The sequence below is a fragment of the Argiope bruennichi genome, chromosome 2 (genome assembly GCF_947563725.1).
Source record: "Argiope bruennichi chromosome 2, qqArgBrue1.1, whole genome shotgun sequence".
Classification (NCBI taxonomy): domain Eukaryota; kingdom Metazoa; phylum Arthropoda; class Arachnida; order Araneae; family Araneidae; genus Argiope; species Argiope bruennichi.
Window position 1 is genome coordinate 74918076 of NC_079152.1, and position 144179 is coordinate 75062254.

Here is a 144179-nt window from a genome sequence, read left to right on the forward strand (position 1 = left end):
AGCCCATCACTTTGTCATGCAGGTCTTTAGTTGATAAGGTGACATCAATCCAGCTTCTTCCACGTGCAGATTGGAACGTTGGCAATGAGTTTGGATCATTCCAAATAACAAGGTTCTTCTTAAAAATGAATTCTATAAACGAGCCGGCTTCATCTTGTGGTCTATGATCGGGAATTTCATTTCCCCACAGTCGACTATGAAGATTGAAATCTCCTCCAATAAGTATGGATGATGTCCCCAACTGTTCAAACAGATTTCCAAGTTCTCTGCAGATTTCTTCTTTATTGTGAGTCGGTGGGAAGTATGCCGATACCATAGTAATTTCACTATTTCCCACTGATAAATTGGCTGCTACTATGTTTTCGCTAGTAAATCTTGTCAAAACAGAAATATCTTGGTTTCTTACTGCTATAATCGCCTTCCCGTAAGGGTGAGAAATTATTCTCCATCCTAAGGGGAAGTCCTATTATTTTTCCTTTCATTGTATATGGTTCTTGTAACAAGTAAACATCTGGAATATTGTCCCCAAACAAATTTGGGAGTTCCTTTGTTGCATATTTACCCCGACCTATATTATGTTGAATAACACGCCAAGAGTAATCATTGAAAGGCTTATTATACATAGTTCGTCTGTTTAATCAACTGATATCTCTCCCTGATAAATACAGGGCAATGCTTCGATGTTGCAATATGATCCGTTCGAATCATAATTTTTGTTCTTTTGCGATATTCTTTACAGTTTCTGCATTCTGGATTTTGCTTTGTGCAATTTTTATAGTTATGCATTTCCAAGCACTTGGAGCAGCTATCTTCTTTTTGCATACATTTAGATCGAACATGCCCAAATTTGAGACATTTGAAACATCTAAGGGGTTCCACAAATTCTCTAAATCTATACGATCCGAAACCACACTGTAATTTTGCTTTATCTTTAATTATTCGGAACGCTTTGGGGTCCAAACTTATAACCCAGTGAGACGAGCTGCCTCTTCCTTTTTTCCTAAATAGAACCCGCATATCCCCTACTATGTCATTGCTTAGCTTGATTTGATTGAGAAAATCCAATTCCTCCTCTTCCCTGGGTCTCTCACTCTTTTCCACATCATATATAATGATTTGAGGCATTCTTATCTGTGGAGTAGTAGCCTTGCATACGTTTTGCAAATTTGTATGACTGTTAATAGCATCTTTTAACCTTGTTACCATTTCCGGTGTTTCAACTTGAATCAGAACTCCATTTCCCATTGCTGGCTTCAAACCCATAATTTTAATTTCCATCCCCTTTGGGCTGATATTCGCTTCTAACGTCTTTCTCATTTTAATCGATGTGTCAATTTCCTCTGTAATTGGTCTAACCACCAGTGTAGGCAGGTTTGCTTTAGGTCTTAGCAATGGTGTTGTTTTATTATCGTTTTCATTCGCGTTAATTATTTTTTGTTGAATTTGATTCCTTTCTTCCCCCAACAGCTTTTTAGAGGCTTGGATCCTTCTAATAAACGTTAAACCTGGTTTTAATGGAATTTTTTTTCCCGCTATACCATCACTGTTAAGATTTTTCACCACATTTGCGAATGTTGGACCATGATTATCATCTGTTGAATTCATTTTGGCTGCTGAAGAATTTGACAAAACTTTCAAAAATAAGTCTCTCAATTCTTCAGCCGCGTTACCTTCAATCCTATATTTGCTGATAATATTTTCAAATGTTTCCAATATTCCCAGTGGTCCAAAGGGTTGCTTATTTTCCTCTGGTATTTCGTTTTCACTTGCATCTACATTCTTTGCTTTTTTAGCATTTGCAATACCATCATTTCTTTCTTTCTCTTTGCCTTTACGAGGAATGCACGGTCTTTTATCTTTAGGGAGATTTTCCCCTGTTTTCATTTTTACATTTTTCTTTTTCCGTTTTGTGGCCATTTGCATTTTGCTGTCTGTCTGCATTGACGGTTCAATTATCTCATTTGAATCAGAATCCGATGATTTTTTAAAGTCTTTATATGTCAATCCTTTAAATCCTTTAATTGGAGTTGGTGTATCGGGGATTATCATTCCCGCTCCTTTTGGCGAGTAAAATAAATTCTCATCATCAGTTAGAATATCGCTATCATCAGCAAAGTGTTCCCTATCCGTCTTGTTTATGTCTGATTCCATTTTTTTCCCCACAAAGTAGAATGAGAGACTATTCATCATTGGACTATTCAAAATTGTAAAGTAGTCAAAACAGGTTAGGCTAGTTAAATTATAGTTTAAATTTTTAAAAATTTTAATTTTAAAATTGAATTGATTCTTAGTTAATGATGTTTGAAAAGGACCAAAAGAACTAATAAATATGTAACAAATCGAAAGGCGAAGATTTCACAGCTGATTGATAAATATTATCACAACTCTTGAAAGACAATATTACTTCAAATAAAGAAGAAACGCAGTGATATTCGAAGTAAAAAAGTGCAGATGATGAATATGAAGTATTCAATATATGTACTACATAAGTACCGGGTGCGGCATAATTTCGTGCAAACTTCAAAAAATCATAATAAAAAAAGTAATGCTCGAAAAAAATTGCGGTTTGCGGGGATATGTTCAGAGAGCCTTTGGATTTGGTTATTTCCATTTAAAAATGACCGATAGATGGCGCTCACACGTCATACCGAGACGGTTTATGCAAATAAGCGTAGCTATAAAACACAAGGCTGGAAATGGATATGTCATTCGACGCCAGTAGCATGCTATCGCTACCGGATCGACCATTAGTGGTTAAACTGTTCTATAAGAACGGTGAAGCCGCAACTAAAGCATTGCGACAGTTACGGACAGTGAAAGGAATTAAGGCGAAGAAAAACACAATTTCATTGAATGGGATATTGAATTCAGTTCGCCGTTTTGAGGAAACGGGAAGATTAGAGGATCGTCCACGAAGTGGCAGACCATCCATCAGCACTGACCGCGTCCCTGTTATCCAAAGGGTCATGAGAAATGTGGCAGCCGAGACTTCAACGGGGAGTTGCAGTGCACGTGAAGCAGGTAAGGTAACAGGAATTCCGGAAAGGTCGATCAGACGCATTCTGCATGAAATCTTGAAACTGCATCTGTACAAAATAGAGGCATTTCACCAGTTGTTGCCAGCAGATTGCGAGAAAAGACAAGCCTTTGCAACATGGGTACTCGAACAAATGGAACGTGACCCAGAATGGTTATTGAATATCATGTGGACAGATGAATCCCACTTTTCATTGCATGGTGACCTAATTAAGCAAAACAGTCATATCTGGGCGACATCAAACCCTCGTGCGTACACAACCAAACCACTACATTCTCCGCATGTGACTGTTTCGTGCGGTTTGACTGTGTCCTTCATTCTAGGCCCTTTCTTTTTTGAGGAGCGTTGTCCTGTATCAGGTTGGGAAACATGTTCCGTTACTGCAGAATGCTATCTTAAGCTTTTGCGTAACCGCGTTATGCCTGCTTTGCAGCAAAGACGTGCATTATCTTCCGTCACCTTCATGCAGGATAGTGCCCCGCCCCCACGCTGTTAGTTCCGTTAAGACGTTCCTCCTAGACACATTCACTGAGGACAGAGTGATAAGCCGAGGATGTAACAATGAGTGGCCCTCATGATTGCCAGATCTTGCTCCAGCGGACTTTTGGTTGTGGGGATACCTAAAGTCTTGTGTCCACCGGAGCTCTCCGACCACTTTGATGGAACTGAAAGATGCCATTCGATTGGACGTTGGTGGCATTGATACCAACATCTTTAAAGCCTCACTTGCTTAATACCTTGTGGTGGTGGTCATGTTGAGCATATTTTGCTTTAAAATAAAATGTACTATAATGTTACTGTGAACTGTTTTCCTGATTTTCATAAACCGTCTCGGTATTACGAGTGAGTGCCATCTCTCGGTCATTTTCTAAATACACTTTTTTAATGGAAATAACAAAATCCAAAGGCTCTCTGAACATATTCCCGTAAATCACAATTTTTTTCGAGCATTACTTTTTTATTATGATTTTTTGAAGTTTGCACGATTTTATGCCGCACCCGGTATATGGAATTACAGTAAGAACATCCCACCTGCTATTTTTTTAAATGCAACCTCGTAACTAAGTCAAAGTCTTTCCATTAAATATCGTTCCATCTCTTATTTGTCGCCCAGTTATTTTTTTATTCTCTTGGCAAGTTTCTGTAACTTTGGTATGCCTCAAAATAGCAATTATAACTGAAATTTACTTTTTCATGTTTTTTTTCCTTAAATCCTTCAATAAATGGTAAATGCCTTCTAATGGGATACCGAAATTTTTTTGATTCTCTATACGACGTTAAATCATGGTTGATAGTAATTCGTGAAAAGCGCTATTATTGATACAGTAAAGGCATAAAGCATGTGCTCATTATCCTGAAGTAAAAATAAGATAAATTGCAATTTTCTTAAATTCCAGTAATTTTTAGATGAGCTTTCAAATTGATAGTTAAAAATATTTTAGAATTTTTCTAAGCAATGAATCCTTGGAACGTCTATTCAGAAATAAATCAAACAAAAAGAGTTGATGTAAATATTAATTTCAATTTGTTCATATCGTTGTCTCTTATCGTGCATCAATAAATTAATTGTCCTGATAACCTTCAGAATTGGGACTCATGAACATTGATTTCTGCAATTATGTGAACATGTTCTGTTTTCTCAAAATGTTTCCCTCATTAAATAGACAACACATGCAATAATTTGCTTACGTTTATTTACGTCTTTTCAGCTTTAAGAAAATGACAACTACAAAGTATGAAATTCAGCAGATAAAAAAGCAAGAGTAAATTAAAAAATTACAAAAATAACTCTGTTAACGAAATTCAAATACAAGAAAAAAATAATATAAAAACATATAACAAAAGATAATATAAAAATATGCAAATGCAGAAACGTATTTCATTAAAAACGTAAGATAAAGCAGTATTTCTAAAAAAAATCACAAATAAAACGCCTTACATATAGCATAAATCTGCAGTTTTCTTTGTAACAGAAATGTTTTTTTATTTATTTATTTATTTATTTTTTTTTTAGAAAACGCACAAAGTGCGAACAATTAATTTTATTTTCTTGTTCGGCATTCTAGTATTTCATTGATATATTTTAAATGTTCAGTTTCTCTTCCCTTCTCTATAAAATCAATGTTACAGCTGTCGGCCAATCTAAGTGGGCAACTTCATGCTTAATTGGCAGATTTCTTTGAAGACATGATATTCGAATTATGTATTACTAAGTAAATATTTATGTGACAGCTTTTCGGTTTTGTATAAATTTGTATTTCTGAAATAAAGGATTTCATCTGCATTTGGGATTCGTCTTTCTAAATTTAAAAATAAGAATATTTGTGCAAATTTTGTAGACAGAAACGTGAAATTTTTTTGTTCATAGATGAATGTAAGAAAAGCATTTTCTCATTGACACTTTCTCGCTTAATGGGCTGTATAAAAGTTCCATTTTTTTTAATTTTTTATTCTCCTCTCAATAATAACCAAAGTATTTTCATACATTTGTTCGCCTTATTTAATGAAACTTTGTAATCGGAAGTATATTCTTATGTTCAATATTTGGGGGGGGGGGGTAGTTCCACTTTCTAGGATATATGTATGTATATTAATATAGGTATAAATTTAACATCAAATAAATATAAAGGAAAAATATGCAAAAAAGCAAATTTATGGAAATATACATGAAAAATAAAGTACAAAAAATTACAAACCAATTTGTGTTTTCTAGAGGAAGAGACAAAAGTATCATAAGATTTTATAATAATTCATAAGAATTACAATAATATTTTATGAAACCTTAGTAAAGCATGTATTGACCTTTCGCTGCAATACAGGCATTGCATCGATTATCCTGGAGAATTTGAGGTTCTTTCTTGAGGTACTTTTCACGTTCTTGAGATACTTTTGTTTAAGTATCACAGTAAGATATTTTTTGCTTTGCTGTGACTGATTTTGCTCTGCCATGTGTCTTCCAAGTACATTCCATACATGTTCTAAGTACTTTCCTGCTTCTTTCGATAGATAATTTCGCTTTCGAGAACATTGCCAATACACTCAGGATAACAATGAGAGCAGACATTATTATCCCTTAACGTGAAATAATTTTAAAAAATATCTCGGAAAAGTACCTTCATGAAGCATTAAATTATCCTACAAGTAGATTTATGTATACATAATTCTCCTTTCTACGATATAAAGTTGTGTACTGTCAAGTAACATTAGGCCTTCTCAAACTGCATATCACTACTTCTGTAATGGTTGATTTCCAAGATGATAGAGGAAGGACAGACTTGAGCGTGATAAGAAATAAATACTTTATATGCAAAAATATATCAAAATGTTTTCAAATTTTATTGATAAAACAAAGTTATAATGACCTGTCGTGAAACATATTTATTTTAAACAAAATCATATTTGCAAGATTTTCCTCCTCGGGAAGAAAGGTTCAATATTACATCACAAGTTAGAAACAATGAACGTTTTTTTGGCGGATTGAATTGAATGAGCAATTGCTCAGGTAGCGTAGTTGTTAACTGGCTTATAAGCTATTCATTACAGACTCTCCCTCCAGTGAGTCGGAGGTGAGACGAACTATATGGCTGTTGAGTGGTGATGTATTAGCTGTTGAGTCTAATGTGCCTGTACCCATTTGAGTAGATCCAAGCGTTATAGCGAGAGTGTGTGGGTGAGTGGTTCCTGATGTTGTTGCTGCGTCAAGTGAGTCTGACGACTTTGGTTGCGGGTAGATGGTGCCACAACAGATGTACGAAGGTTGAACGTTCATCGTCCGAGGTCACCAATGTGGCGGATTGAATTGAGTGAGGATAGAACCTGGGACTTTGTGGTTTGCAGTCCAGTGACATGATCACGACACAAAAGCAATTGCTCGGTAGTGTAGCTGCTAACTGTCTTATAAGTTATTCACTACACTTTTTTAATGGTCAAAATTGAGCTAACATACATGTGCTTTATCCCTTAAATTAACAACTCAACTCATATATTCGAACAGTTGCCACTTTACTAGAAGCCAATTATTAAAAACAAGGTTTCTTTTCCCCATTTCTCATTTTTTTCTCTGAATCAATTGTTTGAATTTTACATAAATTTTTATCCTCTTAGATAATTTGAGGGTAGAAGGCATCAGTACCTTTTCACTCTAATAGTAGCCACAAAATAATATTTTGGTATACTGTGCTCTTTGAAAGATAATTAAATTCCGAACTAAGCAATATTTTTAGAAATTTAACCTAACTTTAAAACACATCAACTTAACTTTGGTCAATCAACTTTTTATAGGAGATAGGAAAACTAAGCAACAGTTTTTAAAACAGAAAAATTTGAAAATGCAGCTTTTATATTTGCATATTGATCTTAGTGTTAACAACATAAGACCGCATGATAAGCAATTATAATTTCAACGAATTTTAAAATTAAATTTCTTTAAAAGTTTACTCTACATGATGAAATCAGTAAAATTTCTTTCAAAATAAAATAAAACCAATTTTCTTTCTGAAAGTCAAATCCGAAATCAATTATATTTCTTTTGAAAAAATTTAACAAAACATCGAATTTTTGAAATTTGTAAATTAACATAAAAGTGGTGATTTTAAAAAAAAACTTACTTTTCAAGATACTATTAATGATTTTTTTTTATTTCATAAAAGCCCGTTCATTTATCTGTAGCACAGAAGAAATTAATTTCATTTCATGATATTAACCTTTTATGATTGGAGTTAACCCAAAGAAACTCTTATAGATAAAGAAAACTTATTTATTTATTTTAGTGTCGTGGATGACTCACTCGAGACACGCAGGCACGGCCGTTGCTTACTTTTTCTGATGATAAGATATCAATCGTTCACAAAAAATTTCAGTTCTTAGAGCAAAAAAAAAAAAAAAAAAAATTATAGAAATAGGGTGAAAAACTCCAAAGCACCATAATACAATACACTCTAATAATAAAGTCCTTGATTAACAGTGGAAGACATTTGTCCTTTTTTTATTATTTTCTCGTATATGAAATATAGAGAAAGAAATGTAATCGTCAGAAAATTCAAACAAGAGGTTTTGACAAATCTCCCCGTTTCAGATCTATAAACATGATAACTAAAAAATACTTTGAACTAGACAGATGAAATTCGGTAAAAAGACTTTATACTATAATAACAGATTTCTAACAAATTAGGAACGAAATACATTCAGGGAAAGTTTGCCTGGATGCCTGTTTGAATACAACTAAACATAATAATTACAAAACTTAAAAGAGCTAGAAAGATAAAATTTGTAATGCAGGTTTGCATCTCAAATGTATATTCTGAAGAAATTTAAATCAAATTTCTCTCGGGGTTGATCATCTGTCGGTCTGTACTTTCGCATGCACGTAAACACAATAAATCATAAATGCAAAAGTGTGAATCAATAATAGTCGTTATGTAATGTAGTCTTGTTATTACAATTTATTCCGTGCCCAATTTTACTTATACTTGGTCAGAAAAAAGGCATCTTCACTTCATACGTTCACACTATAGATTTAGTAAAAATGTTATATTCACACTAATGATCGACATTTCGTAGTTATTGTTCGCCAATGCCACGCAAGGCATTTGCGGCCTTGCTCGTGGTTCACAATTTCATGCGGGGGGAAAGGGATAAGACACTTATTACAGAGTATGCGAGTAAGTTTCGGGAGGTCCACTCTTGCTGGTTTTTATTTTTGTTTGATCACAGCAAATATCGATAATGTATAAAAGAAGAAACTAAGAGATTTTTTTGGTAGAAAATCATTTTTCATAACACATTATAATTGATCATATTTGAAAACCATACAAGGATTTTTGACATAGCGAGAAGCTATCCCATTTTTTGTAAAATATAATTTGATTGAAAGTGTAACGATCATGTAAAGAGAGTTGACGCAGTTTAACTGCAATAAGTATTTATTTGGAATCTTCTAATGCTATCTGATGCGATGAAAAATTAATTTAAGATTTACAGAAAATATTTTAACTGCATTCAAATAATGGACGCAATTAAAATATTTAATCTCTAATAATTCATTTAAGTTGAAATGCTTAATTTATTTTTTACTAAAAATGGTCTCCTGCATGGGAAGCCATTTTTAGTGACGATTCTCAACGCCTGTGTTGAAATACTATAAATAGATCCTCTCTCCCAGGGTCTTTGCTATTCTCTAATTCAGCTGGGATCTTTTGTTGTTGTTGCTAGTTTGTGAAAGTACGAAAAGTGGAAAATTTATTTTTATTTCTAATATAGATGATCAAGATACGAAATTCTGCTTTTTTTTTTCAATATATGGAAGATTTGGGTATGCTTTTAATAAAAATTTTGCGAATTTTGTTATTCTTACATTTATGGTTTAACATCAAAATTAAGTTATCTTAACATTTGGCTGCGTGTCGAAATTTTTAAAGGGCTTCGATTTTTAAATACTATTGTTCTTTAGAATAATATAATTAGATAAATAAATATATTGTTACGGAAATTAACAGCAGTCCGTTGTCGGGTCACGCAGCTAACTGGAACAGAGCGAATGTCCTTTTTTTCACTGAACACGGCCCATTCCCGACATACCTACACAGATTCCATCTGGCCAACCCTTGCTGTAGCTGTGGGGAGATAAGATCGTCAATTCTCTATGCCACCAAATGACTACTGACTCTCTCATGGCACATGAGAAAGCCAGAAACAAGTCTCGAGGAAGAATGGTTCAGGAGAGTAGCATCGAATACCTTTTCACGCAGCAAGATTCACTCCATAATAAATCATATGCATAAAGCATACCAAGACCTCTTCAAGACTACGTAATACCTAAGAATAAAATGCCACTTGTCAAAATCAGTCGAAATTATTTCCTCATAAGTGCAATACCCTACAGAATCAACGAACCACGTTCTCACGAAGGAAATCAAAACCACAGGACCCAGACGAACGCTACAAATTTCATATAGATGCTTACAATGTAATTTGTCAATTTTTTTCCTTTTTTCCCTTTCAATTAGTAATCTCATTTCTCTGTAAGTTCAACCCATTGTCACCATTTGTTTTTAGGTATTCTTGTCCCCACTATTTAGTTATTACTTCGCCAAAACATTTAATGCAGTTTTGTAGGATTTGATACCGATGGGATTCTCTCTGGAGATTTGTCGTCACTTATCTTCCTTTTTTCCTCTTTTTCCCCCTTCCATCTTGTGCTTATGCAACTGGTTATATAGCTCAGTATTATAGTTACCGAAGGCACAGGATGGCATTATGTTATGGCGGGTTGTGCAATGAAAATATCCAATAGGTCCAGTAATCTCGTTATTCTGCATGATAACATGAACACACAGACAAAAAAACACAGCCAAAGTATACAAAACCCAAAACTTACAATAAACGGCATCACAGAAGCAAATGGTAATAAGCAACCTTAACAGCACAAAGCGCTCAAAGAGAATTCTATAGAAAAATTACTTCTCACGACTATTCAAGTATCTCGATCTTCTACTATCTACTTGATCCACTTGAGATGAACTCAACTACTGTTTGTTCAATACTGACTCGATTACTTGACTCAATACTAAACTCTCATAACTCAACTACACGAATGAATGCAGTTCTGTCTCTCGGCTTTTTATATTTTCCTTGATAGAAAAAAAGATTTCTTTAAAAATCGTAAAAACTTACGCCCTAATAGAAATATTGCCAAAATTCTTGTTGTTTCTGGAATTTTCGATTTCGTTTTAAATCCATCGCCAAGTCGCCAAATAAATACCAAAACCGGGGATTCATAGATCTAGAGTCCATTCAGAATCCGTTACGTTATTTGAGCTACCTTCCTAAATAGAAAGTTTACTACACTCTGGAGCAATATTACAAATTCTTAACACTATAGGCTGAAAATTAGGGAAATGCATGATGCAATGAACAGAATGACGCAAAGATTCTAATACAGTATGAGTTGTTTCTCAAAATTTGAAATTAGTCGCCAAAGCAAAATAGAGAATGAATGAGGAAGTTACCAGATTTTAACAGCTCAGAAAAAGAGTTCCCAATTTCTGATGTGAAATTGGGACTAAAACTAAAGAATTACTGATGTTACATATTAAGACAATTAAAATGTTAGATATCGAGAAACATAGTAAATCTGCGCAATTAAAAGTATTTTTTAAATTTGTTAATAATGGTTAGAAAATAATTTATTTTTAGAACACATGTAGGTTGAATTTATTACATACATGTAGCGATTTATTACATACATAAATGAATTACATCCAGTAAACATATAGAAGCTAAATTTAAAGAAATTTAGCTCCTATTTGTTATTATTTTCTACTTCGTTACTAGAGAGGATCTTCGTCTTTCAAAGGCTTTTAAAAATTCCTTATTTTTAAATCATGTCTAGGAACCTCGTAGCGTCTTCTCAGCATCGATGCTACGATAGAAAAGAAATAGCAGTAAAGCATCCAGAATTTACACAAGTTCGAGTTGAAGATTTTACCGAAATATTCGGAGCAAGTATTTTAAGTGCGTGGTGTTCACATAATACTACAACTTAATTATTGGGCACTTAAAATTGCCGAAATTAGTCCTTGAAAGGCATTTAAGTTGCATGTCTGTGCAACTTAAATTGTAAATAGATTCTTTTCAATTTTTGATCTAAGTGTTTAGAAAATGGTTATTTGAAGAATGTGGATTATTTCATCTTATTGCATTTGTATCCTTTTACACTTTACAAAGCTTTAATCATTCTCTTATGTGCAAAAATGTTTATACACATTATTTTTTCCATTAATCTACTTATTTTGAAAAATGACAATTATGTAATAAAGCTATATGAATTATTTATTTTCTAAAACTAATTGCCTTTCTTTTTAGAGAAAAAAATTCCCAAATGAAAAAAAAAAAAAACTACAAATCTGATGCTAAATTCTGAAAACTTACATTGGATTTCAGGGATTTTTTTTGTTATTATCAAAAAGAGAAATAGTAAATGAATTTTATTAAACTGGAACTATTTTATTTTGAGGAAAATTTAATTAAAAAAACTATTAGAGTCAAACTAGAATCATTTTAATATTTTATTCAGTAACCCTGACAAAGGAGATAGCCCTGATCCCTAACCCAACTCTTAAATAACTCTGGTTACTGATGATAATAATAGAAACTTATTTGAAATTTCAATATTTACCTACTCAGGGTGGATTTTTTTCATTCATACAATTAAATGTCATAAGTATTCCTCCTTAGATATGATATATTTTCCCAAGTTCGTTAAAATTCAGAACTGCATTTCAATCTAATTGTTTTCCATATCAAATAACAGGGAATTTAAATATTGTTATCCATTAAATAATAATTTCCTCTATTCTAATTTGTAAAGAATCTAGCAATATCAGTCTAGCCAGATTTCAAGACAGAGCAGCAAGAAACAACTTAATTTCAGTATTAAATAATGATACAATTCATTGAAAAAAAAATAACTGCAATGAAACCAAGGACGATTGGGCACTCAATGATAGGCTAGACTAAAAGAAGTAGAATATATTTCTTCAAAGATGTAATAAACCTGGAACGTGAGATGCAGATAAATTTTCCTGGCAACATTTAGAGACAGAATAATTTAACAAATGTTTACAAGTATCCAGTTTCTTCTGCATATTAAATAATTATGAAAATTTCCATACCCATATCCCAGTAGTTTCGATATCTTATTTTCAGATTCAAAATGGAACATTAATTACAAATTAGTCAATAAACAGATATTTCTGAAAACAAAAGTGATATTTCATTCATAAATTATTAATAGAAATTAGTGCCCAGTGTATAAAAAAGGCTGCTTAGTACATTGAAGTGCAATGCAGGTTTCATACTATTTACGATCAAGAATCTAAACCAGCAAGAATGATCTCTCCATTAATTTTCTCACCCAGTTTCGCATAAAAGTGTTATCCCTTAAACTCTCGATTGCATTTGTGGACCTTAGTAAGGACTCGAATGCCTTACTTGATATTGGCGAATAATAGCTACAAAATATTGTTCTTTGGTGTGAATCTGGCTGACTAGTGAATCTTTACTGAATCTCTGTATGATGTTTGGAGAATTTTTAACGATTAATCCCTAGCATGTGGTTAATATATAAATATCCAAAAATCGAATATGTCTTTTTATACATCTTTTTCAGACCGATTGCAAATAAATTTTGGCGGGGAACTGCAATTGCAGCCACAAGATCATATACAAAATTTCATTTATTAAAGTCTTTGCGTTTCGTTTACATGCATGCTAAAGTATCGACTTACCACTATTTCGCAGATTTAGTTCAAAATTCAATAAAAATATGTATTTTAGATGTTAAAGTCGTGTATCAGATTTTATTTATATAAAATTTGTTTACGCCTTTTCTTTAACCAAATCAGTTTACAACTATTTTTTCTGTTTTTTTAAACGTTATTTTATTTCCAAATTTTATTATGCTACATTTGTTACAAATCCATAATGTTGCTTCCCAGCACAGTCAGTTCCATCGTAGAAAAGACCGTTTTACGATCTCTATTAGGTGCTGGTCGGATGTCGAATCAATAATTCCCCGGCTTGGCAACAAACCTGGCGACGAATTTGCAGATTTTGGCGACAAAATGGATGGTACTAGAATCTTTTAAAATTTTGGCGATAGGACTACTAAGATGTGAGTTGGGAACTTAACTGTTTGAAAACGTTCTTGGCTCCGCTCCGAAAGCTATAAAAAAACCCGACCGTTCAAGCCGAAGTCAGTCGTATAGAGATCCGTACGGTAATCACTGATGAATTAGTTGGATCAGTCCAGTGAAGCGCAAGCGTTGAGCTATTAGTTTAGTGAGAAATAGTACAGTGTGCCGCGTATTGGACACAAGTATTGAAGCAGCATCGAATCGTGCATGGAGTAGCAGTTATATAGTAGAGTTGGGTATAGCTAAAGCGAGGGACAGTGGCGAATAGCTGAAGTTTGAAGAGGCCTTAATGAATAGCTATGCATATTCCCTCCACCTGAGTTCAATCTAAATGCTTTGTGTGTTGTGGTTGTTATTTACCACCGATTACTATTACTTGGGGGCTGCTGTTTGTTCTAAGTATGCTGCAGTGTATTGCTTGTGTACATCTCGGTTGTGTTTTATCATCTGTGTATTCGTGTTAATAAACATCGTTATTTATTATTGATGACGTATCACCATACATTACAGGCGAACCCATCGTTGATTTTTAGAGGAATTAATTCATCATTAACAATATATTTTTTTATTCTTCTTTAAGTATTTTTAGATGTTTTATATTCTTTCATGTTTTCTGTATACATATTCTTTGTATTGTTGTTGTTTTCAATCTTTTGTGCATTTTTGTAGGAATTCTTTTTCTGCTTATACTGGTTTTAATTTTATACTGGTAATGATGATATATTTCTGAAATTTCTTTTTTTATACTGCTTTTATATTATTTTTATTTCTTGCTTGAATTCTTTTTGTTCTTCGTTTTTACTTTGAATAATTTTGAAACTAACTTAGTCCCTGGAATAATTTTGAGATTGTATACCAACTCTTTTTCTTAAATGTATTCGTATTTCATCTTAAGTCCTTCTTACTTAAATCCAAGTTAAGTATTTTATTTCAAATCCTTCTTTTTATCTCGTTCTATGCGAAGTGTACAAAGAGAAAGTATTGGAAATTCGACCTCAAAGTTTCAACAAATCTCCATGTTTCAGACCTCCGAGAATCTGAAAAACACATATTTGGATGTCTAATGTAATGAATTTATATTTGTCTGTCTAAATGTAGCTCTACCATTACATTATTTGTTGATATGATTGATTCGAATCGCTTCAAGCTAGAAGATAAAATATGATAGGTAGTTTTAATACATACCAAGTGTGGTATGTTGTTTTAAGTGGTATATGGTATTAATACCAAATTTATAGATTTCTACAAAATTTTGAATCTATAAAATACCTATACAAAAAGTTTGTCTGTCTATCTTAGAACAAAAGATAGCCACAAGCAATACTTTACAAATGGTAAAAAGCTAAATAGATAAAATATGATGCACAGTTTTTACTATCTAGAGCGTGGATCCATACCAAATTTTGAACTAAGTACGTCAGCGAATCGACCGCCATTACAATGACATGCATGCAAAAGCTATAATGCAAAAGTGCAACTTCTTAGATAAATGTAATCTGGTATGTGACCATGTTATGTTGCATTAAAAATACCAGATTCGTAATACATTTTTTCATCCATGCCCTCTTTCATCATAGCTAAGTAGTTATTACTTATAATTTATGCATGTAGGCACTTTTATAAATTAGTGTGATTTATTTCCGTTCTTCTGATTCACTTTAGTTTTCAGTAATTCTGAACAACCTGATAGCTTTCTTCACATTACTTTTATTTTATCAAATACTTTTTCCATGTCTCCATTTAACTTATGATGTCATTGCTTCTTAATCAAAAAATATTTTCAAACTCGCATTATTTGATCGTAAATGTCAGAAGCGGAATTAGTGCATGCAACTTAAATAGTAATTTGAATTTGGAAAACTTCAACATAACTGAATATATTGTTATTAAAATATTAAAAAAAATATTGAATATTAAAAAAATTATAAAACTGAATATATTAAGTTATTTAAAAACTTCATTTCACTTTTATAAGAGGTTTTATTTTATTTCTGGAAATAAGAGTGAAAAAAAAAGCCACTGTTTTCAATGCGATTAATTTATTTCAAAATTTTGAGCCACCTCCTAATGGCGCCTAGAGCACTTGCTCCGCTGCTCCACCCCAGATACGCCACTAAGTCTGGGTAAAATTTGGGACAGCTTATTCCGAACTGGAATGTATCTGCTGGATTTTTTTAGACACTTTTAGACACTTTTAAAATGTCTCCCCCTTTCCGTGATCACAAAATTATGAACATAACAGTTTGTAAATTTTACAATCGAGTCCAGATTAAGAGAAAAAAAATTCCCGTGTCAGAATAAAAAAAATATGTTTTAGAGTCCTAATAACTAAGTTTCATATAACTAAAACGCAGATACGAAAGTTTGTGATTGTTTGCATTAGTGATATTTCGAAAGGAACATGAGAAATTGAATATAAGCACTTTTTGTCGTGGCGCCATCTGTACATATATTAAAGAAAAACCGAAATAAGTTTGGTTGAAACTTCGTTGGTTTGCAAGAGGAAGCAAAAAGAAGTGAGAATAAATACCTCAATACAATGATTTTTTTTTTTTTTTTTTTGTAAACTTGTTTTAAAATAATTCTGGGAAAAAAAGCAAAAGAGCATGGGAAAAAAAACATGGCAAGCAATGTTAACAATTTGACATCATTGTAAGGAAATGTTATAAAACACGTCGGTTTGGATAGGCAATATTATTAAGGTATTTCGTAGATGGTATTTTATAACCTTTCCTAATAACTCTCTTTTTAATTTTTACGAAATAAATTTTTTTCATTCCTGTAAAATATTGTATATTTGCGCTATTTATTGAAGATCATAAGTTGCATGTTTAATCTAGTTAAATTAAAAGTAAGCAATATTTAGACACGCACATCTTTTATCCATTCAGCAATGTTTATCAAAAAATGTTACGGATCTTAAGAGTCTTTACTCTAAGCTCATTCTATGGTATAATATATAATTATACTACAAGTCTATACTATAATCCAATCTCGTTATAATTTCGCCATTGAAATGCAATAGTAACCGATGGTTTCCGCACTATATAAAAATTTACTACTTTGAACCAATTATATAACGCAATATAACCAAAAAGTGAGTACGATAATATGAATTTTGGAATAATGAAAGACTTCTGTTTTGAAATAAATAAGAAAATAAATTTGTATAAGATTACAGAAACAAAATCATCCATACAAGTGAGAAAAATGGATTAGAAATGAAGAATATAATTTAGAAATTAGTTTGCCATACATTTATCGATTTTTTTTAAAGGTGTCATCGTCGAAAAAAATATCCATCGTATTTACTTATGCTCACATTAATTAATAATTAATTAGTGTAAGAAATTAAATGTCAATTAAGCAAGACTTTAGTTAGATTTTGATTCTGCATTATGTTGTCACCTTATAATGAATGTGGATCATATTTCAAGATTAAAGAATAAAAAATAATACAATTAAAATTTTTTGCTCTTTGGTGCAAATAAAAACTTTTTCATTAAGAACTGCTTTTATTAAATTTGTTCATATTTATATTACCAATAAAACAGTTCCAATAAAACAGTTTTCAAAGAAAAAAATGCCTAAAATTATAAATCCTGGGAAAAAATAAAATCATAAATTCGGCATTTTTTTTTTTTTGTATGAATTTGTTATAAGTTTCATGTAAATTGCTTTACAAAATTATGCTGTATTATTTTATATATTTTACTATTATATTTAGTTAATTCTCCGTCCTTATTTGTAATTGCTAATAACCATACAAAAGATGTAAAGAAAGAGAACAGTACAATTATGATGAATATTTAAATGTTTTTACAATTTTTTATTGGCTCGCCCATATTTAACTGAAATGAAAAGCGTAGGATGTAATCACGTGGTACAAACAACGTCGCTGGAAATATTTTCTTCCTGTTCTGGAGTTATTTGATTGATAGACTTATTGATTACACTTTTGCTTATCAGAAAATTGGAGATAAAACGGAAGTGTGTCCGTCATGAAACCTCCACAAAGTGGTCTTTTTTGTCGAAAAAGAATAGCCAGTATTTCAGCATATTATACAGAAAATATCAAATATATGATTGCTGAAATTGATAGTGAAACCGAATTCTGATATCAACGTCAATTTATATTATAGACATTTAAACTGTACTTCATTGAAATTTCACGTCTCTTCTTGTTGTAAAAGTTCCACTTTTACTTCATGCTTTCTTTAGTAGATAAAAATCCCATTATGGAAACTAATCCTCAAAAATTAATGAACAATAATACCCAGGAAGCAGCAGAGCTTCTTGGGTTATCGTCAAGTGATTCGTTAGATTCTCCATCTTTTTCACATTTTCAAGCGCCTAAACAAAAGCGAAAAGTTAGGTTCAAAAAGTAAGATTTTTGAAATTTTTATGTAGTGGCAGAAATGTTCCTTAAATATCAAATTCACTTATGGCTCCTGTGACACATGTTGTTAATGAGTCACAAACATTATATTTTTGATAATAATAGGTTTGAATTCTTCCTGATGTACGTATGAAATTAGTCGATTTTTGTTAGTTTGAAATAAGTTATTTTTGCTTGACAAATTAATAAATGGGTAAATTTTGATATTTCTATGAAAGGATCTATGAGGTTTTAGAATTGAGTAATTATTGATTTCTAATTATTTTTTAAATAATATGCTTCTTTTTTTAAATATTTGAACAAATATATCTTATTTGATTGCTCATTTAAAAACATTTTCTACTTTAATGGCATAATAAGTAAAAAAAGTTTTTAATTTCATGTAGTTGAAATGTGAATGCTTATTTGTAGCTGCATTTATTTGGATATATATTATAAAATAGGCAAATTATTTAATTTCATAAATAAAATTGTAACATTTATATGTTTGTATAATTATTTAATATTTAGTTAATTGTAAGTTATCAATATATTAGTTATTTAAATTTATTCAAATAGGTTTAGATGAGAATACACCATGTAAATTAAAATTTATAGAATAGTTTTGTTTCATCAAAAGTCAGATTGGTAGATCCATATTGTACTAAAATTTTACACCCACATTTTTTAAAAAAAATTTTTTTATTTATGTTTACCACGTTTTTAGGCAGTTATTAGTTTTGATAACCGTTAAATCAATTTCAGGTGACTTCATTTATTGACTTTTGTTTGATTTATTAAATTTGACAGGATTTGCATTTCAAATCCTCTCATTTGCTGTTATTTTTTTAGCTATGAATTTTAAATAAATTATTCCTATTTAAAGAGAATATAAAGTATGTTGGTAAAAGGTCCAACATATATTTTTAAGAATAAAAAGTATATTTTATTGAAAAATTTTCAAATATTATTTCATTTAACATATTCTAAACTATTTTAGGGAGTAATATGAAAACTTGTGAATCTCAAGTTCTTTTAAATGTTAATTTAAAAAATGTACTATGAATTCATATAATATGTTCTACGTACATACAATCATGAATTCATATAATGTAATATTCTATGCACATATAATTTTCAAATGTTATTTCATTTGACATATCTTAAACTATTTTAGAGAGAAATATTAAAATTTGTGAATATTCCCTACTTTCATAATGTTAATTAAAAATATGTACTACGAAATATGTCCTGTATGAGAATTAGAAATACAGTTTTATGTTATCAGTGATATTTTTATATTGAATATCATTTGTTCATCATTTTTAAATATCATATGTGCATCGCCCTCCGTTTTAATATTTGGAAAGTTTGTGTATTGATTTCTTATAGAAAATCAAAATATTAATATTTATTTAAAGAAATATGTCTCTTGCTTATTGTTGTAGATTAATTTGATGATTTTAATATTTTATCTTTTAAGATTTGTTTTGTTGTTTTTATTATAATTAAAGGAAAATTAAATATTCTTTTTTAAAAAAAAAAAATTACTTTCAGAATAATTTTATTTCATTAAGAATGATTAATATTTTATAACCATAAAATATATAATAAACTTCAATGGCATCCAGCATAAAAAGGGATCCATATAAAAATTAATTTTATTTAGATTCCAGCTTTATTCTCTCAACCCAGATAATAAAATCAAAAAATTCAAATTTATGAGAGGTTTGCTTCAGATATGTTCCTTGATATCCATTTATACCTTTGTATGGTTCATTACTACTAAGATATTACATAATTACTAATTGCTGTTATTTATGATCACAAATATTATTAAGCATTTAAAGTATAAAATCTAATAAATTGTATCAAATAACTATCAAGAAAAAGAAAGCATCTTCATTTAGAAAAATATTAGTTACTAAAATGTAATTGTCATTCACACACACATAAATTTCAGAGCTCTGTCAATATGTGCATCTCCAAATCATGGCGCCATCTGTTGGGGAAAAATTCAACTTTAGTTCAGAATCAATTTCTAATTTTTGTCAAAATTAAATTATTTAACTTTTTTTTTTTTTTTGAACCGAGATATACTTGTATTGATAATTAGTGAAATATATTATGCATAAGATTTACTAAAGGAATTGAGAAAATGTATTTAAAAAGGAAAATAATGTGTGGTTATAATTAATTTATTAGATTTTGTTAAATAATAAGAGATGTTAAAGAATCTTGAAAATATTTTATGTAATTTTCATTTTATAAAAAATCTACCTAGGGAAATTTATATAGAAATATGCATTTATTGCCCATAATTCAGTCATATCTCATTATATGATTTTTTAATATATATATTAAAATAAATAATTAGTTTTGACAGCAAACTGAAAAATAACTTGTTTAAACATGAAACATTTTTATGTAGGAAAATAATCCGCATTTTCATTTGGCAAAAATGAATTACTTTCTAAACATTTGTTAATACACTTTCAACTATTAAATTGGTATCTATTTTAATGTTTTGTTATTGTTGTTGTAAACTCCATAACCTCAAAATCTTTGTCAGGGACAACATATTTTGTTTGTAAGAGTTAGAGTATGTAGTGTTATTTTAGTTAGATGTTTATTACCAAACTTTATCTTAACTTATGCAGAAACATAATCATTAGATCAAGGAATCATATACCTCAAGGAATAATTTTGTGGCCAAATAGTTGAAAGAGGGAAAGATTTATTAACTGTTCTTCATATTCTTTTTTTATATTTAAAGTATGATTAATATTTTAGGAATTAGTTTTTTTTTTCCATAAATATAATTTTGCCTAAATACTTTGACCAAAATAAATACGGAAAAAGAATATAAACTTTTAAGTCTGAAATTTTATGTTTTATTTAACAATGGTTAAATTTTATTTTATAAAAAATTAATTTTTCTTTTAATGAACCCAATACATAATATTTCTAGCATAATAATACCTTCTGTTATATAGTTTATTGTATCATATTCATGTTTTAAAGCTTCTTTTGAAATTCAAGATATTCTAATGTATTTTAATTTATTTTTAGGCCATTCCGTTCTAGTTCAAGGCTGAAATCTAGCCGAAGTACTTCATCTAAAAGTTGCAAATGGAGCTTTATGGAAGGCTTAAAAGTATTCTCTTATTTTGCTGTGCTGGCAATAGTAGGTGCTCTTTTGTGGTATGTTATGACTCTCAGTACAAGGATTGAAGAACTGCAGGCCAAATTTTCAGATTGTAAGTTAAATTTTTAAAAATCAGTTTTCTTTATATTAGATAAGGAGATTGTAGAATATAAATATTCTCTGAAGTTTAATTCTTTATTTGTTAAAGCCTATATTTTTTTAAATTATATTATTGACTACCTTAATACTTACATATTTTTAAGGTATAGATAAAAGGGTTTTTTTTTTTAAATTAATTTTCAATAGCAGTAACCAAATTTAAGATCAATCCATGTGAATGTCTGTAAAGAAAATCTCAGTGCTGTATTTAAGTTGTCCAATCAATCTATTGTATTTAGCAGACTTCATTTAAAAAGTTAAAGTTAAAATAAGTATTATTAAGCTGTTAAATATAGTTGTCATGCTTACAAATTGCAATAATTAAATATAAGCTTCTGAGATCTTCCTTCATAAAATCTTAGTTTACTAGGTTTAGATTTTTTTTAAAAAATGTGCTTTTAGTAAAGAGATTCTTTTGCAAAAAAATATTCTTTATTAAGTGTACTGTAATATACTTTAAAGCAGTATAATTTGTTATAATTCTGAAGTCAGTATATTTTTATGATGCATTTTATTAGGCTTCTTATTTCTCTTAGAGTCTGGAAGCAATTATAAATTTTTAATAAAATATTTTTATTAGATAAACTGTTATAGATTTGCATCATCCCAAAAAATATGATAATTTTTTCTTAGTAGGAAGATAAATTTTATTCAATTTTTTACATTCTTTTTTCTGGATGTTTTTTAAAACTTTAAATCATATTGTTATGTAGAAAGGAAAACTGGTTAACTTCTTTGAATCATCATTAGAATGTTATCTTGGGTATTCATTTTAAAATTTTAACTCAAAATTTTTTCCAGATTAATGGCTTTGTAAAAGGTAAGTTTAGAAAATGATTCATTAATATTGTATTAATTACTTTAAATAATTAATACAATATTAATGAATTCAATTATGTTAGTGTATGTTTATTAGAAAACAATGTGCTTTATATTTTTAAATTTAGAGTTGTAGGTAAGTTTTAAATTTGTATGAAGGAAAATAGTAATTGAAATGTATTAGAGAACTGTATTTGAAAGGGGAAACATTATAAGTGATTGCAATATTGTATATTCTGTATCAAATCATTCAAAATCATTCTGTATTTAAAAGGAGGGAAATTATTAAGTGGTTGAATTATTGTGTATTAGACTCTCTTATTCAAAATCAAAGTGAAATTGTGAGTAATAAAAATCTATAATAAACAAATTTATGTACAAATCAAAGAATGGAATTGTGTTTAAAAAGTTAGCTTTGTTCATTTATTATTATAATTACTATAAATTAATATTATTATAAATAATTAATAATAAATTATTATAAATTAATTTCTTATTACTCTTAATTGTTTGTTAATTTATTATTGCTTGAAAGACAGTGAAATTGCCTGCTTTGTCTTTTCAATGCCAAATGTGTTGTATAGATTTCTCAAAGTTATTTTTTCCATGCAATTACTTTTTTTTTCTTTTTTGGTGTTCTAAATAATCAAGAAAAACATTGACATTTATTAACTTAGAACGTGGCTTGCATTCTGCTCTGATTTCATCAATGTAGATATTTATTTAAAAATGGTGGGATTTTTTTTAAAAAATGTTTAGGTTTTTTTATGATTATCTGCTGGATAATCTACTCCTACATAACCATGAGAATCATTAACAATTTATTGTGGGTGAAAATTGTCATTATTTAAACCTATTTAAATTAAAAAATTGAACTAATGTTTCAAACTAAATAAATTTTATATGAGATTTTAATATTACAAAAAGAATTCTTCTATTGTTATTGAGAACTTTTCCAGTAATGATAAATAGCTGTATAGGATAAAATATTTCATATTTTTTTAGGGTAATGCAGAAAAAAATGTGATTTGAATCTCATTTAAATAAGCTGAATTAATTACTTTTCCAATAAAGAATATTAATTGAAATAAAATTATCTTTTACTTGCTGATTTGTACAAAAAATTTTATATTTAATTACTACTTTTAATGTAAAGAAGTATTTACTTTCTTTCCACTTTTGTGAAAATTCAGTATTCAGTATTAATGTGTAAAAAAATTGCATTTATTTCAATTTTATTATTATTATTTTACATTTCCACTACTTAAAAACATAGTTATAATATATCAGTTTTTCAATTTAAATTTGAGATAGCATAGGAAGATATTTTCAGTTTTTCATTTGTAGTTTGAGCTTTTTTTTTTCCTATCAAGAATTCCATTGTGAATGGATTTTTTTTTATAAACAAATATAAACTAATTAACATTATGAAGTTAATTATAATAGTAAATAACAATTTGTTGGCTATATTATAATTATATATTATATGCAATAATAATAATTATATATTATAATTATATACAGTGGTGGCCAAAATTGTGGACATTTTTTAAAATCGTTATGTTTTTTAAATTTGTATGCTTATAGAGAGTGTTACATTTCACAAAATGCAAACTCTTATATATCATTTTAAAGAGAATTAAATGCTAATTTCAATACAAAAAGCAAAATTAAAATATTTGCAATTCAAAAAGTTATTCTTACTTTAATCTGAATAACAACACAGTGATGAAGTGGATTTTAATTTCTAACTTAAATGAGAAATCAATATTCTTGTTCTGGGAACCAATCAAATGTTAATAACTGCTAGCAGAAGCTGACATCATGTTTAAATTTAGAACAAGTCATTACCGGGCTTTTTTCTATAGAAGGAAAACTGTTTTTTATGTAATCAAATAGCAAGTTAGAATTTTTGTTAAATTTTTTAATATATGGTTGAAATTTTTGTAAATATTTCTAATATTTAGTCAAGAAGCAATGACATCAAATAGAAGAATAGATTGGACACCTAGAAAGAGAACTAAGATTATTATGTTACATGAATCTGGTCTTTCCTATGCTGAAATTGCAAGACAAGTGCGTGATTCAATGACTACATCTGGAGTCTGAAAATTTTGTTTACAATATTCAAAGACAAATTCAATAAAAAACAAAGTAGGAAATGGCTGAAAAAGGTGCACCACATCTGTTGATCACAGGAGAATAAAGTTTATGTCTCCAAGATAGAAGAACGTCATCAATGTTCATCCAAAGTCAATTTCATGATACTGGAATTAATGTCAGTTCGAGAACAATCAGGAAAAGATTATTAGATGTTGGAATAAGAGGTAGAATTCAGCAAAGAATTCCTTATCCCAATTTACAGCAGTGTATAAAAAGATTACAGTGGACAAAGGAATACATTAATTGGACAGATGATCAGTGGTCACAAGTTATACAGAGTGATGAAACAAAGATATTGTTATTTGGTAGTGATGGCAAAAATATATGACGTAGAATAGGTAATGAACTACAACCTGATTGCATTCAGGCAACTATGAACTCAGTTAGTGTTTATGATTTGGTCATGCATGTCAGCAGGCGGTGTTAGTCTTCTTCATGTTATCGATGGGACATTAAGTGCAAGAAAATACATTGACACTATTCAAGAACCAAAACTTACACCTACCATCAGTGATCTCTTTCCCAACAATACATCATTTATTTTTCAGCAGGATTCAGCCCCTTGCCACACAGCAAAAATATTGAACACGTGGTTTAGAACAAAGAGCATTGAATTGTTTTCATGGCCAGGAAACAGTCCTGGTCTCAAAATTATTGAGAACTTATGGAACTGTTTGAAAACTCTTGTACATATGAAGCTTTCATCATATAAAAGAGAATTAATTGAGGCTATAATTGTTTCCTGGCATCATGCAATAACGAAGGAAGAGCTTAAAACTCTTGTCAGCTCAATAAAATATCAGTGTGAAGCTGAAATAAAAAATAAAGGCTAACCTACTAAGTACTGATAAATCACTGCAGTCATCAGCATTTCATGTATCTTGATAATTATTGCTGCTCGACTTTTTTTTTATTGTAAATTTTTGCTTTTTGTATTGAAATAAGCATTAAATTCTTTTTAAAATGGTATATAAGAGTTTGCATTTTGTGAAACATTATGTTTTCTATAAACATACGAATTTGGAAAACGTAAAAATTTTCAAAAGTGTCCACAATTTTGGCAACCATTGTATATTATAATTATTTACTATTGAGCATTTAAAGTGCAAATCAAAATTGATTTAAATTGTGCGCATATAGTTTTTATGCATTTATATTATTGTGTCGCAATTTTATTTCAAACTATTAAAATGAAAATAAATTTAAGTTAACTGAATAAGAGAAATACCACTATTGCATTTTGTGCTTACAATGCATCTCCCCCTCCTCTATTTTCTTGAAAGAAAAATTAAAGGAATAAATTAATTTTTGCATTAGTAGCCAATAAAGAAAAAAAAAACTACATGTTGCATAATGTCCTTTCTACCTTGGCATTTTTTTTTTTTTTTTCGGAATTTTTCGCTACATGTACTCAAAATTTATTGCTCCTAATCAAATATTCATTGAAAAATATTAAAAGCAATTCGTCATTTGCGATTGAAATGTATGCATAAACTATTGATCAAGCGGAACTCTAAATAATGTTTGTGCTTTCTTTTTAAAAGGAAGAATTGAAATGTCAATTACAGTGAGTCATATGTAAACTGTTGATTTCATGATCTGCTCAGATGCAGATATGAAAACGATTGCATTTGCATGAAAGGAAATGGCCATTTACTGGGTTTTTTAGAAGAATTTGATTTTTACAATGGAATTATATTACATGTATATTAACGCTTGTGCTTTTTTTAATCCCTTGTGCTATGAAAATGTTTCTTCTCAGCCAGCTTTAATACTTTTTCTGCAAAAGAAAACTTTACTTCTGTCGATGTTAATTGTGATTGGAAATTGGAATATTTCGATAAACGGTTTATTAAAATGCAAATTAATCTTCCTATTGCTGCATGTGTATGAATACATATTGCATTATGTATTTATTAAAAAAATACATGTGTTTTTAACTTAATTAAAAATTGATTTGGACGAGAATATCATACTTCCTAATTTTGAAATTTGAGTCATTTTCAGGTTATAATAAAAAAGATTATTTATTTTCAAAGCAAATTATTTTTTGTTTTAAACTAGTGCATTCGATTTATTCAGTATGAAATTTGCTGAATAATAAAAATCAAGCCATTCTGAGTGCTGCAGAGAAATAATTGGAAATCGAATATTCGTTTGTGTGCTTTTCAAAGCAAAACGATTTAAATAATGAAGAAACTCGGAGAAAGAAAAATCCTCTAAAATGACAAAATTTACATTAGAAATTTTTACATAATTGTCATTTGATATTTATTGCCATTGTTAATACCAGGTATACGGCTATACCACTTATGATTTGTAAACAGTTACATCGTGACTTTGCATCTTTATATGACGGTGATGCAATTATATTCGTTCTAGGATCGTGGAATGTTACCTTATATGATCTTCCGAACTGTCTGGAATCTCTCACAACATGAGTGATTCTGTCATGTGACAAATAATATTCCATTCTGAAGGCAAAAGCGCGAAAATGGTTTATGTTTAGCTCAGATGTAAACAATCGGCCTGGAAAGAAATTTTGTTCAGCTTGCTAACATGAAGCCAAATAAATGTTCGCTAAAAACGGAATACTCGATTCTAAAAAAAAACGAAAAACTGCTGATGCCAGGAAACGGCACGCCATCTAATCCCAACAAGTGAAATCCCCCCCCCCCTCCCCTCCTTTCCGTTAAGAGTATCGCGCTGTTAACCAACCGGATAAGCGAATGAATGGATTTGAAATGGTAAAATTATGATTATTATTCATGTGACAAAATAACGATTGCAGTAAACGAACAAAATAAATATTCTATAGGATTCAAGTTATATTTCATTTTATGTTAACATCCTAACCGAACAAAATATGTGTTATCTTCTTTTGACATGAAATATTTTGGTTCATTGATAGTGAAATATTTCGTTTTGTTTCACGAAACGAAACAAAAAAAAATTTCTTTGAAACTGGCACCATAAAATGCGTTGAAGTACTCCTCAGTTTGCGAGCACAGCAAATCAGAATTGTTTGTTTCAGCATTTTGAGTTTATTTATTGTTGGTGACGTAAAACAGTAGTCGTAACGAAATTGGTGCAGTCATCATTTCTAATGACACGTTCTTTTACGTAAAAATAATAATATTAAAAAAAAAAAAACTTACGCGGGATCACTTTATCATTTTTGATCCTGATAAAAAAATTCGATACTATATAAATTTTAAATGTTTTTTTTTGTTTTTTTTTGTTTTTTACTGTGGTAAAAACAGAATTTATCCAACATATTTAAATGAATTCTGAATTCATTATTTATAGTGCTATCATTCTCTCGGTCATTTTATCTTTCGATTCTCACTTAGCTCAGAAAAACTAATCTTTATCTTATAAAAAGATGAGCTTTGTATTATCAAATATATCGTATGGTTTCAAAATAAACAGACATTTTCTGAAATCATTGTTTATTTAGCAATCATCGTTTTTGTATGTTTGTTATTTTGATTCTCCGCGACGAGGAAAGGTACTTCATGATTTGTACATTTATATTGATAATTTCTTGAGTAATAAAACTAAAATTAATTATGACACTCGCTCACACATGAGTTGTTTAGCTTTAAGTAGTGTCAACAACAACAAAAAAAGTGATGCTTGATAGCATTTTCTGTTTAATAATTGTGAGTGAATTATTAATTCAAAGTGTCTTTAATGTGCTGATAAAACGTTTAAAATTATACATTATAATTTAAGTTGGTATTAATTTATTTCTTTAATATTTACTGACTCAGTAATTTTTATCGCGCTGAATGGTAACATAATGCCTCGTAATTGCGAATCTCTACATGGACGTGTTTGTGCATTCTTGGAGCTCGATAAATCGAACCGTTTGACTTAGTGCTACCAAACTTGGCAGATGTATATACTCTGGAGAATAATATTGCGGACCTCGGAGCGATTTTTATTTTAAAAAAAACTTTTATTAAAAGTTAAGCAAAAGTTTAGCATTTTCTCGTGATAGCTGCCAAAAATATTGCTTTACAAATATATCATCATAAAATTCAAAAAAAAAATTATCTTCTCAGTTATACCAATTAATTAATTATTGTAAATTTAATTCATTTATTTATTGATGCATATTTAATTAATTTTTATTTATAATTTAATTTATATGGCTTGTTTTTCCATGAGGGGTAGGTTTACGGTATGCTTTTTAAAACTTTTTGAAATCTTGTTATACTTTCAATTAAAGTTGAACTTCTGTTGAGATTGCATTCCCGAGGACAGAACCCGCGACCACGTAACATAACCACTAGACAAAAGTGATCACCCTTTATCCAGAGGCTGTTAACCGGCTTATGAAGCTACCACCACACTTCTTAAGTAAACAATGAGGAGCAATTTGTAAAATGTGTTCATTTATAAATAGTTTCAATAAGAAAGTATTAGTTGAAGTTTAATCATTTCAGATTAAAGTTCCCATTTTAGGAGAAATGATGGGAAATTAAGGCGATACGCATGCATATATATATATATATATATATATATATATATATATATATATATATATATATATATATATATATATATATATATATATATCCATCAATTTTGCATGCCCATCAAAATTTGAAGTTAAAGAATACTTTGCTTAGGTGGACATTAAGAACGAGCTACATAAAATATTTACTTGCAAATTTTAGCAATCATCAATTCTAGCGAACCAGCTGGTCGCCAAAAATGGCTAGCATACAAGTAAAATGGTATAGCCTGGTTTGAAACCAAATATGTATACATATGATTTGCTTAACTACCAGTTGTAGATTCCAGCTTTATTTGTTCCTCAGTAAGTAATAAATTAATTCTGTGCTAAATGCTTTAACTCATTCTTTTATTTCATATCCAATATTTCCCTATGCTTTAAATAATTTTAGTAAGGAAAAATTTTAATATATTTATGATTCACAATACGTAATTTTTCATAATTTTAAATGCTTTGTTACTGGGGACTAAATTCGGGTTTCAGCATTTGTGTACTTTAAAGTTGGATACAATTTCTTTTGAAAACATATTGTATGTATGAACACTGCATAAATTGAAAATTCACATATTTATTTAAAATTTCAAATTCATTCGTTTAAACTTTAGAGCATTAGGTATATTTCTTCAGGGCAAGGCGCAGGATATATTTGTTATTAATCTTTCCAAATTTTTTATGGATGGAGATTCTTTACAGAAGTTTCGATCTAGCAACAAATAAGTTAAAATATATTCATTTTACGAATGCAAATTTTTCTTGTCATTCAGTCAGTAATATACCATAAAATCTATAAAATGTACAAATTTTCGTGACTTTACAATCGGAAAGATCTTACAGGAAAGTAACTAATAGTTCTCTATCTTAAAATAAGTTATTTTTATGTTCCTGGTTAAGTACAAATATTTTCCAAATTTATGCTTTTAAAGGAGGCATATTTTTTTCCTCCTTTTTGGTTGCGTGAAAGACGAAACAAAATCATTAGAGAGTAAATAATTTTCACTTCGTTTATTTAGAGACATTTTGATCTTTTCAGGTGCATTCAAGTGAAGTTGCTGACATTTCAGCGAAAAGAGTTTAAAAAGCGTATATTTTTGTACTTTTTGTTTCTTTCAATTACATCTATTACAGAATTTCAGTTCTATGAGCTTTTGTGGAGATGTGATTCTAAATTGTTAAAGGAAAAGTTGTGTATATAACTTTTTAAAAGAAAGGGCGATTTTTTAATTCATTAAAATATTCAGTTAAAATGCAAAATCTGATTTAAAATGTTTAAGATTTTATCAAAACATAAATAAATTTTAGTCTCCATATCGAAACTCGTAGTAATACAAGCATTATTAATATTTAGTTTTGTAGAATTAGTTTTAAAGAAATTTGAATATATGTGTCCAAAAAAAAAACCACTCCAAAATGAGTAACTAATTTTTTTTTTTTTATAAAATATTATTTTTGCTATTTTTGTAAAATTGAATCTCCTAATAACTTTAGGAATAAAAACGAAACCATTTTCTAAAATATTCACTTTATGGTAACCAGAAAAAATTTTTAAAATTATTAACTGGAACCGGTCCGATTTCATTTTATATTAAGAATCTTATTTCCATTTTTATGCTAAAATAAATGGCTAAATTAAAAATTTATTTTGTTACATTTTAATTTTGTTTGCTTTATAAACGCTATTATAATGAATTTAACTTATATCGAAATAAATGCAAATATTTTCCCAAAATGTTAAGATATTTTAGTTTTATAATTTTTTTTTTCTCAAGATTTTTTTTTCAGTATATTATTAAACTTAAAAGAGGTCTTCTTTCCCCCTTTTTAGAAAACTCATTAGCAAATATCACTCGACTTTTTTGTATATATTAAAAGAGTGGATAGTTGTAACTAAAAAAAGAATTCAGTAGAAAACATTTTCCGCTGTTTCATGTGAAGATAAGTATTGCAATTATATGTTTTAAAAAAAATTAATGTGTATGTTTTTCTGCTTTTGGGATAATAAAAATCAACTTATTTTTCTTGAAAATTTTCAAAAGTACTCACTGATTGTCTGCAAACAATTACTCAGTTCTAACATCTTTTGAATCTTTCTATTCATTTTGCCAATTTTGTAGATACCTAGGGAAGCAATTATGCTTTATAATATTTTGAAGTGTAGTACATTCAGTAATTTGTATTTCTATAGAATGTAGTTATTTATATGGATTACAGAATTTGTACTTTAAAAATTTTATATAAATGTTTGATAACATTTTATTGAGTGCTATTATTATACTTTTTATAACATTTAGCTTCCAATATTGATTTGACTTGATAATTAATCGGATGTTACCTGATCAAAAAATATTTGTTAGGTTACATTATTTCGAATTTTGCACGTAAATACTGATGTAAAAGAAGCGCTTTGTGATAGTCAATTAAATATTTAATTTTTTAATTAATAAGGAACATTAAAATATTTTCATCCTGAGTAACGTCGGATATATCAACTATTAGTGTTTTAAAAAGAAAATCTAAATGGAGCAATTTTTTGTATTCAGAAAGGAATTGTTGTGTCATACTAATTATCTTGAACAAACTATTTTATTTTGTGTTGAACGGTATCTAGCCAGTCTTTTGAAACACACTAAAGTGACTTACGTTATTCTTGCTATTGATTTCTTTAATATTTCCCCTCATTTTGTGTTCCTGTTGTATTGCTCATGCTTGACAGTTATTACTAAGCGGAACAGTCGTTAAATTAAATGTTTTGAAATTTTTAGTCTGCTGTAGTATTCCTCCATTTTGTATCACAAACCAAAGAAACTTCTTGTCGTTAACTGTTTAACAGTATTTTTCCCCCTCTTTATTAAATGGCTGTGTGTTACAAAACAAGCCGACAAGTAATAAAGCAAAGCAATTGCTTTATTTTCATATATTTGGCAAATACTAGTATGTTAATTTACAGAATACCGAAACACTGTCAGAAACAAAAAGATAAATTTTTAATTTGAATAAGTTTTACCTTGATAATTGCGCCGTCGCACAATTTTTTTTATTCATTTATTATATGTTTTTTTATATATATATTTTAGAAACAGAAATCATTTCTTGGTTTAAGTGTCAGATCATTCTTGAGACTGGCTAGGGCACCGTTCTACACAAAATAAAATAGTTTATTCAAGATAAGATGAGCAAGAATGTAATTTTCAAAAATTTTGTTTTCCTATTTGATTTGTTAATTCATATATTATTGGTAAAAAATTTCATTTAATAAAACCTAGTTAAAAAAAATAAATTTCAAGGCATATTTCTATGTCATAAGTAAATGAATGCCTTTTCTTCTATTCATCTGCATCGACTTTTTTCATTCATAATGATTTAAAGGTACCTCTGCTTTTAAAAGATCTCTTAACATATCAAAATCACTCTATTATTGATTCTCGTTTAGATGATATTTCTGCTTCTGAAATTGCGATGTCTTGGTGGTTTCAAATTGAATAATTTTAAAAGTTAAGTTTAAAGGTTAAAGTTAATGTTTTAGTTTCGGATCAGAAAAATGCAGATTCTAAAACCGATAACATGAAGATCCATTGTTTATATGGTCTTGATACGAATGAAATCGGCAATTATAGGTATGGTCTTTGAAGTGCGGGCTTAAATGTTCTTTTAGTCATTTGAGCACGTTTCAAAGGTTTGCCGTTTTCGTAATATTAACCTTCTTCTAACAAAAACCCTTGTTAAATGTGTAATTAAGTAATGAGAAAAGAAAAGGCCAGATCATGGAATTTTTAATATTTTTAGAATATCAAAATGTAATTCGTATATTCAATTCGGCCATGATAAAATCAATTTTTGTAACAGCTATTAATATAATTTTCTATAATATTAGCTATTTCATTGTTTAATTTTTAATTACCATGACTATTTATTTTGTGGACAGTTATAACATTTGCCAAATTTCGAAAGGGATTAATGTAAAAAAGAATACCAAATGTGTTTATCATTTTTTTACTTAACGGTACTTACAGTTTCATATTAAAGATTCTTGACTGTTTGTTTTGTTTACATGCTGTGTAAAAGAATCATCTGTAACTCTGGCAAATATCTGTTTTGCATGTAGATTAATTAATCATATTGCTATTCGCTATTTAAATTTTTAATTATTTAGGCGTAACTAGTTGTAGATGACTGGAAAAATATCAATTCTTTCTTAAGCTGTATATTATCTAAAACTGTCTTTTTTGTATTGTAATTTTCTTATTAATTTAGATAAATATTCGTCGATAAATATTTTATCACTTTCCTAAAATCTAATCCATAGTCTCATGAATTTTCACTATATTTTTTTCTTATAAGATTTTGAACTAAATCTGTCATAGGATTGATCCTCTGACTGTCTGCACATTTTCATGCATAAGTACAGACCGACCCAATAACTACCGACCTGCAATGATTCATAAAAACAATGATTTAAATTTAGAAACAATGAAAAAAAATTAGAAATAATCTTGTGGCTACAACTGTAGTTCCGTGTCAAATTTTAATCTTAATCGACCGGAAAAGAGATGTTCGGAAATTCATATAGATTTGACGAAAGCCCTAAATTCACGCCAAAAATCTGCATTTCGTAACGATCGTTCGCCAATGACGTGTAAGGAAAAAAACCACAAGAAAGGTTTTGGGAAAAATTCCTCCTGGTTTATTTCAAATACATCCATTTCTTGTTTAATTTAGCGATCTGTGGCAGAAAGTTATAAATTGTCGTAATTTTGTTATCTTTTTATCAATATTTTTATGGGCACCCTATGTTTTTCTTTACTATTTACTTCATCTATTGAAAAATATCAAAATTACAAAGATCAATATCAATTACCAGTATGTTGACAATTTAATATTTCTGAATAAATAAATGTTTCAAAAGATGCACCGTCAAAACATTAAATGCAGGTAAGAAAACAGAATCCAACTATAAAAAATGTCGTAAATTTTCATCCAGCTTAAACTCCTTCCTGGGGGCATTTATATGACGTAAATCAAGTTATCTCCTCTCGTTCCTCTGTGATTGACTTTAAACCTTCACCGGCTACGCGGAAAGGCAGTCTTGATGATAAACTGGATTTTTTCTTTTTCCTTGTATATTAGGTTTATATAACTTAGCATGGTGAGAAACCTAGAGCTGTCCTGTTACCGTGATATGTAGTACGCCGGAAAAAACTTTCCTGATATATATATGTTTTCCAATAAAAATCTATCTCCCATTAAATGATAAAAAAAAAATATCATTTGAATGTTTATGATATAAGTCTATCTATTCCATTCTATTCTTTGACTTGGACCTCTTCTAATAAGAGATAATATTCATCAAAAAGGATAATTTTCGAATTCCTAAACGATAAACTTTATGTAACTGAAAAAATACGGCAATCCTGGACATTTTATTTAAATTAGGGAACGCCACAATGGCTTCGTAGTGTGATTTCGGGATTAAAAGGTTCCTAGCCCGATATTTCTAAAGATCCACCATATGTGTAGACCTTGTTCGCGTTAAATATGATCTCGGGGATCAAACCTAATGTTGGTGCAGTACAGAAGTTTGGGAAAAGAGATTCCTTATCATCTGTCGTTAAAATTTACAGTGACTGCTCTTAAATAACTCGTATTACTTAAAAACATGATATTATTTAACTGAACTGATTCATAGCTAGGATTCTTTTTAAACCGAGAAACTGATACATCTCTTAATGTTTCATTACTTACTTTGATCACGTATGTTTCTTGTAATAAAAATAAATATTTCTTATAGCAAGCAATACTTCAAAAGCTGATTAATTTGTTATTCCCCAGAACACGGTTTTAATTATTGCACGTGCACATCAAAATACCCCCCCCCTTCGCCGTCGAATTAAAATCGAGAAAAACTTTATTCCTCACCCCTCTGCTCAGCATGATATTTTGCCAGTATTATGTACGATTACAATTGCGCTTCGAGGTAAGTGAGTCTAGTCAAATTAGAGTGGCCATATTCTATATGCAGTAAAATCTTGAAACGAGAAATTTTCTAAAATTAATTTTTTTAAAGTTAAATCCACTTAATATTTTTTTTTTGGTAAGAATTACTTGTTTATAACAGATAAAAAAAAATAAATAAAAGGCCTGCTCTGTACAGATAATTCTAATTCGAATTCCGTTTCCCATTTCAGAGCAAAATGCACGAAGATAGGGCGGTGCTGGCAAATACGGGACAGCTGGCCACATTTAACATGCTACTTTATATTACTGTGAGCATAGATACATACATTAACGCATAAATTATCTGTAATCAAAATCGTATAATTCATTTAAAAAGTATTTACTATGTTGTAATTTTGGTCTGCACAAAAGATTTGTCTTACTTACGTATAGAATATTAGAGGTAAAGAGGAAAAAGAAGTAAGAAGATTTTTTTACATTGACCGTGAACAACTTACGGCGCATTTAGAGGCCAAATCGTTTCAGAACTTATTTAACGGTACATCGAACATCATATCGAAACCAAGCAATCAGATTAATCGGATTTTGAGATTAGGAAGACCTTTGCATAATTAGAATACCTGTGATAATAATAGTGTTTGTATTACAGATTGCGATGTCCGATGCTGTTCTATTTCCTGCATATGAATCATGCCATTTTGACAGCTTATAAAGTGTTTAGTGATTAAAAAAAATAAGGATGAATTATTTTCATTTATACTATTGTCAGAATCAAATATAGATTTTGCGAAGGGACGCAGAATATATACTTTTATTCAATTCAGTGTAGATAACAAAAATGTACATGATGCAATAAACTATGTTACCTATAGCAATGACGCAAAATCTGTTGAATCAAAGATTCCACTAACAATCAGAATCCTGAAACAGTAAAAACGTAGTTACGCTTCGTATCGGATATTTTTCTATGGAGTGCAAGTGAATGAATTGATTTTACAGTGATTTGATATAAAATAAATGCTTATCTAGTCTTCATCTTTAAAAGTAACAAAGTGAAAGATTAGATAAACATTTAATGGGATACTTTTTCATTTTTTTTATTCTCCCTCCTTTGTCTTTTGTTTCAAAGTGTTCATTACCAAGGCATTTATAAGAATGCTGTATGCAATCCGAAGCCTGAATTCAGCGTGGATTTATTTTTATTACCTTAAAATATAAATTTTGACTTACACTTGGTTACTCCCTTGAAAAATTATGCTTTATGTTGCTGATCCAGTATTTCCTTATTTTTCTCCAGTATTTGTTTAATGATGATTTATTGGACTTCCAAATGTTTGTCTTTTTTATCACGTTTTATTTTATTCGTAGAATACAAAAATTTAGACACTAAGCAATGATATTGATGTTAATATGCAAAAATAAATATTCATTAAGTTTCAATATTCAGCAAAAAAGTATTCAATGAAATTGTTGATTTCTGCCTAATTTTAAAAGTAGTATAAATAGTAACAAAAAAAAAACTTGCTGTTGGAGATTTTTTTTCATGTATGATTATTTAAGTAGTTTATTTTTGTATATTGCTATCAAATTAACAGAAATTTTCGTTGTTTCGCCAATTAGTTGAAGTCTGACGGTAATATATATTTACCGGCGGCTTGTATCACAAAAAAAAAAAAAAAAAAAAATCTTAATAACTACTGTGGAAACAAAACATTTAACGTATCCTTTTTTTATCATACTTATACGAATATTACATAATAAATTATGAGTACTCAATAAATATTCTATTATTTATTATCTTTATACATTTTTAAAATTTTCATTTGGGATTTCCTAATTCCCGACTCAAACGGATCTATCAGTTTAATGTCGTAGTCGCGTGGTAAATAACACGACGCATGTTATCGAAATGTGAATTCCATTTATAAAATGCAAGATATGCAGTGGATTCGAAAATTAAAGCAAAGTATTTTGTTTGAGAATTAATTATCCATTTTAGTCGTGTAAAAGCTGTGTCATTACTAAAAACTATATATTTATCATCTACAATGGACCATTTGTAATAGAGTGATCTGTGTTTTCTTGAACTAAACATCTTTGTATACAATAATGTGTCTGACACACATTTCTGAATTTTTAGTTTTAGTTATTATAACAGCAAAAAATAAATTAATAAAAAGCTATTAAGTAATTTAAAATGAAAAAAACTAATTAATGTCTCAGGTGATCCTTATGTTATTGTGCAGATTAAAATTACAAAAAAATATACCAAATAGGATGCGTCATTTAATTAGGTAGTTAAATAAATCCAGGTTTGCGGATTTTAGAGATGTGACACGGAATTCTAGAACTTACGGTTCTTGACCTCAAGCTGAATAGGTAATATGAATTGCATGGCATTGAGATTACTTAGCAAATTTCTGTGATTAGTTAAGGTATTTCATAAGGTAAGGTAGATGAAGGTATTTCGTAACAAAGTAAACTGATAAACTTATATTTCCGAAAATAAAATTTTTAAGAAGAGTTTTACATAGGTGCTTTTTCGGCAAATTCAGTTCAGAGTCAAGTCGGTGTGATTAAGCTATGAGAAGACTTAGACAAGAAGGAAACGGCGTGTTTCCTTGGCGTTCTTGGGAAGCTTTGTATCATAAGTTTCACTTTCTTTTATGGCGATATTATCACTTTTATCAATTTTTTCAGAGAATTGTGTCGAGAGTTTCTTGTAAAATTCTTGCAGTGTTGCAAGGTTAAGGTTCTTTTGGGATGACTTTGTTCTTAATATAACACAGCAGGTTACTGATATACCGAACTGCCACATTTTGTAATCTTTCTAGCGTAGCGATATCAGTCTTGGCAGTAATCGTTCTAGCAAGTGATAGATATGAGACGAAGGGCCGGAGCATAGTCTTGTAGACTGACTTTTAAGAATGTTTTGATTTGAAATTTAGAATGAGTTACTGCTACATAGAATGTGACTTTAGAAAGCATATGTAATATTTTTGTTGTTGTTGTTAGTATGCTTTTTAAATGTTAAAAAAAATCTCTGTGTTAAGGCTGTAAATGGTGATTTTTCCCCCCTAAATAATTATTTGGAAATATATAATTAAAACTTGTCAGAAGCTACTTTCAAGAAATCCTGACAAGTAATCGTAACTAAAGTGGATATTTTTCCCCGTATAGATGCTAGCCAAAAAACTAAAAAAAACTAAAAAAAAAAAAAATTTAGAATGCTCTATACACTTCCGTTGTAAATTGACCAGATTTCACCACTGCCTATTAGTATAAATCTACCATTTAACCCGTTAACGGGCCATTTTTTTCTAATCATATTATGTTAAAATATTTTTAGGTTTGAAATTAGAATAAGAAAAGGGATTCATTTAGCTTATTAGATCAATTTAATTTGATTAATTAATTAATTTGGTTAATTAATAATTAAGTAACAAATCAAGACATATCATTTTGTCTGAGATAAAGAACTGAAGCATCTAAGTTTCTGCCTTTCTAAAAAAATTTGTCAGAACTTATGCCAACCTACATAATTTCATACAAAGATTGATAAATTTGATGGGAAGCATACTTCCCATGGCCCTAGAAAGGGTTAAAACATTTCCTGCATTATAAAATAAACAATAAAGCGAGTGAGTTGGTATATAGGAATAGTAATTATTCCATAATTCAGAGTTGAATCACAATCGTAGTATAGAATTTTTGTAACTAATTATTCAAATGATTATTTTATGTTGATAGTGTTGTTTTAGATTTCGATAGACTTGTTTCCAAAAAAGAAAAGAGGAGGCATATTGTAATTATTAGCGGGTCAGGACTCCGACCTTCCGAAGTTTCTATTTATATATATTTCAAGTATACATTGTTTGTATGCTGGTATGTGTCAGGGCCATTAGGGTAGGAAACGTAATGAATTTTCCTCAAGTTCAATTCTCCTACCCTTTTATAATTTTAGTGCTGAATTTTTTATGGAATATGTGCAGGGAATATATTTAATAATTTAATTTTTGTTTATGAAAATATTATTCTATAAATATAATGATAATAATTGCCATTGATTTTGGAATAATATGTAATTTTAGAATAAAACCTATCTTTTAAAGTTATTCTCAATTATATGCCATATGATGTATTAATTAATATTTTAAGACTGAAAGGTTTTAGGTAATATGTATAGATAAATATCAATATATGAATATATTTGTGGCATGCGAAATATCGTAAATAATCAAATTGTCTTCAACATATTTTCTTATTTGAAAATAAGAATTACCTCCCACACCATCCTATTAGCAAGCTTGCGTGATTTTGGCTTATATATAACCAAAACTCAACAAGCATGAGCACTAGTTATATGTTCCTATTAAGTTAAAAAGATTTAATGTGCCTTTAAACTTGAAAATAAAATCTCACTTTTTGCTATAGCTTTTTTTCCCTCCCCTCTTAAAAAAGTTGCCAGTTTCATAATTGTTAGCTTTAAAATGTGATCGTTTTCAGTTTTCATGGCACCGTTTTTAATTTTTGCAGATTTCCAACTATTGTTGTTAAATGCTTGTGAAATGACGATTTCACTGGAGCTAGTCGTATCAAAATTTATAGTTTTCAATAAGCCATTGCAAATGACTTATTAGTTGCTAAAATAATACTCTTTTTCCTTTATTTGCTTTAGCGTTCTTAAGCATTTCTAATTATTTTTCAGACATGTGTTTTATTTATTTAGCAGTCAATCGAATTCATTTTTCGTTAGATGTCGGAGAATTTGTTTTTGCATCATGTTGAGACCGTTGCTCTTTTAACCTGTCACATTTGTTGACAAGAAATCTATCTCTGCAGCTGATAAAACAAAATAACTTCTCTCTCATCTACAAATCATGTGATGATTTGTAGATGAGATGTTATGTCCTTTTATCAACTGGCGGGAAATACATGTCATTGTTATGAAGATATGTATTTCCAGCTAATAATTTAGTAATGTAGAAATATTCTGTATTCTTTTTTTTTTTTCCTCCTATCTTCTGTTAAATGACTTACAGAATTGATAAATGTACGTGCAAAATAGTAGGCTTAGATGCTGATGGCTTTTGATGTAGTAAATACAAATGTAGTAAATAATAATTTAAGACTAAAAATATAAGAAAAATATAACGTAATTCAGAATGAAATCAGCGACAGACAATTATAGAAGAAATGTTTTTTTTTTGCAATATTATAATATATATTTAATTACTTCTATGTTTAATAAATTAACAGTTTATAAAATATATTTTTCCCCCAATTTTGACGAAAGTCTTAACACTAACATTCTTTCTCTCTGTTGTAAATTATAAATTGCTTTGTTGTGGCTAGGTTCGAAAGATAATATTTAAAACTATTTAACAGCAAACGATTATTATACAATTTTATATTAACTCGTTGACTGATTACTACGAGACGCCAAATGTTTATTATTTAATAATTGAAAGACTTGGTATTCAATTTTTTAAAACATTACCCTATTGCATTTCTCTCTTTGATTAAATTTTCTAGTTGGGCCATTAATTTATTACATTAAAATAATTTTAGTAGTAACATATTTTAATTACTTAAATTTATTTTTGCACCTATATGTGGACAACTAATCGATTTGTTCTTAGATTCCAAATTCTGTTTAGGAAATAAAATCATTCGCAATAACATTTTATTTCATTTAAAATTTAACGTTTGTTTGTTTTAAATCTATTAAATCCATCCCCTGTTGCTGCCCGTGAAACGTTTTGAAAAGGTTGAATTTTATTTTGCTAACGTCATTTTGAGTGTTTCCACCTCTACGTGTTTTCGAAGGTTGAAATCATGACTTGCATTAACTTCGCGAAATTTACAACATCGCTATAAAAGCTTCTTTCTTGTTTTTTCTATTTCTGTTTGCTCACATTGGATATGAATGTGGAATACACATTCTATAATCATTTTCCCTTTTACGTAAAAATTAAAGTTTTGTTTAATAAATTTATGTTTTAATATTTATCAAACCGTTAATAATTTTTCAACTTCTTCCGGGGAAAATAAATCCAAAACTGTGAATTGGAAAACTGGCCAATATCGAAATAATCCCCCAAAATTTTATAAAAGAAATTAATTTCAAATTTCTTTTTTTTCTATTAAATAAAAACAGTTACTTAAAAAAGTTTAAAATTAAATGTGAACATACAATGATATGTTATTTAACATCCGCTTATAAATAACCTAAAATGTATATATCTGTTTTGAATACAATGGTTAGTTGTTCAGAAATAAATGCTAATTATAAATAGTTATGAAAGTGCAAATAAATTTTTAGATGTAATATTTATGATTGTATTATTATTTCAATAAGATGATTAAAGCTATATTGACTGAAATTAAAATCTAGTTGATTTGACTGTCACCATATAAAAATATTGGGGAAAAAAATTGGTGAAAAAGATTTGAGGATTCAAAAAATAGCCATGGAACAAATTAAAATATTAATAAGAAACAACTGCTTACAATACCGTTGTTGAATAATGATATGTTTTATAGCAATATCAGATACAAGTGTTAAGTTTTGTAAAAGGTTTTTTAAAAAATGGAAATAATGCCTTTGATTGGTTTTGACTCTTTAACTACGGATAAAATTAAAGAGCAAAACAGAAAATATAAAAGGATTTAAAATCATATAAAAATGTATAAAATTACTGGTGGATGCTTGTCCATGTATTGGCGACCGCCACATAATAATCATCTAATGACGATTGCTTGGAATGCAAGCAAACTTGCTCGATGACATAACCGGATTTAAAGGGTTAAAATGTCAGCAATAAAAAAAATATCAAAATCTTTTTCATAGCTTCATCAAAATAATTTGATACTTATATTAAAATTGCATCGATATAAGCATTTTTAGCATTTCTTATGTCTGGCGCCTTTTTCTTTGTGTTATTTGTATAGTGACTCCACTTCTTGAAGACGACGCTGATAGTTTTAAAAATCGTTTTGTGATAATTTTTTCTTTAAAAATATTTATTTATTCAAGCTTTCGATAATTTTCTGACTTCCTTGGGAAAATGAAAAAATGTATATCTAATAATTTACTTCTACTGCATATATTTTAAAGCATTGTAGGACATTCACTGTAGCAGTTTTAATGTACCTTTACTTTGTTTAAATGCGGTTAGGTTTTTCTTTTTTCCCTTCTATATTATATTTTCGTTCTCAAAACAATAACCGAATGCTACATGTGACTACAGTGTCGTCAGACATTCATTACACCATAAATTCTTTGCTTATTCTTGAAAAACTTAAGTACTATTTTATTACAGAAATAAAATTCATATGTGATAACTTTTCTGAATCGCATACAAAAAAATAAGGGTAATCAAAAGAGTTTATATAACAATTTCGTCACCAATTGTCGTAGACATGAACTTGTTTGTTACGCCTTGTACATACGCCAAGGAAATTAAACTGTTCTTCATTCATAACTGTGTCATAAAAAGCAGGGAAAAAAAATATTTTCTAGCCCTTGACAATGGGGCATTAAAACGGAGTACCTGTAGTGCATTCATGTACAACTTCGATAATCAATCATTTTGAAAATGATGACTAGAGTACTCACAGTATATTGATGCTCACAGTATATTGTTGCATGTAAAATTTTTATTGACAAAGTTGTCATTTAAAAAATTATTGATTATTTGGGCATTCAGAATTCATCTAAAAATTTCCTACTGGAGTTCAAGCAATACATATATTAAGCATCGCTTTCTAAGAACAATGAAAAAATAAATAAATAAAACTAGTAAAAGAAAAGACGCTTTCTAAAAATTAAGAGAGGAGGTTTTTTTCATTATTCAAAAATGATAATAATTACTGTAACTATTATGCATCCCTAAATATTCCGGTCAATTCAAATACGAACCAAAACAATCTAGTAAATAAAATAATGTACAAAGAGTATCTATCAGCAACTGATAAGGATGAAGAGGTTAATAGTATGAAAGAGCTATTGACGCTCCTTGGCGAATTAAAATCAATTTTTGCTGATATCGGAGATATTTCTGAATTTATAGCTAGCTATAAGCAACTCAACATCTGATAATCCCCCCCCCCTTCCTAATGAACTCCCTGAAATGCAACTGTTCTCCTTCAGTTAAAGTCTTCCAATCTGTCAACAATTACAGCCAACTACAAGTAATTTTCCACAAGATTATATGAAAAATTAGCTAAAACATTAATATTGTAATTAAGGGAATTGGAATATATGATGCAAGGCACATTTGAATGTTAAAGAACACGATGATGCTTTAGAACCTTGGATTGCCTGATGAGTTGACGACATACTGCTGCAAATTGATTCTTGGAATAGAATTACCATTTTTAAAAAAATCATTCTTTTTTTTTTCCATCTTCCCATATATTGTAATAATTATCTCTCTTATGTATATGTTTATAATTTTAGCCATGCCACTTTCACCAAACAATAGCAATGTCCGGAGGTGAAGAAGCACTCCGTGAGTCCTGTTGCATTTCTTTCTTTTCAAGAACCCTGGACATAAAGAAATTTTCATGCTAATTCATCTATTTATTATGTCTTTCGTGATTCCCCTCTTATCCACTCATAAGAATTAGTTAAAGTTCGTTTACCATTTCAGTATACTTAGTGAACAGTGAGACTGTACAGCGTATTTACTTCATTCAACATGTATTAAAATTTTAACGGCCCTTTTGAAGAAATCATTTTTTTTCACCATTTCTTTAAGGTAATTATCATTCTAGAGTGTTTATTAGAAAAGATCTAACCATATTTTTAATTTGGCGAGTTGGAACATGTTAGTCAAATTTATCTTCATTAGATTCATTTGTTGTGTGCATTTAAAAGATTTGCCTTTACTATATCTCAAAAAGGAGTTAACTTACAATATTTTTAGTCAACCAGTGAAGGACTTATATATCAAGTTTCATCAAAATCGCTTCGAAAATAATGCTACAACAAATATATATGTATACAGACGCATTCAGTTCTATATATGCAGTATTAACCTGCTTTAAACTTTGTAACCAATCAGAGGAATAATATTGGAAAACGAAGGAAACATAAATGATGCGAAACCACTTGCATTAATTACCACTTAATCTGAAAGTACTAATAAAAGGTGTGAGTGTGAGAAATCATCAAATAAATAAATGGGTTTTCGCTTTTTGGGGGGTGGGGGTGGAGGGAGGCGATATAGTAATAGTGTTGGGGTGAGTTGTTCTTTAACCAACGATAACTCTTTCATGAGGTGTTGAGCCATGGTCGATTATTATTACAACCAGAATTCCATCTTTAGTTCTATTTATCTCGAGATGCCTATCAGATTACCATGGATGCTTGTGGTTATTTTTTTTTTCCATGGTTTAAAATTAGGATGTCTTTTTTAAAAATAGTTTAAAACGAAGCATCAGTTTAATTGAAATTAAAACTAATCGAAAATTCTGTGTGTAAAAATACTCGATCCTCTTGAATCATTAACAATGAGGCACGATTTAGCTTATTACTTGAAGATTTGTAATGTGTCTGCAGCTACTATTTTAAACATTAACACTTATATTTGAAACTTCACATTACTGTAGTATTTGATGAGCTGATATCATGATTGCTTGTGGTTTTGAAATTCCCCTGAACCTTCAACCACCATCGTCGCTAAACGAGCGAAAATACTTCTGTGTGAAAACCCTTAATTTGAATAGTAACCCTGACTCCATCCTTGAAAAGGTTAGCAGTTATTCGCACAAAACGAAACGAACGAATTGAACGAAATACTTACCACCTGCGCTGGTGAGAATGTAAGTTTTAAATTAGATGGCTCGTAAACAATTTAGAATATCCAAGGATTTCAAAGGGCAAATAAGTGATTAACATTAAATCATAATTTTCACATAATGATAAATTTTTAATGCTTAATGAAGAGATTATTTTAAAACAAAATTTTGAAATGATACAACTTTATTTTGAGATTCTCAACTCTAATTAAATGAAAATGGTTTGTCATTATGCTTAAAGTAGTATAGAATTTTACAATATTTTAACCGCCCTTGCTGTTCAATAAAAGCTTTAAAGTTGACTAATATACTTGTTGTTTATTAGATTAATTTATTGTTTCAATTTATATTGAGGGAATAGACCATACATGAACTTAGTTGAATAAAGCGATGCTTTGAGTTTTATGACTATATAAAGACATCAAATATGTAAAATATTGTTTTTCAAGTATTAATTATTATTATTTTTATTACTATTTTTCTTTTTCTGTGAATGACAGATAAAGAGTAAGGAGCAAGTCCCAGTGAAAAAACGTGAGGAAAGAAAAGACAGTAAAAGTATCATTTTAGCTATAATTAAGGGCAATTTCACCTGTCAAATAAGTATATAAAGCACAGTAATGCTTACTCTTTCTTGTAACTAGTTTTTACTTCCTTCTATACGTAATAGTAATCTATAGAGTAAAAGTAGAGTAAGAGAGTTCTGTAGAGTAAATATAGTAATCGTCAAAAAAATTCTAACTGAAGATTTTGATGAATATCTAGATTTTAAACCTCCCTGTGTTCGAAAAATGCATTGTTCGAAAATTTCTGTCTATCTGTGACAAAGATTACTCAAAACTGCTTTGACCTAAACAGTTGAAATTTGGCATTCGGTCTTTACACCAAATTTGCAGATTTCTATCAATTGTTCAGTAAAGTTTGTTCAGAGGAAATCCATCTGTCTAGCTGTTCTAATATGATAATTGCGAAACGAAGAGAGCTACATAGATAAAATTCGGTACACAGATTTACCGTTTATAGTGTAGACATCTGCCAAATTTTGAGTCAAATCCAACAACGGATTGACTGTCTGTCGGTCTGTATTTTCAGAAATTTGTAAACGCGATAATTCAAAAGCGCAATGATTTAAATATATTAAAATTAATAACGGATTTTGTGAGTACAAGGGCAGTTTTATATCAAATTCTTTTGTTTCAATCGGTTGAAAAAAATATATCTTAAAACACAAATATTTTTGGATACCATTAATACATGCCAGGGATTAATCGCCAAAGATTACACGATAGATTTTGTAAAAATGCTAATTTCACGCCAAAATTTAATATTTCGTAACTATTGTACGCCATTGCTAGGTAAGGCGTTCTCTAGCCTGACAATTATATTAGAAAGTATGCGAGAAAGTTTTGGGAAGACCACTGCTTCTGGTTTTTCTACTTGATGAAATCAACTTTTTTTTTTTAAATCTATTTTTGAAAAGTATGATTACGGAGTAATTAATATGTTATTTTGAGAGGTTGAACAACGTATAGGAGAAACTATTCTAATGCAGATTAGCTATTCATATAACAGTCGTAGGTTAAAGAAGAAAAAACGAAATGAAACCTTTAAAGAAAAAAGTAGATTTTTTTAATTACTTCACTCAATTTTTTTTTTTCCCTTGATGATGTCTTTTAGTTTCCTGTGATTAAACATCAGTGTTATACTAGATATATAAAAGAGAAAGAGAGAAAACTTAAAACTACATAAAATTTCCCTCTCATTTATAATGCAACATTTTGGGATATTGTAGCAATTTATGGTATTGGAAAAATATGAAACATTTTCCAAAAATTAAAGATTTCGAAAATTAGTTTTTCTGGAGAAATATTTGATTTTTAGATTTATGATAACTAACATACTTTTAAAATGGCCTTTATGTTAGTTTAAATAACAGAATGCTTCCAATTTATAATTTAGAACATTAAATAAATAGTATTTTATCACTAATGAAGCGAAAGAACTTGGCGTTTGAATTCCTAATGCATGAGCCACATAACAAATAATTTAAATTTGCAATAATGTTAAAAGCCGTCAAAGACATTATATGATGTAAGAAATTAATCAAAAACTATCGTTGGTAGGGTTCAGTAATATTCTTCATTGTCAAAATTCAAGGAAATCAAATTGTAATTCTACTAAGAAAAGTCTGAATTGAATTTTCTATATTATTCTATTAAAAACGAAAAGACGAAGTAAGAATTTTTCACTTGATGTAATCGTGTTTTTTAATCTAACTTTCTCATACCATTTTTTAATTTAATACGGGTAAAGTTCCACTAAACGACCTTGTGACGTTTTGATCTTAAAACTGGTTTTTATCATTAGCATATTTAGGTCAAAGTTGCTTAGAATTAATTTTCCGGCTTGAGGCTTGATTTTTTTGAAGTGAATTAATTTCCCTTCCGCGTTTTCAACATGTGAATTTAAGATCGTATCGAGAACTTTTGTTCTAGAATCTTCTATTAATCTTTCAAAAACATATTAATAAACATATTAATTCTAGTGAAACATATTAATGTCTGTATAAACAATCTTATAACTATGCTTTAATCTTTTTTTTTTATTTTGCTTCAAGAATTTGTTACATTGTTTACTATCAAGAATTTTGTTTCCATTCTTGATTTTGATATGATATGAATTTTGATAAATTCATATCATAAAAATAAAATACTTTCTGAAAATTGTTTTATTTTTGGATAATTTACTTTTATATAATTTCTGAGCTGAATCAAAAAATAAAATCTATTATTTTCCCCTTTTATGCAATATTTTAACAAAATTATTTCTTATCTTGAGGGGGAATAAATCATTATATTTTTGTATTTTATTTAATTTTGTCATTTCATTAATACATGCCCTTCATCTATATCTTAACTATGCTCATATTACACCTAATATTTTGAAATTTGTTAATGTCTCTTCTTAGTTGTCTGGTTCTTTTTTGGTTTGAAAAATGCTGTTTTATAAGTTTACCTCATTTTCCTCCCATTTGTTTCCATTCTGTGGATTCCGCACTATGTTTCTGGTTTCAAAAATGCTATTTTTAAAGTTTGCTTGAATTGCCACCCATTTGTTTCCACTTTCTGGATTCCGCACTATGTTTTTAATCTCAAAAATAATGTTTTAAAAGTTTGCCTGGCTTTCTTACCATTTGTATCCATTCTACGGTAAATATATCATTCTTCATTAACTTTTTGCTGGTGAGTCCAGTAAATATCTCTTCCTTCAGCTATGCTTCTTATAAAACAGGGAAATGTTCACAAATGTCATTTGAAGCATTCTCTTTTGGCGAAGTCTATATAACGTAATTTTGCATAAAACGATGAAAGAATTTTTTTTTTTTTTGATAATTTAAATTTCTCATATTGAATATTCTCGACTCAGGATTGAAATGTGTGTATCCCCCCCCTCTCCATTCTTTATAAAAGGCTTGTTTATAATGGCTGTCCCGTCCGCTAAGAAAATATGGGAGTTTTATCTACTACTTAGACCCTCGGGGGGGCACCTCGAAATGAGGATGAGATGCTTCCGGCATGGTGGTTGGATCTTGCCACCCTGGAGGGTACACTAATAGGTGGGGGATCTGGCTCCCCCCATCGATGACAGGACGTACTTCCTTCGGGGAGGGTTGTACCGTGGCCGGTGACGGCCCTTAGGACTCAACCACAGTTCCCGCCAATTGCTGTTGCGGCGGTCCGGTCATTCAGTTCTATGGTTTAAATCCGTGTGCCTTAGGGCGGGTCGGAGAGTTAGAAGGTTGACTTATCTACTACTTTAAGTGACAGCTATACCACATTCAAATCAGCACACTCTTTTCTAAACACAAAATTGTATTAAATATCAATTCAAGATTTTCATTTTCATTGTACTTGCTTAAATGAATTGATAAAGATAAGGATGCCAGTGTAGGAAAAAAATATTAGAAGTGGAAGAAAATGGCGAGGAGTGGATGGCATAGGCAAACGTTAACAAACTAGTGATTCTATTTTATCTTATTTTGTGAGGCTTTACTTTTGTATCAAACAGATAATAATAGATAGTAATTCAATTGCTGATTAAATGAAAGTCCAATCCTTTGATATAATAATTAAATATTTCTTTAAAAAAAATTCTTAATTATATAACGCATTTTTTTTTTTTTTTTTTTTTTTTTGAAATTTGTGAATTTGTTTAATAGTTTTATAGGATAATATTACTGTGCTGTTACATATGCTTAATTCTTACGTATGTGACATGAGGAATTTTTTTTTTTTTTGGTAATAGCCTTAAAAAACTGTAAAATGCATTTTTGTATTTAATATTTGAAAATGTACGATTTAGGAATTTTCATCATCAAAATCGAAATGCAGATGCAGGATTCAGAAGATGAAAGTTATTATTTCAATGAAAGAATTCTTTAAAAAAATCATGATTTGTGGTGCCTGCTCGCTTGGTTTTCATTGACTCGCTTCCCTTCTGTCTGTTGAGTGCAAATATTGCAGTCGATTAAAAACTTTAATTACTGACAGATAGGGACACGCCAAGTCGCTAGTTCATTGAGAAATTAATTTTAAATCAATTGTAATGTTATGTACGCAACACTAAAAAGCATAAAATAAATATTTAAATAAAAGAATTTTAATATACCACATTTTAAAAACGGACTAAAATGTGTAAAATAATTTCTTCTAGCCCTGATTATCCTGAAAATTTATGATTGATGAATTTTAAAAATCCACACAAAAGTGGTTTATCAAAAGAATTATTTAATTGTTGACGAAAATTTTATCTATGCATTTCAGCATATAAATTAGTGTCTGCAGTAGTTGTTCAAAAAACTACTTCTAGCTACTTGATTCTATTCTAGTCATTCGATTTTTTTATTCAGATACCATTACCTTGTGATTTATTTTTCTGAACTATCATCTGGTTCACAGAAATGTTGAATATTGTACTGTAGAGTTGATGGTGTTTGCAGTAGTTATTACTTTCGCTTCTGTTTTTATCTAAGTGCTCCCATTAAATATTGTCGAAACCCTACATTCCATCAATATGATTATTTATTAAAATCAGAACTGTTACTGAGAGACGAAGTAAAATTAATTGATATTCTGTACATTCCATTTTTACATTTTCGTCACTTTTCGTTCACTTTTTTTTCAACAATAAAATGCTTCTTAAAACTCTGTAAAATTCTTCTTAAATTTGTATTTTCTGTTCCACATATTGTTTTACTATGAAAATATAAAACAATGTGTTGGCGTTTGTACACAGAATCAAAATGGCGTTTTATGGAAAAAAAATTAATATTTGCTTTATTTAGAAATAAAGGATTTACTGGTGAAATTCTATCATTATTGATTTTACTCTGTCGTTGAATGATATCTTTATTTACATGATTACAATTATTATTTACAATTTTAAAACGATACATTATTGCAAATGTTACCAAGCTTCATTAATACGAAAACTTATGACCAAACTTATTCTTACTAATAATTATCAGTACTTGTATATAAGTATCATTTTATGATTATTTTTTAACTGAAATCGATTAATTTTTTTAAAAAATAATCAATTTAAACAAAATTTTAAAATTAACCCGCTTTAATGTTAAATTTAACTCAATTCCATCAAATCTTTAAAATCTAAATGAAAAAAAAAAAAGAATTTTTTTTAAAAAAACCTTTCCAACAAAAGTGAACAGAATTTCCTTTGTTCCAAGACAATATTTCGCAAAAAATTCTGTTCTGGATGTAAAAACAATGTTCTGAATGAGAGTTATTAAACATTTTATTTTAGAATTCTCTATTATATTCACAACTTTTGACATACCTGTTTTCTCCTTTAAGTTTGTAAGCTATTAATAGGTAGAAAAAAAAGTCGTATTACAATGGAAAATACAAATAAAAAGAAAATAAAATACTTGATGCCCTAATAAGACATTAAAATTGGATGAAATTTTAAATTTTGGACAACGTTTTGTAATGAATAATTCCTAACTTTTAATCATGTATGGTATAATCTGTAGTTCTCCAGACAAGAAAATAAAAATAAATTTAAAAAAATCTCAATTCGATACTTAGTTCCTTTGAAAGTAGATTAGTTATTACTCATGTAATATTTTGTCGTGTTTTTCTCAACAGATATTCATAATAATTAGTATTAAAGAAAAAATTAAATCGAATTAGCGCAGTACGTAAGAAATTTGCTTTGTCCCTTAAAGCTTCTTATGAAATCGACTCAAATAAAACTGCTCTTATCTCGGACATTTTTTTTTTTTTTTTTTTCGAAACAATGTTTAGCAAATCGATTTTTTCCCTTTATCAAGATAACTCAGTAATCAAATCAATTCAGATAAATTTAGTAATTACTTTTAATTAAAATGCTTATTTTTCCTGATTCTATAAAGTGTTTTTTTATAAAAGCGTACAGTTTCCTAATATACTGTTAAAAACAACCTGAAAATTATTTCAATTGATAAAACTGACATTCGTAATTGAAACAACTGAATAAATGGATCAAATACGCTATAAATTAGTAATTTGTTTCTAGAATCAAAAACTACATACCAATGACTTAGCAATGAATGACACTTTAAAACTTTCTAGAATGCCATTTGGGTTTTCTGTCTATAACCTTTACTATGCGTGTTGCTTAACGTACAATATTGGAGGAAATTTTACTCTCACGTTACTCTTGTATTTGCTTTTTGTCAGGTGCCGCTTTTTATAGTGGCAGGTGGTTCTTAAGACATCTGCTTGCTTGTATGCGTTTTTCTTTTCCATTTATGAAAGTAATAAAGAGTATGATAGATTTCTTGGAGACATTTTGTGCATACACGGGAAATATAATGTTTTACTATTATTATTACAGTGAGAATAAACATGGAAGAATTGTTTTCGCATGTCTACACGTACATTTAGTCAGCAAAGCAAACTTCCAGTTTTATTATATTTACTGTCTGTGAAAAGAAGCTTATGCTTTCTGATTTGCGCAGAATTTGAAACGTATTTAATAAAAAAAATTTTATGATCAAACAATTTTTGCTGCCCGTTTTCTCTCTCACACTCTTTTCCCCACCCCCACCCCTTCTTCCTCGCATTCGAATCAGAAGAACATAAATTCTGCTTTAAACTAAACCATAGATTTTTGTAAAATTTTGTTCTAATTTTCAGTCATACATTTTCTAATGTTGAATTTTTCAGTTTGATACTTATTTATAATGCTTTAGGCATGATGCTTTTACTAATTATCATTTTAATTCATCTAATGCGATATTTTAATGCCCAAAAATATACATATTTAAAATAATAAAAGAAATTAAAGAATCTATCATTCAGTCCCAACCACTTGTAAGATTTCGTCAAATATTGTGCATATAAAGATTTTTGACTCTTAGATTTGCCATCAAGGATTACCTTTCTTCCAGCACCAACCAATTTTCGAGAGATATTGAAAAAAATCAAGCTTTACTGTATATTCTCTGTTGGGAAAAACAGTGGCAACCATTATATCGATTTCAAGATATTTTATTTCAAATAAAATCTTATGCATATGGTTGCGTCATGAATGGTTATCTAACACCTTCCATTTCAAAAGATACTGCGAAATAAAACTTAATAAACTGAGTCCTCGACCTTAACATTTGGACTGATTTCGCCAATTTTCGTTACGATTGACAGTTGCGACGCTCTAAAGAATAGCTAATCAATCATAATGTCCTGTCATTATTTTCCAAGAATAATTTAAAATAACTATTGTAATTATCCTTTTATTTTCATAAAAAAAGGTTGACATGACCAAATTAATCATATTAATACTAGCCGGTTTTGGTGGTCATATTTATAATATTAATATGGTCATGTCGACCAATTTTAATGAGATACATGTCGGGAAGGAGTGGCTGAAAATGTTGACAACCCTTGATGACATATTTAAGAGTGATGAGATTTCATATGAAATCAAAATTGGTGAATTATTCAATATTTTATTTAGTGGTTATGATTGAGAGATTCTGTCATCTCTGTATTCTCGAGTTACCACAGACAGTATATAGTTTGTAGTGTTTTTGATATTTATATTTAAAATTGGCGGTGGTTGAAAGTAGGAGATCGTTAATGCAGATGTCATTAATTTTCATATGAAATGAAAATTAACGAAATCAGTACGTTGATTGTAGCTGAAGGGATTGTTCGTTGGTTGCAACAATTATTTTAAATATATAGATGGTGGGCGATCAGCTGGTCACCGAAGGAGTCTAGTCATGAATTAAAAATATACTTCAGCGTTTTTACTTTATTAATATTGTTTTGTTGCCATAGCCAGATGTGTTATCATATACATTTTTCTAGTCTCAAAAAAAGGTCTTGTAACGATGTTTTAAATTTTGGATAGTTAATTGATATAAAACATGATCAAATGGATATTAATAATTTTAATGATAACCCTTTTTTCCGAAATTTTACATTGCAAGAGATTTTTCAGTTTATTAAATAAAAACAAACAAATACATAACTGAAATAAGTTTTCACTGAAATTCATCTTGGCACATGATAACTACAGCTTAAACGTGTATGCTGATTCAACAGTTGCTTTGTCTGTGTTAATAGGGAACTCGTGTTGCCAGCTAAGGTATCGTCCTCGCCATCTGACCGCGGTTCAAAATTAGGAGGTGCATCTCAAAATAGTTCTAGTATTGCTTTAAAAAAGGGGACATTAATACAATTAAATTAAATTAAACTTTTTAAAAATCAGGCATTTCCCGGTTAAAGCCAAAATGAGTAATCATAAGAAATTGATAGCAAAAAAATATAAACATTAATCTTCATTATATAAAAAAATTAAAATACATCATTAACGTGATTACAATTCCAATTTAGTTGAAACTTTCCTATTTACGTCTCATGTTAGTGCAATTTTTGTTTTGTCTTTACAATTTTTCATTCAAATAATTCATTTTTTTATATTTAAAACACATTATAATCATTCTAAACTGTATCCTTTGTTTCCTGTGTCTTTTAATACGAAGTTTGAAAATAAAGATCTCTATTTTTTTATAGTTACCTCTCTGTTTATATTATATTAAATTTCTTATAGTAAAAAGTGTGAAAAGGTTTAAATTAATATATAATTTGTTGTATTTTTTTTTTTTAATATTTGCATTTGAAAATGTTATTGATTGTTATGAAATGAAAAATTATATTTTAATTCAAAAATTTCAGTAAACAATCTTTTCCAGTTACAATGATTCACAGCCTTGCAGAAAATGTGAGCAGAAATATCTTATTACTGAAGACAAACCTTAGGCCTAGTTACATATTAATACCTTGATAAAATATTTATTCTCTAATCGATATACGCTGCATAAGTAATCCATTCTTCTGTGCTGTATGGCAAGATGATGAAAAGCTTGCTTTGATGTGTGATAGAAGGACCGCCTTGACTAGGGAAAGGGGGAAAGAAAAACGTTAGTTCCTTTTGTAATCATGATCTCTGCGCATATATTCTTCTCTTTTTCATTATTCATAGGTTAATTATATTACATTGCATCAATGTTGCATTTTTGATGATGAAATGCTATTTTTTTTAATTTTTTTTTTTACTGTGCATTATTTTGTTTAGCATTTGTTCGTTGATTATTTACTTAAATTCTTCGATTTTTTTTTTTCAACTTCAAAATGTTTAATTAAATGTGTTATCATAAATATTCTTCATGAGTTGTTAGGAAAGGAAAAAGGAAATCCAACAATAAATTAAATCGAAAAATGCAAAATGCATTAAGAATGCATTAATTTACTTAATTGCGTTAAGAATGGAATCAATACCTGAGGCATTTTAGTCACATGACAAAAATAACCACGCTTATCATCTAATTGTACTTTGTTTTATTCACTGTTGTGATAATCATTTTTTTTTTTTTTGAATAAAGTAGTTCATTTCAAGATTAAGTTGATTCCCTGTATTGTGAATATGAATTGATTGAATTGTGTAATGCAATGATAAAATAAATGGATGAATTAAGAGTTTTACTAAAATTAAATCTAAAAAGCTGTGTGAGCGGAATGACGATGATAATATTCTTAGATACTATTGACTAACGTAGACTGCTCCATTGCTTTCTATAACAATGCCTATATTGTTATGATGAAATTGTTTATCAAAATCTCCATTCTAGTGCTTTTATCAATATTAAAATTAAGATTAAAAAAAAGTTTTCTTCGGACATTAACTTCGAAATAGAATTTCCACTTCGAATTTTATTTCGTATTATATTTGTATGCTCAATAATTTTTAGTACACGGATTCAATTAAATTCATATTTTTCTGCTTTAATATAAAGATTAAAATGCTAACTGGGCGAACAAACTGGTCGACAAAGGTAACTAATTATTCATAATCTCTTAATCTATTATTAAACTTTCTGTGCTTTTCGTTTATCTGGTTTAGAGAAGTTTCTCATTAAATTTTTAGAAAAAAAAAAAAAAAAAAAAAGACTATTATGTCCTTACGATGCATTGTATTGATTTAGAAATTCAATACTGTTATTTCATGTTGACTTGTTTTGAAAAAATAAAGAAATGAAAGAAATGTAATAAAATATAATTATTTAGCAGCTGGCAGCTTTTCTAAATAAATTCATTTTTTTTCATATCGGATACTTGTCATATTTCTTTTTATTTGTTATATTTTTTGTAAAAGTAAATGTAACATTTTGTTTCAGGAAACGCAGTTCTACGTGACATGTACGGTGTCGTTTACCAGATGACTTTGCATCATGTAAATAGACTCCGATAAAAATTTCAAAATACCATTCATTATTATAATTATTATAAATAATAATTTTTTTGCGAAATATACACAAAAAATATGCTATAATATTTATCTAAACTCCTTCCTTTAAAGATTTATTATTTTATTTTAAATTATTAAGAGCAAATAAAAAGTAAGTAAATGCTTATTTAATGATTATCTATTACTTAAATGTTAAAGAAATAGCAATGTTTGTTTTATATATATATATATATATATATATATATATATATATATATATATATAATATAATTTTCAATATTTGAAAATGCACTCTTTAATGCCAGATATTCAAGAGAAACAAATGACATTAAAATTAGTAGTCTAAATTATATCATTAAATTTTAAAAATTAACATTAAACTCTCTCTCTCTCTCTCTCTGCACTCTGTTATCACTGACGTTGCTGGCTGAATTGAAAATCATCATATGCATGTTAAAAATTGTAATAGCAAACAATTTTATTTAAAAATATGAGGTTTATACTTAGAATTGGATATTCATTTGTAGAAAGAAATATTTAACCAGGTGTGTAAATATGATGAATCGTGTTGCAGAGCCTACTATGAATAATAATTGAACTGAAGTCGGTAATTTACACCGTTCCCGTGATTCATTTCCTTCATATTAGTGAGTTCGTGCTCTTGACATTTTACATACACTCAGTTCCGATTAAACGATGAGATCTTGTTTAATTCGAAATGACTATGAAAGTATTCTGTTATTTATTTCCCACGTATATTCTTCAAACCGATCTTTTTGTGAAAAAGGAATGCATAATTATTTTTTTAAACCTTTGATTATTCATTGAACATTAAAAAGAACATATCTTAATGAAATTAGTTATCCTCAGATTAGGTGATTTGATTAATGGTTATATCAAAAACTTTTGAAAAAGCATTATCCTTTTCTACAAAATGCATTATTTCGTAAAATCATTCAGTCGCTGTTGGTTGTAAATTGAGTCACTTCGATCTTAACTTTCCGATAAAGGAAAAAGAGAAATGTATATCTTTGAAAGAAAGATTCGAATATATTGTTATCTTTATCATATACATCTTTCGTATAATGATAAAGATTATTTTGTTCCTGTGATTTTATTTCATCCTTTCATCTGATTTTATTTTCATCCTTAGTTGATGATTCACTACCATCTCTTCTAATTATTATTAACTAAAAATCTTCTTCGAAGATTCTGTGTTCTTGAAATAACTTTTCAAGCTCATTTTTCATGCATATACTATTTATGAATATGATCTATTTTATGAGTATAAATGTTGACGAAATTATACTCATTAAAAGGTTATATATAACTGATTCTAGGAATAATTTCGTTTTAAATTAGTCTTATTTTTAATAGTAACTCATTTATCTAGCTACCCGAATTAATTGGGTTATTTTTTACATAAAACGGTCACATTATTTGATTTTTTGTTAATACAATGAAAATGTGTATAAAAAGAATGAAAGAAAGATAAAACTTCAATCATTTTGTTCTGCCAGTTTAATGCAAAAATCTTTCCTTAATTTAAAAATTCTTATTTGCATTGGATTTAAGTGAGTTACGTTTATTCATATAAGTAACGGTAATCTACAATTAAAGGCAAAAATATTTTATCTAAATCAATATACAAACTTTTTTTTATCTTTTGCATAAATTTTAGAATAATTTCATAATAAATGGAAAGATGAGTATTTTTTAATCATTACTTTCACAGATATTGAAATGCAATGAAAAATCGAGTAAAAGACGAAGCTAAATAATACCACAATTTAAACATATTTATTCCCAGTTTTGGACGAATTCTTTTTGAATTAATTTTTTGGTTTTATTTAAGTTATTTGATTATGGCAGGACCCGGGCATGGAGACAACTCTGTTTCTATGCTGAACCAAGATTAAATGAAGGAAAACTGCATTGCTTACTTTTTCCCTGCCTTTTTTGTGGATAAGAACGAAAGCCATAAGAATGTTCCAATACCAGCGTTCACATCCGGTCTTAACATATCCGTTTACTCAACTGTGAATCAGAAAGGAAGTCAAATCCACGATTTTTTTCCCCTCCCTTTTTAAGAAAATGCAGAGAAAAGAATTTGCCTTATTTAACCGAATGGCAAAGATCAATCGATAATAAATGACAATCAAGTTTCTATTCAAGAATAGCACTTCGAAATGATTTATGAATATGCGTAATGAAAGTAATTCGAATATTAACCTTTAAGAAATTTAACAAACGAAACACATTTTTGTAAGATAAAAATTGCAACTGATTTTCCTTTGGGACTTAATGTTAAGTAACAAGTGATATAACATTATAAACTTGTGTTAATTTAGGATGACGAAAAATTTTATTAAATATTAATTCAACAAAATATAATTTTGTCCAAAACATTGCTAAACCATATTTTTAAAAATTGCAGTTATTCCAGTTGAAACTTGCCTTACTAATTAGCTAGTTTTGAACATCTAAGAAATGAAGTTTCTACTTTTCTCTGTTTTGGACTATTTGGAAAAATGTTTCGGTCAAATTTTTTGTGAAACGATTGAGATCCTTCACGATTTGGCTTTTTGTATGCATCTCAACGTTCTTTGCATCCAGAAAAGCCCTTACATTATTTTGAACTACCTCTTTGAAGTTTTCCATATAACATCTAATTGTATCTTGTCCATACCAACATCACTTTAATTGCAACGATGGAAAGTATTATAGCAAAACATTCATAAAATATTTTTAAAGATTTGTTACAATTAAAAAAAAAATTGAATGTCAAATACATTTGCCCATTGAAATGACTTTTTTATACATATTTTTAAAGTTGGGTGGAAATGTTTTTTTTTTTTTTTTTTTTTTTTTTTCTCCCTTCTGTAGTAATTTTTTCTAGTTTAAAAAAAAATTTAAGGCACCAAACTTTTGTTTAAATAATTCGCTTTGTTAAAATTTGTTCCTCCAATGTTCATATTTTTACCTTTCAAATTGTGCCAAATTCGGTAATTGTAGGTGAAACGGTCTGCCTTGAAGAGTGTCATCAAAAACACTTTTTTTTTAATTAATAGTATTCATCGACTTATGGTAAATTTTGCTAACATAAATAGCCTTCCATTTCTCTCTTTGTGTCTGTCAGCCCTTTTCATAAACTATTACCTTAATATATACCATTTTATTTTCAAGTTCAGCGATGTATCGAAGTACTATTTTCCAAAAGATGGAAACATTAAAAAGAATTAAATTATTAAGAATTAAAAATTAGAGAATTAGGATTTAAATTATTATATATTATGATATCTAAAATTGGCAAAAATGATGTACCTTTTTAAATGGTTTATCTATCGGATACGAATTAAACAATAAACTAAATTATAATGATATATTATCAAGGAATTTACTATGAAAAATGTGAGATTGAAATAAAAACAATCCTATTCTAGTAATTCATAAATTATGTTTTATATGTTTATGAAGCAAATATTTTTGTTATTTGATTTATTAATTGAGAATGAAATACTTATTTTATAAAAAATAATTTCTTAATTTATCATTTTCATGTATTTTTTAAATCCTTATTACACCAATTTGTACAAAGTAATACATAGAAAAAAAGTATTAATTTGTTGTTGTTTCTTATGGCACTTGCCACGGACATGCCGGAGGGAGCGTCTCGTTTTTTTAGTAGCGCTAACTAGGGCCAAGAGTACGACTTGCTACTCAAGCATCACTCATTCGCTTGCGCAACCTCTTTTTACAGGAGGGCACATTCACACATCTCACAGATAGAACAACGGAAGAACAACCATGCCCAAACCGGGACGCGAACTCGGGGAAGACGCGCTACCCCTGTGCCAGGACGCCGGCTTTAATTTGTTATTTTGTTGTACGAAATTTATTTTTAGACCTCTCAAATCAATTTTGTCCTCATCCTGCTTTTGTGCTGGCCATCCGTATCTACTTATGAATTTGTCATTCAAATGTCCTTTTTAGCTGCAAGGAAATTCCGAAAATTAGGAATCGGTAGCTTATAGCTTAATTCAGTTCATTCATGGACAGGGATAGACAATATTAACATAAATCAAAGAACTTAATGCGAATTATTCAAGAACTTTTTTCTCTCTCTGACTTTGAATTAAAAAGCTCAAAGGTGAGAAAAACTATAATAATAAATAAAATAAAACTTGTGAAGATGTAGATATCCATTGAATACACGAGTTTATCAACATATTTGGTCCATATCTCTGATAAAAAGATTATCTACAGATTCGCAGTTACTTAACGCAGAATAATCTGCTGCAGAATTCGAAAAATTAATTTAATGTCGGAAGGAATACAGTTACTTAATTTTTCATTATTGAATTTTTTTAAATCCTTATTTAGAAAGACAAATATTTCAATTAATTTAAATTGTAATATTTTGGAAGCAAAAAATATTATCATTATTTGCATATTATTTCAAACGCAAATCAAAATATCAAAATTTGAGTATTTTGTAACTTTTTTTTATTCTCTCTTGGGATATTAATTGTTCTATAATCTGACTAGCAGAATAAAATATTTTTGTTGAAGAACGGGCTAAAATTCGTATTTTATATCATTCGTGATGTTCTTTAAAATATGGGTTTAAAAGTTTTGGATAAAATTTATTAATTTACATATTTAATTTTAATTTGACTTTTACGATAATATATACAACATTGTTTGCCATTTTATTGATTAGATATAATGATCCTATTGATGTTTACACACTTTTCAGTTGGTAAAATGCTATTACTACAACTTGTCTTTAAAGCCATAATGCAGTTTATATTTTTATCTGTGATATTTTTGCTAAAATTTTTTGGGAAAGATTTTTTTTTTATCTTCCATAATCTGTTTGCATTTTAAAGTGAAATTCTCTCTACTCCCTAGGCGAAAGCTGCGCGTTTTTCAGCGTTTCCTTCTTTTGACATAAAAATGCGCTTGCGCGGTGTTTCTCTCCTTTTGGCTGTTTCCTTGCATGTTTGGCGAGAATTGTTTGGAACGAACTTGCATGTATTAACTTTATCGAGGCTTTTCCGAGAAGTTTTTAAATCGTATTGTATTTGATTAAAAAAAATATTTCTTAATTTTCAGTTTTTAAAAAAGTTTAGAGCTTTTCGTGTATTGTTGCAAATTTTATTTCTGAGTTCTAAATTTATTATATTAAGATCGTAGGAAACTCCACATTAAAATACTCTTTTGTTTTTCTAAATAATCATTAATTTGCTTTTTGAACAATATTATAATTAGTTAAATTTTGTAAATATTTATCTTCGTTTTCGAGTATGATTTGAAAATTATTCATTAAAAGTAATATACAGTTGTATCTCTAAAAATCGAATGAAAAAAATGGTAGTTAATGTGCTCAATAAGGGAAAGAATTTTTATGAAAGGAAGTTCAAACTTTCAGTGCAAAATATCTTATCATAATTTAGTTTTAGGACTGACTCCTCCGCGCGCACTCACACACACACACACACATATATATATATACTCTTAATTTTAGCAAAAATAACGGGCATACCAAATATTGTTTTTTATATCAAATTAATTCATTATTGGCAATCAGTTATTGCCAATAATGATCAACAAGGAAACAAATTTATATATTAAATTTGATAGCTATAAATCCAGTGATATACTTGTAGAGCTTGTTTGCTTTATTTTTAATCCTGCATGTTGCATTACGCAATTTATTAATAATATACCAGCTTATTTTCTTCAAAAATTTTTGTTTTAGAGCTTACTAGCAAATTTTTACTTTATAATGGCTGTACCCATCAGCAGTGTTTAAAGTTATATTCTCTGTTTAAAGTAAAATTCAAATTCCGAATTACATCGATTTTGTCACATTTTAATGTTTATGTTTCTACACCTTTCTTTATTATTATAGTAAAAATTTAGGTATAATTCTGAAAAATGTTGACTTTTTCAAACTTTTGTAATTGATAATGTGAGATGAAACTTCCTAATCTTTTCTGGCTAGTTTAGTTAGTTAGTTTAGTTATATTAACGTCCCGTTTTAAAGCAACACTGGGGCTATTTTGGGACGAACCTCGTAATTTTGAACCGCGGTCAAATGATGAGGATGACACCTGAGCTGGCACCCCTTCTCCACACCAGCGGAAGGACGTTTGGCCAGGATGTTTAACGTGTACCAGGCCCGCTTACACGACGGTTCTTCGGTAGAATCGGGTCTCGAACCTGAAACCCTGCGGTTTCGAAGCCGAAACCTTACCACCAACCCACCTTTTAAACTTTTCTGGCATCTTTACTGACAAAAGAATTCGATCTCTAAGAAATATTTATGCAAATTCAATTTATTTTTAGCTAATTTAGCCATTTTGTTAAAATGCATTAATGATTATTATCTTTTATTTATACGCATCCCGAATGCAGCTGGAAAAAACTTTGTTACAGAAAATTTCATTTGAATATATAAAACTTTTATTCACATTTCATTACTTGTTTGTTGATTTCATATATATTTCTTTGCTTTTTAATATTTTGTTATTTATTATCATGTGAGAACATGATGTTGTTTTGGTTAGGGGGTTTTGAAGCTCGAAATCGCGTAGGCATTGAATAAAACAGAAAGAAAAAAAAAATGTTTTTAATGTATAAAGACAAAGTTTAATATTTTTTAAATATCATTCCGGAAATGGGATTAGTTTTCTTTGTTTTTAACAGTTTTATTTAGCGTTTGTTTGTAATTAAAAAAAATATATTTAGAAAAATCTACCATAATAATAATTTTTCATAGATTTTGCTTAAATATATTAAGCAAAATGTATGAAGAAGGATTTTAAACCTCTGTGTAAAATAATTGCATTTGCTTACTTTGGAGTAGATATATTTCGTAATTTATGATTTGTAATAGATTTAAAGTATCGTGTCCTTTTTAATAATAATTTGTAACAAGCATTATTTTTATTGTTTAAAAATTTTATTTGGTAGCTAAAAGACATGCTTATGTTATTTTTAATTAAAAATAAAATAAACGTAAAGTGTGTCTTTAGAATATAATTTTGAGGGGTTTTTTTTTTTTTTCCCCTTGAAATAATTTTTTCTGAAATCTATTTTGATGTTATTGGTACTTGAGAAGAGCCATACAAGATTCAGTTATTAAATGCTATTGGGAGGATGGAATTCTTAAATGAAAACAAGAAACTAGATGCATTTTGGAGAATTTACTTATTTCATGCGAATTTTTATTTGAAGAATGTGTATTTTTTCTTTCTAACCATTAGGGAGAAGAATTTGAGTAATTATCCGATTAAAATAACAATACTCAAACAGAAATCCGATTCTTTAACGAAAGTAAGGAAGTTATATTTAAAACATGTTGTAAAAAAAATGTGAATTATTGTAAAATTATTCTATGAAATAAAACTCTACAAAATTTCTTTAAAAAATTGTGAAATATATAATTAATTATAGAATTCAAAAGTTTGTTTATTATTTCACTTTTTACAGCATAATGATTTTGATAAAGAAAATAATTGCTGTATTTAGAAAATAGTGCTGTGAATCTTGAAATGATAATGTAATCAAAAATTAGTGTCATAATTTAATTAATTTCTCAAAAGAAATTATTATAAACATATATCTAATACCTCTTCCTTATTATCACTTTCCCCGCATCATTCATTGCGCCCTCGAGTTGGCGATGGAAACCATTCCATTCTTGGCGAAAATTGGGTTATCGATTTAAAGCAACTGTCGATAGAGCGTTGCAGCCCTACATGTATCGTATCCACTGAGCGGACGAGCAGAAGCAGCGGCTGCTGAAACGGGAATGTGATGAGATTTGTTTTTGTTTTCGAAAAGGGACGTTTTTTTTAATCGCATATGACCATTTCCTATCATTGCATTAATCTTACTGGTAATGGTAATAGAAGCCATTAATTTGAGGAAACGACTTCGAAATTGGAAGTAAAAAGAGTGTGAAACCAATTCCATTTACGCGCAGTCTCTTTCTCTTGCTTAACCATTGCTATCTACGCTACAACCGTGGAGCCCGCTAGCAAGCTCGATGTGCAGGTCAAACAATATAAAAAGATGAAAAAACGCAAAGAGCTGGATGCTCTTGTTTCTAATGGCAAAATAGGATCCAGCAAACGGATTAACTGTGGTAAAAAAGCATCCGGTTCTTGTTCTGCTCATGAATTGCTCCGGCATGAAACTGACTCTTCGGATATCGAAGATTTTTCCATTTTGCAACCTAGACGCAAAGGCCGAAAGAAGTATGTTTTATTTACGTCTTGTGTGTGTTTCATGATTAATGCATCACCATGCATTTATGACTTTTGCAATGAAAATCGTTTATTTTCATAATAAATGCTATTTACTTAAAAGAATTCTGGAGGATTAAAATTTTTTTTTCTGAATAATTTTTTTAATCGATTATTTATTGCGATGATTTGCCAATTTTTTGTGTTGACACTATTTGATTATTGTCATCTCTCTTTCTGTAGTCCTTTAAAAAAATTATTAAAACACTGCAGTTTTAATAATTTTCTTTTAAGTGTCTGGAAGATAAGAATTATTAATAATGCTCTGGTTGGCATATTATTAATGGCCTTTCTTTCTGTATTTCCTTTCCCCCCCCCCTTGAAACTTATACCATTTTACATTTTTTAAAAAAACCACAGAAAAAAGTAATTATAATTGTAGTTGAAAAAATGAATTCCCCTGTTTATAGTTTTTTATAAATTAGATTGAAATATTTAACAGTGTAGTTACATATATTTTTCTCGTAGCTCATATTTTTTGAATTTTCAAAAAGAAAGAAGCTGTTTAGTTAGCAGATCTAATCCATTTTTTTTTCCTGTTTTGTTAATATTATTAATTTGGAATCTTACATGAGTAATATATGTCTATAACCTGAACAAATTACTTACATTTTTTTCTCTTCGTAATAAAACAATGATTACTTTTCAAAATTGATGAATTGCTATACAGATAAATAGATTAATTATGGTGTTTTCAAATCTATTTCATTTTTTTTATCTTTAAAGGTATATTTCTATGCTTTAGATGTTAATGTATAAAAATTGGTTATTTGTATACTGAGATGGCAGTACTTTCAAAACATTATCCTAACAAAATACTAAAGTTGATATTCTGCTATATTTAGATTTCTCTCCTGTTATAAAAGTATTCCTCTTTTTTTTTTCCATAGGAAGTGAGGTGGGGAATGTTTGTATTACACTAGTAACCTTAATACTTAATATACTACTTTTTCATTGGCTAATTTCAGCTTATTATTTCTATTTAAGGCATTTTGATTTTCAAACTTTCTTACTTTTTTTTATTAAATATTTTATCACTTGCAGCTATGTTCAGGACATAATTAAAATAAATACTTAAGTGGTAGAAATTTTTGTATATTCTGCACTAGAAATTTATGCAAGTGGTACTTCAAGTATTTATCAGGCCATAAATTCCTTTATGAAATTATTCTGATTTCCTGAATGCTTTCTTTGTATTTTAGAGTTAATTTTTTTTGTCAGTTTTTCCCTTTAATTTTCAAAAATGATTTATAAAATATTTGCTCTAATGATCTATAAAATATTTTCATTTCTATCTCTATTTATGTTAAGGGAAAGGCAAATTAAATAATTAAATTGTTAAGAAATGTTTTACTGTTTGCAACAGCTTATTGTAACATTAAAAACGATTTTTTTTTTTTTTTTTTTTTTTTTTTTTTTTTTTGCAATGTAAATGTAATGAATGGCATGAATCTTTTTGCTTGCATTGTATAGTTGAAAGCAAGCTGATTTTTTTCCTTCAAATATTTTTGTACATCTTAATTTCAAAAAGCGATGTATTTATGCTCTAAATATATTTTAGGTTTTAAAAAATCATTTTGCTTATTACATATCCTCTAATTCCTTGTAAGTAACATGCTTCCCCCCCCCCCTCTCTCTTTTAACTATTTGCCAAGTATTTTTAAATTTTTATTTATAATAATTACCTGGCATTTTTCTTTTTATCTCATTTTTCTCCCTTTTTGTTATGAGTTACTTTTTTTACAAAAACTAAAGCATGTTTTTTCATTTTTTGTTATTGTCAAAAAATATATTTATGATCTAAATTGTTTTTGAATAATTGGAAAATATTAAATGAAAATTGTTCAAGTTTTCTAAATACATCTTAAAGCTAATGTTGTCCCTCTCATTATTAATATAGGCATGGAAGTCGATTATGTATCACTTCTGTTTGCCTGTCCTTATGCCAATTCATCTTGGTCACTACGAGTTGTTTAGTGTCTGGGGCCCTCATATGGCTCCATATTGGTCTTAGGGAAGATATAGATCTACTTCGGACACATCTGCAGAAAGGTAATATTAAAAATACATGAAATTTAATGTTTTCAATTATATAACCTCATTTTTTTTTCAATGAACAAAACTATATTAAATGGTCGATATAAAGTATTTGTATGGGTTGCTTTTATTAATTGTCTTAAAACCCTATTTCAACAGAAATTTTACAATTAATTTTGTTTCTTATTGCGAAAATTTTTAACCTTTTATTTGGAGCTTAAAGTAGTACTGTAAGTTTCAAAAAGTAAAAGTGCTTACAAATCACAATATATATATATATATATATATATATATATATATATATATATATATATATATATATATATATATATATATATATATATATATATTAGCCCCCCAAGAGTTGCAAACATTAGTAGCAGGTACTGGTATTCTTTTTTACATGCTCTTTTAAACAGTTGAATGAATTATTAGGGTGCTTTTCCATATTATAAACTATAAATTATTGCACTTTGACACTTAACATGCAAAATATTGTATTTTTTAATACTTTTCAATTCTTGCTAAACTGTTGATTGAAGCATCATTCCCCCCCCCCCCCAATCATAGTGTGTGTGTGTGTTTTTTCGCCCAATTAAAGTGAGGTTTAGCCAGTTTTGGATGTTTCATAAATGTGTATGTTATATGAAAGTGTTATAGGAGCTAGCTTGATATACTGTTGAGTTGATGATAGGTAGGGTGTGTACTTGGGGAAGGGGTTGATAATTGAAATTGACAGTACTTAAAAACTTTTGTTGTGTATCAATATACCTAGTTGAATAGTCTCAATTGTGGTCCTGATGCACTTAAAAGTTATTGATATATTTTAAGAAAATTTCATTTCAAGAAAATTAATTTATTCTCTGTTTTGTGTGATTTTTAATGCAAGTTACTTAATTTCACGAAGTTCTCTCCAATGTTGCTAGAATTATAAAAACAACTATATATTTTATCAGTTGTGTGATCACTTTAATTTTCAACTTGATCTCCCCCCACCCTTCCAATTATTTTATTTATATTTTAACATAAAAAATAAAATTCTGTACAGTAAAAAGTGAAAATCATTTTAATTAATTTCATGATCAAAATGTGCAGGAATGTGAATGAGATATGTCAAATAACTATTGTTTTCATTTTATTTTTTTGTACATTTTTTCAGAGATGGTTTCATTTACTGCAATCTGGTACAACACGATTAGTAATGCATGTAAATGGATCTAATATCTTAGAATTTATCGTGAATTAAAATATATCCTGATTTTTTTTAATCAGTTTATTGAATACTTCTTGAATTATTTCATAAATGTTTTTTTTCTTTTAATTATTTGTATTGGTTATGTTCATAGCTTTAGCAGATTATTCATAAACTATTTCAAAAAATCCTCATGAAAAATACATATATAATATATTTATACATTTCTCATTATTTAAATTTATGCATTGTTTCATCATAATCCTGATTCATTCTTTAACTACTGTAATGATGAAATATTAATTTATGATTCAGATTCCATTATAATGTTGTCCTTTTTCTAATAGTTACAAATGTTCTGCCATGGTATTTATATTTCCATCATAAACAAAAAATACTTTTCTAGAAAATAAGGTGATGATATATTTTTTTCCTCTTCTATTTAATTAATTTAAGCATTGATTTAGAATAAGTAGAAATTATTTTATTTTCAGAATAATTCATTATTTTCTCTCGAAAAAAAATCTTTTTGTCAAAACACTGATGTAAAAACATTCTATGATTCATATTCACAGATAAGCAGCACATCAGATAATATTTAAATATACTTTCTTAAAATGCCAACTTGCATACACATAAATTGTATTATGTAATAAATATATGATTTTTCTCATTTTGAAGGATAAATGTTCAATTTTTAAATTTTGTTATAGTTTTCAATGTTATATAATAATAAAACTATCTTAAAAACCTTAACATTTTTACTTTTAAATGCATTTGCATTAGTATAATTAAAATTGCTTATCAAAATTTCAATTATGTTTCTACATGCTGTTTTCAGTCTTTGAAAAATGTGTAAGCAGTATTTCACTATCTGTATAAGAAATATATATTTGTTCAGAAATTTAATTCCAAAATGAAATATGCTATTTTTCTTGTTAGTTGAAGCTAAATGGGATTAGTTATTTATTACTTTTTATATTTCAGAGCAAAATATGTTATCAGACTTGTAATAAGCATATGTATATTGTTTAATTATTTATGTTTGCAAGTGAAAATTCCATGGAAGGGGTTTCTTGCTGATCCTATACAACTTCTTAAGGATCTCAGCCCTGTTAAATTATATATTGTGTTGTGTACAAAAAAATTTTTTGTCATGCCTTTGTCTTGGTTGTATTACTTGGAAATAAATTTAAATGCAAAATATTTTAGTAATGAGATTATACAGTACGGATATACATGTGCATTTAAGTTGGTGTCTCCTTGACAGTAATAATAAACTATTGAAGGCTCTGGAGGGGAAGGGGGCGATGCAGAATTTTGATAACTGCACAAAGCACATTGTTTTCTATTTTACTGATCTTTTTACTTTTAAAAAAAAATTGTTTTATTTGATGTTTAATAATTACTTTACCTTTTATTTATTTATTTTAGTTGAAGCAGGTAACAGAAATACACCTGAAGCTTTACATGTGATACATTCCAGTTTAAAACAGCTTGATTCCAATGTTAGTATGCTTTATTTTGATGCAAGGAAAAGTATTGCTGACATTGAAAATATTACTAGTGAGGTAAGGAATTTTAAAATTTGCGAGATTGCTTTCATCTTATTTGTCAAATAATTTTATTACTTTTATTAATTCTTATATTAAATTTTAAACTCATTATTCAAATTAATTCTGAATTATATTTCAGAATAAGCTAATTATTTAGAATCAATTTTTTTTTATTTACTTATCGATTTTTTTAATTTTATTTATTTATTTGCTTTATTTTTTTAAAAAAATTATTAAAAAATAAATTTGGTACTTCATAATGATAGATTTAATTATCAGTTAAATTAAGATTAATAAATTGAAATACTTTTATATTTTTATTTTAACAAATTTCTTGTAATTTTTCCATATGAAGAAAATGCCAAGTTTGCATATCATAATTGAATTAATAATTTTAATATTTAAATTATCTATTACAAAATCTAAACCTATAAAATTTGATTCCTATTTCATTATTCAATATTAATTTAAATCAAAGCTAATTAATTGGAAATATTCTGCTATTTATATAACAAAAATATTTTATTTTAAAACAATACATTATTTAATCAAGATCTTCCATTGGTTATAGAAAATCTCTAATATTATTCCCATTTTGAACTGTTGAAAAGTGTGTTGGGTTTATTTTGAATTTCACTTTTAAATGAAATGCAATAATTAAACATTTTCATTTGAATTGTTTATATATTGAGTGAAACAGTTTAATATGTTAATTATTTAAGTTTCTTATGTGTAAAGTAAATATATAATAAAAATTTATCTTTTTGTGCCTTTCACAGTGTGTAACTTTTACTTTTTTTCTGATTTTATCCTCTTTTAGTTAGATTATGAGTAAGACTAAAGATATCAAAAATTAATAAAATATTGTAATTATATTTGATTTATACATATGGAATTATGAAATCCTTAATTTGCAAAGAAAAAGAAAATATCTTGTGTTACACATGTATTTGTACTTTGAATTCGAATGCTTTCCATTCACTTGTAAAAAATTCAGTCGCTAATACTAAGTAAAACTTTGAATTAATGAGCAATCATTTCAAAATCCAGTACTATATCTTAAACGAAGTACTTAAAATCACTCAATTAATATGTTAAATAAAATAATTTTGAGTTTGAATGATATTTGTGATGTTTCTTTCTTCCTCTAATTAATTGCCTTTGTTTTGTTCACCAGGTATATTGATTGTATTTGTTTGCAACTGAATCTTTTATACAAAATTTGGTGCTCAAGGTTTCTTCAACGTAGTGTTTTTCAAATTATGACAACATTTAAGTTCTGTCCCTTTACATAACTGTTCATTGTGCTCATAAATGTCCTTGAAAAAGTCAAATCATATGTAGTTACTGTCCATAGCTTCTAAACTCTAATTGCATATTATTGGTAATCACCTCCTGATTCTTCATACAAAATGCATTTGATACAGTGTTATATATAAAAAATATATATATATCCACCATATTTCATTCAGTTTAACATGTATAATAAGTTTGAGGATTTTGTTTATACATTAATCAAAAAATTTGTTAAAATAAATAAATGGTAAAATTTTTATATTACCAAAGAATTTTTAAAAATAATTAAACATTGAATTAAATTTCTGACAATAGAAGAAAAATAAGCCTTTAAATATTTGTTAAAGCAATGGCTTGTATTTCATTATGATAGTAAAAAGGGGAATTTTTAAGAATTTTTCTTAAAAATTTACAAAATCATGCTTGAAAAATTGGAAAGCAATTGAATTATTGTCACTAAAAATGTAATGTTTTGAAATTTTAACCCGGTAAAAAAATATTATATTTATTTCCTAGATATTAAGATTTTAAAAAAAAAGAGAGAGAGAGAGATTAAATATACATTTTTCCATTATTAGAGAAAGAAAAGGAATCATCTCTTCACTGACTTTGTATAAATATAGAAATTAATGCTATTTTTCTTCAATACTTAAAATTATTTATGTCTACCCAACATGTTATAAAAATTAAACAGGACACATTTTTTGCTTGCTCAGAAATAAAGAAATCCAGATATCACTTTTTTTTATTCACCATTATAGAGGTTTGCCAGTTCTTAGAAATATGGCTATGAGTAAAAAGCGAAAAAAAAATTAATTGATTTTTCTGTAATTTTTATAAATACCTGACAAACTTGCTCTTTATAACCACAACATTTTTTGCTGAAAATTTGAAATGTATGGTTATGTTACAGAATTTCCATAACAAGTACAATAAAAAAAATATTTACTCATGTCATTATAGGAAATTCCAAATGTGCAAGGCTGATGCCCATTATTCGTGAGCTCCAATAGTAGATTGCTGTTCAAACCAAAGAACTATGTTTCATAATATAAATATTATTTCAGGTTGTCAATTCGAAAGAAAAAAAGTTTATTCATGGCTTGACGACAAACTCTATCTATTACGAAAAATGGTTCAATGCTGTACTTGTAGAGTACAAACTTATATGCATTCTTCTTTATTATTAAAAATATTCTTAAATTTGCATTGTAGGTTAAGCTGTTGAAAGAAACTGCTAACAGTCTAAAAGCAAGCATAGCATCTGCACCTGCTATTCAGCAACTTCCTAAAGACATGCATTCTTTGTCTGAGGTTTGTATAGCTAAAATATACTTTATTACATGGATTTTGTTTATTGGTAATGATAGTTCATTTCTTGAATATTCTTAAAATATTGTTTTAAAAAATTTTTTAAATTATAAGAATTACATTAATTTGTAAAAAAAAAAAAAAATCTTGTTACAATTTTGTAAAATTTCTATAATATATCATTTAAGGAGTACTATTAAACTGATGTTAACTATTTAAAAAACAATTAATTAAATCTCATAAGGTTATTACTTTTTTATTCATAGTTATTTTTTTAGAATCTTTAAATTTCAATTATTGACCATTGGTTTTGACAACTCAGAAACTTTCATAATCATAATTTAATTATAATAATTTTTTTCAATATTATTGTTTTAATCTGATTATTTAATGAATAAATTATATACTCAAGCAGTAATAATTACAATAATGCATTGACTCATGATTTAATCATGAAAATGTAAAAAAAAAAAAAAAAAAAAAAATGTCTTTCTAATTCAAATTAAGCATTTATATATTTAAAGCTAGATGATTGAAATAAAAGAGTCTCATAAATTGTTTGGTTATGTGATGCGTTGCTATATTTAATTCTATATATTTGAGTATAGTTATTTTATCTTTAAAACCAAAATATGATTTTTGGATGTTATACTTAAATGTTTCAATTTTCTAAGTGTTTTATCCAATGTTCCAATTTATCAAAGTATTTTATTTTAAGTAATTTCTTTTCTGTTTGATGTCCAAATTAATGTGGGTAAGAAATATTTCTGTCAAAAGTCATGAGTTTATAACTTTTTTGCATTATCTGCTTGTTTCAGTTTAATCATATTTTTGTTATATTAATTCATATTAAATGAAGAATTCATTAAATTTATGACATCATTAACATCATTCTTTATGAGATGTTACACACCCTTTTATATTATATTTTTAAAACAATAATGTTATTTTATTGTGTTGAATCTGCATTTTGATGATCATAAAATTTTTGTTCCAAGTAATTTTAAAAATACCTGAAATTCCTTAGAAAATTATTTAAAATATTTTTAATCTACTAAGAATTATCAAGCAATGCATTTTTAACTTTTTTCCTTTAAGAAAAATTGATTGGAAGTTGTATTTGTATTTATTTATTTTTCTCGTGTTTTGCTTTGATTGCATTGCAAAAGTCTTGTATTTCAATTGATATTCTTGTTTGTAGTTGTTTCATTACTGTTCTGTGATGGGTAAAAGAAATATTTGTTGGTTAATTTTATATATATTATTGGTATTTCTTATTTCAGAGTGTTGCTAACTTTGGAAGTAAATTGAATGCTTTAGAAAGCAATGTCAAAGAGCTCAAAGATCAACAATCTAATCTACAAACCACATGTCAGAATCTTTCGGGTGAATTAGATTCTGTTAAAGTAAGTATTTAAAACTAAAGTATTAATAATTAATTCTAGCTAAAGGATGAATTAAAAAAAAGAATTTGAAAACTCCAATTTACATTGTAATAATTTTTCTTTGTTTTAGTGTGATGAATTGTGTTTTTGAAAGTGATACTTTGGTTACACATTTGAATTATATTTTGTTAGATATTTTCAAATTGATTACATTAAATAATGATTTTTGAAATTCTTATTTTAAACTACTCACTTTTGTTATAAGCTGTTACACCCATTTAATTAATTATGATATTTGAAAGTTATTTACTATAATTGTTATCTTTATTCGTAATAGTAATGTTTTTAAATTAAAATGTGTCTGATAAAGTAATTTTCAATTCTGAATTTTTTTTCTCAAAATAATAAATATTTACTTTTTAATAAAATTATGGATAAAATTGAAGATTCAAGCTTCAAAATTGTTACAAGTAAAAAATAAAATGTATTTTTACAAACTGAGCTTTTAGATGAATGAAATTCTGATACCAAAAACAGATCATCTTCAGGGCTGCATCAATTCAAGCTTTGAGGTATATCACATAGTAAATTAAATCTGATGTTGCCGAAAATGAAAATGAATTCAATTATATACTGCCACTTTTCATATATTGATTTGAACTACTTGTATCATTATCGAAACAGTTTGAAATGTAGTTTATTTCAAATAAAGAAGAAGAAAAAAGGTGGCATAAAATCAGACAAGAGATTTTAACTTAATGTTTTATTTTGACGCAATTTTTCATCATTTGTGCTATTTTAATAGATAAGATTTAGAAAAAGAATGGTAATTTTTCATTAAAATATGTACCTCTTATTTTTCTGGTAGTGAGTGACTCATGCAAGTTCTCCACTTCATCTTGACCTTTTTCTCTTTTACCCAATTTATTTATTTTTTTCCCACAATAATTATACGATGTACATATATGATCATACAATATTTAAACCATTGTCATATGAAATATTGATTTTTGTTCTTTCAAATGGTATAAAAGTAATTTTTGATAATTCTTTAAGAGGTTATCAGCAAATAATGACTGAAAATGAAAATAAACTTAGTTTTTAAATAATTAAAATTTGAATAAAAATTTCAAGAAAGGGCCGAGGAATATATTCTCATTCTTCGAACTGTATCTATGTGCCAAATTTGGTAGCTTTAAATTCAGTGTTCTGTAGAGAATAATCGTCTTTGGTGGCTACCTTGTTGGCCAGGAATATTGTTTGCATTTAATTTCAATTAAATCTCTAATTGTCATGATTTCTTCAACAACTATTTTATATGCCTCAAATTGTCATAGATATTAAAGATGTTATTTTAATAATCTTACATAGTTTTTGTGGGTGTTTATATATAAAAAAAAATTAACATTAACTAGCAGTCACAACAATTCAATTAGTACCATTAAAATTATAATTAATTTAAACTACCAGTAATATTTTTGGTGGTTATCGCAAAAAAAAAAAAAAAAACTCTAAAATCTCTCTTAAAATTTTAAAAGGTTGCACCCATATACACATTCCCACCTTCCAAAATACTAAATATGGTAACTATGCATCAAACAGTCTTGTCTGTGAGATTTAAATATTCATCTTTATTATAAGTAGAAATAAAGCTGCACATCATAAAATTTTTTAATTGATTATGTAACTGCTGATGAAATTTACTTCTGCTTAATATATTTTTTGCCATCTTGATCAAATGTTCAATTTCCTAATAATTGTGTTGGTTTTTTTTTAATTCGGTTCATTTATTATATTTAAAGGACTAATGGTATTTGTGTGTAATAATAGGAAAAGCTGGACATTTTTGATTTTGCAAACTTCTTGCTCTTCATTCTATAATGTAAATTAAATACATATTATTATTATTAATAATTACAAATGCTTCAATGTAATTTACATATTTATAGATCTAGCCTATATTATTGATGCATATTTCTTTTACAGCTTTCCGTACAAGATTTAACAAATTCTACTGATTATCAAGCTAAGTCATCTGTAAATACTTCAGTCAAAGATTTGAAACTCCAAAATGCTGTTCAAGAAGCAAATCAGCATGTTGAAATGTTAAAAGGGGTATGAGTGCATTTAAGAAATTACAATATATATTTTTGGTTTAAGTTCTTAATGATATATATCTCTGTTAAACATATGTAATGAAATTTTAGTATTAACATAATAAAAGTGAAATTTAATATTTTTGTCATGCTCAGTGAAATTAATTATAGCATATATCATTAATAATATCGTAATCTAACAGTGTAATAAAACCAACAATATTTATTTGATAATTACTTTCTATTACTTATTGATACAAAGTTGCACAATATGAATTCTTATATTGAACTACTATGATTCCAAAATAGTTTATTAAATAATTAATAGTTTGATAGATTTGCAAAAATTATTTTCATTGGATTCAGATAATGAGATAGATTCATTGAATTCAGAAAAAGATGTTATCATTTTATGCTATGATTTATTAGGATGGATTTTTTCTCCTTCCCATGTAGAAACCAGTGAGTAAATATAAAAGGTATAATTTTATTCATTTTGCTGTGAAATCTTCCTAATTAGAAGATATACTTGTCTAGACAAGCTGTTATCTTGTTCAGTATCTCAGATCTGATTGTTACAGATTGACTAACATTTTTATTAAAAAAAAAAAATCTCATGTGCATTATTAGCAGAATGCTTAAGAAATAAAATTTAAAAAGAATATTTATTAGATGTAAATGTATAATAACATTATATATTTTGTGTCCTTCTTGGGAGGGGGGGGATATTCTCTATTCATAATATTCATTAACAGCAATGTGAGCAATAAACTTCAATTTGGTCCAGAAAGAAGAATATAAAGAATCAGCAAAAATATAAAAGAATAAAAACTATAGACATCAACTTCGTGATTTTTTGTTATTTACTCAGACTTAATTTTACTCTCATGTCTATAAATAACTCAATTTAAGCTTTTATACTGATTTCTATTGCTGGATGTCAAAACAGAAAATGCAATTTCATAAATAATCTGATAAATATGGAATTAAAAGAGCAGAAATATTTTTAACTCTGTGGAGTGTTTCAAATGGGGGATAACAATTATATTATTTATCCCATTCTTTTGCTTCTCTCAAAGCTGATTTATAAAAGTATTAATCATCATATTTCTCCCATTTTTTTTTTAAATCTCCTTTCTGGTGTGATACAAAATGTTAAGCAATACTTGTGCAATACACTGAATATTACTATTGTATCCTTATGGGGGAAGATGCGTGATATTTTAATTACATATTAATATGTTTGCATAGTATTAATATGTTAGTAAGTTGTTTGAAATGCTTAAGTTTAAGACTATTATAGTATTTTTTTAAAAATGAATACTATTTGAAGTTAAAATATTTATTTTAGAAACTTTTATTTATTTTTATTCATATGATTTATTAAAATTAAATAACAATCAAATTGTGTATTATAAATTTTATTATTTTCTGTCTTCTTTACAATCTAAAAATGTTTTTATGTTATAAAATAGTATTATATTCTGCAAAATTTAGTTATTCATTGTATCCTTAAAAAAAATGTATATGACTTGTGATTTGCTTACTAATTAAAATTTTAAGACATTTGAAGAAAAAAATTGCATTTGAAATATGTTTTATATTCTCTTATGCTCTTATATTCTAGTCACTTAATGTTTCACTGAACATTGCATTATTTGATGAACATCAATTCTTGATCATGTTTGAATAATAAATTAAATGAAATTTCATAATCCTGATACAACTAATTATGGACTAGCATCCCCCTTTTTTGTTAAGAAAATTGCAAATGCAGTATTTTTTCAAAAAAGAATTTTCTTAAATGATGAGAATGCATTGCATTTGAAGTCATTTGGTTGGTACAAAATATGTATATTTCTTTTACTACTTCCACAGATATTGTTATTTTTATGCAAGTTTATTCTGTCTGATTTATATATACAATAACTCAATGCAATTTAACTTTCAGCAACTGACAGATGTTGTCAAATCAGTTGAAAAAATCAATGCAACTTTTCGTAACCAACTGAATGCATATAGCGAACTACCAGCTAAAGTTGAAACTGTGAATGAAGCTATTGTCTGGTTAAACAATACTACTCTGACGCATAGTGTAAGTCTTAAATTAAATCTATTATAACTATAAAAAACAAAGTTATTTAAAAACAAAAATTCCCTTTATTTTTAAAGAACTTTACTTATATGTTAATGATGTTTAATTTTTTAGAATATTTCCTTTTTTCAGAGAATTAATCTTTAATTTGAGTAATGAATTGATTAGATTTCAAGAATGTTAAGCATTACAAAAATAATACTGCCTTATAATTTTTGAAAACTTTTTAATGCATATTTTTGCTATGTCAATCTATGATGTTAACATCTATATTTATATTTGTAGACCCGTCTATCAGCGCTGGAAACCTTTATACATTCCAATCTAACACTTCGCTTTGACCAGGCAGATCCTGACAGATCTCATTCATTTCAAATGCCTAGAGGAGCAGATATAGAAAATTATGTCAATAAATCTGTGAGCATTTTTTTAAAGTAGTGACAGTTATTTAATTTATTCTCAGTTGTTAAATGAAATTTTAATTCATAAAATTTTGAATTACACAGAAATTCTCTTTTATAGTTTTTTTAAAGAAACATATATTTTTTTTAATTCTTATTGATTCCTCCCACCTCTTTTTCTTTTAGAAGTATAAAGTCAATGAAGCTTGAATCATGTATTTGTAAATAAATATGTTAGGCTCATTTTCTGTTATTGTTGGGATAAAAATTAAATTGATTTTATAGATTTATTTATATTAATTTTTGCATAAAACCTTTAGGATAAAATTGGAGGATTTGCAATTTATATAAAGATGTTTGAAGTAAAAGAAGGGAGGGGGGAGAGAAAGAAGAAGAACAAAGAAAGCTAGCTAAAACAGCTTTTAGAACAACTAGTGCAAAAGTATTAAAATGCTGGAGTATATAAGCATACAAAACTTGCAAGTATATTTTCTACTTTTATGTTTAAAAAATGTTTGAAAAATAATAAGTTTGGTTTTTTTTTTTTTTTTTAATTTTATTTTGTTTTGTTTTTTTATTTAAAACCAAGCTCCTTTGCGGCTAGATAATTGATGAGGATATTAGTTATATTCAATTTTAATAAATTACTTTGACATAACTTCATGTCCATGTTTCTGTCAAATTGTCAGATATTAAAACGATGTTATTTAATTTAACTTACCTGTTCATTTTTTGCATGAACCTTTCTAGTCGAGATCAGTCCTCTGATAATATATTGGTATAAAAATGTAAATATCTGGTTTATTTACCTTCCAACTTTTGTTGTATTGTAACCACTTTTTTATTTATTTTGTATAAAACACAGGAATTAAACATAATCCTTCTTCTTTAGCTATCAAGAATGAAAGAAAATCAAGCAAATAAATATTTGATCAAACAACGAAAGTAGTTAAAATCTTAGGGCAACAATGTAACCTATTGTTGAAAATGAGGGGGGGGGGGGGAAAATGGCATGGATATTAAATTTGCATTGTTTTTTTTTTTTTTTGTTTTTTTTTAGTTTAAAATGATACAAACATCATTTTTTTTGCTGCAGTATTTTCAAAAATTATCAAAAAGTAATTAAATTAAAAAAATATATATGTGTTTGTTTCTTGTATGTGGTAATATTTTAACATTTTATACTTATATTAATGCTTTTGTGGTATTCATATATTCACACTCTTTTAAAATACAAGGTGTAATTTTTTTAATTTCTCTATTTTTTATTTTTTTAATTCCTCTAATTTTTGTTTTACTTTTAGAATTTTTCATTTTAGATGGGAAATAAAATTTGCAAAGCTTCTAGTCCTTCAAAGAATTTGAAAATTAGGAGGACAATTTAAAAGCAAAATTTTCCTCAGCTAGGAACAATGGGAATTCATCAGCTTTGGGTAGTCTTTTTTGGAGGAGGGAGTGTGGCTTGAGCGTTTGAGTGTGTCTAGAATACTCATGTTTCACATATCCATCTGTGGAAATAAATATTGATGTTGCCTTTTTTTAAAATTAATTTATTCCCACATTTAACTATATAATGTAGAAAATTGCATATGAATTATATATTTATCTGTAATTTATGATTCAAAGGAAAAATTAAATAACATTCTTAAAGCTCTAATACATTGAATACCATACATGTAGGAATTTCATAATGTTTCTTAAATTTTTCTTAAAGTAGAAGGCTATTCAGAATGGCATGATGCCAAGTTATGTATCTGGCTCTTAGCTACATGAGAAATTTGGGCAACTCAAACCAGCCCAGTGTTGAATTCCTTTACTTGCTCTTAGATGTGTGTGTGCAGGCATTTTCCTGCTAGAAGATGATTAATTGTTAATGAGAAATATTTCTTAATGCAAAAGAACAAAGATGGTTACAATAGGTCGGTGTAGTTGTAAGCATTTCTGTAACTGGTTCCTTGTAATATCCCTTTTACAAGTTCTGTTAGTAAATTTTTAATACTATGTCTTATTTTTTTTTAATTATTCATAAATCGACTAATTATTTATCTAGGCAAAATCTTAATAAACACAACATTCCAACTACTTATTATTACATGAAATTAAGCATTTCTTTGTGTGGTATCTTATAGTTTTCAGTGCCTATTTGCTTGCATGATTATGACAATAGTTTTTAAAGTTATTCTATGCAACATTCTATATCAAATAGATCAATAGCAACTAGCAAATTTTATGAAAGTTACCATTTTTTGTTTGCTTCCTTCCATAATTATTAATTAATGTGACTTATTTCTTCTTTAATATTTAGATTTCAGAAGCAATTCTGCAAATGATCAATAAAGGAATATTCCACAGTGGCATTCAGAATACAAATAATAATGCTATGCAATCATTAGATCAAACTCATGATGTTTTGGTGCTACTTGCTTCTCTTTTACAAAAGGTATATTTATGTTACATTATTGTTTTATCGTGAAAAATTCAATAACTAATTTATAAAATTATTTTTGTACTATAATTAAAATTGATATTTTTAGTTTGACCAACTTCCTACTGCATATATTTTAACAAATAAGAATTCATCTGAAATTATTGAAAGTATGCTATATCAAGCTTTTGAAGAAATGATTGGTTCCAGGGATATTAAAATAGAAGTGAGTATCATTATTTGAATGGAAGCTGAGTTATTTCATTCGCTTTTTGTAAATAAATCTTGATGTGTGTTTTTTTTTTTTCTGTTATTTTTCAGAATTTGGATCAAGAATTAAAAAATCTCTCTCTTTGCATTCCATCTTGTCATGGTACAGAAGGTATGTAGAATTAACTTTTTATAAATATTTTATTTGAATGTGTGCCTCTATTCTATGAAAATCTACGTCTTCTTTGAAGTCTTGAAATTTTTTTATACCTGTTCAATATTATTATAAAGAATTACATAAAGATCTAGAAATCTTAATTAGAGTGGTACATTCAGTGCATGTGCTCTGGGTGTAAAATTAAGGAATCAAGTTGCTGTGTTTAAAAGAAAAAAAAAATTTCTAATAAACTCTTATTTCCAAATATTTTAAAAATAAAAATATTTTGCCTAAATCAGAGAAAATTAAAAACCTTGAAAAGCAATAGTCTTTCCTAATTAAAAATAAGGGCTTAGTAGAAACTTATTGTTATTAATTTATCATTTGGAGCTAATGATTATTTCATGAATTTAACAAAATAAACTGCAACAAAACTCATATTAAATAACTTTTTTTAAAATTTATTTTACACATGAAAAGCAAGAAGTAGAGATTTTATATTTTTTAGATTTATGTGCAAAGAAATAGTTTTGCTTTTCAAGTCTTGTAAAAGCAACAAATATTTAGTAACAGCATAATTAAAGATAATATAAATTTCAAAATCTTTTGGTAAGAGTGTTATATGTGTTTCAGAAAAGTTCTGTTCTTTTAATATTTTCACAGTAAAATAGATTATCAGAAGTTATGTTCCTGAAAATTAAATCCGAGACATATATCTCAAGGTAAACTAATGGATAAAAATACTCACAATAAAGCTAAATTTCTTCTTTGGAGTGTCAGTAGTGGGCAGGGTAAAAACTTGAGTGCAAGGCAAGATGTAAATAAGCCTGAAAAATCACATTTATTTTTATTCATTGAAATCTACTAATCGGGGGAAAGTCTTCTGAATAACTGATCGTTTGGAATTTGGACTAATGCTTTTGAGTATGAAAAACCGAGAATAAATTTCATTAAAAATAAAAGGTTCTGTCATGAAAATTATAAGTAACAAAAATTTGTACTATGATTTCATATGATGTTGATATAACATCCAAACAACAATGGAATATTTTTACCAATATACACACATTCATAAATTTATTTCTTTACTTTTAAATTACATGAGGCAGCTCACTGATGCTTTTAAGCATAGCATCATCAAGTGCAACTTGCAAAATGACCATTTAAAAATCTATGTACTTTATAACCAATCCAAAGCTTAAAATTTTCAATTTATAATGCTAGTTTATCTTGTGCCATGTAATATTAGTTGTGTGTATATATATTATTCTCCTCTTTTGATACTCTTATCTCACATAAATCTTACTAGATTTGATTTAACATGTCTGTGGAGTGATAACTGATTAATGCCCTATTTTCAAGTTTTTGAAGCAGAATTCTGTTTATTATGATTTTTATTCAAAATTTGGTTATCTGCATATATAATTGTATCAATGTCAATGGATTTTATTATTATTATTAATCTGTTGGTCTTTTTTGATTTATCATCAATGTAATGTTTTAAAAACATGTGCTGATTTAACACAAATTGAATCTTTTCTTAATACTTGAATGTGGAATTCATTTGCTAGTTTATATTTTTAAGAATTTGAAATAAATTTCACTTGAGTTTCATTTTTATTCCCTTTTTTTAAGAAGAAAATAATCACATAAAAGTTAAATGATGTTTTAAGTATCTTCTTCAACTCTAGTGTGCTGTTCTTATTAATTAGTCTGTCTTAAACAACTAATAAACTAGCTTATTATTTGTTTGGGTATTATTTCTCTTATGAATAATTCATTTCTTTCTGGCAATTTATAAAATTATTTTCTGAATTTGGAGGACCAAACCTTATTATTATTATTTATTTTTTTTTACAGTTGCTACAGATAATGGTCATTTAGATGATACAACCACACCACCAGTATTTGTAAAGTCCATTTTGCAAGCAGGTAAATAAATCTGTTTTTATTATTATTATTATTTCTTTTAAATGATTTGTCTAATATTGGGTTGAAAAAATGAATGGCTGAAATAAAATTAAATAAATATATGCACATTTTTTCTTAATAATCTTCTTTCCTTGCACCAAAAAAAAATTCCATTATCAGAAGCATCATTAATTTTTTGGCATTGTATGTGTGGGTACATAATTAAAGGTCCCATGCATCATAACTTATTTTTGAGGTAATTTATATTTACTGTTTTAAGCCTGACATTTGCTTTAGCTTTAAAAATTGAAAAATTTCAAATAATATGTGTGATAATCTGGCTATATTAACTATTCTATCACTCTCTTTAGATTATAAACACTCTTTCATTTATTCTGTTGCATATTATTGTAGCATTCATTTAGTGTTTAATATTTAAAACTGTAGGCAGAAAGCTGTATTGGAAATTTTAAAAATTCTTTGTTTATTACCATGTTTAGGAAAGTTTTGAAGTTTCTTACTGTAATTTTGTGTTATTAAATTACAGTGCTCATTTGAGAATTCTTTTAATCATTTATATGACGGAAATGGTCAAATCAGCTTGAAATAAATTCATTCTAAAAGGAATGCACAAATAAAAGCATCATAATATATCTTTGTAAACTATTTAGAAGAAGGGGGGGGGGAACAGATATACCTTTTACTTTGATGTAATACTTACTCCTCATGCTTTGCCATAGTAACAGATTAATAATAATCATTCGAATTTCCATTTGGTTAAGTGATATTTTTATAATTCATTTGGTTTATTAAATAGTACATTTTGTATCTTTACAGGGAATTCAAAGAATGATAATCCACAATTACAACATGCTGAAACCCTTGTATAGTTGCTATTGTTGTTTAAATTCTGGTATTTCCGTCACATGCAACTTTGTAGAATCGCTGCTCTTATAAATAGAAATGGTGTAACCATGAAATAAATGTGATTTTTTATTATTATTATTTTCTGTGGCATCTTATGGAAAAAATTTTCAAATAATTTTAAATTTTTATTTGTTTAAAATAGAAGTTTACAATTGTTATTAAATTGACTATGAATAGTATAGTGCCAAAACATGTTCATATTTATTTTGAGTTTTCAATTTTTTATTTTATGTGATTTTTTAAAATTTTTATTTTATAGAAAATATTCTAGTTTACTGTTTTATTCTGAAAAGATTTCAGATTTCCAGAATTTAAAATGTTGTATAAAGGAACCTATTAGATTATGCTATATTTTGTGACTTAAATAAGACATTTTAAGTAAGAGTTTTTGTTTTGTTTTTCCATTTTCAATAAAAATGGATACTTTTTACCCCTTTTTTTAATTTCCTACCATCAATTTCATTTCTATCGTTAAAACATTTTCTCTGCTCCTTCTTCAAATAAGTACAAAACAAATTTATGAAAATTGAAATATTATTGCTTTGTGACTTATCTCTTATATAGATATATCAGTATTTACAAGCATTTTATTCATATTACTTGCAGCATCAACTATAAACATATTATTTATTTTAAAAGTTATGAAAGTATTTGCAGAATATATCTTACAAAGACAGAAAAGACTAAAAATATAATTTTAAAGAGCATTTATTTTAATATTAAAAAATAAATTTTAATGCATATTTAGTATGGAATTTATGGTTACACCAGTTTGCTCTTGTAAATTCTGAAGGCAAAAATTTTGCATTTGTTTCGTGAACTTTGTGACTTAGGAGACATTTTAAGATGTACTCAGTGCTCATCCATTTGATCTCATCCCAATAAATGTTTGCATACATTGAATCCTGCCATTTTGTCAGAGTCATGAGATATGAATAATGTGTAATGTAAATATAATTATTTCCGTACATGATTTGTTAAATGTAAAATTTTTATGCAAATGTTTAGCCAGTGAAAAATGAAATGCTGAGCAGGCTTTGCTGACAGCCTGATGTGTTTTGTGTTAAAATGTTCTATTCTTAAGAAAAAGCTAAGCATTGTTACCATTCCTGCTCATTATCTTGCTCATAAATGTTCTTAATTTACATTAATTATATCTATCATTGTGTATTACTTAATGTGAACAGAGATAGGTTTTATCATAAACAAGGCTAAATTGAATCGATTTTTGATAATTATTTCTGAATTCAGTAATAAAAATTAATGTTTTTTTTTCTGACATATTCTCATATTTAGAATATGAATCAAGGGATCTACTCTGAAAAAATTCATGAAAAATAGAATTTCTTTCTCTAATTCGGAAAATTATCAGCATTGTTGTAAGCTTATCAAGATATACTCATATATTGTTTTAATTCTAATGCATTTGAATATCATTTTTGTAATATTTTTATAAGTTTCTTTTCCACATGTTAAACTATGCAAATTGTATGGAAATATTTCATGCCATGTTGAATTGAAAAATCATTTAATTTAGGCACCTATGTGGGAAGATATTTAACTGCACTCAATTTATTTAAATAAGATAAATTACTCTTGCTTAAATAAATAATATAATTTTTGCTTTTAAATTTTGAAGCAAATTTTTCTTTACTTTGTGTGTGTGGCAGGGGGCTATACTAAGTAAATATATATTTTGTCTGATAAATTATCATTAATGACCACTTTAGCCTTGTTTGTAATCAAATTTTAACTTTAGATCAGTTTTAATCATTTTGGTAAGCTATTTAAAGCATTTAATTAGATTAGTTTTAATCCAATTATACTAATATTAATAATACTAGAAAATTGGTTAATATTTTCATTTAATATTATATTTCCTGCGTACCATGAGAAATAAAATTTGCAGTGATTTTACAATATTTCTTTTGCATATATTACAATACGTTTATGCTTAATTTCAGATGAATACAATATGCCATCTAAAACTTAAAGTACCTGTTGGCTAATACACTTGTTAAGTATTCCAGAACTATCCAAAGCATATTTTTTTAATCTCAAGTTTTAATTTAGTATCTACTGTTGTCTTTCAAAAGTTTTTAGTTTTGCACCGTCCACTGATTCAGATATGCAAAATTAGCAGTATAAAATATACCAACTTAGTAAATATATTTGACTTAACTATATTCAGTATTTTTTAAATTCCACTTTATATGGCAGCTGTGTTATGTAATGCTTTAATCAGCAATTTGTTTTCATGGTGTTATTTTTATGTATTTTTTATTTTTATCCTGTTTTTTTACTTTGTTTTATAATTTAATTTTAAAGAGAATACTGAAAATATTAGAATTTTGTGAAATATTGCAATAAATGTAAATAAATGGAGGTTTATGTCTAAAGGTGATACTTACTTTAAATAGTTATGTAGCACATATATTCTTTAGAAACAATCTATTAAAATTTTTAAATAATTATCATTTTGTAAATTTATAATTTGATTATTTGTTAGGAATTGAGCAAGGTATGAAGATAATTTCTATAACATTCATTCCTCACTCAAATTTAGACTAATGTTATATTTTGAATAATTTTGCTTTAAGAATTTGCTGGAAGTAATTTTTATTTGTCCATGATTGTCATTTAGTAGAAATTAGTTTTTAAGATGTATTACTTTGTTGAAAATGTCATCAGCAATTAATTTTATGTGATTCATCTTGTCATTACTTCTCATCAAGTCTAGTCCAATGTGTTCTGTTCCATATTCCAGGAACAACTTTTATTATGTGCGTAGAACAATATACTGGAACTTTAGTAAGTGTAAAAGCTGATTTACATATGGTCGTAAATGCATGCCTGATGTGTTATACTATGCAAATAATGCTATATTCCTTATGGCAGCATGTTATTGTTTGTGTCACATTATTGTATTTAGTTACTATTGTAAGATATTTTTCATGTCTTTTTTATTTTTGTGAATAGATATATATTAAGTTATATTTGTGAATATACTTACTTTCTTGCTGATGTAATTATTTATGTAAACTAATGAATTATTGTTTGCTGAGAAAATAATTAAAGGGGTTTAATATATAAAGCATACATCATACATGACAGCTTTTGCATAGTGTGTTTTAATTTCTTACAGATAACATTGGAGAATTGTAAATGTTGATTGATATGACCTTTATTGTTAAATAAATAGTGAATTGTCTTATTGATTTTTGCTGTGAAGTTATTTCTACTTTATCAGATTTTTTTCACATTAAGTTAATTATTTCTTAATTTTTTTTTTCCCTGTCAATAAATGAATTGTTAGAAAGGATTTTTGAGAGGTATGGTCATAAAAAGCTCTTCATCTGTTAGCTTTAGTTGAGATCATTATTAATATATTAACAGGTTTTTCTTATCATTCTGCTATAGTTGGGACTAAAGAATAACATTTTTGAGATTGATCTCATTAGATTGTTAATCGGATGCACTTTCCTGATTGAGCACACCAATTTTAAATTTCACAGATTTGAGAAAATTTATTTTTTTATAAAGCATTACAGAGAAAATACTATAATGTTCATGTTTTTTTTTTTTGTTTGTTTGTTTTTTTTCCTTGTTAGTTTATGTGATTATTTAGTGTAACAATAATTAAATTTGATTCAGTTTTCTGCAGTAAGTTACTCACTCTTAGAATGTGTAAGTCATGATAGTGAATCCAAAATCTTTAAAATTTAAATGGCAGAGTGAATTGTTCTATTTTATGCTGGAAATCATTTAATATAGTTCGAAAATGCTGTAGATATAAATTGCAAAGTAATGAGACAAATGTGAGTAGTAATTTGATGTTAAATTTTTAAGTTGTTCCATACAAATTATGCTGATTAATAATTTCATTATTGATAAAGAGGTTAAATAATTTCTAACTTTTGCAATTGCATAATAAATCATATTTCTTGAATGATAATAATTTATCATGACTAAATAATGAAAACCCTTTATCAATAAATGCATATATAAAACCCTAAAAAATTATTTCTAATGATGGAAAATAACTTATGAAGTCTTTAGTCTTTAAAAATATTTTCCCATTTTTTATTCAAAAATATAATTGTCTAAAGAACCAGTATGAGAAAAGAAGAATTTAGGAAATTTTGTATTGCTCGTTTAAATTAAATATTATTATTTCATAGGATCAACATTCATTACTGAGCTTAACTATACTATTTTATATATTTTAAATTTTTAACCTGCTTCCCATTAATGCATGTAGTTTGATAACTTCTTTGCTTATTATAAATAGGTAAAGTAACTTCAAACTTTTGTCATTGCAATTACATAATGAATTGTTTGACAAAAAAATGTTTTATGATTAATTATCTGATTGGTGATATTAATGAAATATATAGCTTCTGCATTTATAATATGTAAATATAAAAGTTTTATTTATTTGTATATATATATATAGTAAACTCTTAACATTTAATAGTTACTATAAAAAAAAGCAGCACTGGTTTACAAGGGAAGAAATTAGCTACAGAGATTTAGAAATTTAATCTATATTCACTTACACAAATTAATAAAAAATATTATCAGCCTTTTATCAAAATACTTGAAAATGGCAATTTGATTTTACCAATTAAATATGAAGCAAAGAATATTAATAAATTCATTTGGTAGTTAAAAATCATTCATTGTTAAATTCAGATATTATTTTGCAGAGATTTCTATTTAATTTGTTTTTTATAAAAATAGTACTCTTTAATCAAAAATTTCGTTATAAAATTTTTGTGAGCCATAAGAATCTATTATCTGGCATGAGCCAACATTTTACCTCTTATTTATGCAAGTTTTATTATTATTATTATTCAATCATTTTCTGAAAAAATTGATTTTTTTTATAAATGTCATAATTAATTTGTTTTAATAATTTCACTGTTAAGAAATTTTTTTCATGTAAATAATTTAGTTTCAAAGAGTAGTTTAAATACATATTTATTAGATTCCATATAATAAAATTTATATGAGAAATTACATTTTCAAAATTATGTGCCGCTATCTGTAAAGTTACATATTTAGTACAGGTAACTAACGATGTTTATAATAAGTGCTAATGGATTAAGGTATTCCAGAAGCACCAGTGCTTTTCACAATCATAAAAAAAATTAATGCTAATTTAATATAAAAGTTCCTGAAGCAATATCTTTATTTATATTTAGTGATACTAAGTCATTGAATTTTACAATTACTTCTTATAACCCTTTAGTTTAAGAAAAATTCAAAGAAACAATAATGTGTTTTCCTTTTATCAAGTTGTTTCAATGTAAGATTTAAAATACTTATCCTTATTTTCTATTTTTATTCAAAAACTTATTTCAACACACATAATTATTTGCCACGACTTATAATGAATACTATCTACAGGACTATTAGAAGTCAGTTGCATAAGTTTTATAATAGAAATGAAATAGTAATTAATTGTTTATTATATACATATATGTATACAATTATGCTTTATTAAACATATATGCATGACCAAAAAGAAACTTGGAATTTCAACTTTGATTAATTTAATCCCAGGAGGCAGAATTTGTACAAGGAAAAAGTGATAAAGATGCATCTGTCTATATCGCAACACAAGAGCAAAAGATGCCGAAATTTTTCCCTTCAGAGATTTTTCAATATGATTGTGATGATGATTTTTTTTTTTTTTTACACGTGTTGACGTAGACATGGGAATCTTAAATTTAAAAGAATGTTGTAAGCATCATTAAAGATTTTGATCCCGTCTCTAGGAGCCTGTTTTCCCGAGCGCATGTTAAAAATAATTAAACAGAAAAGTAGGAATTGGAGCAGGAAATAAAATTTTGGAATGAAGTTAACATGAGCTAAATTAAGATGAACAATGCCTTTTATGATATAAGTCAATATACGTTAATAACTGCATAATAAGAAATAAGTAATAACAATACATGTTTGCATTGCTGTTATTTCTTATATATATTGTCCTTTAATAAAGATATCAGTTAATACGTCTCTACCATTAGTAAAGAAATAATTAATAGCAATACAAACATGCATTGTTATTAATTATTTGTTATTACGCAGAATTATTAATATATATTGAATTTACATAATAAAGGGCATTGTTTTGAATTTCTTCATTGTTTCGAATTTGTAGGTTTAATGTCACTGTATGCCTCGCCTTTGAATTTCCCCACTCCATAAATTCTGAAGGTAATTTTTTTATTTCTATTCGCTTTTAATTCAGTAAATTTCTTTCTTATTAATTCTTAAGATTTTTTTCTCTCGGCAATTCACCTTGCAACAGCTATCCCAAATGATGAATATATTTTTTATTAGTCTCGAAGTTTAATGATTAAATTACCGAGATATTTGCCATTTTATTTTTTACCACATTGAAAGATATCTATTGTGCAATATCTTACGTGAATGCTACTTCAAATTCTAATAATTAGGAAAATCTTTCCTTTCCCAAAATATTTTTTTCTTTTTTAAATATTAAATTTTTATTTATTGAAATACTGTAAATATATTTTTAAAAAACCGTTTTTTTTTTGTTTTTTTTTTGATATATCGTAACAATTTTTTTATGTATTCCTTGATATTGGTTTGTTACAAAACACTGCATATACATGCAAGTGCATTTTATGTAGAAAATAGTCAAAATTCGTTTGATACAATTTCTTAAATAAACTCAGCTTTACTCTGATGTTTTTGAAAAGGGAGAAAAGATAGATTCTATGATATAAACTATGGTGGATTTTCGGAATATGAGACTATAAGATACAAAAATTTTTTGATGTTAGTTCTTCTATCCAGCGTCGTAAAATCACGCTGATTTAACATTGCAATGAGCTACAAATAGATAATGAAATGTCCACGGTTAGAAACAATTTTCTATGTGTAAGATCTGCTGTGGATATAAAATATTTTCAAACTAAAAGTGATGTTATCTATTAAAAAATAATCATACATTAGTGAAAGTCATTTTGTACTATAATATTTATATTTATGGAAGTTTTCTTACAAAAATATTCTAATCCAGCTCTTGAATGAAACAAAAGTTCAAAAATTTTCATATTTTATACTCTTTCTGTTCCGATTAATTTTTTAAAGAATTCTTAAAATTGATTAAAAACATAGTTTGTTGGGAACATGAACATGAAAATTAATAGCTTTATGCCAATTTATGTTTCCGTTTTAAAAGAATGTTTGAATAAGAATCAAATGAAATTTTGTTTTGTTTACATTAATTGCTAAATTTATCTAGAATTTTTAAATTATTGTAAACGATATGCCTCGAGTGCATTATTTAATCATTATCATAATATTTTTTGTAATAAAATATGGAAATTGTAAAATATCTTCAATAATTACTATGGATGTGATATGAGAGAACACTTTATTTGCGATTATTTACATAGCAAAGTTTCGAAAGCATATTTACATCGAGAAAGCGAAATCTGAAATGAATTACATTTTTGAGCGGAATTGAGTTGCAACTAGTATGACGCTTACATAATCTCCCACCTTGCAATTTTATGGAGTACCTGAAATTTCAACAAAAGTTATAAATCGAGTCTGTTGGGAATTTTAATACGCCGGCCAGCTTTAGTGACAACATCAGGAGTTACTTTGATTATATAATCATCATCTTCACTGGAATCTTGATCTGAAACAGCTGGAGTTGCATGAAGTTGAGTGTTTGTGTCTTTATCCTTTTGATGAGCAATGAATGGTAATTTTTCAGAACTTCTGATTTCCAAGGAATAAAGTCTCTGGAATGGTCTTAATTTTTCCCCTTGAGTTGTTCTTACTCTGGCGACTCTTGAATGTCCATCTGCTCCAGGAAGGACTTCAGTTACAATTCCTAAGGGCCAGTGAAGGCGTATTCCATCAGTTTCAAGGAGAATTATGTCTCCAACATTCAAAAATTCATCTCGGGTGTGACGACCTTTATGCACTAACATTGCTAAGTATTCATTGCGAAATCTCGTTCTTAAATCATGCCGTAGTTTTTGAACAAAACGTAATCTTTTATTTAGGCTTTTACTGTCGATTTCGTCTAAATCAGTTGTATCACTACTAGGAATGCCTTGCAAGAAACAAGCAGGTGTCAATGGCCTTAGACCTTCTGAATTATCTTCAATATACGTGAGAGGCCTGGAATTTATTGTAGCTTCACAGTTACATATAAGAGTTTCCAATTCTTCATAATCAATACTCTTTCGGCCCAAAATTCTCCTTAGCATTTCTTTTAGCATGCGAATCATCCGCTCCCACCATCCACCCCACCATGCGGCAGTTGGAGGGTTGAAATTCCATTTAATTTTCTTGATAGTGGAAAACGACATGATCTTCTCCCAATCTAGATTTTTCAAGGCATTACTTGTACCAACGAAGTTGGTGCCGTTATCAGTGTAGATTATATTAACTCGATCTCTCCTAGCAAAAAATCTTCTTAAAGCCATTATAAAGGCTTCCGTGGACAAGGAATTGACTAACTCAAGATGAACAGCCCTATAAATAGCACAGGTAAAAAGGACAATCCATGTCTTTTCTCCAGAACGTAAAAACAATGGGCCTGCCAAATCAATCCCTGTGACTTCAAATGCTGCAGCAACTTTTATTCTATTTTTAGGAAGAGGTGCTAAAGGTGGCTCCGTAGGTTTGGCTTTAAATCTTTTGCAAGTAATACAATTAGAGCTTACTTGTTTTGCTATTTTATTGACAGAAATAATCCAGTAATTTTCCCTCAAATTGGAAATGAGAGTTCGAAGTCCGGCATGCTGCAACTCACAATGTTTCTGGTGTATCAATCGACGAATTATTTCATGGTTACCTGGCAACAATATAGGGCACTTAAAATTCTCTTCTTCATCTCCCAGTATGAGCTTAGTTCTAACTTTAAGAATGTCGGAATCGTCTTTGAAAGTTTGCATATTTTTCAATGTTTTCATCTTGCTCCCTGCAAAACTTTCCTTTTGAATTAGCTTTAGCAAACAGTTTTCAGCTGATTGGACTTCTTCATAGGTTAGTTCGGTTTCCTTACATTTTTCTTTAAGACGACAGTTTTTAATAAAACGTAGTATCCAAGTCAGCATTCTTAAAATCTTTGTATATTTCGAGAAATAAAGTAGATTGTCAGTAAAGTTAACTGATTCATGCTCCACATTACTGACTATTGTTTTCCTTTTCTCTGATTCAACTAAATTTTCATCAATAATTTGTTTTTCATTCAAAGGCCAGTATTCTTGTGACTTTGATAACCATTCTGGACCTTCCCACCACTTGCTCTTCAATAAAATCTTTGCATCACAACCTCTTGAAGGAAGGTCTGCTGGATTCATATGACCTGGCACGAAATGCCAGTTATCAGAATTGGTATATTTTCTTATTTCAGTTATCCTATTTCTTACAAATGTATTCCAAGAACTATCCCGTTTAATCCAAGTTAAGACAACAGTCGAGTCAATCCAGAAGTATACTTCATTAAAATTTACCTCAAGTCCATCTATCACTTGGCAATATAATCGGGATAATATAAGAGCTCCCAACAGTTCTAATCGAGGAATTGTAATTTCCTTTGTTGGTGACACTCTTGACTTACTTGCCACTAATTGAACTGAAACTTTCCCTTTATATTCACCACGTAAAAAAATACATGCAGCATAAGAGGCTTCACTGGCGTCACTGAAACAGTGAAGACTTATCTGACAATCTTTAAAGGGATTTGCAATTAGTCTTCTTGGAATTTTGCAATCTTTTAGCAGATTTATATGTTTGTACCAGGCTAAAAATTCATTACATATATCTGGTGGAAGCACATCATCCCAATTAATTTTTCTTTTCCATGTTTTTTGTAGAATGATCTTTGGAATTAGAGTAGTTGGACTTGTAAATCCTATTGGGTCGTAAATTCGTTGAGCAATAGATAATAATGTTCGTTTGGTTATATTTTCTTCTGAAATTTTAATAGCACTGTTGCAAGAAAGTTCATCATTTTCAGTATCCCAGGAAAGTCCTAGTATTGGAATATATCTCTTTTTTGTTTCTTCTACAATTTCTTCAGAAGTAACCCAACCTCGTAAATCAAATTTGGCTGCAGACATTAGTTCTTTAGCTTCAGAAATAAATTTGGCTGCCTCTTCTCTAGTTTCTAAACTAGTTATGCAGTTATCTACATAAAAGGATTTTTGAAGTTGACGAGCTGTTTCCTTCCTTCCATCTGAGACATTCTCTAGATGATGAGCTATCGTCGCCTCAAGTAAAAATGGACTAGGAGAAGCACCAAATACCACTCGACAATGTCTCAGGGTGATCAATTCCTCTCTTCTTGAAAAATCTTTCAACCATAAAAACTTAAAATAATCTCTATCCTTTGGGTTCAAACTGATTTGTAAGAAGGTCTTTTTAATATCTGATGTTATTCCAATAGCATTTTTGCGAAATTGCATTATCAATTTTGGTACTAATTCTAATAAATTTGGACCCTTTTCTAAGCAATTATTCAAGCAATTTCCTTTAGAGTCTTTTGCTGAGGCATCGAAAACAGGGCGAATCTTTGTAGTTGTATCCCCAGTCTTTATTACAGGATGATGAGGTAAATAATGTCCTTTATTCTTATCTTCGTTTACAATTTCGATAATTCCCTCTCGAATCCATTCATTAAACACATCATCATATTCGCTTAAATGTCCTGATCGAATAAGATTTTTTGTAGTTGACATCAAACGCTTAGTGGCTAATTCTTTGTTGCTTTCTAACTCTGGATATCCACTTTTCCATGGCAAACATACTTCATATCTCTTGTCTTCATTTCTCTTAATAGTTTTACGGAAAAATTCAACTGTTTCTTCATCGGCTACCTGCCTTGATTTAATTTCTACAGGATCTCGTATACCGATGGCATCTAGACTCCATAATTCCGTCAAATCTAAATTGGCAACATAAATAATATTCTCCAAAGATTTCGACTGTTTCGTTTGTTTACCTTGAAGTGTCCATCCGAGTTTTGTTTTTATGGCTACTAAATTTTTATCAATGTGTTCAATGGATCCCGTCAGCAATACACCAAGGTAATCTGCTCCTATTAATAAATCTATTTCAGGAGTGTCTTCCCCTGTATCACTTAATTCTATATTTTTTCTCTTCAAAATGGGAAAAATGTCTGGATTACTTACACGAGGAATAGCACCACATATTTTCTTTTCATCTAAAACGGAAATGTTGTGCCTGAAATTTGAACACAAGCTTTGCAATGTAATGTTATACACATTATGGGACTTTTGTTTAGTTTCACTGCCCCCAAAAAGTCCATGACTTAACATTTCTTGATCTACTGGTTCCAATCCTAGTTTATCCACAATATCATTTTTTATGAAAGATCTCTGAGCACCGGTATCGAATAATCCTCGGATAATTAAAGATCTGTCTTTATTGATGATTTTCACCAATACCGTTAACAATAATGTAGATGAATTTCTTGGTGATAGGAGAATCTTGGCATCTAATTCAGGTGATGGATTCTGTTTTGTTTGATTTATATTTGGACACATAATACTATGATGTTTTTTCTTGCATATAATGCACTTCAAATAGGCCCTACAAATCTTCGAATTATGACCTGGTTTCAAACAAATAAAGCACGCACCTTTCTTCTTTAATATTTCTTTTTTCTCTTCCAGGGACATATCAGGAGCTTTAAAGCATTCTGTTGTATTATGAAATGACTTATTACAAAATATGCATTGCTTGTCATTTTTTTCAGCTCTTTTCTTTTCACTAGATACAATACAAGCTGCCGTAGGAATTTTATCTTTCGGTTTAATTCTTTGGAACTCTTGATCCTTCGCAAAACCGGATCGAGCAAGTTGTAATCTCTCATCACTCTCGACTTCCGATCGAAGAAATTCTAACAAGTTTCCCAAAATATTCGGCTTGACTTTATTTTCAACTCTGCTACGTGTTCGTTCCCACTCTTTTATAAGATCTTCTGGAAGAGCTGACTCTACTAATGGATACAGCATTGCTTCGTACTTTTCAGATGTCACTCCTAATGTCTCTTATGCTCTTAACTGGGTTTCTAATTTATCATAAAGAGCACGTAAAGTGAAATTTTCTCCATTCTTTGCTTGCGTTAAAACAAGATTCAAAAGTTCACGAACATAAATTTGGATCAACAACTCATCTTTAGCAAAACGCGATTTCAATTGCTCAATAGCTTTAGTATAATTCGCGCCCGACGGCGGAAAACTTTCTACTAAATCTCTTGCCGATGAACCAATTTCCGTCGCTTGCAAAAGATATTGAAATTTATCATCCGAATCAATAGTATCATCATCGTGAATTTTTTTGAATTGTCCCCAGAATCCGAGCCAGTTCTTTATATCGCCGTCAAAACGTTTTAATTCCAACTTGGGAAGGCGAAAAGTTCGTTTTGTTTCATTTAATACACAGGAAGTATCACTATTTTCTTCTTTCGTAGCCAAAACAAAATCGACTTTCGTTTTCAAAGCAATCCACTGATCGCGATAATTTTCCGCTATGTCAAGGTCATTAGAAAATTCTTCTTCGTCAATATTTTCCATTTCGGACCATTTTACTCTTATTTTTTCATCTAATACAAATAACCTTTGAGCTTTATCACTTAAAATATTAAATACCGGTATCAATTCAATTTTACTCACCGGTTCCGTTTTCACAGCATTTTCAACTTCTATCAACGATTTCGTAAATAATCGCCTGAGTTGTGTTCTCTCCCGTTTTAGATAATCCATAGTCCTGTCACGGACGCCAATTTGTAAAATATCTCTCATATCACATCCATAGTAATTATTGAAGATATTTTACAGAAATAAACTCCCACATTTTTGAATTTCTGTTTAATCATCTTCCTTCACAATCCTACTGCAAAGTTACTATGTTACCTATTGAAATGAAAAACTTGAGAAAAGTAAAATAATTAATAGTGTGATGATCTGTTTGCATGTATTAGGCAGTCTCTAAATCTTATTTTTCTTGTACGTCTCCAGTAATTTTGGGCCGAATTTTCTAAAATTTTATATCTGGGAATTTGTTATTCAGAATTATTTCAAAGACAAAAAAATTTGGTGCTGCTGTTGAAAAATGCGAAAAATATGCAGATGCCTTCTTATGTGAGTATATTGCTAATTTTTATGGAGGACATACTTCAAGTTCATTAATATAGTTTCCCCACAGATTATGAGATTTCCTTATAGGCTTTTTATAAATTACGAAGAATAAGAAATATCCGGATACTTTTTTTTGACGACCCGTACTAATATCAATCGATTTAAATAGCGAAAATTGTCGAATGTATTAATTTTGTAGACAAACTATAACACATTTTTTCACAAAGGATTTCTGCTTTTTAAAATACAGGGTGGTTATAATTAAAGTTCCACTTTGAAATGGTCATAAAAGGAAAACTACTGGACCAAATGTTATCAAACTGGGTAATAGTTAAAAAAAGGTCATGGGAATTTCTTTACCACCAAAAAAGAAAAGTTCAAAAATTGACCACCGGGGAGGATGGCGCTGTATGCAATATTGTCAAACAAACTAAGACAGGAAGATATCGGTTTAAAATGTGTTTAATCGTTTCTGAAACGTTCTACAAAGCATGTTCAATGTCGCTTCCACCATTTTCTGACAGGAAGTTACATCTCATTAACAGTAGCTCTCTGCATATCAAGGAGGATTGTTATGTACATGTCAGTGTATCATGTCTCATTTTGTTTAACAATATTGCATACAGTACCATTCACCCCCCCCCCCCCCTCCGATGATGAGTTTTTGATTGGGGACGGAAAAGAAATTCCCATGCCCTCATTTAAATTATTACCAAGTTTGATAACATTTGGTCCAGTAGTTTTACTTACCGAAGTGGAACTTAAAATGGTCATAATTAACCACTCTGGTTAATTATATAAAGTGTATAACATATATAAACATAAGAGTGGTTATAATTAACCACTCTGTACATCTAAAAACAAACAATGGCAAAACGAAATTGATGTACTTTCTTTTTTCTTTTTCTCCTTTTATACTTAGCTTATAAACATTTTTAAATACAAAAGCATTTTGTTATCATCATTATCATCAGGTGCGAATTTTGGCATTTTGCGGCATTAAGCAGTAAACATGACGATGCCTCTCTAAAAGTAAGTTGGTCAATTCAGTTTCACTTGTCAATTACATTTTTAACTTAATCAACATATTAATAATTAATTTCTCTGGAAATACATTTTTTTATATATATTTTGATTCACTGCAATCACATTTGTAATTATTATCTAAGCATGTGTTCTGTGCTTATAAATAACGTAATAGAACGTACAGTAAGCTGATATATTTAACAAAGCCTAATTAATATCCTAATATTTGACAGTTTTTGAAATTTATGTATATATATATATATATATATATATTCAAATTTAGTTGACTATTAAGGTAAAAATAATTTTTTAATCGACTTGCCTATGGTCCCTTTGCAATCTAGCGGCTGTAGGCAACTTGCATAGACACAAATCTGTGACTATCATTATTACATTACCCAAAGACAAGCGCCCTATTCCACAACACAGGGGCAGCTTATACAAAAACGGGGTTTGATAAAAAATAGCCTTACAGAGCTTTGAAACAAGTTGCGCATAACAAAAATAATATATTTTATAGCCTTATGCTATATATAACTGTATAAATAAGTGTAATAAAAACTAAAAAAATGTCTAAAAATTATTGTCAACCAAATTAATTTTATAAAATTGGTACTTCCGTCACGCATATAATCATCAATAAATCGAATAATAAAAGTTAGTCGTTTATAAACTTATAAAATACAATTTGCTATGCCCATGACTAAAATAAAATTATAATATGAAATATTTATCTCATTTTCTTATATGTTTTATGACAAATTCATTGTTAGCGTTTTGGTTTCTCTGGATCACATAGATAAAGAAGGTAAGTCATTTTTGATTAATTCCACATCTCAAATATTTATTTCATTATATATTTGTCATTTTCCATTTTTTTTTTATTATCATTTTATTTTTGGTATCATTTTATTTTTGTGTAAATACTATGGTAATTGATAAGAACAATATAATTTTTTCAGAAAAGTAACAAAATTTAACTTAAATAATATAAATATTATATTATTGAAAATGATTTATTTCATTTTGAAAAAAAAAATTATCTGAAGGCGAAACTAAACGATTAATTTTAATTTCATTTATTGAATGAATCAGTGCACTTCATACTGTCGTACGAAGAAGCAAAGTCATTGCAGCATTTGGAAAAATGTTCAGTGAATTTGTAAATACTATCAGATTTGTCTAAAAATGCACTCCAGAATTCCAATGTCGCTTTTTTTCTGAAATTAAAGAATAGCACTTTCGGTTACAGCAAGAAAAGTGTTATCAGTTAATATTAGTATTCAAATAATATTATTATGTATGTATTCGGAATAGAAAAAAATAGAAAAGAATTTTTATTTTTGCAACATCAATTTGCGGAGCCGGGACTTTAAAAAAGTGAAGCATTCGTTTCCCGCACCATACCCTCTCCTTCCCTCTTCCCGAGCCGACTCTTCCACGTCACTGCATTCAATTTCAGTGATTTAAATTTGATATGAGTTTTTTAAGTGTTCATTTTCAATACATGCTCTTCAATATTAATTGCTAAGATACCCTAAAAAGTATATTTATAAAGCACAAAACTGAACTTCTGAAATTATTTCTATTTTCCTTTTGAATTTTGAAATTTTAATAGCTATTTTCCTGGTAAAATAAAGTACAATAACGCCAAATCAGAAAACCAGTATTTATGTAGCCTTTCTAATATTTAAGTTTCAAACAAAAATTTCGCTATAAAAAGAGTAATGCGCAATTTGAAAATTCAAGCTCTATGAATTGTATCTTATTTTACGCAGTCGTTAGTGTGTCAGGATGGCCGAGCGGTCTAAGGCGCCAGACTCAAGGATAATCCTTACCAGTTTGACTGGTTGAGTGTTCTGGTCCACGAATGTGGGCGTGGGTTCGAATCCCACTTCTGACATGGATATTTTTTTTCTCATTTCTTTCTTTTTTTTTTTTTTTTTTTAATCTCTCAACAATTATATCTCATCATGTTTTAAGTATGCACATAATAAATCTATCAAGACGGAATTTTACTGTAAAAAACCGAAGCATCTATCTTTGTACATCTATCAAAATTTGTGTCATTTATTTATGATCTAAAAATAAATAAATTCATGGAGATTTTAACAAAAAACATTGTAAAAGTAAAATAAGCATATTAATTTTCTTGAAAATTAAAAGGTATTTATTTAAAATATGCTTTTTTTTAATTATTTTTAAACAGCCTTGATTGTTCTAAAAAACTTAGCATCCGTTCATATAAAAAGAAATATTTCTATTCCATTCACGAATTAAATTATCATTTTTATTCTGATATTAAATGCGAAATTCTAATCATTTTAACGAAATTTTAATTCAATTTTTTTAGTTTTAACGTGATTAATTTCATTCTGTTGCATAAATATATATTTACTTATTTAATATTGCATCACTAGAGGGCAGCACTGGGAAAAGACATTTCTTTTGTTAAAATTGTAACAGATGTGGTTTTCATTGATCAATAAAAATTCAATACTAAAATACTCTTTTAAAATTGATGTTTTTACAAAAAAGCTAGAAATATTTCAATAATAATAATAATAATAAATTAATAAATAGACAAAAATCATGGTCTATTATCTTCCGTTCTCCTTTGTCATGCTTCGTTTCTGAAACATGAAATAAATCTTTTCACTGTGCATTGGTGTTCCGAGATTAGAAAGTATTATGAAACCAAAAATATTATTTATTTCTGTTTTTATTATTACACGTTATTCGATTTTTGAGGATCAGCTGGTTCGTTAGAAATATTGGTTGTATTTCATTTCGGATAAATCGCTTAAATATAATTTCAAAACCATTATTCTTTCAAATTAATAGACATTAAAGCCGCGTTATTTTAATTGTATTACATATGTATTTTCAAATGTGTGCATGAACTTTCCTAATGGAAACCAGTTCCATAATATCAAAACGATGTTAAAAACATAAATGTCCGGTTCATTTATCAACTAAACTTGAATGTTTAATTCGTCTTTACGCAGTATTAAATAGAATTCTTCTTCTTTAAATTTTAATAATGGAAGAAAATCAGGCGATGAAATGAAATAAAAATAATCACACGATTAATAATGGAACGATGAGGTAATCTTTTGTTGGAAACTAGGCAAAAATCTAAAAAAAAAAAAAAAAAAAAAAAAAAAAAATGCTAAAATTTTGAAAAACATTTACACGACTATTAAATTGGTATCATTAAAAATTATCATTGTAAATATTATAAATATTAATGTATTAAAGATAATTTTTATGATATTTATTATTTTTGAAATAAAAACTATCATTAAAGAACATCATTGGTATCACTAATTGATGTCATTAAAATTTTGAAAAGATTTATTTTTGCTTATTTAAAAAAAAAGATTTAAAATTTATTTTTGCGCAATACCATTCTCAGAAGCTCTCGCGAGAGAATTCGAAAATTCAGCTTAATTTTCAATTAATTAAAATTTTCAAAAATCTTTTGGAGACATATACAGTACTCTCCCGATTATCCGCGGAATTGGGTGGCGCGGCCGCCGCGGATAACAAAATTCACGGATAATCCGAAAAAAGCTAAAAATGGGTATAGCAAAAGAGAAAACAGTCATTCCAACTTTGAAAAATCGTTTTATGCACAATAAAACGTAAAATAAACAGCAGGAAATGTTTAACTAACGCTTAATATTTTAGTATATTACTCAAAACTAACCTAAAATGCATTTTGTTAATGAAAACAGAAAAGTGCTTTGTACTTACGAGAGGCGTCAAGGATACACAGAAAAATTAATACATATGTACTATTTTAATACTATTATGTATTATATAATTACAAAAGCATAACTGTAAAACTGCACCTTTTTGAAGAAATAAGTTATTTGTGTTTGCTTCTTGCTTTAGAAGCATTTTCTCTTTGCTTGGAAGCAAAAAAAAACAACACTTAGTGCGGCAGGCGCGGATAATCGGGAGTCTACTGTCTGTCCACGACAAGAATACTGCTAGACATTCGTCTATGTTTACGGCGGGCGCTATAGAAACAGGTTGCGGTAGGGATGATCCATTTTCAATGGGTGGAATCGGAAAGAAGTCTGGGGGGGGGGTATTCTTTTTCTTGGATTCAATGTGAAGCGATAACAGAAAATCTATTGCTCATTCGTCTTCTCGCTTTAATCGCAGTTGCACGTATCTTTATATTCGCTTAACTTATTTCTTTTATATTTTATTAATCTTTTCTTTGGTTAGCATAAATAAGATCGCCTTTTGAATTGATCGATATATGGAACTGGAAAATATAGAAATCCATTTCAGATTATACTTATAAAAAAAATGCACAGTTCAAACTTTTAAAGCAAATTATACTCAGCTGTTTGTATAAGTAAAATTAATTGATCATTCATTTTGAATTTTTTATTTGAAAAGTGTATTGAAAATTTATTAAAAAAAAGTTCTTGCAGGGAACTTTGAATTCCATTATTTTTTAAACAAGTATATTTCACAATTCAGTATTTTATTTTCATCGAAATTATTGAGTAATTTCCTTAAATCTACAGGTATAATTAATTTAGTTATCTACTATCACAATCATTGTCAAGATAAAAAAAAATGAGGAGGGGAAAAAAACCCCGTTGTTTTAACCTTTTGCTCTTAGTGTTAAATAATAATTATGAGAAATTGTATTTATAGTTTAAAAAAAAAAGAATTACTTTGAAATTCAAAATAGTGATTCTATTATGCTATATGAAAATATTTAGAGATTAAAACGATTTAATTTCTTTTCTGGAATTGAATGAGTATATGCAATTATTAAGAAGTAATTCTATTAAATTTTTATCGCTAAATATTATTCAACTATATAATGGTATGAAAAAATATTATATTATAGGTAGCGCATTACTTTTTTTTCAATAAAATAAAGAAAAATAGTCATTTATTGAGACTTGTTGTCTCGCCTCTCTGTAGTTTCAATAGCTTTCCTTCTTAACTAGGATTCCAAGAATCTAAAAATTGTATGCACGTTAATGTGAGTTAGAAGGATTAAAGTATTTAACGAGATTCCTTTCTACTCAGGTGCACTGATTGTGATAGTAAAACGGTAGCAGATATGTATTCTCAAACGGTATTGATAGGCTTTGAATAGAAATGTGAAGAACATTAGGAGTGAAGAATTTTCAACCCCGAAATGATAAAATGCATGCAGGAATTTGGATCCTTTATTGCTTCGAGGATACATTGAAAGGAAAAGCTCATTTATCACTCTTACTTGAATTGACAGCTCGTGAGAAAATTTTTTCTTTGAAATAATTGTATTTCTTTTTCAAGCCGGGGGAAATGAATAAATGGTAATCTGGAATACAAAAACAAACTTTTACCGCTTTTTTCGTAGAATAATGTAAAGCGATATTGGGCTTATTTAGTTGGGTTCCTTTAAATCTGGGACATCTGGCATGTGCATGAATGAACACTTGAATTATCTTCAAATTCAGAATACTTTTACATATAAACTTTGCGAAATTAATTATGCTGTAAAAAGCTTGTGCATATTGAAAATAAGTTACAAATCACAGTTTGATTTTTAAAAATCTGAAAATTGATAGTGTGGTAATCGTTAATTTTGTGTTTCGGGAAATAGTATATACATCAGAAAAATAAATATAAATTTGGAAAGGTTTCAAACCTATTTAACAATGAGCATTTTACTTTAAAACAAAATAAAAGCACTTTTATAAAATTTATGAAATAAGTACGATTAATTATGTTAAATTACGATTAATTATGTTAAATTAGATTACCTCGCGTTTGCTGCGGAGAATTTGATATTAATAACTTATATAAATTTAGAGCAAATGAAATGAAGACGATTAATGTTTTGTCATGCATGATTTTACTTCTTAATTTTTTTTTTTCTTCTTGTGTAGTCGTTAGACATACAAATATTTATTCAGTTTTTCTATTTGATTTGTTTTGTTCTTTGTATACATATGACAGGAATGCCGGATATTTTCAATATTCCGAGTATGCAAATGATTTTCAGCTGAGTGAATTATTTTTTTAAATTTGTTTTCAAGAATTAAATGCAATAATACCAAATATCGCCACTTTGGCGCTAAACGTGCCAATGTAAGAAACTCGAATGAATTTCTACCTCTGAGAAATGAACTCTTCCTACAGTAACCTGTTTCTATAACGCCCGCCTTAAACATAGACGAATGTCTAGCAGTATTCTTGTCGTGGACAGACAGTACTGTATTTCTGCTCTCCAAGGTTCTATATGTTCCAAATTTGATAGCAAAAGGTCAACTACATAGAGCATTAACATGAATGACGATAAAAGGCAATAAATTTGACAAAAAAAAAAAAAAAAAAAAAATTCTCCATGACATCATTTATTTTTGCTCCTCTATATGGCTATCCGTATTATTAGTTCAAAATAATTTTTCGGTGGCATAGCTAAAAAGAGAAAGTGGAAAAGGTCTTGCTTTCAAAATGTCGAAATTCGAAGCGAAAACAAACTACAAACTCTATGTTTCTTGAAAGATTATTCAAGAAACATGAGTTTTTAATACATCGATATGGAAAGAAGGAATTTTGCTTACAATATTCATAAGCTTGAATGGCAACTTTGTGGCGGAACAAAATTTTGAGATTTCAAATATCTGAAAGTGTTTTCAGAAAATGATATTAAAGGCATATCTTCATCAAATTATTAATTGAAAATTAAGAATCACTTCTGAATGAAGCAGAATTTCTGTCCAGAAATCAGCTGAATAAACAAAAACAGATTCTGCTTTCATCTATCCAATCGAATATTCTGGAAGTTTGATTCTTTCAAATTATACCAGCAAATATAAGAGTGGCTGGGAAGAGCAGTCCTATCTGAACTCGGACAATTAATAAACAACCGCCACTTTGGAAGCTGTTAACACTTTGAGTCCACTTGTCCCAAACTCCTAGACAAACCTTAATATTTTTTTATCATATATGGTCGAAAGTGAAGCTATTTGATGCTTCAGAAAAGTTACAATTGACTGTAAGATTACATGTAGGAATTTACATGGCATCTATCTTAACCCATTCGCTTACAATAATATGTCTGGTACGTGCGTCGATTTACTAAATTTTTAGTATTTAAATCTGAAATTAGGGGCAAGTACTCAGTAATTTAAAATGTTAGAAACGCTTCAACATCTCAAGTGCCTTTTATTCTGTTATAGTAATGGTATAAAGAATCTTCTGTCCCAAATAAGATATACAATTTAATTAAGAGGTTAAATAAATTCTTACATCAAAGGGTTAATGATTTTCCATAGATTACTTCACTGAGGAAGGCCAGCCTGAAGAACATGCTGTTGCAGATTTCTGCACAGCATGCGCACTCAGAGCCACTAACACCACAGAAATCTTTTAGTAAGTTCTACAAGAGTATCTCATCCATATGCAATGAAAGCACGTTCAACAGAGTTGCGCAGCTTGTATTTTGGTTTTTAATCTTATTTGGTTATTTTTTCGTATTGAGGGTTCAATTAATTGAGGGAGTGAGAAAAAAATAACAATAATGAAGAACGAAGTGAATAGAAATCGAAGAAATATCCAATAGGACTACTCTGGATAAGTTCCGAAAATGGATACTTTCTCTTGAATTTGGCATTGAGTGGGTTGAAATTTCAGCAGTTCTGATTTAGCACTCTACCAAATGATGTTCCATTCATTATTATTATTTGTTTGGGTTTCCCCCCCCCCCCCAATTTCGCCTACTTTTGTCTTGATTTGTTTTGCTTCGTTTTTTCTCGTTCTATTTCTATGTTGATAATGTATTATTTTCAGATGATAATATTAATAATATTATCATCTAGAAATAATAATATCTATGTTATTTCCGGGTGAAAATATAATATATAATAGTAATATCAACATAGATATATATCTATAATAGCAATATCTGTGTTAACAATATTTTTTCAGGTTTCTGTTTTATGTGTTGTTCCAAAAGAAATACATTTGATTTATAATACATTAGTCTTTTATCGTAAGAAATTCTTATCGAAAAAGAAACTCGATAACTAATAATCCATCTGCGAAATTCGATAGATCTAGATCAAATGATCTATTCTAATAATGCGATTCAACGTCTCAAATCAACGAATTTTAACAATGCATATCATATAATATACGATAGCATTATAAACAATATCATTTAAAAATTCTGACATAAAGAAAATGTGTGAGAAACAAGAAAAATAAGATTAACCTATCATGTTATGAACACTAGGACTTAAAAAAAAATCTTTGGGTTGAAAATCATTTCTTGGAATATTTACTATCCAAAATATATAAAGGTTCTTCATTCTATTTTTTATACTAGAAACTCCACTAACGAACTTTAATAAAAGAATATATATTCCTATTTTATTTTGTTCTTATGCCATCGACCAGTGAGTTTTTATTTTCATTATTATTTACACTCGAATACAAGTTATTCTGTAATCTGATTGACATATCTTTTCCATTCATTCAGAATGCAGTAACTTTTTTTTGCCGTAAATGACATTTTAATTTTAATTTAAAGTCTATGAAGATGAAAGTGGCCGTAAAAAGTACGTTTCGATAACTATTTCTAGAGATTATTAAACTTATTGTAAGTATTTTATTAATTTCATTTTTATTTTAACAAGTTATATGTTACATTTCAATATTTGTGATTTGGATTTTGTATTCTATTGAAATAGATTTTCAATAAAAATATTCAATAGTGGTTTAAAATATTCAGTCTACTTAAAACAGACTGGTTGCAAATTCAAAGTTGAAATTGCACTAATTTTTTTTGTAAAATTTTGAAATAATTAAAATATAAAATCGATTACATTTATTTTCTTTGTAACTTCTTAGAATGTATTACTGTTCTTTTGACACTAATACGACGAAAAAATATACTTTTAGAAGGAGGGATAAAAATTTTCTTTTCAAAAAGAATAAATTTTTTCGACAATTATGAGGCAGAATTCATCACAAAAATTGTGTGATATTAATTTACAATTCCAAAAATGTTACCATATGACCGTTTATGATAAATTTTTGAATATTTAACTATATACATAAAGTTATTAGTTCTTAAAAAGAGAGTAGATTAGAACTGGAGAGTGATGTGTTGTATAAAGTATAAAAATACCATTCAGTTAAAAAAAAATTGAAAAAAAAATGTTCATTTTTCTTTTATTCCTTTATAAATGAATATGGAGAAGGGAATTTTCGATTTCTCATAATGAACAACTTTTGCATCGAAAATTTTCGATGGCTACAATTGCAAAACGATGGTACTAGGGTTTGACGGTTTTCAAACCCGGTTTTAAAAAACCGGTTTTTTAAAGAAAATTTGTTACATTCGAAAACCGGTTTTAAAATTAAGAAAACCGGTTTTAGGAATTCATATTATTATGTAAAAATTAATTAATTTTGAAATTCGATTTGCTATTCATTCTATGCAATGGGCAGCAAACACATTTTTTCAACGTTTCAAGTTGCGTTGGCCAGTGCTTGTGCATTGCACAGTTGCGCCTCGAATTCGTCAGTTTATGTTTTTCATGAACATCCCTTTTCACTATTTTTTCTAGGTGAAACAAAAGTTTGATAAAGTTCATCTCTTGCTTCTCGTCGGATGTTTTGTCTATCAGTATGAAGTCGGTGCTAATAGAATCGTCAGCAATTTGACTGGCTCGTTTCGAAGAACATGTGAAAGGAATAAATAATTCCCCGTTTTCTGCTTCTTGATCACATTATTTAATGATATCATATAAAATTTTCTTCGTACCACTCCTGAAAGCTATTTTACATCACTTGAACTAGCCATATCAATACGAAATATTCAGTTAAAATAAAATGCTGTCAGAAATGACATATTACTTGCATACATGTGAAAAAAATAGAACTAAAAAAGTATCTAATGCGAGAAATCCAAGGTCAAATTTCGTCGTTCCGCGTCTCACCCCTTAATGATATGGAATTGTCGAAATGTGGTCTCAGAATCCGATCCGTTTCGAGTTGTGACAGGTTTGCTTAATATTGTGAAGGTGAAAACTGGAAACAAAAATATAAAGTTGTTATATTTGGTAAAAATAAAGCAAGTATTAAGTATGTTTAATTTTTATGTTTATATTTTCTATTTTACATTTTAAAATTTAAATTTTATTATATAAATTACTTCTATCAAAAATTAGTATAATATAAGAAGTTCTGGTTTCTGTTTAATGGAATTTTGAATAAAGCACAGGGTGTTAAAATATTCCATATTTTCTTTCGCAACGTTTTAACATAAATTATGTCTTTAGCAAACATCGGAATTAGATTAAGAAGTGTTTTTGTTGTTTTTTTTTCAAAATTCTTAGAAAATGTGTAGATTAGATTATTTTAAATTGCATAATTATTAATAGTTAAAATAATAAAATTGTAAAATAAACGTCAAAAATATTTATTCAATAACTTTAAATTCATTTTTAGATAGAAATGAGTAAGTCGGAAGTTTGGGATAGTTTCAAAACGTTCGGGATAGACAAGGCAATCTGAAATCATTGTAATAAAATGTTGAGCTGCAAAGGATCATCTACGAGCAATCTACATAATCATTTGAAAGCAGTTCATAAAATAATTGTCGGAAATAATATAATTGCTTAGTATCTTGAAGACCCTGAAGAAAAACTTACAAATCCAAAGACACTGAAAGCTGAATTTTCATTATTTGAACAAACGAATAAAAGAACAAAAAACTTAGATTTCTAATTCGATGCCAAACTCAGTAACAAATGAACGAGTATTTTCAATTTCAGGCAATATTGTGTCCAAAATAAGAACGAGACTTAGCCACCTTTCAGTGGATATTTTATGTTTTTTAAAATCCTATTTTCTTAGGAGAAATTAAAATTAGTGAAAATAATATAAATATTATTTGAAATTTGTGTTTGAATTTTCGTTATTTTGTGTAAGTAATATGTATATGTAATCTTTTATTTTTCCCTACTCATTTTTTTTGACAAAAATTCGAAAACCGGCTAAAACCGTTTTTTTTTTTTTTTTTTTTTTTTTGGAAATTTTCAATTCGAAAACCGGTTTTTCAAAAAGTCGGTTTTTGTATAAACCCTAGATGGTACCATTCAGAGTTAAAAAGCTTCAATCCCTAATTTCGACTGTTTTTCAATCAAAACTTGCGACACTTCGTTCAAAATTCTCATTCACTGCATCTTCTTTCACCCTTATTGTTCCACTTGTGAAATAAAACAGGGGAATGAAGACGAATGAAAGCCCCTATATTTCCTGATAAAAGTTATCTTCCTTCATAATTAGGCTTGACAACAAGATTTATTTTATATAATTGATTGGAATTTATCTAATAAAAAAATTGAACTTCTACGTATATTTTTCAGGGTTTTTTTGTATTATTGCCATCTGTTAGATATTTTTTAGTGTCAACAGCACAAAGATGAAAAGAAAATTGCATAAGAATGAGAGATCTTATCTCTCTTTATCTTTATTCCGTCTTGATTCTTGTCATTTTGCTTCCCATTGACATAATTAAAATTGAATTTTGATTAGAATTCTTACAGTTACATGACAGAATGTGAATTTAATTTTATTGTTAAAATAAATCACGAATGTGCTCCTATGGTCTTTCTATTTTCATGCGTTTTATATTTAACTTCCCCTCATTATATTTCGGAACAAAGCGTTCTTTCTGTGATTGACAAAGTTTTATACAAGTTTACAATTTTAATGTAACGGTCTCAGACCAATAATTATTTGTCTAATTTCTTGCAGTTTTGAAATATTTTATACCAAGATAGATAGGCAGTCTACTTTTTGACTGATCTATTCTAAAATTTTACACAGACCAGTAATTTTCGCACAAAATCCACATTTCGTGTTTCATTAATTTAATTTTATTGGTATCTCAGTTATTGTGTTAAACACATGGACGAGCAGATAAGTAGACTTACAAATTTAATCTTTTTCTTTTAATGGGGAGGAGGGGGATACTCAAAAGAGGAAGGATACTATCATAAAATGTGGAGATTGGTCAAAATTTAGAGAATGAATCTTTTGATGATTGCTGTATTTTCTGTTGCATGTTTTATGTCACGGCCCTTATTTTTCTTATTGAGGCACTGATGTGAGAATCAAAAGATTATTTAGAATCCAATAACAAACTTTGATATTTGCAGATATATGGTGAAAGCCCATTATAACTATAATTGCTGTGAAAAGATTGGGTGTTACGATATTCTGTTTATAAGCAAATCATAACAGAGGAAAATGCAATAAAAAATACTAAAAATAAAGTAGGGATACTTGACTCTTTTCCCTTAATATTAAAATATTTAGAGCCAGAATGTATTTATGATACAAAAGCAAAATGCACTGTGTGCGTGTGTAAAATATTCTTTAATTTAAGAATAAACAGGTATTGAGTTCTTTAATAAAAAATGTTTTCTTTGTGATGTTACAGAAGGAGCTCATTTTTTTTTATCCATTTCAGAATTTATTTATAAGAGCTATGGGCATTCAGAGACGCAATTCAAGGAGGAAGACAGGAAGCAGAAAAAGAAAGAGAGAGAGAGAGATCTTTGAAACGTACTGTGAGCTTATATAATCTCTGAAAAGAATTTTACTTGAATTATAGCGGAATCAGTATTTATTTTAAGCGCTTGAAATTTGAAGAGCTTGGGAATCAAAAATGCTTACAACTCAAAAGTTAAAATGAAGCTGTGCGATTTAAGGATAAGAGTTTAGAATGTAGATAGATTGGAAGTAAAAACACCCACACACACTGTATTTTACTTATGCACTATCCTTTTGATAAAATCTTCGACTTTATGGATTGAAGCAATTTTTTGGAAAGGAAGCACTTGAAGCGATAGAAAAATATCCAATAATATTCGATATGTCGATCTGATCTTTTAGTTGAGGAGCGTTCTTAATTCTTTCATCTATTTTCTTTCTTCTTTCAATGCTGAAACGGTTTTGAGGGATTCTCATTACAGAATTTCGGTTTCATGATTGGTGGTAGGATCTCGATTTGGAAGTTCGATTTTCCATTTAAAAAAAAAAAATCTTGCAATCAATTAATGTTACAAATATTTTTTGTGAATAATACATTTTTATTTATTTTTTTATGCTATAGATATTTATGGGATTTATTTATATCATTTATGTGTATGATATTTATGTAGTTAATTTCGGTAATGCGGTTCGAATGATTTGTATGAAATCGAAAGTATTTAAAAATTTTTGCATGATAATTAGTTCGGGAAGCAAATTTTTTTTTATTAAACTGTAATGTCATTACTATAATATTAATTTTATCAGGTCGAGCGTTTCGCTTGAAACTTTTATTAGAAAAATAACAATGCTTCTGCCAAGTTCGAAGCATTTCGAAAAGTGAAAAGCTCGTAGTTTTGCATTTTTTACTATTGCAAAATCTCAGTAATGTACGTCGCGTTTTGAAGAGACTGGGAATTTTATTGTGAAACCTGGATGAGGTCACAAATCAGGTGTGCTTGATAGAAGTAATGCTACTTGCCGTTATTTCTCGAAAGTTGTTACAAGTAAGTTTTGAAAAATAATTTATTCGCAGAACTATATTAATTTTCTTCCTATTGGTAAAATTATGAGTGTTTTTTTTTTTTTTTTTTTTTTTTTTATAAATTAAATCGCATTCTTAAGAGAGTCCGACTGAATCCGACAAAAATTGATTATTTGCCGGTCTGTGCTTTTGCATGTATGAAAACGTAATAATTCAAAAACATAACAATTTATTAAAATGAAATTCTTATATTTTGAATGAAGTTGTTAAATAAAACTATGAACTTATTATTTCACAGTTTTAGCATCTAAAATAATATATTATTATCACATTTTGCGATAAACCTGTTAAACGATTGAACATCTGTCGGTCAGCATGTAAACGCAATAATTAAAAAGAGAGAGAGAGAGAGAGAGAGAGGGAAAACAGGATGACTGAAATCCGCCTGATTCTTGACTGCAACTGTAGTTCTAGATCAAATTTTGTTTTACAATTGGGCAAGAAAAAAATTGACTCCTATATAAATATTTTATTTTCTGGTTCTTGTGTATTTGCAGCATGCCAGTGATTTGCCGCCAAAAATATCATCAAAAATCAACCGTTAGATTCAGTAAAAACTCTGGATTTATCCCAATGATCGATATTTCATAACTATTGTTCGCCAATGGCACGAAAATAACATAAAAGTATTGATTTTCTTTACTATATACTACAAAAAAACATAATTCTGAAAATAAACATGTGTGCACACTTTAAGGTCCTACCCAAAGTCTAAAATTTTGAGCAACGGGGGATAGTACCTATCTTAGAGAGTATGCGAAAAAGTTTCAGAAAGGCCATTCCCGATGATTTGCTAGTAAAAATAAACATGCGAAAAAGAACGGGTGGGGGTGGGGGGGGGGTTGGAGAAATGGTGCTAATTTGTCCTCCGAATAGAGCTGTGGCCAAGCAAATATTATGTTATGAAAGATCACGTTTCTGTTAGCGCAACAATTTTCAAATTTAAAAAAAGTAGCTCTAATTTGAAGTAGGAAGTATTGCGAATGAAGGTTCAGATATTTTACACGTATTTAAATTAATGCCGAGCTAACAGAAACAACTGGGAAGTATTGAATATTTTCTCATTTTTCTGCCAAGGAGCATTTTGCTTAACAAATCTCTTTACTAGTTTAATCCAAAAAAAAAAAAAAAATTAATTATTTTTTCATTTCAGAATCTATTAAAAAAACGTTTAGAATATTCACCTTTGTCTTGTGATTTAATGATTGGACTAATGTCTAAATTGTAATTCAACTGTCCATGCTTCTACTCTCATGAAACGAATTTATCGTTATTTTTTATCCATCACAAAAGTTCGTAATTTTATCTGGATTATGTGGTTTGAATTGATAATTCTAATGATTAAAATTGAAAATCTATAAATAATATATAATGGAATTTTTAAGAATAAGCAAATACTATTAATTACAAACAATTGAGTGTGGCCTACTCAAACTTTCTCGCACACTCCCAAATAAAGGTGTTCAAATCATGTCCGGATCACCAATGTGCAAGTTCAGGTTCGAACTCGCAACGTTAGGCTTCATAGCCACTAGACAAAAATGTACACTCCTTTCCGGAGGTTGTTATCTGGCTTATGAAGTTACCACCACAATCCCCCTCCTTACTTCATAAAAATTGTGGATATTGAGCGAAGCCATGAACGTAAAAGTTCTTCAGATTTTTATTTTCACAAAAGCGTTTTTTGTCCTCACACAAATCCTTCACATGGGCATTTTTTGTTCTATAGAAGAATGCAGAAAATCGAATATGCATTTTGGAAGCCGTTTTTTCTCTCGAGTGAAGCTAAAATATGGCACAGAAGTGGCACGATCGCACCCCAAATCGCCTTTATCTTAGTCACTACAATTTTAAGTACATGCATTTAAATGTAAATAGTAATAAACCATTAATCCGTGATACGGAGTGGATTTAAAATTTAATATAGATTTATACTTAACGTGCAAAAACCTGTATACCAATTATTTCTGTCTACCTCTTTAAATTTTAAAGTTATTGTGTTTATTTGCTTTCTGAAAATAAAGGTCTTATAAATAATTTTAATCATGTAGCTCAATTAATTTAAGAAAGTTTCTTTTCTTTTTTTTTTTTTATTGAACATTTATAAAAACCCGTGCACCACAAAGTATCACACTGGGCTTACAGAAGTAAGTATATAACACATAACAAAAAGAAAAAGAAGAAAATTTAACAGTTATGAATTTTAAAAGGAAGTTTAAAATGTAATAATTTCTCATAATCTTTAGTTCCTCTCCCCCCCCCTTTTTTTTTAAACGATTTCAATACTTTGTCTTTGTACACGAGAAAAGAAAAGCGAGATGATGAACTCAATCAGTTAAATTTACAATTAGCAAAAATCAATGCACTTTTTCCTTAGATTACAACAATTTATGTTTATGCATTAATTAAATAAATAAAGTTAGATTTATAAAATGATTGAAATGATAAAATCAATCTGCTTTCTTTCAGCTCAAAATGTTTTGTGATTCTGATTTTATTATTTACTAACCGCCTTTGGCGACCAGCCTGTACACCAGTATTAATGTTCAATTAATATTTTATGTAACTTGTTCTCATAATAGGTATTTCAGTAAAATAGTTTTATGCTTCTAATTTTGGTAGTCATTTTATTCACTTATACTAATATGTAGGAATTAAGCCGTTCTGTTTATTGTATTACGTATATATCTCTCTCTTATTTTCTGTTGGCGCCCGTAAAACTGAATTTTAAATTAAAGTGGAAAAGATGAAACTGCAATTAATATAAAGATATATTTCGGTGAATCCAAGCATGTCTTTTTTTATATATATATAAATGAGAACTGAAAGCAGAGTCGTTCGGCATTGAAGTCTTATGTGCACTTCAGAATAATTTTCATAATTTATAATATCTCAAAGAATTATTCAACAAAAATTTCACGGATTCAATGAAAATTTTGGTTTTCAGTTTTATTTTTAAAAGGATATAAACGCTGTCAATAATAATATTTTATTTTTTCCGGTTTATAAATATAATTCCAAAAATTATAAAGTTTAAATTTTAGACCGTTTTTTGTTCCTGAGGAATTATATTCTGCAAAATATTCTTGTCACTTCAACTTTTAAATAAATAAATAAACGTTTCTATCTTCTGAGTTCAAAATCTGACTGACTTATCAAGTTTTAAATATTATAATATTAGAATATTTTCATAATCTAGGCCAATCGCCATTGAGAAACTCTAGAAGATGATGGACTTCTTTGAGACGATCGATAAAGGGATCTAAAATCATCCGTTTCTATAGAATTGTGATATTTAAATTTTCATAAATCGATCAGCTTTAGTGGTTGATTTAATTGATTGGAGTGCAAGTCTTTTTATTTAAAATATCAGTGTCTTAAGAATGTTTTGTTAAATATGATTCCCTGGTCAGAGGATATATGCAAAAGTCGCAATTCATCAGCACTTATTGACACAATTTATATAAAATATAATTATTTATTACATTTAAGACCATTTGTTAGCAGATGTATGTCTATTACTAAAGGTTTACAAATTAGCTGTTCTGCTGCGATTAGAATAGATATCTTGTACATAATAAACCGTATTTGACTTAAATAAAACTGTTTACTTGTATTAGTAATATAGGTATTGTAAAAGATCATAGAAAACATTTCTTTGCATTTACTTTTCAAAAAATAACATGTTTCGTATTTATTTCATTTCAACAGACACGTGCTGAAAATTGCATTTTTATATGTTTAGTTTGCAATAATAGTTCGTTTATTTTTATAATTTGAGCTTTTGTCAATATGATGGCAACATGTTGATAAAAATTAATTTTTCCCATTAACGTGCAACGTGCTTGTGTAACTTAAATTTTATTTTTATTTTGTGCAAAATAAATTGTGAAAAATATGATTAAATTATTTTTTTTAAAAAAATTAATTAAAAATAGAAATTTAATTTGTTGGTTAAAACATTAGTATCATTGAAAAAATTATTTTTTGAACTTCAATTTGATGTGAAAATTAATTTTTGGAAATTGTAACGGGAAAATGTGAACATTTCGCTTAATTTTTTTAATTAATTAAAATTCTAATTAAAAATTCAAAAAAAACGCTCCGAGGTGCACATTTTCGTCCTCCAAGGTATACACGTGCCAATTTTGGCGGCTATAGGTAGGACGGTCTTACCTGTAGAGCACAAGCACACACACACACACATTGAATTTTATTATCAGTGCATAGATTATTGATTAGATTAATTAATTAATTAAGTATAAATTTACCAATTTATTAGATAAAGCTTATTAAGATAATCGATTTACTAAATAACGATTATTCTGTCGCATCACTGTATCATTTTCAGTGTATAATTATACAATTTATATATCTATTTGTTATTTAAAAATAAACTGTAGCAGCATAACAATATCATTTATATTTTTACGAAAGGCGAGAAATTCTTTGAAATTAAATACAAATTCTGCTCAAAAGGCATTAAAAGTATTACTTAAAACAAATAGCTCCGATCTCTACATTATGGAATGACAGTTTTTAAAATGCTATAAATGCTGAGTGAAGATTCAATTAATAAAGATAATATCTGACTGTAACAAAAAAAAAATGTCAGATTGTAAGAATTATGAAAAAAAAAATTAATTAAAAAGTTGCAATATCTACAGAGTTATTCCTTCTTCAATCAGAATACTTCTATTTCTTTTTTAGATTTATTAGCTGTATATTTGTTTATTAGTATTTAAAGAACATAGTATTTAATTACAGTGAAATAAAAATCTAATAAAACGTCTTATTATTAATTGCAAACGATTTTTTTAAAAATTTCCCCTTTACCTTAATTATTATTTGCTGATTTTGTCAGGTGTGGGCGTGTTTACAGGTATGAAATAACCAATTAATCACTCAATTTTTAAAATTTGAACTGACAAACTATGCTATTGATTTAATTGGTTTACGCAACTATAAATATTTATCAGCCCGCTAAATTTGAAAAATATAATTCGAAAAAACAATTTTTGATATTGGAGCTACCATTTCTAATCTCATTTTCAAGGCATAAATATCTATCTTCAAGATGTCGGATATTTTTAGAGATATGAAATTGCTTGCTTTATCAGAAAAAACTGGTTATAACATCGTACAACAAAATGGACAACGGAAATATGGACCTCCACCTGGATGGGTAGGACCACCACCACCGAAAGGATCTGAAATATTCATAGGAAAGTTACCAAGAGATGTATATGAACATGAACTTGTACCACTATGCGAGCAATTTGGAAAGATCTATGAGCTCCGTTTAATGATGGATTACAATGGAGAAAATCGTGGATATGCATTTGTAACATATACAAATAATGAAGACGCTTCCAAAGCCATTAAAGGATTGGATGATTATGAAATTCGTCCTAATCGCCATATTGGAGTATGCAAATCAATCGACAACTGCCGTCTATTTATTGGTGGGATCCCTAAAGATAAAAACAAGGATGAAATAATGAATGAAATCAGTAAATTTACTGAAGGTGTATCAAAGGTGATTCTTTATAGCAGCATTTTAGATAAAACGAAGAATAGAGGATTTGCTTTCGTAGAATATGAAAGTCATCGAGCCGCAGCTATGGCCAGACGTAAGCTTATAGCTAACAGTGTGAAGCTTTTTGATCATGAAATTGCTGTTGATTGGGCTCAACCAGAAGCACAAGTTGAAGACGAAACAATGAGAAGGGTAAGATGGAAAAAAATTTCACTTATTATTGCAGAAAAAGCAATTGCTTAGATAATGCCCTTAGCTTAATTTTCCAAACATGATTAAAATCTCATTTACGAAATAATTTCTTAGAAGAAAGTGTGTGGCTATTTTTATACATAATTTAAAATTAAGTTCAGAAATAAATTAATCTATTCATAAGCATTGAAATAATTACGTCACATGAAATAATATGTCTGTTTTCATGATATCTTTTCATGCATATTTTGCTCATAAATGTTTTAATATTTTCAAAATCTTATTTGATAGTGGGAAATTCCTAGTCTTCCAAATTGCATTTTTTTCGTATGTATATTGTTAGTGTATTATTATTATTATTATTCAAATATAAATTTTTAAATGATACTTCATATAGTATAGTTTTTGAGAAAGATTATTAAATCAGAGAAAGAAGCTTTAAGAGAACTGAAGATTTCTTAAATTAATATTAAATTAGATTTTTACTTACAAGATATCTAATAATAATGTCAAATAAAAAATCAAATTTATATAGCATTTCTATTTTATTTCATTATTACAGTTTGTTTATTTATATAATTTTTTAATTCATATTTTATGTTTGTAGTAAAAGATAATTGGTCTGTTTTAAAAATACTGTATGGTCGCCAAATACAATTTTTTTTAAGTGACAACTTGCAATTGCACTTGCGTAACGATGCGAATTTGGCGTGAACTTCTTACCTTGTTATTAAATATTCTTTAATTTATTTAAATAAACATTTGGACTGACTTTGATTAATGTTCGGCCCCCGAAATTTAATTTTTGAGAGATGATTTTATGCCTAATGTAATTCTGACAATATTTATAATAACCTTAAAAGTCTTTTGTTATGATATCAAGTAGCCATTCAAGATGAAGGGGTTTTAGTGTGGTTTTAGAAAATTGGCATAATTTTGTTGTGTTTTGCGAGAAATCGACATAAATTATATCAAATAATTATCTATCTAAATTACCGATATTATCAAATAATTAGATATTTAATGGTTTTTCTGAAAATGTATGCCAACTGATCATTCATATTCGTTTACATGTAGAAAGTATGAAATCAGTTAGATAAAAGAAGGAAGGTCATATCTTCCCTGCTTTACGTGAAGTTCCACAGACCAAATTCCAAAAATTTCGTTGTTTGTCAAATCATATCAAAAAACGTATAAGTATTACAGTATTCGTAATTATATACTATGCGTCATAAATAAATTTTATGTGTTATTTTATAAAGCAAATTTATTTAATTTTAAAGTGGGATTAAATTTTCTTTATAGCATATAGATTTTAGAAGAATAGGCGTTTAATATAGAGATTTTAGTTCCCAATTTAAGCTAAGTTAGTTTATTTATAGTAATTAATTAAGTTAATTAATCTACATAATTAAATGAATTAAAACTAAAACTTCGTAATTTATTTCATATTTTATAAAAATATATATTATAAATGAAAATTTTATAATAGCATAGAATTACGTATTTATCACAAGAGCTTATGAGATTATAAGAACTCTGGTTGCCATAGTAATGAAGGAGAATTAAAAAAAAAAAAAAAAACGCCAACTGACGGATGCTATAAATCAGCATAAGCAAATGGATGCTTTATTTATAAATATTTATTATTTATAAAAATATTAATTATAAAGCTTTAATTAAAACGCTTTATTGCTTTCATTATTAATTTTCACAATTTTCATTTAACTTTAGTTAAGGTAATGTGAAATTTTTTTAATCTAATAAAAGAAATTAGTTTTATCTTGAATTTTCAAGACATTTATATATCTCAATCTCAAAATTCGAACAGCCTTCTAAATTTGATTTATGCTTATAAATGAATTTCACTTTCAATAAACCAAAATATTTTTAGCAGTTCTTTTTATATGACCTTTCATTTTGAGAAAATTTACGATTTTCATATTTGATTTAAAAAATCATTTTTTAATATATAAGGAGTTATTGCTCATCCATTTTTCGTCACTGGTCATGATTCAAAATTACGCCATTTTATTTCCTCATTTTTTTACTAGTCATGATTCAAAATTACGAGATCCACCTTAAAGTAACTTTTGTGTTGCTTCGAAATTGGTTTTAATTATAATTGAAATACGTATAAAACAAATACATCAAAATTCGCAAACTTACAAGATATTCCTATGATATTTTGTCAAAATTGAATTCAGTATTATTTCATTTATTGTTTGAAAATGTTTTCATCACAATAACTGGATATAGATAATTTTTGGGACCTTTCAATTTATATAATATCAGGATATAAATAAAAATATTTTTGATGTTTTTTACAAAAGAAAGTAACATTTTAAGACTAGTAACTTTCTAGTTATTAATATTTTTTTTAATGGAATGCAATGAATCCTTCTCAAAGTAGTATGAAGATTGTTACTGCTGCTGTTTTATTTTATGTTCAGATTCAATCATATTTATTTTTATTCCCTGACAGTTTTTGAGGTCTACACAGCAACGATTAGTTCTCCCAAATACCGTGGTATGTATTACAAATTACAAAGAATATATCATCTTCTCTTGACATGCTAAATCTGCATGTTTTTCCTCCTTTAGTCTTTTCCTCTTTCCCATAATCTTTCATCAGTTCTGTGACTTTATGCTGAGTTATTTAATTAATCGATTCTTTGTTGATTCTCTATGTTAGAAATAATGTAATTTTCCTTCCATTTTTATGTTTCTTTCTTCTGGAAATCAATTTTCTATAATGTTCTTTAAAATCTGTCCATGACTTATTGAATACCATGACTTATTATTTCCATTTTATTTGATAAAAGAAAAAATATGACAAAAATTAAGAATAAATTAACTTTAGAAAGGTTTTCAATAAATGTAAAAAGGCTTTGCATTTCGTTCAGCTTCCAATTTCCCATTTTTGAACATGTGGATGCATTACTGGATCTTTATTTAATCAGTATTAAATTTGATGTGCTTTTAAAATTTTGACAGTGTACAGATATAACGGACATTTCCATTTCATTCAAAGTTTAATAATTTTTAGAACAAAATTTCATTAAAAATTTCAACAAAAATTGAATTAAGAAGAAAATTATCATTTCTGATTGCACATTTTTTAAAGTTTTCTCTTAAGAAAATTTAAAATGTAACAAAAACGGTTGATGATGTAAACGCAGAATTTTTTTTGAAAAACTCATATTGCGGACCAATACGAAGAATTTTGTTTCTGAGAATCAAAATTTTTAATTTAAATTATTTCTTTGCCAGAATTTTAACTATTGATTTTATCAGCAGACAAAATAACAGATCGCATGATAATAAATTTTGTTATAATTGCTTATCGTCTTCTTAAAATATAAAGCAAGTTGCTGAAGTTCATTTTCAAAATACGGATGATTGTAGAGAAAGAGCTGTATATTTCACTTCGTATTGTTTCTTTCGTGGCCATTTTTCATTTCATTTCTCATCATGCAATCTAAAGTGGTATAATTTGTTGTTTCATCTTTTGTTTTATATTAAAAAAATATAAACTAATTTTATAAAAGAAAATGATATAAAATAAAGCGATTTCTTATAAAACATTTACCCAAAATAATGTTTAAATTTCTTCGTTTCAAAACAGTTTTTATTTAGCAGAAAAGAAATTAACATATTTCAATGAATTTTCAGTTAAACATTTTTCAATAACAAACGTTAATAACTTCATAAATTTTTAAACTAAAGTCAGAACCAAAAATTTTTTAAAAATCATTACTTTGCAACGTTGTTTCATCTAAAATCAAATGTATTATTATCAAATGTAAAATATTTTAACTCTTTAATTCCAGGTCAAAGTACTTTACGTACGTAATTTAGCACCTATAACTACTGAAGAACAGCTCCTTCTTCTGTTTTCAATGGGTGGTGCTTTAAGAGTTGAGAGAGTGAAAAAAATGAGGGATTTTGCATTTATTCACTACAGCAAAAGAGAGGATGCCGAAAGCGCCCTTCAGAAATTTGATGGTATGTTCTTATTGTCAAACTTATAAAATCTAGTTAATACGAATTTAATGCAGCATAAATAAAACTTCTCCATCTTGAAAAACTATTTAATTCACAATATTTTCTACAATTTTATAAATGCTAATAAAAAAGTAAGATACGTCTATTCTTATGCTAAATAGAAATCCAAAATTCCCATAGCATTCATTTGAAGCTTTATAGAATATAGATATATTGCTTCAATAATAATTTATTGTGTATTATATTTAAAATAAACAATACTTCATCTGTATGGATAGGGGAACGAATGCCATTCACAATTAATTCTGACTGTTAATTTTAATAGAGATTTTTAATTTATATGATACAGAAAAATACCATTTTATTGTTCTTACATAGAACAACATGCTGTTAAACTAAGTTCAATTATAATAGGCCGAGCAAAATTAAAAATAGATGTATTTAAATAAACATCTTTAATTTGAATTAGAAATATTTCCAATTCAAATTTTAGTAAATTTACCTTGCAGATTACTCATGTTTGTTTTCAAATTATTCTTTTTTCAATTTTTAAGTTAAAATACTATTTAATAAGATGTTTCAAGGAAAAGTAAAAAAAAAAAAAAAAAATAGAGAATTTAAATTAAAATTTTTATGTTGCCTCACGATTTATATTCTAAAATTAATGTGATTAATTCATGTATTCAGCCCATGGAATCAGGTATATCAATTAAGTAGTACTTATAAATTAGCATTACTATATGAAATAATATCTATACTCGGTTACAATTTAAATTGATAGACTGAGTAAAGTAATCTGATGCTTCATTGCTTCTAAAAAGTAAATTATCCTGAATATGATTCAAATGAATCTAAAATATTTAAATGAGACATCATTTAATATAACATTGACCTATATTACATGAAATAAAATTCTAAATTTTAAACGAAAGTCATTATATACTTATTTTATGCAGATCTCAAACGTTTGAAACTACATATTACGTCTTTTTATAGTGATAACCCTATTAGTGCAAGATATTTTATGATATCCCCTCGATACTCTTCAACATTCTGAATGCACGACAATATTGTGCGGACACCATAAAAATGACGTTGGGCATTTCTTACTAATAGGGAAGGAAACCTACATGTACTGCCAATTTGAACTGATATCCCACTGTCAAATTGAACATTCCCACAAAATTTTCATCCTGTTTAATTTCGGATGGGATTTAGCATATAGAAATCTCCTTCGGAACTTTCTTCCGATATATTAGTGAAACTAATGTAGGTATGAGGAATAAATTTTTTTGATAGTAGAATGTTTTTTTCTCTATGGTTTTAAAAATAAAGAATTACACTCCACTGTAAAAATCTGCTTTTAGATTAAAAATGCTTGTTAAATAAAGACCTGCTATTTTTGAGCGAATCAGCTAAATAGGATCAGATAAATCAAAAGGGGAACCAAAAAAAAAACAAAAAAAAAAAAAAAACGTAAGCCTACAAATTCATTTCCTCTTAATTTAAAGGAAGACAACAATGATTTTGTGGCTTTCAAACTGGAAAAGAAAAATGAGTAAGGTAGTAAGTTTCTTGCCTTCTCTTTTACCACAAAATATTATGCAATATTGACTTAATGTTGTTAAATATTCTGAATACCTCATAATATCGTAGAGGTATTGCACCATTGTTGAGCATTTTGCGCTAATCGAAATAGGGTTGCAGGGGCATAGAACTAAGGTCTGGGTATCGGATAGTACAGGATCAAAACCTGATTCCATAAAAAATTTCCATGTGTGGTACATTTTGTGATGCATTAGAGCTTGATACACATTTCGTCTATCAGGAATTAAGAATCCTGAAACAACTTTGTAGTTGTGGAAATTTGGAGAGTAAAATATCGACCCAGGTATCGTCTTTTTCGACTGATCGCGATTTAAAATGATGATATAGATCTTAAAATAGCTTAGGCTTCAATCCAACTTAATTAGGCATGTACTTTCTTCTAATAGAGTATGTTCGAATCTCTATGTGTCATGTAAAATTAGGATGTTAGTGCTGTATCATCTTCAGTTCTTTTTTGCGGATTAATTTCACTTTGTCACTTCAATCCTTATTATAATAATAATGAATGCCGATTTTTATTTGAAACTAGAAGAATCAGATTAGGAAACAGAGGACTTCACTTACAGAAATTTCACCAGATGAATTTGATTACTCTTAAACTGGAATTCTTGATTTCTACATACTTGATTGTCTGCTTGTAAACAAATTAGCTTTTTTTTTTTCAAGTTTAGTTATATTAAAAATTAATGTTTCGCGAAGAACGTTGTAATTTTGAATGGCGGTTGAATACCAAAGTGGCTCACTTGAGTCTGCAACCTTCTCTTCAAATTTCCACATCACACCAATATAAAGGTATTTAAGAGATAATGACATATTTAATGTATATCAAATGCAAATATGCGACAAATCTTCAAAAACACAATATTTCTATTTGAAGTCGAGATTTTACCATCAAGCCCATCAAAACAAAATGGAAAATTCAGACTTTTCATTTTTCTATCTCGTCTATCGATGAATTTAAAAAAAAAATTGACTTTAATATCTGGCAACATTAACTTTAAATCGAAAAACCAATTTATTTTTGTTAAAGCGCGGGTGAGTGTATATTTTTAAAGAACTTACTTCAAATTCATATGTTTTTTTTGTTGTGTTGCGGGTGTATTTTTATTTATTCTATCAAAAACGATATTGAATCCATACAAAAAAAATCTATGAATTTCCACTAATTAAAACAACAACAACAAAAAAAAAAAACAGCATAATTAAGAGTCCAAAAATCAATAGAATTTTGCGGCAATATCGCATTTCAGATTAATTAATATGTTATATTTATCAAAATTAACTATTTGTATATTATTATTCTTATAATAAGTATTATATATATATATGGTATCATATAATTTTCTTTTTTCGTAAGAGTTTATGATCTGGTGATATAACAAATCATATGGCTTGTACATTCTTTTATACAGAATTTTATTTACTCAAAAAAAAAAAAATTAAAGCCGTGATGATATAATTTTTGTATAACATTTTGTGTGTGTGTGTGTGTGTGTGTGTGTGGAATATATATGTTTGATATTAGTTATCACTTGTATTATTTAACTTTTTTGAGTTTGCCGTACCAGCTTAGCAATATTTTATAGCTTCATTTTTAATTCTATTGAATATATATAAATCTTTTTGACAAATAAATCACGCATCACTACTCGTTTGTCAACACACCATATTTTTCATAGCAATATATTTCTTTAATTTATTGTGCTATCGATTTTAATTTTGATTTTTTTTTGTTGCCACTCTTATTATTTTAATGCAAGTATATATTTAAAACATTCATGAAATTAGTTTATCATTTATTTTACAAATTTGATTTTTATCTGTGTAAGTACCTTTAGGTACGTTTATTATGGATATTTTAGTTTTACTAATTCATGGCAAAGTTTTTTTTTTAACTATTGCCTTTTTATCCAGGTGTTACTGTTGATGGTTGTGCTCTTGAAGTGACATGGGCAAAGCCTCCTGAAACTCAGAAGACTCGATCCCCTACTGATAAAAGAGATACCTTAGCAAATCTTTATCGACATCTTGGTTATGACAACTTTGATCACAGTTTTGACTTTAGCCTTTTGCAAAATGCAGGATCAGGGTAATACATGTTTTGTGATAAAATTTTTTCAAAAATATTTTATAATGTAAAAAACATTGATTTATAAATATTGAAAATAGCAAATTTAAATTTAAAAGGTTTTTTTTTATGTGTTTCATTTCAAGCACAAAAAATATTTTAATACATATATAATAAATCATACATGTTCTTTATATTATAAAAATAATTGTAATTAATGAGTAAGTAAGATCTACAACCAATCAGTATATTTATTTCAGAATTGAATTATTTTTTATTCCTTGGTGTGTATTTTTAATTTAATTTTAAAGCCAGTGAATCCATCATTTGGGTGAAATTGGCATTTTTGTTGTAAAACTGTAGAAATGATGGATGGTTAGTGACTTTTATATGAAATTTATTTCCTGAACACTAAGCCCTCTGTGTAATTTCAGTTTATATATATATTAAAGTAGCAAATCAGATTAATATAATAATAAACTATTACTTGCATTATCTGTAATACATATATGATAGATTGTTTTTAGGCTAAATTTAATAGCTGAAATATTATTCTTGTTCCATTCAAAAATTAGTCCTTTTCACTCTTTTTATCAAAGATAAATTCATCCAAAATTGTAAAAAAGTCTTTTCTTATCTTTTTAACAAGTACTATATTAATTAAATATTAATTGTAATACAATTATGGATAAATAAATAAGTAATAAATTCCTTTGTTGGATAAGCTGTTAAAAAGTGAATTGCATTTTAACTAGATAAAATTACACACATCTCAAATAGTGCATTTTATTCTGTATTTTTTATAAATATTGCTATCTTGCATCTTTTTTGTTGTTGTTAATCTTTCTTATTCTTAACTATACATGAATTGTCTTAATTTATTAAGATTTCTATTTCTGTTGATATTGTTTTGATTACATTAATTTTATTGTTTGCCTAATGATTACATATATGTCATGTTGTTTTTGTAAAACTTGTAATAAAACTTGTGTAAAATGAAGCGAGTAATTATTAAAGTTTAGTGCTTTGAGAGTCTGATATGGCTTTGCTGTGAGAAATAAATAGTTATACTTAAATCTGTTGTTAAAATTCTATAGCTATTGTCATATTCAAAATTATTAGAATAAAAAATATAAATATTGTAATAAATACAAAAAGAAAAAAAGATTAACAACTTCCACTAAAAAGTACTGTTAAAGGAATAAATCTAAATAATATTAAAATCAAAGAGGGTGTACTATGGTAAGATATTTTTTATTAAATTACTTCATTATTTGAAGTTAATTTATTGTTATAGAAAAGTTTTTAGATAAGTATAATAGTCTTATAAATTTTTCTTAACTCTCAAAACTATATAAATAACTCAAAATTTTGTGTATTTTCTAATTTATAAATAATAAAAACTTACATGTTCTTAAAAATGATGTAATTATTTGAATATAAATCTTTTTTTTATTACATAGATTTATTGCTTTTTTTTTTTTTTTTTATAGTTTTCCTATGTTTTCTAAGGGAAATGCACGATCTAGATTATCAATACCTACCTTTCCAAACCTGAAAAACTCCTTTACTATTACTAGACCAATCCAGGTTTGTCATCTTATATTGCTTTCCTCACATATATTTTAATATTATTTAGGTGATTGAATTTCTGGGAAAAAATATTTCATTATTATATTATAGTATTCTACTTCATTAATGCACACATTTTATCATTTTAGTAAAAGTCATTTAGTAGTTTTATTTTAAAATTTAAAAAATATATAAATGAGTTCCATTAAATCTTTTTCTTTTCTTTAATGTTCTTTTTAGCATTGCTAACTATTATAAAATTATTTAATTTAATCCATTCTTAAGATTGGCATGTGTTATTAATAAATATGCTACATATTTCTCTTAAAATATCCAGGTTTTCTACATAGTAGGTTAAAACAAACATGGGTTTTATTTGGTTTACTGTAGTTAATTATCAATAAGTAGATTAAAGATCATTGCAAATTTTTAATAAAATGTATGGAAAAAAAAGTAAATATAAACTTAAAGAATATTTTATTCTGATTAAATTATTAAAAGTACCTTAATATTAATTTTTAAAAGTCATTTAAATTTTTTACACTTGTTTTTGGTTATTTTTGTTTTGTTATTTAAAATAAACCTTTCTTGCATAATATATCACAGACAACACTTGGAATTTATATCCTAATATATTATATTATATATTAGTTAATAATTATATATTAAATAATACATATTATTATAACAAAATGGTGAGATTTTTAAAAAGGAATAAATAAATGATATAATGATATCTTTATTCCTCAAAATTCTAATTGATGAATTGAAAGAAAAAAACCCTTTATGAAATTGTAAGATCTGGAAAATTAGGAAAACTGGAACTTTTCCCATTATATGTCAATCACAGTTGCTGCCATGATTTACTTTTCCATTAGAGACTTGCTATAATTATTTTTATTATCAGAAATTGTTTACATTTAAAAAATTTGCTAACACTGCCAAATGACAAGCATAAAAGGCAAAGATCCAGAAAGTCATTTTTAAATTGTTATTGTAGTCAACTACTAAACATGTAGAAATTTTTGAACTACCCTAATAATCTCTTGCTGTGTATCTTAATACTGCAGAGAAATTTTATACAACTTCTGTTTTGAACAATGTTTATCACAGAAATATCAAATAAAAAACATCAATTATTTGTACAAAAATTCTTTTATCTGTGTATAATTCTTATACTTCACAGTTTTTCTCCATATTCTAAAATTTGGTTTTTAAAGATGGATAATATCTCTAGCCTTAATTACTAATTTCTTACAGCCTTACTTGGACAATGGTTTTAAGTTAACAGATGAAATAAAAAAGTAATTAATTTGGTTTATGCCACTTAAAAATTGGGGGAAAAAAAAAGAATGTTATCAGTTGTAGCTTGCCTAATTTTTGAGTATGAAATAAATTGATTTGATCTTCTTTGATTTCTTCAGATATATGAATTCAGTTTTAATCAGTTTCTTCAATGATTGCAACAAAAAGCTTATGATAAAACTTCCTTTTTTTTCTTTTTCTTTTTTTTTTTTCTTTCTTTCTTAAAAACTGTTAGAAAATAGACACTTTATTTAATATGTCATAAATGTTGAAAACATTCTTTTTGTATGTATTAAATGTGTTTATAATTTCATATATTTATTCTTCATGTTTTTGTAAAATATGTTTAATAAAAATTACCTCTTTTTACAATGTTTATGTAAAACAGATTTATGATTAATCAGGCAGCAATATTTATTCAATATTAAACAAATATTATTAAACATTTATTAAGATAATAAGAATGTAAGGGTTATAATTATTATTCATGTTACATTTGGAAATAGAAAATTGCATGATTATGGAGAAAAATTTGTAGATTCCATTTGTTTGTTTTTCATGCATTAAAATAAGGGTCCCATTCTTGTGATTTATTAAGAGCATCTAATTTAAATTCATGTTTTAAGGCATAGTAAACAAATTAGTTATGTTATAATTTCTTGGAAAAGATTTGTTTAACTATTGAAGATATAGTCTAGAAATTAATGAACTTCTTCAAATTGGAATTTGTAAGCCTAATCATAAATATATTTATTTTTACCTTAGCTTTTGAATTATATTTGCCTTGAAAATGGATGGGGTGAACCTGAATATCATGTATCTTGCATTGAATCTGAACCTTCTGAGCTGTTTTTTGTATGTTGGGTATGTATATTTGTTAGTTTAAGTACTTGAAATATTATTTTGTAATAAAAAAAGCATTAGATTATAATATATAAACTGGATTAAATTATTCAAGTTAAAAATTGTAAATAAAATTCTTTATTATTGTTGTTATACCAAAAAGGCATGTCATAAATCCCACTTAATAAAATTTGATATTATAGTTGGAACCATGGCATTTTGTGATAACATATAGCAATTGCATATTTTATATTCAATAATTTGAGAGTTGAAAAACTAACCTATACGTGTTTTTCTTTATAAGTTACAGAACATTGAGACATTTTCACATTTTCATTAGTGAATGAATAAATTCTTCAGATAATATAGCTAAAAAAATCACATTGTTAAAGGGGGGGATGATAAAAAAGAATTGTAATCATTTTTTTTTCTTTATACATTTAATATTATAATTGACATATGCTTCTGAATTGTAAAATGAACTTTAAATCCTTATTTGATTGTCACTTCTTAAATCATTATTACTGTGACTTTTTTTTTTTTTTAAGTTAAATTATTCAACACTGCAGTTTTTCTGATCAGTAGAAGCTAAAGAATTCATCAGTTTTACTAAGCAAGCAGTCATGCTGCAAAAGTTGGAAAAGGATAATCTATTGTGCAATGTAAAGTTTTTGCATTTGATTTGCTATGGTGCTTGAAAAAAATCATATTAATGTTAATGCATTGTGACAGTTGTTATTTAGTTTATGGAAAAGTATAAAATATATCCTAATCAATATTCAATATATTATTAGAAGACTGAGATTTTATTTTCTTCTTAATTCAAGTTTAAGTTGTTACATTTATTTTATTTTTCTATATTTGATATTTTAATCACTTCTTTAAAATGATATATATTTCATTCAGGTTCTTATTCCTGGATTTCCTTCTCAACATCAAAAGTTTATGTCTGACAAAGTTAGTAAATCTCCTGAAGAAGCACGATATTGTGCAGCATCTTATGTGTTGAAGAAACTTAACATCACTGGTAAAGAGAATTTAGTTTATATCTTCCTCAGTTTCCTTTGTTAACTTCTAATGATTAAGCTTATAAGCATAAACACATGAAACCAAATTTATGTTTAAAAAATTTTTAATCACATTTTTATCTCAATTACATTATTAAATAAGTAAAAACATTGCTAAGCAAATAACATGAAATCATATTGAAATATTATATAGCTGTGATGTAATGATTTTTAAATGCAAATTGTTGTTAAAGCTAACAATTCTTATCAAGAGGGGAAATGAAAAATTTGAAAAAAATTAGATCAGAGGCTGCATTTGGATAGTGATATTTAATACAAATTTTGAATATATAATTTACTTCATGCCAACATTGTATTAAAGGGGAGAAAAACGTAATCTATCATTCTAAGACATGATTTCAACCAATTGTCAGTTGCTTTATATTATTGTTTTGTAATTTAATATATAAATTACCACAAACTTCATCAATTTAGGTAGTTAATGGTAGATCATTACAAAAAAAAAAGCAACATGTTTATATTAGATTATAAATGTTTCCTCTTCATGCATTATTTAGACAGAATAAAAAAGGTGTTATTATATTGCTTAGCTTCATTGAAGTTATATGAATACATATGACAATTTAAATATAAATTCTTTTTTTTTTCTTTTTCTACCATAAGTAAAAGTACCATATTGCAACTTTCACCTCTTTTTGAGCTAGTAAATACTATATGTCTATCAAGATGATTGAAACATCAATTATGGAAGGATAAAGGAAAGATTTTGTTCCTGTGTTTTGTCCTGTGTCCAAATTTTGTATGACTTTTTCCCCTTCCATAATATAATCAATCCACCACTTCAGTTGCAGACCTCATAAGGAAATAACATTGATATTATTTAATAACATAATAGTACTTAATTATAAGGTTATAGAACTGATTGTACCAGTTGTGAACAAAGCAATAGTACCAAATCATGATCAGTTTATCTTTTTAATGAAGTTAGTAGCCAATATTCTAATTTTCTACGGAATAGAGTGGCTTTTAAAAAGAGCAACAATTACACAGTTTTCTGTTTGAATTGAAGAAATAAAACTATTTTTAAGTAGGAAAGATCTTGGCTATGTTGAATTCAGTAATTATGATTTATAATTGAAAAAAATTAATTTTTAGTGAGCAGGAGTTCTTTTTTAAATATACTAAATAGGAAACTGCCAGGGAAAAGAAATATCACTTCCTTACTTTTTAAAGAAGTATTTCATTTGAATAAAAATTATAGTTACTGCAGATTTAGAAAGAGGCATGTTTCTACATTTTTTTTTCTGTATTGAAGAAATATCAAGATCATATTTCAATATATTTAATACATTTTGGGCATATATTGGTAAATATAAGTTTGAAATTCAGTGGAAAATTTAAAGAAGTTAGAAAAAAAAGTTTTTTTTTTTTTTTTTTTTTTTTTTTTTTTATATAGAAATCACTTGAAATCCTACCATTTTATTTTTTCATCGTTTGAAGAATACAATCTTTCATAAAGTTTATCACCTAGAAATAGAAGATTTTAAAGTCAAAGAAATGTGAATTAGTAATTTAGAGAGACAGAAATATTTTGCTGTACAGCATAAATGGTCTAATATTGAAAATCTTAAAAGGCCTGAATAAATTGTCTATGATACTTAAATGTAATGGGAAAATCTTAATAACAGTAAATATTTTATTATAAATTTAATAGAAATCAGTTTAACAATGTAAGTCTATGATCCCGTTTAAAAATGACATTAGTGTGGAATTCACCACATGATGCAAGCTTTCTCAAGAAATTATGTAACAAATTTCATTAGAAACTATGTTTTGTTCTACGTTTTAGTGTTGCATATATTCTATTTTTATGTTTTATATAAGTTAATTAGGTTATAAAATGTTTAGATTCCATTTTTAATGTCTAAAGTGAAAAAAATCGGCAATCGGCAAATTAATTATTATTAATTGGCAAATTGTCATAGACATTAAAGCAGTTTATTTAATAATTTCACTCGTGTTCTGTTTGTTATGTATAAAACTTTATATTAGAAACCTATCCCATGAGATCGTAGCATTAACAAAAGATATTAGATTCATCTATATTCTAACTTTCATGATACTGTAACTTCACATTTTTTATTTATCATGTAAATTACATGGATATTCAAAAAAGAAAGTCATATTATGATGAAATATTCAATGAAACAAAGTAAATAGTTTGAATTTCAGCTCAATAATATAATCAATTGTTAAGAATCATTCAAAGAATATTTTAACAAAAATGAAAAAATTTGGGAAAAACTTGCTTCACTACTAAACTGGTATTATATATATATATATATATATATATATATATATATATATATATAAATTATGAAATGGTGTGAAAGTTACTTTTATGTTTTAATATTTACAGATGTTATGGTAAAAAAGTCAGAATTTTGCTTAATTTGTAATTTAAATTCTAATTGAAATCCCCCCTCCCCCAGAAAACAAAAGGTGTACATTTCCACCTTCCAAAATATATTTGTGCCAAATTGAGTTGCTATAGGTCTAATGGTGGTTTCTGTGGTGAGCCAAAATATGAGACATGTACACATTCATATTTATTATTAGTTGAAATTATAATAATGACTGCTGTAACATTGATGTTAAGAAACTGAAGTGCACTTTCGAAGATTAAAAATAAACTTAAATGAAGGTAAAAAAAAAAAAATGTAGACTTTATTTTAAAAAAAATTATGGTTTTTTTTTAGCTATAGATTTGCATCTCCCATAAATGCTATTTTGGATGGAAACATGATTCTAAAAATGGCTAATTGGAGAAAAAAAGGGACAATGATCTCTTATCTAGATCAGAGATTGTGAAAAATGATCAGTAGTTTAAGAACATTACTGATGAAATAAAGGTTAAAAACAGAGATTGAAAAATTTTAAATTATATTCAATTCTTTGATGAATTTAAAGCAAAACTAGTTCATTTAATAACATAAAATATAAGATGTATTATTTTAACATAAGATTTAAAAATTATTGAAAATTATGGGAAAAACCTCTTATTGTCAGCTTGAGCAGAGGTTGAGGATGAAAATCGCACAACTCTCTTATTTAGAAATAGAATATGCATTTTTAAATATTGCATTGTAAATAATTTTTGCAGTGCTGTAGTTTAATATTTTACAAAATGTCTAAAGATATATTGAGTACCATTTTTAATCTTTTTCATATAAAATAGCAGTTGCTTACATTATATTGAATGTTTATTGGCTATACAGTGCTAATTCCTATGCAGTTAAAAATAGGCACATGCTTCTAGTTGGGATGATAATTTAAATGATGTAAAGAATCAGATTTTGTTGTTAGAATCAATAAATGTGCTTCTGAGAAATTAAAAAGAACTTTTACATGTCCTTATCAATCTTATTTAGTAAATATATTTGACTCACTAAAATTCTAAATAAACAAAAAAGTTCCACACTAACTGCTAACACTGGCTGAGTCGTGAAATTTTGAATATTAGAATTTTAGACCGTTTCATTGACCATTTTGAAAAGATTTGCCTGTCAGTGGATATTTCAAAGAAGAAACAGATATTGATTAATAAAACTGATAGCCAATACTAATAATTACTGATAGAAATACTAATTAAACTAGAAGACTGTATGAAAATTTAGACTTCATAATTTTTCTTGCAGTGCAGTTTGTTAACTCTTGCAATGAAAAATATAATTCTTAATAACAGTCGGAGCATTTTGTCCATTAGGAAGTATATTTTTATTTTTAACTTTTAACTATTTGGTCTAAGAGTGAACTGTTGGGCCATGATTAGAATAGATATTCTGTACATTGAGATGTACAATAACATCACAGGTGCATTCTAATTATTTGGTAAACATGTTTTTTTTTATTTCAATTTATCACATTTTATTGGTAGCTAGCTTCCACATAATGAAGTTGTAGTTTTTAACATTTGGTTGATCAGTTATACAAATGACATTTTGTTGTACAATGATATTCTACTAGTTTTATATATGAATAACCAATTTCAGAATATATATTGGGAAATATTTTAAATATGCAATTGTAGCACTTTTAATTTGATTGATACATATTAATATGTTTGGTCTTGCTGAAAAAATATGTTAAAATATTAATCAAAATCTTTTTTTGTTTTTCTATGATATGAATATAATGAAATAGATTTTAAATAAATAGATTTTCTAATCCTGTTCTATTGTACTATAAAGTTACTTTTATGAAAGTTGCTTTTAATTGGCTTGATTACCTTATTCCTCATAGCTAATGTTTGATTTCTTTACTTTCTTTATAGATATTGAAGGTCCTGTTGTATCACCACCGCCCTCAATGAGCAATTCTAATTCTTATACTAATTTTTGTAAGAATATGGCCTCTACTAATAGTGGTCTGGGCTTAACAAAATCAGGTGTGTTAATTTTTTGAAAACTAATTAATTCTTATTGAAAAAATTGGATACTACTAATTTATTTATTTATATACTTTTTTGACTTAAGTATGAGCATTGGTCTAGCCATGAAAAAATATTGTATTGACTTATTAATATAGAAAGTCACATTTAGGGAAATTATTTATCTTAATTCAATAGCTATTCTTAAAATGTTTTTTCTTTCACTATTCCATGTTTTATTCACCTATTTTATAAAAGGTGCGTAAACAAATTGCTGTTTTTATGAAACCTTATTTTTAAAAGTTAAATTAAATAATTGATTAAAATACTTATAATTTCTTGATTTTATACTTGCTGGTGATTGTATTTTCATAATTAGGCACACAAAATATTGGGTTGTACTCATCTTTGGAATTCTTTTATATCAGTGATTTAAAAATTGATATTGTTAAAAATCAGAAAATTATGTTGAATTATTTATTCGAGACAGCAATAAGCAAAGTGTTTCTAAATTTCACAAAACAGATCATCACTGAATAACTAAATTTATATATGTTTTATATGTTATTGTTACTGCTGGACTACAAAAGTTTTATTGGTAAAATATAAAATGAAGAGAACCAGCAGACATTTCATGTTTTATTTTGTACTTGAAATGATTCCTTACAATTTTATCAGTTTTTCATGATTATTTGATTTGGAAAATACTCATCAAATAACTGTAGTTTATTCGGAAATAACAAGTTTAAAGCTGCAAAATATCTATTATAGAGGTATTTCAATAAATAATTGTAAACCTTTATGGCTGTAAGTTATATGTAGTTAATGCAAGATAGTTAATTAAGTAAAATTATTATTTCTTTACCTCATGTTTGAGCACAAGTTTTTTATACTTGATAAAATAAAGAAATTTATATTGTTATGAAAAAGGAGAACAAAGTATATATCTAAATACTTTACCCCACTTTGATTCTATTGTATTTACTTACCTTGCTTAAATTATTTATTCAGTTGTGTTTATTTTTAGGCTGAGAAAATTGGGAATCATTGCTGTAGGCAGAAAATATTTTACTTAATTGAACTTTAATTACTTTTAAATGTTGAAACTGTTTGGTTTTAAAAGATACAGGCTCTATTTTGTTTTTGTTTCATTCTTGAAGAGTATGGTTTTAATTAAGTGATTAAATAAAGACAATTTATGATCCGAAATTTTATATCCTTAATATATATTTTCTATTTTACAGCTAATATTTCTAATTTAGGATTTTGTTCATCACCTAAAACTGTTCCTGCAACCAAATGTTTGAAATCTCAATTTCAAATGCCTTACTGTTTTGGTGAGCGAGGTCAAGGAGATGTTGGTAATTTTATGTCGAGCTCTCCAACAATGGATGGTTGTACTTTTGATGATCTTGATAGTGCTTCTTCGTTGTTGGACCCTAATACTCGTAAGTGAATTTTGTTATCATTCATATCAGATTTTCTGTTATTATATAAGCCAAACTTTTTTTATTTCAGACACTACTAATCACAAATCCCCCCCTTTTTTTCTCTCTCTCTCTTTGGTTAGACAGAGTTCTTAACATCTTGAATTGAAATGATAGTCTGTACTTGTCAGAAATTGAGAATTGATACCTTTTATGGGGAAACTACATGAGTTTCTATATCAAACCTTTTGTCTGTTAAGCAGTGCTGAATGAAAATAAATTACAATTCAAAGATTTAAGACATCTTGAATTGAGGAGACATTTTTTATTTCTTAAATCCAAGTAGAATATTTTTTGTAAGAAACATGTGATTTTCAAATTCTTAGTAGTATAATGTTTAAAATAACTTAAAAATGTGATATTTTTTATTTAAAATATATTTTGTAACTATATTAATGATCAGTTTAAATTAATTTTTAATAAAAACACCTGAAATGTTTTTTTATTTTTTAAATTTGCAGTTAAAATGAATAAATCTGCAAACAGTTTTGAAAATTCCTCAATAAAATAGATCACTTTAAATTTGTTATCATTTTACTCTAACAGATAATAAAAATCTTATTTTTCTATATGAAACTTGCTAGACATTTTAAGTATTTATTAATGATTTGCAGTTATTATGAAAAACTAAGTATTAAATTATGAATATGTGTTGATTTCTTGTTTATATATTTTGATATTTTCTTTCTTTTAGCCATAGAACCAAATAGTATTCTGGGGCTTATTGCATCAATGGCTGCAGCCTCTACTAATAATGAAATGCCTATGTACAATAAGCCAAAGCTCTGACTTATGTCATTAGTTTTTGAATGAATTGTTTCATTTGTTTCTTTGTATATTCCTTATTTCAATAAGTTTATGCGTATATTCTAAAAATGAAAAATTGAACTCTAGTATTACATATAGATCTAAAAATTACTATTAATTATGAAAATTCAGTTTTGAAATTGGGATTTTTATGATTTGCAAAATTACTCAATGTAGAAACTTTCGATATTTTTTATTTGTTTTATAAAAAGCATTAATTCAAAGCAACAATATTTGGTAATATAAGTTAAGAAAATTTATAAAAAAAATGGGTAAAAGTTTTCTTTTAAATCTTTCATCACTATAAAATGAATATCTATCATTTAAATAATATTTTATGGATAATTTCCATGTCTATTTAATCATTCAATCTCACTTTTTCTCCTGTAGTGTTTTCGAAAGTTTGAACTTATCTGGGAATTGTTGAATCTAAAATAGCATTTGCATAAAAATAATTTTTCATGGCCATTTATTTTCCGATTTCTTTCAATAAAATAATATATTGAAATCAATAATGCATCTTGTTCAAATATTAAATTTGATCTTATAAACAATCATGGAAGTCATAATAATTTCTTCCCACAATATATTAGAGAATTTCTTTAAAAATCTTAAAATTGGGAAAATCAGTTTTATTAACTGGTAATTTTACATTCATTTTTAAGATAATAATTGAATAAATTCTTGCATAAATTTAATTATTTGAAAGTCTTAGAATAGGGCTCTATTTACAGTATGAGGTTTATAAATAGATTTTCCTCAATAAAATAACGAATGGCAAACAAATCTTATATTTATTTTTCATTTTACAAACTTATATAGCATGTTTCACTTGATATTCATTGTTGTGTAATTATTTTTAGTCACATATTATAAGAGGGCTCTTTAAATAAATATACTTTTTACTAGTATTTAATATTTCAGACAAATGTAGTTTATTTATATGAATCATTTTCTTTGTATTTGTTATTTTTAATATACTTCATTCATTGCATGTTGTACTTTCTGAAAGATTTTTAAAAAATAATTGTTAACTGCATACCTTATTATTTCAATTACTATCAAATCTTTTGCTTATATTACTTAATAGAATAAATGAATGTTAATCTACATCGTTTCCTTTTATTAGCTTGAGTATCTCTAGTACATAACTTGTTTTATATTAAAAAATTATATTGCTGAATTAATTGTTTTTGAAACCAATTTCTTATTAGCTTATAAAAAGAAGCTGGCATATTAAAGGTCAACTTTTAGCTCTTTATTTTTGCATGGTTTTATACCTGAATAACCAACTATCAAATGTTCTCTATAGCCATTTGGCCATAACTCATTTATATTATTTTATTTTGTGCATAATTACTTTGATTTTAAAAAACTAAGAATAGTTAGGCCACATGTGCACTTTATAAATATTTATTGTTTATATATTTTTTTGTAATTTAAAGACATTTATTTGCTTTTTGAAATAATGAATTATTGATTGATCCTTTATGTAAAACAAAATTATTTCTGTGTTATGTATACTCTGTGCTGACATATATTCTACACAATCTCATGAATTTATTGTTAGGTTACAAAATTATTTTGAGAAAATCTGCAATGATATACTTTTTTTATTGCTGGTATTATGCTTTGATCATTATTATGATACTTACCTTGAGCATCTTTTGGCGATAGTGGTGATATTTTGATGGAGAATTTCATCATATAAAATTCATTTATGTGATGAAATTTTTTAAAAACTGAATTACTAATCCTTGTCTACAAATATATGTAGATTAGTTTGATTCAAGTGAAGTAAACTAAATTATGAGAATATCATATAGCAAAATATTCATCCAAATTCATTTCTCAAGGTACAGTTTTATAATGCAAGTAATATAAAATTAATCTACAAATTATATAATTGATATTAAAATTGTATGCACAATATTTCAAAGGCTTAATTACTGCTTTTACTGAAATGTAAAATTCAAAATTTGCTGAAGTTTTTTTTTGAAATAAAAGCTATAATAAAAAGAGAGTGACTTTTTATTTTCTGGTATACATTTAATTAAGAAGCTTTGACTTTCATTTAAAAAAAGAATGTAATATTATTATGCTAGGTAGTACAAAAACAAACATCTTTAATTTTATATCATACATACAATTATATACTGTTTAGTTGCAATTTCGATCCTCTTTCATCAACAAATTAAAGCGTTTTAAACTACTTGCCTTTGATGATCTGTTGATCCATATCTTGGTCGTAACTTCAAATTTCCTGCAATGGGAAATAAACCAGGATGGAGTATTAGTAGTAACAATGAAATATATTATTAAAAAAAATTTCTTCCCAGCAAGCTGGAAGGCAAAAATAGATTTAATTATCTAAATTATTATTTCAAATCCCTTGCAATCCTTAGACAAAGACAATTAAACATTACATATTGAAGCAGTAATTCAGAATGATTTTATCTGCTATCAATATTTATTGCAAAATTAATAATTTTAAGGTAAATATTATAAAAAATAATATAAGAATATAGGCTTGTTACAATTTTTTTATTTAAAAATCTTGGAAGTTTTTAAGTAAATGCCAAAAGATTATATCAGTCTGCAAAAATTAAAAGTTTATCGTCTGCATTTTAAACATTTACTTACCATTTGCAGTTATTTTTCTTTCAGTTATATGCAGTGAATGACGTTAATTAAGAATTTATCAGGGTTTTTTTTTTTTTTTTCATTTATATTGGGAGGAAAGTTTCTGCTTTTCTTAATTAATATTGGAATTAAAATCTTATTCGTTGGGCTTCTGAATATTTCAATAATTACTATAAAATTGGAATAAATTGAAATATATATTTTTCTTTTTAAATATTTATTTCTACTTTTATGAATATATCCGTGGTTTTTATATTTCTTGCAACATATTCCGAGTTAGTTAATCAAAGTAATTTTGATTGGATTTTATGTTATCTTGGTAATACGATAACTAAAGTGTTATACTCATATTAAATATAAACTTTAGAATTGATGATGGTTTTGGGTTCTGGAGACAATGATCAGTGAAGATCTGCAAGAATATTTCTTGTAGTCATATTATGAGAATATTTCTAACGGGTAGTCTTTTTATACAAAATAACCTAATACAACTAAGATATTTAAAAAAAAGAAAAGAAATGGGAGGAAATTATGCGGTTAAAAAATTTCCTCTCAGTAACTTGGAATCAACCAAGTTAATTTCCTTCCCATTTAAATTAATATTTTCAAATTCCTTTCCATTCTAAGAACACTAAAACAACGTATTTTGGACCAACCATAAATAATGTCTTTATCGATTAAGTATTTATTATAAAATAAATAATATTAAACTAGCAAATATTATTAAAAAAATACTTACAGGTTCTGTTCCGAATCTAAAATATATTATTGAAAAGCGTTGAATTTTTTAAGCAAATGCTAAAAAACCTGACAAGAACTAAAAAAATTTTGTTTGCATTTTGAAATATTTAAATAAATTATTGTTTGCAATTCTTCTTTCAATTAAATGTAAGGAATATTGTTTTCGGTTGTATTTAATCATACTTAAAAAAGTACTATACAAGAAATAAACACCTGCTAACTTTTAAATGTCTTGTTCTAATGTTTAAGGAATTTTTCCGCTTTACTTAGATTGCCATGAAAGAAATACAATTTTAGAAAATAATTTAATTTATTTTAGAAAGTGAAATAAAGACAAAACAAACTAATATTCCTGCTTCCAAAATAAATATTCTAATCAAATTCAAAAAATAAATAAACAAAGCGTGAATAACTTCTGAAAATTTCTAAAGACAATTTATTTATAATGCTGTCAATAAATGTTTCTGATTCTGGACTTTTATTTAACTTTTTCAAGCTATTAAACTTTAGTCCGAGTGTTTTTAAATAATTTGAAGAAAAAAAAGAAAATTTGAGTAAAATATTTTTTTTTTTATTTACTCATTTAAATATGGCAATACAAATAATGTTAAAAATAGGCATTAGGGATTAGAAACCACTTTTCAGCTCCATCTTCTAAACAATTGCAGCTATCAATAATCGAAAGGTTTTTTTTTTTTTTTTGTCTTATTTAGGCGATAATTTGTCTGCTTTGATTTATTGTTCTATCTTCGATCGTAAAATTTTATGGGAAATGAAAATTTTATTCGCACACTATTTCCACTCGCTATTAGCTAGACGGCCAATCTATAAATTAATCCAAAATTTTTATTCTTCTTGCAACATATCCCAGCCTAATGTTAAAATGAAATCTAAATTGGTATGAAATTAACATGGGCAAAAAGTTATAGCATTGTGTGTGTATAATGGGCGTGTGCGCGCGTCGCGCGTGTGTGTAATGATATTTTAAATCTAATTCCTTATCTTAATTCTCTAATTTTTATCTTAATTTAGCCCATATTAACTTCATTCTAAGATGTTATCTTATTTTTTTAATTAATTAATTTTTTTATTTAATCAATTCTAACATGCGCTTAATAAAACTGCTGAATCCGTGGTTCCCGAATAGGGAACAAAAGGATAAAAATCCCTAACATTCACACATACTTTTCAAAGAAACCCAAGATTATATATGCCATCCCGAGAGGCATAATTTATGTACATACAAAAAGCAACGAGATACATCAATATACAGTGCGACATAAGAGCAAAAAGAGCGAAAAACAGAAATATTTTCCCCGGTGGTTTTATATTATGAGATTCTGATAGGGATTTCTTTACTCGTGTTGATTTAGGTATTAAATAATGGTATTAGGTATTATTTTAATAATGTCAATATAGGTATTTTTAAAAAAGAATTTGTTTAGCTTGACAGATTTTTTCCCCTTCACTTGGAGTTTGGTAAATTGCCGATTTTAGCAGTTTTACAGAGCTCGTGTAGTATTAATTAAATAAAAAGGTGGAATTGGATCAGGAAATAAAAGAACTTATTTCTAAAAAGTTAATATAGGTTAAATTAAGATAAAAATTAGGAAATTAATTAGGATTTAATTTAGATTTAGAGATATCATTACACACACATATTATATATGAACTTCGAAACGGAAAAAGATTTTATGTTCTAGGACAATTATTGGTGGAGATCGTGAGTGAGGCAGGGGTGGAGATGATCATGCAATGAGTCTATCCCCAGTTATGAAAATAAATTTTTTTTCTCTCTCTCTCTTCTCTTACTTTTGTTAGCTCTATCGTAATTTTTTTAACTAACTGACTGACTTGTAGAATTATATAAGGAATATGCAACTGAATATAAGGAATTTATATAAGAAATAAGAAACTGAAGTTACAGTACCTGGAAAGGCAACATAAATTAGAAGATAGATTATCCGAGCAGCTACATTTTTTTCATGGCATTGTCATCATTGGCCACGACTCCATATATTTAATAAATAAAAAAAAAGCATACAGTAAACAAATTGTAAGTATATGAAATTGTTAACAAAGCAATTGGCCACAACAAACAAAACATGCATTTACAAACATGCCCGGTCTGACTCGTAGAATTTCAATTCACATGCATTTTATTATAAATAAAGATTATATGTACTTGCAAAATAATAATGAAACATTTTGATTGGTTAACTATACTTCAAAGCGGCGAATTAATTATTGCTGAAATTTGTCGATGCAGTTGTAATTATGGTTCATGGTTATATCAAAGTTTCATTTTGATGTATCTCTTGAAATGAGGAAAATATAGCTTGATGACCTTTTACGACGTATGTATAGGTTAAAAACATTCATATGATTTTTTTTTCTTCAAATCTGTGCAATTGGCTGTGGTTGGGATACAATTAGTGATTTTTTCTATCCGGAGAATATATAGTGTAGTAATAATTTTTCGATTTCTTTTGGAAACGAAGAGCAGTGTACCAAGAGCCAATTTTAAACTACACAAATACGCAGAGCTGGCATGTCTAGAATAAATGGATTTATTTGTACTACTTGCTAGTATCTTTTTTATATTTCAGACTATTGAGTTCGTGATATCTAGAAATTAATTTAAGTTTAAAAAAATCACATTTAGGTAACAGCGTGTTTTTTCACAAATTCTGTAATTGAAATCATTATTTAAATAAACTGAAGAAAAAGCGAAACAAATGTTTATCATGTGGCATCTTTTGTAGCAGAAATCAGCTCTATTAACCCTTTCTAGGTCCATGGGAAGTATCTTTCTACCAAATTCATCAATCTTTGTGTGAATTTATGCAAGTTGGCATAAATTCTGACAAATTTGTCAATAAGACAAGAGAGGCTTCAGTTCCTTATCTAAAACAAAACGATGCGTTTTGATTTGTTACTTAATTATTAAATAACCTAATTCATTAATCAAAAGAAATTTATCCAGTAAGTTAAATGACTCACTTTTCTTAAACCAATCGCAATCTTAAAAATATTTTAATATACCGTGACTAAAAAAAATGGCCGTTTAAAGGGTTAGAAGGAAAGGTAGGGTTTTTTTTTACTGAATTATTCTTCAACAACTGGATATAGATACACATTTTAGCTAAAAAAATATTTTCTCAAAAAGTTTTTTTTTTTTTTTTTTAATTTCTTAGGGGTGGTGTAATTTATTTCTGAATTTGGGTTTAAAAAAGTGTAAGTTAAAACATTAAAAGTTTTCGAGTAAAAAAATTATCAGTTTGATTCGTTTGGGATTTTTCCTGCCCCAAGAGCTGTTGTGTTGATTAAGCTACGCCAAATGGAAGTAAAATTATATTAATATGAACAGCCAATGAAGGAAACGTAAAAAAATACACTAAATGCTAACAGTTTAAATTTAAATGAGTGGATAAAATTTTATGGACTTTAAAAATGCAAACAGTTGAACATGATGGATCATATCAAATAAGGAAATTAACTGAATATTAGATTTTCTTTGGTATATTCCATACTCTTGCATTTTTTTTTGAAAGAAATTATATTTTTTATAAAGGGTATCTCAAAATTAACACAACATTTGAATTTGGCACTATTTGTACAGTTTAGTATTGGTAATCCTTATAAATAAATTATCGTTGCTTTTCTTGATTACACAATAATTTATTTGATAGAGAAGATTATGGTCTGGTTGAAATGACTTGAAGACACATATTGTCTTTCACGGGGCTTATTGGTAACATCAACAACAAAAAGCACATGAGAACACCATAATGTAGTAGGCCTAGAGAACTACACATAAAATTTCTCGGGAGAAAGAGAGCCGAGATCACACTCCCCCTAATACAGGAGTCAAGTTCGCTTCTACTGGGGGAAAAAAATATACTAACATCAACAGGGAGACAACGTGATATTTACATGATTGGCAGCTAGCTTCACCCAGGAAGATCGCGTGGTTAACTGAATTCTTAACAATCCTATTAAAAAATCAATGTGAGAGCTGATTGTTTAGGATTAGTAAAAATGGAGCGTTACACCAGCGAACAACGTGTTTTCATCGTTGTTATTTCAAAATGATTCAAATATTCAAATTCAATATTTCAAAAATGATGGAAGTCTGAAAGTCACAGTTCGAAAATTTGAGAATTGGTCTCCTAGATCGAGTTTTTTTAAAACAAAATTGGATTTCTTTTTATGGGGCTATTTGAAGTCAAAGATCTATGCCAATAAACCCACAAGTACGCTTGCATTGAAGGAGGATAATCAACGCTGCACCAACGAAATTCAGTCACATTTATGCAAAGTGGTCATTGAAAATTTCGTCAAAAGAGTGCGTATGAGCCCTCAAAGCCATAGAGGCCATTTGTCTAGTGTGTTATTCAATACGTAACTCTATCCTGTGTACTTTACGTTTCAATAAAAAATATAACAGTTTAAGGAAGAAAAAAAAACTGCGTTTTTTATTTAATTCAAATCTTGCGTTTACATGTTGTTCTATAGTGTAACGCTCCATTTTTATTAAAACCTTAAACTATCAGCTGTGAAATGGGTTTTTTTTTTTAATTGGGTTGCCAACACTTTACTGCATGGATGGTGGCAAAATAAAATCTTAGTTGATTTTGGAAAACCCTTTATTTTATTTTTCATCTGATGTTACTTCAATTTTTTTGTAATATATTTATAAGGAATTTTTCTTGATTTTTCATAATATTCGGGCTAATAAGTAATTTATGGATCCGTCATTTTTTTTTTTTTTATTCCTAAGAAAACCCCATCTCCTTTGTCTGGAAGTCAAGAGCTTACAGCGGCACAGGTGCAGTGCGATTCGTCGAGAAGAGACTTCCTCCAGCTCTAGTCAATCGAACGCCGAGCTCAGTTCCGTGGCGAATCTTCGCTCTCGACAGCTACATGAACGTTCACGTCTTATAAAAACGGATGCCCATTATTCCTATTTTTACATGGAAATGAAATGCTAATCGCAGATAATCATGTTGCTGTGACCGCTGCAGTGCTCCACAATGCCTCTTTTTGCTTGCCTTAAATGTGGCGTATAAAAGCCACAGGGTTTGCTGGATGACCGAGCCGAAATCGCACTTTTAACATCTGGATTTTGCCATGCATGGCCAATGCTGAAAATGGCATAACTCCCCCCCCCCTTCCCTTCCTCCTTTCTTTTACCGATTCCTTCAATATTGCGCACCCCCACCCTTCCACTTTTATCAATAGCTCTAACCACCCGTGTAATTTAGAGGCCAGGAGAC

At 27.7% G+C, this 144179-nt stretch overlaps 2 protein-coding genes, 1 long non-coding RNA gene and 1 other non-coding gene across 5 annotated transcripts; 3 read left to right on the plus strand and 1 right to left on the minus strand.

Annotated features, from left to right (window-relative positions):
- The first annotated feature begins 17612 nt into the window (after positions 1–17612).
- LOC129961872 (EF-hand calcium-binding domain-containing protein 14-like) lies at positions 17613–86032 on the plus strand. 2 transcript variants are annotated; one of them, XM_056075488.1, is made up of 13 exons: positions 17613–18115; positions 21182–21369; positions 68479–68615; positions 71112–71210; positions 72491–72613; positions 74579–74707; positions 76640–76783; positions 77069–77200; positions 79490–79624; positions 79719–79835; positions 79931–79991; positions 81837–81908; positions 82725–86032. In XM_056075488.1, the coding sequence occupies exons 1-13, from the start codon at positions 17940–17942 to the stop codon at positions 82775–82777; spliced, it is 1566 nt and encodes a 521-aa protein (XP_055931463.1). In that variant the 5' UTR covers positions 17613–17939; the 3' UTR covers positions 82778–86032. The 2 variants fall into 2 exon arrangements, with proteins under 2 accessions (XP_055931463.1, XP_055931464.1); XM_056075489.1 differs by lacking the exons at positions 17613–18115; positions 21182–21369 and adding exons at positions 63272–63767; positions 65716–65867.
- LOC129961874 (uncharacterized) lies at positions 19765–51401 on the minus strand. Its single transcript, XR_008783842.1, has 3 exons — positions 51276–51401; positions 30967–31041; positions 19765–20111 (listed from the first exon to the last, which is right to left on the minus strand). It is a non-coding gene; the product is annotated as an uncharacterized LOC129961874 (long non-coding RNA).
- Positions 86033–98794: 12762 nt separating the features above from the next.
- On the plus strand, positions 98795–98909 carry Trnal-caa (transfer RNA leucine (anticodon CAA)). The gene is made up of 2 exons: positions 98795–98832; positions 98864–98909. It is a non-coding gene; the product is annotated as a tRNA-Leu (tRNA).
- Positions 98910–115728: 16819 nt separating this feature from the next.
- LOC129961773 (probable RNA-binding protein 46) lies at positions 115729–135592 on the plus strand. The gene is made up of 9 exons (XM_056075337.1): positions 115729–116361; positions 120195–120369; positions 123892–124066; positions 125539–125635; positions 127688–127786; positions 128672–128792; positions 133127–133240; positions 134467–134670; positions 135404–135592. The coding sequence occupies exons 1-9, from the start codon at positions 115729–115731 to the stop codon at positions 135496–135498; spliced, it is 1713 nt and encodes a 570-aa protein (XP_055931312.1). The 3' UTR covers positions 135499–135592.
- The last annotated feature ends 8587 nt before the right edge of the window (positions 135593–144179 follow it).

Coding starts and splice junctions, on each gene's coding strand:
- LOC129961773 (XM_056075337.1), top strand. CDS start 115,729: ATGAAATTGCTTGCTTTATCAGAAAAAACTGGTTATAACATCGTACAA. Junction 120,370..123,891: donor CGCCCTTCAGAAATTTGATG/GTATGTTCTTAT, acceptor CTTTTTATCCAG/GTGTTACTGTTGATGGTTGT. Junction 128,793..133,126: donor GAAGAAACTTAACATCACTG/GTAAAGAGAATT, acceptor CTTTCTTTATAG/ATATTGAAGGTCCTGTTGTA.
- LOC129961872 (XM_056075488.1), top strand. CDS start 17,940: ATGCTTTCTTTAGTAGATAAAAATCCCATTATGGAAACTAATCCTCAA. Junction 79,836..79,930: donor CCAGGGATATTAAAATAGAA/GTGAGTATCATT, acceptor GTTATTTTTCAG/AATTTGGATCAAGAATTAAA. Junction 79,992..81,836: donor ATCTTGTCATGGTACAGAAG/GTATGTAGAATT, acceptor TTTTTTTTACAG/TTGCTACAGATAATGGTCAT.